This window comes from Tyto alba, unplaced genomic scaffold (assembly GCF_018691265.1).
Source record: "Tyto alba isolate M040663 unplaced genomic scaffold, T.alba_DEE_v4.0 Super-Scaffold_7, whole genome shotgun sequence".
NCBI lineage: Eukaryota > Metazoa > Chordata > Aves > Strigiformes > Tytonidae > Tyto > Tyto alba.
The window spans coordinates 43,040,200-43,181,032 of NW_024881328.1; the positions used below are offsets into that span (position 1 = coordinate 43,040,200).

Here is a 140,833-nt window from a genome sequence, read left to right on the forward strand (position 1 = left end):
CAAAAGGAAACACCAAGTGTGACCAAAAGCAGCTCCTTATGAGATGCAAGTAAAGCTTTAAAGAGAGTACACTGTTGAGAAAACAAAAAGAAACAGCTAGGTCAGCAGTAAATTGGGCATCCTTGGCGTGTGTCTCAAGCCACACACAGCTAGGACCATCTGGTGGCAGCAGGCAAGCTAATATGTCCCAAAGCAGCTTGCTCTGGCCAGCAGCATGTGGCAAAGGCTCTTTCGTCCCTCTAAGAAAGGGCCCCACAGGTGACACTGTTGAGGGTAAGCAGCGCTGAAGAGATCCTCCGCAAGCAGCCGTCATAACGCTCATTGCAAAAGCATCTCTCTCCCACCTTAACGTAACCAGGGACCTTGCCCTTTACTCAGCCAACTGCAAGACCCACCTCGTGTCTTCAGATTTGCTGCTGCCTTGTCCTTCCACGTCTCCTCACATCCCCTGGCCAGCCTAACACAGCCACTGCTCTGTGTGTCTGAGGCCAGCTATGGCCCCACGGCGGGTGACTGCAGGGGGCTAGCTACACCTTGACTGTACAGACCAGCACCAAGGTGGCTTTGGTGACACGTACCCCTTGGCATTTTAGCTTTAACATGGCCTTTTCAGCTCTGCAATTGCAAGGATCCCACCTATAGCAATTCTCACGAGGAGCTGCGGAGCAAGGATTCCCTTTGCTGCATTTTCAGCACGCACATCTTGGGCTTCAGCACACATCTTGGGCTTTCTTATTTCAGCCGTGGAAGCAGCAAAAGAGCTGAAATTGTACCCATCGTGTTGCTATTGGTTGCTCGATCTTCTCTTCCCCCACTCTTCCTCCTGTCGCCCCCACTTCATTCCACATTTTTCACATTTCTAGGGATTGTTTTTCACCTCCCAATGTTTTCTGGATCTTGCCCAATAGAAACAAATGCAGCCTGACCATCACTTCTGGGGCGAGGGGCGGGAGGTTACACTCTTGGTAAATTTAGCCTCTCACTGACAGATTTATCTTCCTTAATCAGAACCAAGTGTAGTTAGCGAGGTTTGTTTTTGTAGACTGAACTTCCCCAAAGTCAGTGCACACACACCTCCCCCTCCCTCCCCAATTACATAAATGCTTTTAGTTAAGAGCTAATTTCCTGGAGTGCGTGCCAGTGTTCTCTCCAAGCAAACAAAACAAAGACGACACGTAAAAAATTGTGTTTTGCATTGAGAAGGAAGGTTGTCCTAATAAAAGTTCAGGAATGACAAGGTGTCAAACGGTCTTTTCCCCATTTTTTCTCCTTCATTTGCACATGTAAGATAAAGCAGAGATGGGGAGCACCTTTCCAGCCTAAAAACACAGGCTGTCCTGGTAGACCTCGAAAAGCCTTTGTATAACAGCATGGAGGAGTCAGTGTGCTGAGGGATGTTGCATTAGGAGGCTCTAGATCAACTTGTCCGGGCTTCACCAGACCTCATCTCCATCCAGTGTGACCCAGGAAGTCGCTTTTAGCAAGGACAGCCTCTGGGTCTCACAACAGCTAGCCCTGTGTTGCCTAACGCAGGTACCAAGCCTTCTCAGAAGCTGTGATTTCTCTTTCCTCCTTTTGCAAAATTCCATTTCGCCCAGTCAAAGAGAACTAAAGTTCTAGTCAGAAACTAAAACACCCCCTTTATTAGGCAGGTGAGTCTGGCAGATTCACTGGAGAGCCACACAGCTTCTCCATTTAAATCAAGACTGTCTGCTCTTATCCTTTCCTACATGCACACGTTGGCACTACCAAATTATCCCGTCCTGCCACAGCTTGGATCATCGGGGGGGCTGATCTAGTCAGGCCTTGGCTTCACAGTAATCTCCTGGGAACAGTTTGGAGGCTGTGTGGTAGGAGACACTTTGTGGACATCTTCCTTCATGGGGCTCCTCCCCTACATCTGTCCACGGTCTTCTTTTAACATTTCCTTTTCTTCTTTCTTCCCACTGTGCTATTAATTAAAAACATTTCTAACATGTGCCAGCCTGGAAAGGAATGTGTTGTAATGACTATTTTTCTTCTGTTTCAGTTTAAATGATTGTTTTTATTGATCTCCTAAAATGCAACCAAGCCCGTAAAGAACAAATTTGAAGAGAAAATCTTGAATTCAGACTCTAGTAAGGTTCAATAAACTTCCACTAGGTCTCAGACAGGTGGGCCACAGGAAGGGTGACCATGACTTCAGCCTCTCTTCGTTTCTGTGTGTCATGCATGAAAATCCTGGCTACTCTAACTGAGTAATGTCTCTTTCCAGCTTTCTACCAGGCCGTGCTGGTTGGCAGTTAGAAGAAAAAGCAAGAAATGGGGAGGGAAGCCCAGGATATTTCTGGTCTCATTCTGATGCGATAGTCATCAAGCGTTCCCATCAGATGTGTCAGCACAAACCAGCTCAAGACAACCTGTAACAAGATGAGATACTGCAGGCTGTGGCACCCAAAAGGACCAGATCTAATCTTGGTCCCTTTTGGCTTTCACACTTAATAACTTGTCTGGGATCCATCCAGATGGAGGCCATAATTAGAAAAGTAGTTTGCTCAGCCCACGGAAGCCATCAGAAAGGGTTGCTTTGCCATTGTGCTCTGTTAACGTGTTCTCCTTGGTTTGCTTTCCTTTCTCTCTGGACACAGGAAATGAAGAGGATCTGAGAGAATAAGATAAGGCGTGTAATAAATTGACTACTTATAAATCAGCCCATCTCTTGGTCTTGCCCCTGCTGCCTCTGTTTCTGTTGTAACAGGGAACAGATGAGCTTCAATAGCTTGGTCACACATTTTCTGCTGTCTGTCAGCTCCAGCGTCTGTGGCAAAACCCAGGCAGGTTCCTTATTCCTTACAGCGTACCTGGGGAGACTTGCCTGTTGAATGGTGCCAGTGGTGGGTAACTGTGGACCCAGTTTGTCCCATCGGATTTCATCTGCCCGCTGCAATACAGCTTGACATGGCCAGCTGCACCACCGAGACACCGCCGTCAGCCTCCTGCTGTCACAGCACAGGCATTACTGCAGCAACAAGCCCAAATCTGCTTTTCCAGGACCAATATGATGTCTACAGCCATGACCCATGCCCGATCTTGCCCCACCAGACTGCAGAGTTAAATATGTACACAACTGGATGCTAAGTCGAAAGAGCGAGAGTCAGATGGACAGACGAGTCTCGGTCAATCTTTTAGCCCTGTTTTGTGTGACAGACTCTGGAGAATTTTCCAGGGAAGCTGCAAAGGTGCAGATTTAAGTCTTCAACCCCCGCCCTCCACGGAGCAAGGAGGTGGCAGAGAAAAGTCCATTTCGTTTGATACCCAGACAGCAAAAAGAGACTGTCGCCCTTCCCAGGAGTCGGCTTTACCCACGCACAAAGCCAGGAGGATGCTCTGCACTCCCTTGCTCTCAGCTACCCCTCCTTCCCACCTCTGGTTAACAGGAGCCCTGTCCTTGCACGCATTTGCCCTCGCAGGGCTCACCACGGGAGTTTGACACTCTCCATAGCTGGAATTGATTCCCTGAGCCCATGTAGCAGCACATGAAAACGCTGCCCAAGGGTGATTCTGCCCTAAAGGCAGCCGGCTGGCACCGTGGCATCTGGTCCTGTGGGAATCGGCGTTTCACAAAAGGGTCTTAAAGATCTCAGCTCACCCTAACACCTGGCCTTTGCTCTATACTCCAGTGTTTTGCAGGAAGGACGAGGGGGTTCATGGGCACTTGGGGGGATGAGGGGGAGAGCGTTGTCTTTTTTGCAGGGTCTCACTCATCTTTTCATGTTTTCTTTGGGGGCTGATGGCCCCAGGGGGCTGCTGATGTTTTCGGCACGTGGCAGTCTGCTCAAGAGCTACCGGGTGTAGTAGACAGAACAACTTTTCTCCAGAGTCAGCCAAAGTCAGTGCCATATGTGAGGCTCCTTCCACAGTCCCACAGTGTGGGACAAGGCACAGTTGCTACACTTCTAGTTTGGGGTCTGTTCTCACTGTGTTTAATCAGCCGTATCCACCCCTCTCCCAGCAAACCCCTTTTTTCCACGGCGTTTCTCCATCCCGGTGCCTGGGAGCCAGCCATACCTACCCACCTAAGGTTGCAGTCCCCAGGCTGAAGCGCTGCTTCCCCAGCGAGCCTTTGCTTTCTATACCTTTAATGCATCATTACCTTACACTGCGCAGCACGGTGAGGCTAATGCTGCTCCCCCAGCTCCTGTGCAATGGGTTAATTATCATGGAATGGGCTTGCAATGAGACCCGAGCACCTATGGAGAAGTCAGAGGCATCTGCATCCTACCCAGGGCAAGAGGCAGCCCTCCCCAGCTTGCTTTTGGAAAGAGCATGATTTAGGACCCTCAGGGTATCCCCACAAGTCACTGCCCAGCCCACCCGGCCCAAGGAGGTTTGCTGCGTAATAAAAATACCTACGAGATGACACGTGGAAAAGCAAAACGCAACCCAGCACAACTAGCCAGCGTGGCTCTCAGACGGGAACCCTGCCTGGAATTTTTTTAATGCCTTGCTGGTGTCAGTACGCAGAGATGAGCCTCGGGCAGTGCTCACAGCTCCTACAGCCCAGGCAAAGCCTCTGACACCCGGGCCTCCCACTGCACCGCGGCCGCATACAGATCTAGATGGGATTGTGTTGCCATTATACTACCATTAACGTTTTCTTTTCCCGTTGGTGCAATTAAGGATGAATCCTTATGTTTCCACTTGTGCACAGAAAAGTTAGGTCAGCCCAGAAGCACTGCTTAAGCGCAAGACAGCTGAGCGGGGCAGAAAGGAGGGTTAGAGCCGCTAAGAGAAATTGCAAAAGAGGGAAGAAGCAGCGCAGAAGGGAGAGGTGCATCCACATATTTTGGGAATTAGCGCACGCTGAGATGTGTCCCTACCCTGTGACCTCTTTAATCCAAACTAGGCATCTTCCTATGTGGAACTCCCAAGAAACCACCCCAGTTTTTTAGCTTAATAGCAGTTTTTTCCACCCTGCCCTATTTGGGCGAGCGATAACTATGTCTGTATTCAGGACAGAGCGGCATTTGCTGGATTTCAAAGCTCAGCCTGCAGCTGTCTGGAGCTGCAACAGGACTGGAGCAAACAGCACCCAAGGCTGGGCCCATGAGCCGCCTTTCATGGCACCGGGGACCAGGAGCAACACGGGGGGGGGGGGGTGCCCGACTCAGCTCTCGCTGGATTTTCTCTCTTTGCCCCTTAGAAGAGGTTACCTGGTGGTGCAGCCAATGCTGGGAGGGTGCCAGCCCCGGCTCCGGGGGTCGGACGGGCTCTCCGCAGCGGTGGAGCTGGCTGTGGCAGCTCTGTGCTGCGAACATCAGCCCAGATGTGCTGCCCAAAGCTCGTGGGGGCAGCTCCCCACGGGAGGCAACGATGGCTCGCTTCAGCTGACTTACCCACTTCTGCCCATCTTCCAGGGGCCGTACTGGACCAAACCGCTTCTCCCCCACCCAGAGACAGGCCCTGGTTTGCAGAGGGTGAGCTGGGAGGGTAAATTCCACTCTCATTTTTTGCTTAATATCAAAATTCCCCTCATTTCTCATAGAAAGCAAGCACACGTGGGACTATTTTTACCCTGGTTTATTTTTACTTAATCTTCCCTCCGTTGCCTCTCACATGGCTGTAAAGAGAGCACCCCCACCCCACAGGCATGCAAGAGACCAACGGCAGCGGCTGGAAGGGCGCTTTCTCCCTCTACAGCACGGCAGGGCCCGGGGCAAACAGGCTGCTGGTAATTACAGCGCAGCATCATTAAATCAATTGCTGCTTGCAGCCTTGCTCCCCGGCCCCCAGGCTGCAGCTCCGGGGCAGGGATGTTGTTCCTAACCTGCCCAGACCAGCCCCATTGCTAGAGGTACCTCCAGCCCGACACGCTCCCATCCCTCCGGCGCTGCCTCAAGGGACCTGATTCACTCTGTCCCTCTCTTACACAGATGTTGTGGGCCAGTGGATTTTGTTGGTTTGGATGAGCAACATGCGACAGTCTGGGTTTCACTCCTTAGGGGAATTAAAACATAGCCCAAGCCTCGGTGTTTTGTTTTGGTTTTTTTTTTTGGTTTCTTTTTTTTGTTGTTGTTGTTGGTTGTTGGGTTGTTTTGTTTTGGTTTTTTGGGGGTTTTTTTTTGGTTTTTTTTTTTTTTCACAAAGGGGAATCACCGCTTCCCACCAGCATGACTAACCTCGCTAATTGTGGCCTTTGCGGTGGAGCAGCAGCTGGGCAGGGAGGCGGCCGCGCTGCGAGGCCGCTCGGGAAGCGGCGCCGGGGCCGCGGCCGAGGCTTTGGCTCCTCGCGAGCACGGCGGCGGGGACGCGAGGCGAGGCAGGAGAGGGCAGGCAGAGGAGGCCAGGCTCTGCCCAAGGGGGTGTCATTGCCCAGAGCTGCCTCTCACCTCCCAGAGCATCTTCCCAAGGCTCCCGCCGCCTCCCCCCACGGGAAATCGCAGCCTCTCCAGCCCACCAGCCCTCCGAAGCCCAGATAACAGCGTGCCACGCTGCCCGCGGTGCCAGCCCGCAGCGTTTGCTGGCAGGTCCCCTGTTACCATGGCAATGCTGCCAAGGTTCAGATAACGTTCTCCTCCATCCCTGTTTCTCTCGCCGCTTTATTTTATCCCCCCCCACACTCAGTACTTCGCCGGCCACGCCGGCACAGCCTGCCTCACCAGGCAGCCGGGAAAGGGTTAGGACTCTGCTCTGCTGTCAGGGCCGTGGTCACACGGCGTGAAGTCCTTGCTCAGGAGTGACAGAAGACCTAATGCTGTTATAAGAGAGGTAAAGCTGAAATCAGCGAGCAGATACTAATAAATCCTCTGCTGTCTCTTCTCATTAGACTTAATCACAGGGGAAAACCCCAAAAGCCTGAAACGTTTTTATTAAGTGTCAGAGACTTATTATTATTTTTTGTATTATTTCTTTTTGGTTTGGTTTTTTTTTTTTTTTTTTTTTAAGAAAAGCTCACCTTGCAGAGGGGACGGCCATGGGTGCAGCTCCTCGCCAGTGCTGGTCTCGCTATGGGCGCTGCAGGAGGGCTGGTGACACCCGTCTGTGCCCTACCTGCGTGGACAGCCCTGTCCTGGGGCTCCAGCCCACCCCAGTGTCCAGCACGAGCCCCCCGGGCGAGCGGGAAGCCCCACAGGAACATCTCTCTGGGGCCACGGTCCCTTCTCCAGGTGCCATTTCCTGGTGGCCTCCATCCAGCTTCTCCATAGCAACATCTAGACATTAAATATAGATGCATCCCCAAACCGCCTTTGCAAAAATGCCTCCTCTCCCTACCACAGACAGGCATTTTCAGGGAATAGCACATTTTTCCCTCTTACCCATCTCGAAATGAAGAAGCTGGGAAAGCAGCTAATTAGGAATGGTCTCACATCATCTGCATCCCAAGCTGTTAGCTAACTGATGAGCTGCTAAATTCTTTTTTTTTTTCCCTGAAAGAGATTAACCTATGGCTTCGGATGCAGAGGGACAACGCCTGCTCCTCAGGACAGCCGGGCAGTGCGAGAGACTCCACTAGACCCTTGCCTGGGGAGGGGGCAGCTGGGCCCCCCAGAAATGAGGGTCTGTGGGTGCTGGGTGCAGGCGGGCAGCGGTACCCGCCTCACCGCCCTCAGAGGATGGACAAGGCGGCTTCTTCAGCAACGGCCACCACAACCTGAACGCACGCTGGGCCACAGTAAACCTCAGCACGGAGGATTGCTGCTCGGATACCTTCCTGGGGATCGTTAATCAGTTAATGCTTGTAGAGGGGGGGAGAAGAAGAACGCCCTGCAAAGGGAGAGGGACAGCTGGGACTGCTGAGGATGGCCAAGGAGAGCCCAGCAGCCGGCTCTCATTGCTAGGCAGCAGAGAAAATATGAGGTCAGAAAATTAAGAGCTGTAGAGGCAGGTTGCAGCCGCTGCACTGGGCGGGATGTTAACAGATCGTGGCTTGGCACCGTGCTGAAGAGAAGGGACCATGCCTCCCAGAGCCCCCACCGTGTCCTGGGGCTTTGGCAGAAAAATTCCGGGGCTCTTGACTCACCTTTGCTCCGGTCTGAGCATTTCTGCTCGCCGGCTTTGCGACTCCCCACGATACCCCCAGCGCCGCGTCTCCGGCAAGTTGAGCAGCAGGGTAGAGCTCCTGGTTCCTGCCAGTCCTGGGACAAGCACGCAGTGGGGGGGGGGGGGGGGGGGAGGAGACATGGTTGACTCCCCAGCTGGGGAAAGAGCCAAACCTTTACTGGACACCCTGGGCAGAGGCGAGGCGTTGCGGGAAGAGCTGCCATCGCACCCGTGAGGCAGCTGGTGAAACGCCCCAAGCCTCCTTGGCTCCAGCCTGGAGAGGTTGCTCATGCAGGTCACCCTCAGCCGGGGTTTCTGGGCTCCTTCCTACAAAGACATTGCCACCTGATCCTTGTGCACCTCGGCCCTTTAAGCCCAGGGTGTGATAGCACAGGGCTGAGGGATGCTTCTGCTGCGAGCGTGGGCAGGAGCTGGTGCAGGAAGGGCACTGGAGGTGGTGGTTGCCCTCACTGCACGCCGTGTGCGAGCGTGGGCCTGGGCTGCAGAGTCCTGTACGGGGCGGCTGACGGCGCCGCACACGCAGGCAGCCTCGGTGGGCGCGGCGGCCAACGGCTGCAAACCCTCTTTCGGAAAGCCCAAACCTCCTCCCGGGCAGCACGAGGTGGAAAACCTCCGGAACGACACCGCGTTCCTCATGCGAGCCTGCGCTCCCAGCCCCGGGGACGACAGGAGCCCAGGGACTTCCCAAACCAGAGCCCGCACTTCGGGTTTCTCACAGCCCCCGCGCGATTTTCCCACCGCAAATCCGCCAAAGTCACTTCCCGAAGCCATTTATAGCCCTTTGGCAGCCACGACCTCCTACGGCAAGTGGGTCTGCTGCTTGACAGCACTTTTTCTGTTACCAAGGACCTTTCCTGCCTGCGGTGGCCAGCTGCAACCAGGTGTTGGTATTCGGTTGTGCGGAACGTGGCCTGACCCCTCCCGGGGGTTTCTAAGCCAGGCCACGGGGCGATGCTACCGCTCAGTAGGGATGAAATAAGGGAGGTAGAGCAGCGCTGTGTGCAATTACCACCGAGGGGGCCCTGAATTAAACAAAGAGATCAGACAACTGGAGCGATCCCTTATCCAAACACTGAACCCCCATGGAGATGAGGAGATCGGCGCTTGGGTTACCATCCTGCCTCCGAGCAAGCCCTGTGCTGCTGGCGCTCGGGGTCTTCCCCCTTGCCATCCTTGATTTACAAGAGTGGTACCTTGGCAATCACGCCGAGGGTACTGATTAGCTGATGTTGGGACGTTGTTCCAGGAAAGGCAATCCATTTATCAAAGTGCTTGCAGCTCCCAGTTCAAGGCAGGTGAAGCACTAATAAATATCGAGCAAAGCAAGTGAATCAGATTCCAAAGTAGCTTAATAAATAAAAGGCTATTAAAAAAAAAAAATAAAAAAATCTGCAGATGCTTGTGCCAACATTTCTTCTCCAGCAGCAGCTCTGGGTGCTGGTACTTTGCATTCCCATTTCACAGGGGCAATTCGCTGGAAGGAACTCCTTGCCTTCACATTGCGAAACCCAAACTGCGGAAATCTCCAGCTGAGTTGAAATTGCAGATTGTTGTTGTACTGTGCAAAAACCTGCACAGAGTCACATCTAGGTCTGAATCACAGCTAAGCGTGCCCAGCTCTGTCCTCCTGAGCTGACATCCCAGAGGCTAAAGGTCCAAGCATACTGCAGGCTGCACAGACATGGGCCAATTGAAAAGTAAGTGCCGTCTGGCAAAGAAATGAGCTGCTAATTTATTGAAACGCTCTGCAAAATAATTGCATTTGGAACCGCTCAGCTGTTCTGGGTTTGTGCCTTCACGCAGGAGTGTGACTTCAAGAAATGGGACATAAAAGGGTGTGGAAAGCGAAAGAGATCTTTGAAGCTGGGGCAAAAGAGCAGGCGATCAATCGGAGCAAAACACCCAGCCCCCACCCCACTCAGAGGAAGCCTTGCAGCTCCCGTGGACAAGCAATTAAGAAACAAATCAGCCCTGTTTGTTTTCACGGAGGTGAGAAACACCTCCAAACGCCGGCGGCAATTTCTGTTCCTTCAGAACTCACAGCAAGAAGTGTGCGGGGATGGGACGCGGAGGGGGAAGAGCGGCCACTCCACCCGCTCCCCTCCTGGGCCGTGGGGCGGATGGTGCACCACCACGAGGTCCTGCCCCACGCACTTCTTTTGCTTCAAGGCTGACCAGTTCTCACCCAGATACTCCCAGGTGCATGCTTGCCCTCCTCCATCCAGCGTGGGGATAGGGGGCTGGTTTGGGGACGGTCGTAGGAGGTGCTGGAGTCAACTCCGACTGAGATCTGGTCTCTGGAGTACCTTGGTCAGACCTATTTTGGCGGGGTCCTTGTGGCACAAACTGTGGAGGAACGGGTTGCTTTCAGCTTTCCTCTACGGCTGTCACAGGGAAGATGTGATTCCCACTGTGGTGACAAAAGCGTGAGGGAGATGCAAGACGAAAAAGAAGAATCGAGCAAACAAGACAAATCTGCAAAGATCAAAAGGATTGAAGAGTTTTACCTGGATGCTTCTACAGGAAAAAAAAAAAAAAAAAAAAAAACAAAAAAAAACCTACATAAGCACAAACTCCACTTTTCTGAGCAAACTGAGAACCACACGGACTCCCAACACTTGGAGCACACCACTCTTTGCCAGGGTTTACCCAGAAAGATGAACTAGAGCCTACCTTCTTCCCAGCCTTTGCTTTTAGGAGGACACTTGGCTGTTTTTTTGCCCCAGCTCCTTCAGTAAGAAGGGGGAAACGGGCCGTCTGACAGCCACCAAGTCATTTGCTTCTGCTGCTGACAGAGGAGCAGTGTGTTGCCTGCTCCCTGCCCTCCCTGCTCTTCCCCTCCCGAGCCGTGAGTTTCGATGGGTTTGGCTCCTGGAGCTCCAGCGAGAGGAGAGCGGGGCTGGGACACAGCCCAAAGGCATCAGAAGGGTCCAGCAGCATCGCCTCCCCGCTCAGCATCTCCAGAGCACGAATCATTTCTCGAGCTAAGTCTCTCTGCCAGCACATGGTGCTGCAAAAGCTGCAGCCAGGCTGTGCAGCAAGGCCCCAGCTCCTTGAGGCTCTCTGCCTTCCCTCCTCCTCGGCTTGGCTGGGTCTCCAGGTGAGGAGCCGGCTCCAGAGCCCAGCCAGTGCGGCAGTGACCTCTAGTGACATTCAGGGGACACTTTTCAGTCCCCACACCTTGCGGGGGATGCACACAGACGTGGCCCCAGACTACCGCGAAGGATGCTGTCCTTGCGAGTCCTGGCTGAGTTGGCAGGGGCATTGCTGCTGCCGGGGGGCACTGTCAGGCCCTGGGTGCGGGAAGGTAGGGGGGGGGTCCCCATCACGGTGCCCTGGTTTATCCCCCCAGCCTCCCTGCCACTGGCCCATCCCTCGCAACTGCGCTGGAGCGTTTTTCCTCCTGAGGAGCAGGTGCCTGTTAAAGTCCATGGGATGGAAAACTCATCAGCCATATGTTCCTCCAATTAATCGCCTTTTGCTCTTTTTTTACTGGAAGGCAGGTTTCCCTTTCTGCTCAGGTGAGTCAGCAACAGCTCTGGAAGGGATTTCCTCCTGGAAACCCTCTCCTGAGCAACCGTTGCCTCCCCAGCGCATCCCGACCCGGGCAGGCATCCTCCAGAGAGGAGCCCAGGGGGGTGCGGAGCCCAGGGACGCTCAACCTCTGGGGTAATTGCCACACGCAGGGAGGGTGTCAGGGGACACGGCGCGCTTTAAGCCACAGAAAGGGAGCACACGCAAGAGCTTCTTGCACTTGAGCAAGATGGTGCATCCCAGCCTCCGCAGCAGGGAGCGGTTCGGGGGACGCTGGGGTCCCCGGGGATGTACCAAAGCATGAGCTGGTGGAATAACGGGGCCAGGACACGAGTGGAACGGGCTGCGTGCCCCGGGGGGGGATCTGCTGGGAGGGGTGGGTGCTCAGAGGCTGGTGTGCCCAGCAAGCACGGCCGGACCTTGGGGTTGGGAGTGTAAGCACAGATGCAGCGCGATGAAAAGCAAAGGGAAGAGGGCAGCCTGGGCAGAGGAGGAGGGGGAGGAAAGGGCTGAGGAGGGAATGAGCACAGTACCAGCCCCGTCACCCCCAGCCCCTGCTCTGCCTCTGGTGCTCTCGCAGGACTTGCACTCACACAAGGGCAGAGGAAGGACGGGGTCACTGCTACGTGAGTCCAGCAACACAAAGAAGGGTTCAGAGCTCTTCCCCCTGGAGCTGGCCGGCTTCCTGCCCCTCTCCAAGCGGGTCTTCTCTGTGCCTCTGCCTCCATCTTCCTCTTGGGCCATCTCCTGGACCAAGGTTGTTGCACAAAGCCAGGGCAATTGCCCTGCCTTGGAGGGCTCTTCTGAAAATCAGCGTATTCAAGAAAAATGCGTCTTTGAGGTCCTCTGGTGCTCAGCGGTTGAGGCCATCCCGGTCCCAGGGACAGAGCTTGTATTCACGCTCCGCGAACAACAGGGCATTCAGCAGAAATGAAGAGACAGTAAATTCACAAGTGATGAAAAAAAGCATCTTTTCACACAATTCGCCTTGGGGAACTCAGTGTCATATGATGCGGCCAAGGGCAGGGACTTGTGGGATCAAACAACTGCTGAGCTGACCCTGGGTATTGCTATTATTCATACCAAAAATTAAACTACAGACAAATGGGGAAAGCCTGCCGAGGAAACCACACGCAAGCCCCAAAACCGCTTCATGTTTTGCCCGTGAAGCACCATGCTGGAGAAGACTTCCCAAGTAGAGACCACCTTTTCTGGGAAGAGGTTTTAGGAACAGCCTGGATATGAGCTGTGGGACTTCTTGGAGCTTTCCCTGAGGTTCCTGGTACAGCTGATGCCACCCTGGCTGAGTCAGATGAATCCTTTGCTAGTGACAGTGGCAACTGGTGCTCCCACCACAACGATGGGTATCAGGACTTGCTCCTTCCAGCCACTCCTGGAAGGTTTTTCTTGTACCCAGCTTGATCCCCCCAAATCCCCATAACCACTGCTGGGAAGATCTTGGCTCCTCATCTCTGCGCCTGCCCTGCAAGGAGCTGCAACCAGCGTTAAAACCATGTGCTGGGCTCGGGTGTAAGGGCACCCGCAGCTCCAGCATCACGTCCCAGCCTCTCTGGATGGCACCAGCCGGTGTGGCTCGAGACGATGCTCTGGTTGGGTTCTTCCCTTTGCTGCAGCTGATGCAATAAACGGGTCGACACCAGTAGCACGGTTGATTATCAAAAGCAGCACCGGCGAAGGTTTGAAAACACGTGAAGATGTGAATACACAGAGTCAGCCAGGAAAAAACTTGGGCTTGGAAAGACCAACCCTTCTGCCCTGTCCCATTTATATCAAAGGTTTGATCTTTTGCTTGAGGTGCAATGATTACTAAGATCCTAAGACATGCCCAGATTTTTTAGTAAAAGCACAGCTGGCAGAAGGGACAGAGACTTGCACTGGGAACTTGTAACAAAACACATGTTGTTTCCCCTTTAGACTGCAGAGAGAGAACACGGGGAGAGGTTTTGAGCAGAGGCTTGGCCCTGGAAGAGCTGGTGCAGTAAAATATTACCTGCAAAGAAATAACATGCTAATAAAAGCCCCTAAATACCTTCAACTATTGAAGCTTCCCTATTAGTACTCGCAGCGTGTTAACACATTCCTGGGGCGGCAGTGCCACGGGCTCTGGGTGCTGGAGAGCACGGCCTGGGGAGGATTTGGGATGCTGCTGGAGCGTTCCTCGCTGGGCTGAGGGGCTGGCAGAGGCTTTTTGAGTGGTGCTGCCTTGGCTCCCCTGCCCCGAGGAGCTGGAGAAGCAAGCGCGAGGGAAGGTCATGTAAACCAGCTCTGAATCACCGCACAGGTTTTTTTTGTGTTTTATTTTTTTTTTTTTTTAAAAAAAAGCTGGTCAGATAAATGTTTTGAGAAGACATATTAAAGCCGTGGCTGCTTTCTCCAGGGAACTATCAGGATGATTTTATTTGGCCAGAGCACAGTAACAGGGTCAGGCTGTCAGCTTCTATTAAGACTTGGATGTGCGTCACCGAATGGAAAGTGCTTGGCTATATTGCTTCTCATTAGATTGCTTTATGATAAATCTAATCATTAACTTACTACACTTGGCCTACCCGAAGGTTACAAGGCTGGCTCCGCAGCCGCCCCAGCGGGCTGCAAACCAAAAAACCTTCCCCAGGGAAGGGCAGCTTCACCACGGCGCTGCCCGGTGCGCAGCAGTGCACGGCTCGGCGAGGCACTGCCCTCCCTGCTGCCTCGTCCCAAGGGGAGGCACTCGCCCCACGCGTTCAACCCAGGCGGGTGTTTTTGCGTTGGGGAAAAACTCACGTGCTTGACAGCTTGGCCGCCTGTCGCACCTCCTTCTGCAGCCCCTCGTGCACAGGGCCTTGGCTCCCACACCGCTCCAAGGGCGTCGCCAAAACCAGAGGTGAAATCTTCCCCCTTTTTTTTTTTTTTTAAGTCAGGCTGAGCAGGCTTAAAACCAAGAGCTGGTTTTTAGGGAAGCACAAGGCATCAGGCCAGTGCCATCGGACAGCTATTCAGCGCTTCCAAGCACGGCCGGGTTTATCTCCTGTCTCCAGCAGCACGGAGGCCGCGGTGCACCCCAAGCTCCCCCCGTGCCTGGAGATGCAGCCCTGGCAGAGCCGCTGACCCGAATTCCACCAGCTTGTGGATTTGACTTCTCCCCTCTGGTTCCACAGATCAAGCTCCTTGTGACCCCTCCTGCACTGCAACCAGGCGTTGAAACCCCGGTACCCACGGGTGGAAATGGGGGTTGCTGGGGACCCGCACTGGGACTGACCCATCCCAGCACCCCAGGCACAGCGAGCACTTGCTGCCGCCTGAGAAAAAAGGGGGCAAGACCAGGGTGCCACAATCAGATGAGGGCTGGTGCCTTTCTCGCTGGGAGCTTGGGCAGAAGGCCTGCCTCTCCTGCTTTAACACACCCAGATCAGGGGACTCGCATCCCCCCACCTTCATCAGAGCAGCTCTCAAAACTCCTCCGACCACCTCCGTGATGGCCATGTGGATGGGCGGAGAGGTCCAGACCAGCCACCGTTCTTCCCTCCTCCTCTCACCTGAGGGCAGCCAAGAGGACCGCCAGCCTTTCCCCGAGGACACAGGAGCACGCTACAAACCTCTGATCAGAGAGGGGGGGGACTCAGCTCCCCCAAGGACAGCCGAGGCTCCAAGCCTCGAGGCTGCCAGCGGGACTGCGCCCCAGCCCTCACGGGTACATCACCTCCCCAACCTAAATAAAGCTGCAGGGCTGGGGGGCTTGCTCTCCACATCTTTTGAGTGCACGTTTTTTTTTTTTGGCCAAAGCGGGGGCCCTCCTCACCTCCACAGGATGCTGAGCTTAATCCGCTCAGGCCAGTTCCAAGCATGTCTGCCTTGCATCCCATCGGCAACGAGGGATTAGCATGAGCGCTTCCCATCTTCATTTGGTTTTATGATCTCACGAATTTATCAAAGACAATTAAGCCACCCCTGCTTGAGGCATCCCAGACGAGCTGCTGGAGGCCTCCTGCTCCTCCAGAGCAGCTTCTCCAAGACGGGGAGGGCTCCTCCACCCAGGGCTCGGCCCCAGGGCAGACCCTCCACCTGGAAACCCCTCTGCGAGCCATCGGATGCGTCGCAGGAGCCTGTGACACAATCCCCCGGCCTGGGCTGCGGAGGATGCCAAGCTGCACCATCACCCTGCTCGTGCGAGCGAAAAGATGCAAGCGCAAAGTCAACGCCAACAAGCGCTAAGGGTATTCTGCAAGGCGTTTAGGGAGCTGCAGTGGGAGGGGTCCTGCTGGGGGGTGCAGAGCTGTGGTTTGAGGCATTCGTTATCCCTGTCTCAGAAGGGCAGCAGTGGCTCCGGCACACAGTCGGATCCTCGGGTCCCCGCCGAACCAGCCGGCCACCTTCTAACGTGCGTGAGTGCGAGATAAGGCAGCTTAGCTGAATTTTCCCTCCCCACAAACCGGGCCAAGTTGCACGGCCCCGGATTAACTTGCGCCCAGCACTTTGGGAAGACCTGGGATGGGCAGCACGCACCCGAAGCCCGCGTCGCAGGGGCCCGGAGGCGACACGCGGCGTGGGGCACGCACGCCTCGGAGCCAGTCCTTCCCACCTCCAAACCCCACATCTCCGGGGCACGTCAGGATATATCTGAGCAGAGAAGACACCCAGGGTGGAGCTGAAGGCTCTCCTGGGATGCTGCGGTAGTTTCCCATGCCTCGGGCTCTCCCTTTTAGGGGTTAATTACAGTCACAGCTAACAACCTCTTTTACAGTTTACACTGGAGGCTGGCACACCCTCCGTCATTGGGAATGGGGTTGGTTTGGGCCACACTATCGAATCTAAAACCACACACAGAGCTGCAGCCACAGACAGAAGGAGCAGCCTCCCTGCCCCAGCTGGGCTGCTCCCCTCCCAGACAACAAAAGGGCTGGTAACGCAGTTCAAAGTTCTCCCCGGTACAAAAACGGTCTTTGAGGGTAATTTGTTGCAGCCCGAAAGCAGCCGAAGTTAATTGCACAGCAATGAAATACCACGCTTTAATATTACTTAACTCCCCTCAGCCCGGCTGCCACGACACGCTGCTGGGTTTGAAATCCGGACGCAAGTGCTTTCTGATCTCCAGATAACATCCCAGCTGAACAAGGGAGAGGCAGGTGATGGGATGCACGACCCACCAAGAGCCCCGGGGGGGGGGGGGGGGGAAGGGGGGACGGAGCGTGGGGCTGCGTGTGGGAGCACCCATCACGCACAGCCGTGGAGGTGGGTGGCGGCGGGGTATTCACGGCGTCCCCAACCCAGGTCGGGTCTTCCAGTCCCTCCAGCTTTCCCCAGGGGAAAACCCACGCTTTGATCTCAGCTGCTCGTGGAAATTCAGGCATCTCCATGCCACCACTGCAGGGGCGCTTGCCATGCGATGCCACCAAGGAAGGGCCCTGGCCGCAGCCCCGTCGCCACTTGGCCAGGTGAGCTCTTTGCTCGCCAGATTCTTGAGCAAGAGTTTAAGCGCCCTGGCCAAGGGCATGGCACGTGTCTCCCTCCATCCTTCGCAGGCCTGGGAAAGTCTGCTGAGGAGGATGGAGAGCAGAGGCCTGGACCTGGCTGAAGGTCAAGCCGGGGCAGGGCAAGGCAAGCGAGTGCTTGCAGGCTGCTGGCTGGATGCACGAGAGGTGCCCTGCTCACAGAAAAGATGCTCCGTGCCCCTTGATGCCACTTGGGCACCTTCTCCTGGCGCCCTGCTTAGAGGTGACATGGAATAAGGCAACAGGGAACACCAGGCTTGTGGATTCAGAGGCCAAAGCAGTTGCAGAGAGAACCTGTGTAGCCCACGCCAGGGCCAGAGCGGGCCCGAGGGTCACCACAGCCACCACCAAGCCAGGAGGGTGGAAATCCCAGGGCTGGTGTTAGCGTTGGCAGCCGAAGCCGAGTGAAAAGCAAAGCGCCCTCCCGACGTGCTCAGAGCCTTGGCTGCCCCAGCCTACCCCACAGCCGTCTGCAAGCCCCCAGTGAAACTCAACCCCCCCCCCACCAAGCAGGCTGAAGCCCCACGCTCGCTGCCACCAGCCTCTGGAGCTGCACAGAGGAAGAGGCTGCATTGCCACCTAATGGGATGTGCTGGGAAAGCCCCGTGCATCCTACTGGAAACCAGCAAGACCAGTATACTGGAGGCTCTGCTTACCCAGCTCCCCCCACAGAGGTAGACAGCTGGTTGGGACGTCCCCAGGGCTGGAGTATAAAACAGTGCAAGGGATGCAAATCAAAGAGCTGGGGGGAGGACGGGCGGGGGTTTGTGTACTCAGAGCTGTGCCAGGAAACACCGGCGTGAGCCAACTGCTTGTGACCCAGCGGTATCACAACCCCGATCTGAGCGCACAGGCAGAAAGTTTATTGGGTATCAAAGTCATTTTCCCTTCACTGCCTCCGCGGCTCGTAAAAGCTCCTGCCAGCAGAGCGTGTTTAATATTAAGCCCTGCGAGGAAGCGGATACGTTGTCCAGTTAAACGTGCCTCCTTGCCAAAATGCTGCATGCGGACAGACACCAAGGGGAAAACCAGGCGCGCAGGGACGCCGGCACCAGATGCTGAGGCCACAGGGTGGCAATCAGCACGGCTAGGAGAAACGGGGGGCGGCTGTGCCACCAAAGCACGCGACCAGTTAGGCAGGGATTGATGCACTGTGACTGCTGCAATCCCCGATTTACGTGCCTGTGCCCAAGAAAACCAGTCCTGCAGGAGACTGGGAACCGCAGCAAGCCAGCCCTGGCTTACAGCAAAGAGCCACCAAAACGTTCCCGTGGAAGAGCCCACACAACTCGCCTTCAACAGCCTTGCTGTACAAACGCCTTGTGAGGGGGAGCCTGGGGGTGCAGAGCCTGCCCTCCCTTCCTGCAAACCACTTTGCCTGCCACTAGACTTGCCTTGGAAAGAAAGGGCAGGGCTGTGCTTCATCCAACCTCACCGGCCCGAGGGGAACCAGGTTACGTGGGAGCAGCCCCAGGACTTGCCAACCTGACCTTGCTTTGCCCAGGGAAAACTTGGGGCTAGCCACGGGAGTGGCGGCAGGGTCTGAAGCCACCCACAGGATTTGGGAGCTGCTCTTCTCAGGGATGCATGGTGGTACGGGGTGGTCGTCAGAGAGCTGCCAGCACGGGTAAGGAAGCCATACCCACAAACCTGAACCCGCAGACTTCCACCCCGCTGCTCTCCATCACCACCTGGAGAGGACAATGGCATCGATCTGTCCCAACACAGCAATGACCTTCCACGGGGGGACTGCTGCAAGCAGCAAGGCCCCCGGTCTCTTGAATTAATATACCGGACAAAGTCACCTGAAAGCGATGCTTGAGGCCAACGCCCTGCCAGGAGGGTCTGCTCATCTCCCTAGTCCTGTTCGGTACCTCCAACTGACAGCCTCGCCCAGCCCAGACTGAGCAGCGGTTAGAGCACCAGCTTTGGTCCCTCCTCACCTCCCTTCTGCCCCGTGGAGCTGCAGTACATCCCTTTCTGACTCGTGCTCAGAGCAGGCACCCTAAGGGAAGGCAGCAGGGATCTGAGAGACCTCTCAGACTGTGGGGTCTTTGCTTTCCCATTCTCACTGACTGCCCACACCCAGCCCGGCTCACCCACCTCACCTCCCAGAGAGAGCACCGCACAACAGAGGGAGGAGGCAGAGTGAATCAGGGCTGGAGCAAAGATTAAACCTGTGCCAGTTTTGGCCGTGGTCCTACCACACACGACGCGGGCCAGAAGTCCATAACCCTGCTAACACTGCACTAACCCCGCACCTCGCCTCCACCCTGTCCTGTCGTGGGTGAGTCAGGCCACCCCAGCGAGCCCCCCAAAAGATGCCATCACCACTGACAACCTGTCGAAATCTCTCTCCGTCCCCCAGTTCCCAGCAGCGAGCCCAGCAGCAGGCAGCTTTTTCAGAGCAGAAGATCAAACCTACGTCTAGGTATCAACATTAATCCTCAAAGGAAAACAGAGCAGCTGAATAGCTGTGGCTTTAAGTGTTGCAACCGGGACTTTATATTCTGGGAGTAGGAAACTGCTTCTGCAGCAGCCAGGGCTTTTAGGAAGGCAAAGCCAGGACAGACAGACTCCACACTCGTGTCTCGGCCACTGAGAAGAACAGCAGCCTGAGTTTTACCCACATCCAAAAATAAAAGCTGCAAAGGAATTTGTCAAGTTCCTCCCTTCTTCCTCCTTCAGACACTTGGGTCTCCCCTGGAAGCAGAAACCAGAATCAGAAAGCAGAAAATGGCCCAATGGCAAATCCCACCCTGCTCAGTGGTGGGAACCCACCAGTTTCTGAACATTCCCGCCTCTTACAGGATGGTAAAAATCAACCTTGTCTCCCCAAAACACTCCGAGACGATGGCAGGCACCAGCAAATGGGGACAGCCTGGGGGCCAGGCTGGATGGGTGATGCCTATTTTACCTTCGCACAGTTTTGTGGAATATTTTGCACGAACCAACTCCCTTTTACACACCAGAAACTCTACTGTGAACTTTACATGTAAGAATTTGCTTCCCAAAAAAGCAATAAGCTTCCACACAATCTGTCTGGACCAGCCTTCCTGTAAGCAAGAAGTGGAACCGGAAAGGAGCAAACCTGTATATCAGTGGCTCAATAAACCACGCTTACATCCCATTTCTTGAAATGCCGAGTGGCACTGTGTGCTGGGATGGCGCCGTAATGCAGCACCACCCCCACCACCCCACGAGCTGGTTCCCCGCTCTCTGCCAGAGCCCCACGAGCACCGCAAGGACGCCTGCGGCAGCGAGGTAAGGAGCCCGGAGAAACCAAACCCCTCGCTCTGCCACAACTTTTAGCCCACAGCTGGGAGAAGCACGCTCCCCTTTGGCATTGCTGGCGACCCCGCAGCCAGCCGGATCCCCCAGCAATCCTGCCTTGGCTGCACACTCACACCTCTCCGCCTTACGCCCCTGTGCAGAGACGCAGCCGAGGCCTGGGAACGCTCTCCTTGGAGGTGCAGCACGGCAACCAGCAGTTGCAGCCTTTCTCCCCCCTGTCTGGGATTGTGTCTCCAGGCCACGCTCCCCGAGCTGCTGATCCACGAGCAGGTGGAGGAATGAGGTGTGGTGTCTGCCTGCCCCGGAGGGAACTGCAGCGCCCGCCACGGATTTCAACGCCCCGCTAACTTTGAAGGTGCTCGGTACCCACTAAGCTAATTGAGATGAAGCCTGGGTATCATTTGTACCTGTGCTTTTTGTTTGGGAGGGTGGAGAACACCGGCAGGAGTCAAATAGTCAGCAGTGGTCCCATCAGATAGAAGCAGCTAGGCTGGGCTCCAGCACCTGCAGAGGAATTACACAGCACCAGCAGGCAACATGCTTGTTTTGATCTTGCTGTGAATATGTATTTGGCAAATAAAGACCTAAAGCTGGGAACCGGAGCAGAACCTGCGAGTTTCATGCCATCCTGCCGCCCAGGCTGCTCATGTGATGACGCTATCTGAGCAGTGGCTATGTAAAGAATATTGCCCTCTTACCAGGGTTAAGAGGGTCAGAGCAAATTAAGTGCGTCTTACTGAGTGACTGCAAGGGGGGAAGTAAGTTCCCTTTCTTAGGAAAGCTCTCTAGCACGAGCTCCTTTCTCCCCAGCATGCTAGATTATCTCCAACCCACACCGCCAAAACTGGAGGAAAGCAAGTCTCCAGGGTGGCCAAGGCTTTGCTCATCGCTGCAGCAAGACTGAGACACGGCGCCTTCTCACCGGCGCAGCAGAACGACAAGCTGGGCCCCCAGAGCTGCACCTTCCTGCCAGGGAAACCTAGATCCTGCCTCCCTCCAGCCCCGAGGAAAGCATCAGAGAACACACTTTTGAATGCCTATCCTATCTTTCAGCCGGTGTTTTATCAAACACTCATTTCGCCCATGAGCCGAGGGGGGGGGTGACGGGAAGCAACGCTGTCAGGTGGGCTCAGTTTTGACCAACCTGGATGGGAGCTCCCGGGGCCACGCACCTCCGAGAGGCGTGCCCGCGCTCACGAGCAAGTCAGCTGCAGGGCATGAACGGATGGAGAAGAGCCAGTCCTCTTCATCGGCCTTCGGACTTCCTTTTCCTCCAAGACCTCCTTTGCAGGCAGATGGCTTCTGAGGTTCTCCATAAACGCTCAGCTTACACTAAACCCGAGCAGGCACATTTCTGGAGAGCAGCCTGGCAGGTTACGCTGTGCCATCCCACCTCCGCTCCGCTTGCTTCCATTAACTTTTGCACAAATGATTCATTTTGCCCAGTCTTTTGTAAACAGCATTCGAAGCCAGCTGGAATTTGTTGTGCACCTAAATTACACTTGCTCAGCAGGCTCTTCCACAGAAGGGATTCATTTCAATCTTTTGCCTGTGGTGGGGGCACAGCAACGTGCATCCTCTCTTTCACTGCAGGAGCAGAGGCTCTCTTCACAGAAGTGGAGCAGCACGGTTAAGACTCAAACCTCCCTGCTACTCAAACATGAAAGTTACACCTTGAAGGAAGGAGGGAAGAAGAAACTCACTGGATCTCTCAATTGTAGCCCTGGGGCAAATGTCACTGCTGAAGAGCACGAGGTGGGTAGGGGCGGGTGAGCAGTCAATACCTGAAGCTGAAGTGCAAAGCACGAGGAGGCTCGGACACAGGCAGGTATCTTCAGCAGAGAGGCTGACCTTGTCACACCCCAGACGGTTTCAGCTGTCCCCCAGCTGACGAGGAAGCTATTAATGGACATAATGGGAAAGCACAAACATGCACCAGTCAACCACAGCAAAGGTCAGAGGGGGATGGTTAAGAGACCAAATCTGAAATGAGGTAAGCCAACTTTTTAGAGCAGGACAAGCGTCGGCATGAAACCACGGGTTCCTGAGGCTGAGAGGCAATCTTCACAACCTCATCTGAGGCTGCAGCATGTCAAGCCTTCGTTTTGGTGCCAGGACCCACTCCCACCCACCTCCTCCTTCCTTTCACTCCTCCTGTGCAACCAAGAAGTGAACCCAAGGGGGAATTAGCTGCTGGACTACTGGACTGACCAACTGCAGCCATCGGGAAAGTCGGTAGTTCTGCCCATAAAATGTGGGCGATGACTAGAAATGAAATGTCACCATTCTCAGGGAATCTGCCTTTGTAAAGCAGGCCGAATCAAGCACGGGACATGACAGGCAAGAGGCAACCTTCCCCTTGCATTAACACAGGCAACAGAATAAGAGGACAGACCGCAGATGATATCACATGCGCACCTACAGAGAGGCGTGGAGAGGACTTCAGCCATTTTATCTTTTCCAATCTAACACAGAACTGGAGATAAATTCATCCAACTGGCACAGCGTAGTCTTCAAAAGCCAAAAACTTTACAGCTGGTTTGCTAAGAGATTTTTTTTTGAGGTGTCGGGAGTGGGAAGAGAAAAACACAGCTAACGCTCCTTCCTACAGCGAGGGGAGAGAATGTTATTTCCTTCACAGATTTAGTTTATAAACAGTTTTACTTTTAAAGCAGAGTTAAAACCGGGATAAGAAAGTATGCTCAACACGCATTTTGTCATACCACACTGCTTGCCATACAAGCCAACACTGCTTTTCCTGACTGGAATTAAAAAATCCTTTACATGCAGAGCTCAGCTCAGCTCTCGGTGTGCTGCTGGAGCAGGCAGGGAAGGCTCTTTGAGATGCTCTGCACCCCACTGTGCCCCACTATGGCAGAGCTGAATACGACAGCTTCACCGGCACCACACACCGCAGCAAACGCCTTTCTAGGAGACCCAACACCAGGCTGCATGCACATCGCCACGTGAATTACAGCACCTGGAGAACAGAGCAATACTGAGATGGAGGACACCCGTAGAAACAGATCTGGACTACTCCAAGGGGAACCTGAAGCCACAGCGGCCGTTCTTTTCATCTCCACACTCATTACCAACCACTATGAGATGGCACTCTGGACAGGTAAAGAAAAGCTAAACACTACTTGCTCAGGATCTCGTGGCATAGGAGAAAACAGCGGCTCGGGCTGGCAGGTCCTCAGGCACGAGAGCACTAAGATACACCTTCCAGGGGGAGACCCGGGATAAGTAAGCATGCTGCTGAGCTGCAGCACACAAGGGCCCAGTGCTCTGATAAGCGGCCTCTGGAAGGTGAAAACACACAAAGATCTTGAAACAGTTAGAAAATAAATAAATAAATAAATAATTAAAAAAAAAAAATGCACAGCCTCGCAGGACTGACTACACCGGTTCTGCTGCATTTCCACACAAGCCCAAGGCACAGTGCTGGCCCTGCACCTCCAACACTTGCAAATCACAGGCTGCCTTAGAGTAGGGTGGCACAGTGGCACCAAAGCAGAGTCAGTCCTTTTGCAACCAGAGGTGAAACTATAAAGCCGTAAAACATGGGAAGAAGGAGCTAACAGATCAGTGAGCAGTATCCCACTGCTCATTTATTTCCATATCTAACCAGGCCCCCCCCAAAGCTCTCGTTAAAGGAGCCTCCTTCATACCAGTTTTGATACAGGAAGGGGCACGAGCAAGACCTGGCTGCTTAAATCAAAGTCATTGCCCTGAATACTGGAATGCCTGGCAGCACTTTTACTCGGTGATTGAAGTCGTTAGTCCCTTGCTGCAAATGCAGAATTACTGCAGACTAAATCTGGACAGCATTGCTTGAACCAAGGCCAAGGTGCCTCATTTCTGTGACTAACTAATACCAAATGAATCATCTCTTTAAACAGAACTCCAGCTTGGACTTTCAGGGACTTGCAAAAATAATTGCATTTGTGTCTTATACCCAGCAATTTTCATCTGTAGTGCCCATTCAAAGGAAGAACCTATGAGTACAACTGCTGGCAATTATTTTGAATGGGTTTTTTATACTTTTAAGCACAGATATTTTCTTGTTTAAATTGAGATCAACACTTATTTCCTTCTCTCAATGAACTTTATGCTTGCCTCCTTTGATGCTGATGTCCAGTAAGAGGCATTCAGAACATGATGCAAGTGCTTTTTTTTTTTTTTTTTTTGTATGTGCACTCTTCTAATGAAACTAATAAAACACCATGCATGACAGAGCAAGAAATTAACTTCGTGAGAGCCAGGAGGATATGGGTTTAATTTCTCTTGATTTAGCAAAACAACAATAACCCTGTATAATAATATGCCACAGTCTTGATGAAGAGAAAGTTCAGCATTGATCTTAAGTCTGCCTCTGTAATACCAGATCACTTTGCTACCACACATTGACTATCTGACATCCAAAGACAAAGCAGCCTGAATTCATCGGTGAAGAACAAATCAGAATAAAGTGATTTCCCTTCTAGGACTCTATTCTCTTATGCTGTAGCTGGAAGATGATTTAACCAGCATTTTCTTCACACTACACAATTGATGCAGAGCAGGCACGTTGAACTCAACTGCTTCTTCACTCAAGTTCCGTGGTCCATCGCAGTTAGGGCTCCCCGGAGCAGATTTCATTTCAGCCAGATCCACTTGTCACCAATATCAGCATTGTAGCCTTGCTTAAAATTGCGCCCAGGAAGCTAGAGAAAGCAGAAAGTTCAGTCAGACACATTTCTCTTCACTCTTTATGGAAATTTTTAGATTTTTTTTATCAAGTGCCTCATGGTATCTGCAGAAGTGCAACATGAAATCTCTTTTTACAGCATAATGATTAAAACTTAGAGTAAAATTAGTCCTTTTGAAAAAATTGAGCTGTGCAGATGAAGGGGGGACCCACAAAAACCACTATGCCATAATATGTATGTATAAACTAGATCAATAATCCCAACAGCACAATAGCATATTCCACCTGGATGCATCCAACTCTTCTCCCCTACACACCCTTGCTCCCAGCTTTAGCGAGAGATGACCCCTCTAACTTTAGTATATGTAGTAGAGGAATTGAATCATTCCGTAGAGTCTCATGACAAAATAAGTACATGTTATTAAATACATGAAATATTTCACGCATGAAACACTGAGCTAATTATTGTATTAAATCCCTCAAATGAAATTACGTATTTAGCCTCCAAGAGCTGAACTCAACTTCATTAAAGCAAAAGCAATAGCTGCCTGTCTTCATAAGCAAAGCCGGAAACCACTACTCCCTGGAAAAAAAACAAAGTTTCTTGAACCCCCCTACCCAAATTTCACCAGTACCCTGGGACCTGAGCAGCAGCCTTCACTTGGTGCTCCTGAACCTCACTGATCTTTCAGTCTGGAACTCTTCCACAGGGACCCAGCAGCCCCTGCCTAGGTGGCTCGGACACACAGGTTAGCCTCACCAACCTTTCTGTACCCGCGGAGCCACGAGGAGCCACGGTGCTGCCGCACCAAGTCACCCTCCGTGCGGTTCACTGCACCTCGTTGTAGGCGAGATGGCAGAGGGCTGGGGACTGCAGCAGGGAGCCTTTCCTTCTGGCAGCATCTCAAGAGCTTGGGCTGGTTGTACAGGTCACAAGGGGGATCACGCGTGGAGCGGTTTGAGCACAGCAAACCAAGACACGTGGTGCAGAGGGAGAGGCTGGATGAGCTGGAGCACAGGGAGGGGGACATCTGATGTATCAGGAAAGCTGCACCCTCACCAGGTAGGGAAAGCAAATTATCTTTGAGATGAGAGCAAATGGAGAACAGCAGTAGCCTAAACAGAGTCTTGGCATTTGGGAGTTTGAGGAGTTCTGTCTACACCTAGAGAAGGGGATCTGTTACCTCCAAGCCTGTGAAAGGACATGAGACACCGAAGCACACACCTCCCTTGCTGGTAGTCCGCCTAGCCAGCCCAACAGCGGTCCCACGACCCCACAGCTTCCCCAAAGGGACCCCACAGCTTCCCCAAAGGGCTCCCGAGGAAGAGGGCACGCACAGCTGTGGGATCGTGCACCGGGAGGGAAAGCCCAGCCCGACCCTCTCTGCCCGCTGCTGCTGGCAGCCACCTTGCAAAAGCACTCAGGCGGCGTTACAGACCCAAAAATTCCACGGCCAAGCCGCTCGACCTTCAGTTTTAAAGATTTAGGAAAAGAGGCTGCTTAAGTAGCAGCCATTTTAAGGGATTACAGGCGCAGCACACAGGACTACAAGAGAAAGCTTGCCAGTATGGTTAAAATCGCAAACTCCACTTACACAGCGTACGTGCTCTCTCTGCAGGCGAGGGAAGCGCTCCTCCAGGCCAAGCAGGCTGCACCAGGTCAGCAAAAGCACACTGACGTGACAGAAGACTCACCACAAGCGTGCCAACAATGCTGTCATCAGAATCATCTCCTAACAACTCGCTTTGCAAAAAGCGGCACAAATTTTTAGCGCAGTTTCAGCCTGAATAAACGGAACGCAGGCTCAGTACCCGCTAGTTAATTAAGCCACAGGAACAAAACCTGCCAGCGACAGGATCAATGCATAAAGTAGCTGCTCTGGCAATTACTCTGAACTGAGTGATCTGATGGAGGAAATGGATGTAGATACATTTCGACCTCCGAGTCTCAGGTGTTAAAGCAGTCTCCTTCGGAAAGTACTGACCATGACCTGAAGTGCCAGAGATGGTTAGCTCCTAGTTCCAAAAGCAGAATCTATCTCTAGAACCTCTCTCCCTATCCCCAGGAATGAAAACAAGAGAACACAGTGTTCACCCTTGAGATACACTGCTGGAAGCAAGAAGCAAACCACCATGAAAAAGCAAATGAGTTTTGTGAGAAAGTCTGAAGCAAGCAAAGATGCTATAACAAAATTCTTCCTTTAAAAATAAGCTATCTGCTGGCAGCCTTTACAAATAATTAAGCACAGATCATCTGCTCATCTCCACACAAACACTGGTTTCACACAGGCCCCCTGACTTGTCCTGATGATTTTTCCTATCAAACAATTGTAATAGTATCCTGTTTGAGAGAGCTGCCCCTGCAGAGAGAAGCAAGACCCAGTCTTGATTAAATCTATGCTTGGACCACAGAAACAGCTATTTAACCCAGGATGAAGCCTGTTGTTTTAAGGAAGGGGAAGAGTGTTCTTTTTCGTTTTATTTGAAGGTCAGAAAATAAGACACTTTTTTCCTCCTAAAACATCAAGCTAACAGAAGACTTCTACCTCCTTCATGTGACATTCCCCATCCTGCCTTGTCACAAGCCACCACAAGCCATTTGTGATTAGTTTTTCTAAGGTTTTTCATTTAAAGTCATCTTTCATGTTTTGTCTAAATATCAGAAGAAACCATGCAGTCCTGTTAAAAAGTTCCTCCTGCTGAGCAAAGAGGAGATGTGAGATGAAAATAAATTATTACTATCTCTGTCCCGCAAATTTGCAGTGGTAAGCTAGGAAGGACATCAGACCTGCTGTGACCAGCCTGTATCTATTAATTCTAGCATAAAAACAGCTCTCCCTAGCCCTCTCCAGGCAGCACATAATTGGCCCTTTGATACTTCAAGAGGTTCCCAGATAACTAGATTATTAAAGCAACAGGAGCTCTCTGGGAAAATACAGGAGTTTACAATTTCATTTCTGGGGAAATCTGCCCTCTTTAAAAGATACAATATCAATCCCAACAGAATTCAAATTCATTGTCCAAAACAAATTCCCCATGTGTCTTTGGTTAAAAACATGCAATACATGAAAGCAAATTTTATAATAAGTATTCATCCATACTCCATCGTTCACAGTGGGCCTTGGCAAAAGCAGTCGAGTTTGGGAATATGTTACAGCCAAGCTTTCAAAACAGCCAAAAAAAAAAAAAATGTGAAGAGGAAGGCACAGTAAACAAATCCTGTATTACCTAGCAAGCAGAATGATGTGAATTTATGTTCTGCGTACTACCTGCACCAGGTACAAGTAACACAGATGACTTCCCAAGAACGGGCTCTTCAAAGCTCACATTTTACAGTTGTGACCATAGTAAAAGCTGCACAACTAGGAACGAGATAGGTCTATCCCAGAGGGGAGGAAGCTGGTGATCTTTTAGCACTTATTGAAAAATTACTGGAACAGCAATCAGTCCTGTGCTTGTGGTCTTCTGCCTTCCCTCCAGCTCCTCGCATGTCCACCTCCTGCCATCACAAGCATTTGCTCAATACCACGAGCAGCCTGGATTAAAACGGCCGGATAAAAAGTGTTGCAGCCACGTTGCACAGCGTGGCTGAACGGACCAAATAACACGATGCCAATAAGAAGAGGCCCTACAGCACCCATCCTCTAATCTCTCTGCTGCACAGTCCAAGCCAGCTCTGCAGCTTTGGTGGATCATTCCCTAAGCTCAGTCAACCCCCTCGCCCAGCAAGAGGCTATTCACTCCTGGCTGGGATCATTTTCGGTGACTCAGCAAGCTCAGTCAGCCAAATACATACCAGACCACTGCAAAGAAGAGTGGTGGGAGCACCAGGGAAGATCTGGGGATGCAGGCCAAGAGGTAGGATGTGTTTCTTTGGGTGACCACAAACGGTTAAACTGGTGCTGCAAACTGCACCCAGCTGAAGTTCCCAGCCTGTTTTGCCCAGGGCTGCTCAGCCGGCACAAGGGTAGGGATGGGAACAAGAGGGCAGCCCCAAGGCTGCTGGTATTGCAGCCAGAAGTAAACTTAGAAAGAAAGAAAGCCTCGAAAAAGAGATGATGGGAGATAGGACAGAGCTCTGCATAACTTGCCAGTAGCTGAGAAAACACAGAGAGTGACTGAATAGTCACTGTCTCTTCCAGTATCAGATGCAGGTGTCATTAAACACAGCCAATGCCTTGTGAGACTCCTTGCTGAAGGATACTGCCGATACAAAATTTAGCAGGTCTCGATGGGAAACCAGGCAAGTACTTGGAATTTTCCACAAGACTTGTGCATCGTGACTACGTTTCCCAGTCAGAACTATAATGCAAATCAGCAAGGCCACATCACTTTCAAGTGGCTGGCACAGTCACAGGAACGCTCCACGCTCCAGGTGTGTTACCTTCAAATCACACTTGAGGAAAAGCTGTAACTTAATGGCCATGTTCAAAATAATAGTAGCACATCCTATTACGCATGGTTAATTAGTAACAACACATTTCCACAGGCAAGTAAAAGTAGCATACAGGGTCAAATAAATTCCTTCAAACCCTCTTAGGTCCTTCATTGACATCAGCCCAAAGAGACCTACAGAGTCACCAAGAGGCTTGTCCAGCACCAAGTGTTAGAGAAAGCAGCTGACTACCACACCAAAGTTGACCCATCTTTCCCAGGAAAAGAAAGAAAAGCCGCGTCATTATCTCAGCAGCCTTCTAGATACATACTTCGCAACACAAGAATTAGGTCTCTGCCCTCACCAGCTTACAAGTGAAGGAGCACTGAACAAGCAAGCGGGAACGAAGATCCCACTAGAGGAGCCCAACAGCTCGCACGCACCCCTGCAGCAGGAGGTAAGCGTGAGCTCCTGCAAGGTCACTGCCAAGTAACAGATTTTTCCACTCCGTGGAAATGGATGAAACCGAGAAACAAGTTTCGGTCTGCTGCATTACACTGTGCAGAGCTTAAAGTTGGCAGCAAGGATTATCTCAAGAAGCATGCGATAAAATCCACCACACAGAACATGAAACTAATGAAGTGAACTGTACCCAAAGGTAGAGCCAGCTCAAAGGAATGAAACTGCTCAACTTTAGAAGAGCAACAGTAAAAAGATGAAAACAAGATCATCTCATCAGTTAAATTAAGAACTCTGCCACAGAAGTGTCTGTCAAAACTATAAACATGATGAAAAGCCCTATAAAGCAGTATAGGCTGCAGAGTAGCAACAAACAGCTTCAGCCAGCTGTTTGCTATATGCTGCGGCTCCATTTCATAGCTCCTCAAAATGATTTCAAACCAGACATGTACAGGTAGAGCTCTGGAGAGTTTTAACAATCTGAAAAGGTCTACATCCATCAGCTTAGAGCCTGTCTTGTTTTCCAACATTTCAAGAGGAAAAAGAATTACTGTTTTGTTTTTTTTTTTTTTCTTCTATTCCTGTGCTGCTTTCTACTAATGGCTGGGCTTCACAGCTAAAATAGATCTATAAATAGCATGTTTTGAGCAGCGCTGATCAAAAAGCACTTAAAACCAGAGTCATTACTCTGCAAGCTTGGGCTCATTCATCAATATCCAAACCTTGTCATTTCGTGGCTGTTTATAACAAGCATAATAATAGCACCTTCCATCACTGCTGTTAGCAAAGACTGCTGCTTTTTTCCAGTAGAAATCCTGACTTCCAGAAGTTTATTGTCAGTGTTTGTTGTTGGCACAACAGCTAAAATCGGAGAGAATCTAGGAACATGTAGCTTCATATTTTGGCTGCATTCTGGAAGGGTTTGATTCCTACGTTCCACAGCAAAAAGGGAAATGGGATGTAATACCCCCCAGACATTCAAGGTGTATATAGTTTGGTTTCCAAAGAATTTGCATAGATAGACGTTCGTTTGCAGCTTCACTCCTGCCATTCTTTACTCAAACAAAAATCTTAATGCTGTTAACATTCATTATAGCCCAAGAAGATCACTCAAAAGCTTTACTGAATTGAGGTTAAAGCAATTCCAATTTGCTGAAATTGTTCAATGAATGTTGTCCTACCCTTCCTTCATTCGTTAAAAAGACAAGGCAGTAGAAGTCTTTTGGAAAGAGAAATGTTCATAAGAAGGACACAGGATATTTCTTTAAAGCTTAAGTATTTATTATTTCAAACAACATAAGTGAGTTTAAGCAGGAATCTGATTTGTAGAAACGAATTTGTGACTTACAGTTGAACAACTACAAACACCATAAACAATCTAACGTATATCTCCAGCCTTGCTTTTGCAGGACAGCCAAGAATAAGCAAGCAACAGGGTATGGCTAAATATTTTGTTGCAGCTTTTTTCCACAGTGCCTACTTGCCCTAGTGACTATTGTCCATAGCGGCAGAATAATACCTACTTTGGTCTTCCTCAGCAAACATGTTAGAAATGCCAGTTATCCACTACACAGTGTAAACCTACCGCAGGAAAAAGCCAAGTAACTATATCCAAGCCAGATAAAGTGTTACAGTAGCTGTAGGCTTGCTTTTCTAACTGGACAGGTAAAATGCAAAAACCTTCTTACAATAGCTTTCCTTGTTACAGTACTCAAGGTGGCAGCAGGTCTCATCAATGCCAGTTCTACATTAAAAGGCCCAAAAGCACCTCTCAGCATAAAAATGCTATCAGGAAGCAAGACCATACCCTAATGCCTTCCCAAACAAAACTGTACCACCACACCAGCACAGTTAAACACCTCAAACTGACACTGCTTCACAGTTTAATGGAGATGCTACCCTTCAGAAGCTGGAACAAAACAGGGAGAGCAAGAAATAAATCCAGGTATCCTTCTCACAGATTTGCCAAGATCTTTTCCTGATCTAGAGCATGATTTTCGATACCAGATACCATGGTGAAACTGTCCTTTGAGACTTAGTTTGTTTTCCTTAAAGTTTCCTAGGAGATACAGAAGAGTGGAATGGGAGCAGTTCACCTGCAACTTTTCTCCACTTTGCTCGATTGCCAACAAAAGATCTTTTTTCTAAGCTGTTTTCCTTGGGTTGTGTTTTTGTTGTTGTTTGTTGTTTTATTTTATTTAATAGATGTCTACCCTGAAGATCACATTCCTACATGGGTATAGGATTGAGAGGATGTGCTCCCACAAAAAAAAAAAGAAAGTGTCTTCTTTCATAGGGATCAGTGGCAGACTATCAAGTTTGAAATGGATTATTTTAATGCCAGTGGGATTTTACTGTCTTTTTGATTTACATAGGCACCCAGTGCCTGGGACAGCACGATCTGTCATCTAAAACAAACCAGACACAACTACCAAGACCAAGATTTGAGATAGTCCCAAGGTCTCTCAGGTTCCTTTTCCCCCTGTATCTGGGATAGATATCCCAGCCAACCGCCCATGACATTTTTCAAGGGAAGGAGGGAAGAGAAGCTACATGTTTCTAAAGCAGAAGAGGGGCAGTTCCCATGCTCTCTCCATACATACAAGATTGGTGAGAGTGGAGGAGGAGTGGGAAGGTGGGAAGAGAAGGAGATCACATGCCTATGCCCACCCCTTTCCAGGTACCCTTCAGGAACAACTCCGTTATTCCTGTGTTTTAATTATTCTTCAAGTTCTCCTGATCTTACCAATATTTAAGCCAGGCAACGTCTTGTTACTTTAGAAAGGGCTAAAAATATTATTGCAGAGATAAAACAGAAAAAAACCTTAAATTAAGCCTTTCCTAATTTATTGTGTGTCTGTTTTCATTCCTTCACAGATTCAAGAGCTGACAGGGCTGAGCATTACTACTGTCAAACACCTCCATTAAAATAAGAATTAGGAGGGGAGACCTTGATCCTAAAAAAATGAAAACTTCATCAAGCCAAGAAAAAATGGTAGGAGAGAGAAAACAGAAGATTGTATCAAAGACAGCCGCTATGGTAACAATCACAAGCATGGAGACCAAAGATATCCGAACCTCCCTACTTCTGCAAAGGCCACGGAGGACAGTTCATGGCTTAGATAAGGCTTATTGCTACAGTTTTATTTTGTATGTATGCATGGGTAATGTCCTCTGTGCATAAAAGTAGAACTGGTTAAACAGTGTTTCTGTTTGGTTTGGGGTTTTGGTTGGTTGGTTTTTGTTTGTTTTTTTGTTTTGGTTTGGGTTTTTTTGTTGTTTTTGTTGTTGGGGGTTTTTTTGAAACCTCTAGCTTTTCTTGTGACACAAAATCTGCATCCAAGGGCCAAGATGTTGAGGAACCCCCTCCCCACCACAGTATCACCACATTAAACCTCAGTGCCTCATTTTGGTGCAAACACTCTCCATTGTTGATCCAGACTCTGGCTTCCTGAAAGCTGAAGTATTTATTTCATAGTTCAGGGTATTTTAAATGGGAGATCTGTGTGTAAGCCAGGAGTGCTCTGTACTCTCAGAGGAGGTGGAAAAGCTAAAGGACTTCCTAACCCCCCCGCCATTTGCCAGCATCTATCTCCAGCCCCTCACAACCACAGCTGCCAAGACGTGCCAGGGCTGCCCTTCTCATGCAACTTGGGCCATGTCAAACCCAGAGAAACTCTTCCCTTAATGTTCTCCATTTTGGGCTAGTGATAACCTTCATATTACAAACATATGCTCTTACAATACTCTTATGTTTGAGTTGTGAGCCTGAGTTGACTAAAGTTCACCCTCCCACCACTCAAAATCTCACTGTTACAGCTATTTCCCTGCAACCATCTAAATAACCGGAGGCATGGCAGACATTGCACACTTGAGGATTTCCTCTCCTAAGGTTGCTTCCTTGTGAAAAAGAGGGTAATAAAATGCCTCGGGGAAAAGCATGGGACTCTCCTCCCCTCCAACCTGCTGCCTCTTCTCCGCTTGCTGCTTCACAAGGCTGCAGGGGTCTGCCAGCCACCCACTCCCAGGTCCTGGGGCAGAAGAGAGGAGGAGGATGAGGAGCAGGATACAAAGCTGCAGCTTGACAAGGCAGCGGAGCCATGCTGATGCTGTGGAAAAGCAGCCATCCCACCCCAGCCACACGCTACTGCTACTTCCCTTCCACAGCAACCCGTTCAGTTTGGCAACCTAGCATAAAGCTAACAAATAAATCCCTGCTAGGCTAGCAAGCTGGAAGGACTTGCCAGAGCCACAGTGACAGGAGCCAGACTGCACCTCGCAGCAGTAGCGAGGTCTTTGACTAGCTCAAGCTTTCCTCACCTCATGGTCAGCATCCCTGTATTCCAAAAGTAGTCTTCCACCACGGGAAAAGGGTGGGGAAAATAACAAGAGAGCCTTCTCTTACCTTTCAGTGGCATATTTATTTGATTTCTTGAGGAGTTAAATGTTAGGCAGAAAAAAATCTGAGCCACTCGTTTTGCCTGTTTAATACGGAGCTGCACTGACAAGGATGGACCCAGCAGGATCATTACTAGTCCAGATAAGCCTCTGCTTTCCTCACGTGGTGAATACGGCACACGTGCAAGGTTTATCGCACCGCAGAAAGTGGCACTGCACAGTTAGATAGGTCGAAGAAGGAGAACGAGAATCATCAAGTCGATGGATGGAAGCTGAAGTGTGCCAGGATCAGCAAATAGCCAGTGCATGGCAGGGAAAAGCAGTCAGAAGGTAAAGAAAGGAAGGGAAGCATGTGGCTTACCATCTCAATGCAAGAGCAAAAGGAGACTTCAGATTGAAAGACGACAACTAAAGCCTTGATAATTGAGTTTAGACAACTAAAATTGATCTAAGAAAACCCTACACACAGGCACATGCACTCACTGGAGCTGGGAGTCATACTGGGATAGGAAGTATCTTTGAAGGTAGTTCAAGAGTGTGGAATAAATTCTTCAAAGAGTTCGTCACAACTGTCTGCTTCAAGGGTAAGGTACGCATCCCTGACTTACTTTTTTCTAATTGTGTAAGTTAGACTAACAAAAGATACATTTTGATATGGAATTTGTCTTAATACAAAAGGAACTTCTAGGTGCCTAGGCCTGTCTTGTCTGAAGAGTCTGCGTGCCCAAGCATTTGGTCATTTTCCTTAATACACACACCAGCATATATACTTAAAGAATTTCAGCAAACCATAAAGAGGCTAGGATATTCTTCCCACTGTGCAATCTCACACCTCTGGAAAAAGGATGGGAAAAAAACACCCCAAAAAAATCCAAGAGCATGAGATGCAAGCCAGAGTTTCTAAGCATACTACTGAAAATAGCCTTTTTACCCTTTAGGATTTCTTAGACTTGTGTTTAAAGAAGGTGGAAGAAGCCACTGAACAGGGGAGCTGGGTTACATGAACCAGGGTCAGGGTGAGTGGGCTAGCACAAATGCTTTCTGCTAAGGCTGATGAAATGAGAAAGGAGACTAGGTTTTAACTTTTTCTTCCATCTGTTCTAGTGCAGGAATTCTTCAGTCCAGCGCTTGAGTACACACCAGCAAGCACCGGACTCTAGGCTCTGGTACACTTTGTGATGAGCAAGCCCACTGATTTTTTTGTAATTTTAAGCACACAGTTTGTATAAATCAAATGCTGATCATTTCCTTATGATCTACAGTGGAGGGAGAGGTGGCAAAGACTATTTTAAAGCTCACTGGCTTTGTCTTCAGAGGTGAAGACGTAGGTGATGGCTTGAACATGAACCTTAGACAGCTGCACTTTTATGTATACAGAAGAGAGCATGCACGTAAAAGAAGCCTTTTTTCACCACCCCAGGAGATTCAGGAGGACTTGCCAACAGCGTTCGGGAGTGTGAAGTACATAAGTACATTGTAAGTACACTGATACCATTAAACAGAACCATTTGTTTTCGTCTTCTCTGCAAACACATCTGCCTAAGTGCTCCAGCTTCGCAGGGTGCACATGGAGTTTGGAGCATTATCCGTGGGGATTGTGCGCAGTTGGAAGAAAGCAGAGAGATACAGCAGTTGTTACGAAAAAAAAAAAAAAAAAAGAAAAAAAAAAAAAAAAGAGTAGTCAAGTCTTTACTAGTCTGACAGTTCCTAAAATAATGTTGCTTCACTTAAGAATGAACATGCTTATCTCTGATCTACAGAACCAGACTAAAAGGTTACTTTTCCCTTGCCAGAAAAGCATCTTTAGAAGTTTATGAATGCCTGAACAGAATGGCTGAAGCCTGCCAGATGACTTCATGGTAAGAGAAGGAGGCAGAAAGCCACCTCCTCACATGTGAAAAGAACGCTTACAGAAGAAATTTAGAGGATATACTTTAAAAAAGCGAGTTTCTAGTATTCAGAGCTGTATGTGGCTACCTCATTATTTTACGGAAAGGCATACTTACTAACATCTTGGACCCTGGAGAGTGTTTCCTCCTTCTCAGTTGCTTCTGACTAATGAATATTTTGAACAAAACCCAGCTTCTGCCTGGAATTCACGAATCCCCGAAAACCACCATTATTAGGCAGCATGCAACTCTGAAAAGCACAGCAGTTAACTGCCTATTGGTATGATCAAGGATTTATGACTAGTTATAGGACTGCCGAGGAAAAAAATCCCCTACGCAAATCATTGTATTTATGTGGTAAACATCATTACACTAACTTTAAAAGCACGTATTTCCCACAAGGAAAAGTTAAAGTTCTGTAATTATACCATAATTAAGTCTTTACTTACAAGTCATGTGAGCCTAAAATCTTCATCTGTCTTCAAATGCAAAAGTGGTAGCACAGCTGTAACCACCCCTGCATAGACATGGGCAAGGCAAGGGCTTACGATTCCCTCTCTGGACCCAGCAACCTCACAGCCAAGATTAGCATGCGTAGAAGTTCATCTGCTTTTCCTGCCTGCAGTGGCTGGTCTCATGCTGTACCACCTCTGAATATAAGCCTTGTGGTACAAAGAGATTCACACCTTCATTTGCTAAACAAAGTTGGAGGGAAAAACACAGATCTTCAAAGTTTCAACACAAAGAATTTAACTATTAGAACATGAAACAGTGGGTGGGGCTGGCTTTGTGCTTCCCCTTCCCGTAGCTTATGAGAAGTAGGAAAACTCAGCATCTTTTGCATTGTGCACCTTCCCTATAGACCACCCCCCTCCTCCCATCCCTGAAGGATTACAAGTGTCTAAGCGTTTGGAAAAGAGAAAGAGCGTAGCTAGTATTGCCTGGATTTAACAGAATGCTTCATGAAATGTACAACTCCTCCTTATTCCAAAGGACATTATCACTTTCCACAGTACTTTCCTGAATCAGGGCCTGAAAGCATGCCCGCAGAAGGGAGATTATATTTTGGCAATGTTTTTTTGCACTGACAGTGCTCAGCTTCTGCTGCCAACTAACTGGCATCGAGCAGACCAATCCAAGAGCCCAGCTTTTCTTCCCAGGTATTCATATTCCTACTCCTAAGCATCCCTTTGCTACATCTGCAAGGCAAGTCACAATTTTCCCTGGAAGCCAGCTATTTGATGAGCCAGGGCATTCTCAGTTTCTTGCCAGCAGAGAGGAATGTGCTGTTGTACAGTTAGAGAAAAAAAGGCTTTCAGAAGTATTACCCCTGGTTCTCAGCACACAGCACCGAGGTCACGTCTAGCTGTGTGTCAGGCAGCCTCAATAATTCCCAGCTCCACTGCAAAGTGACATTTCAGCCAAAAAACCCTATCATCTTCGGGAAGAAAGGCACTGTCAGTACAGATGGATGTTGCATGCTGGCGACAAGTCATGCAGCAGATCCTTCTGAAATATGTGCTGCACATGCACAGACGTCTCTTGGAGTGAAGGACTCCAAAAAATCCTAAGTCTGAGCTCTAAGTTTTGGACTTAAAAATGTGATACCAAGAAGCACAGAATTCTGATAGGAATTTCTCAGAGGGCCCAGGGAGTTTTCAAGCCTATTAGACAGCCCCAAGGAGTACTGAGATACTTTCTGCTGTTTTAACCCTTAGCTTTAGCCCCTTTCACGAGCTGGAAGACTACATCTCAAATGAGGCAGAACAGAATGAACCCAGAAGCCTCTCCACTACCTAGCTAGCTGAGGAGAACAAACTATGTTGCATATTCACAGGGACTTGCAAACTGACTATTTCAGAAGAAAACACTGGTAGTTCAGAGTCCCCAAACAAGTCCACAAACCTGCATCTTACATTTTAATTTCAGTAAGAGACGGCATACTAACAGGACCAGGAAAATGATAGTGTTTTGACTACGAAAATCTTGGTTTACAAAAATTTATATAGACCTTCCCTCCTTTGTCTTCAGTGATTGCTTGAAAGCAACAGCAGTGAAGATTTCAACCCAACTTGAAAATATACCATCACCTGTAACTTCAGTTTGTCTAATCAGTATTAATTGTCAATCAGTTCCACAATTTCTCTAATGAGAATTTATAATACCTGGGCCTCAGGAAAACACCACATGGTGCAAGAAGACCCCATGCCAGCTAAATAACAATAAGCGATAGGGCAAAGTGTTAAGTCAATTGGAAGCCGTTGTCTCCAGAACCAGAAAGGCAAGCAGCTAATTAAAACATTGTGTGGGAGCCTGCATGAGGTGTAAGAGAGCGCTGGGCCACAACAGGCTTTGGATGTGTGCCCACGTACAGAAACACACTATTTAAAGCAACAACAGTTTTGAGAAGCAATGTAACATTCGTACCTCCCCAGCCTACTCCAGAAAAAACACCCCCTCCCCTCTGCGTTTTATAAGCGGTCTTCTTTATAGAAGTCGCCATGGGTTTCCAATTTTCTTCTTTGACTTAAAGGATTATTTTAGATTTCAGAGGTCAGAGACTAATCGGGGCAGGAGAAACAAAAACAAATGAAAACCACTTATCCTTTAGTCCACATCTAAAGATCAAAAAAGAAAATCAGCTTACGAAACAAACCCTCTGCTTCATTATTCCTCTTGTGGGGAAGCTAGACTTCAAAAAAGGTGGGGAACTGGGAAAAATCCAGAACTCACTCTCAGCAACATGTATCCCTGTGCATGAGATCAGCACCCAGGCTGTGCACAGCACAGCTATGAACGTGCTTACACCATGGCAGACACAGCTGCCTGGCTATCATGCAACTGCTCCCCTTTCAGTATTACTTACCGATCGATACTCATAATAGACTTTATCGTACTCATGGCCTCCAATTGTGATTTCTGGGATGAAGCGAGGGATGGTTACAGGATTCAGCACTCCACTTTTGTCCTGAACGCTGAGCGGAAAGAAAGAAGGAAAAGAAAAAGAAGCAGTTAGCCCACATCCTGCCCCAAAGACAGCAACATCAATTCTGAGTTTGACCAAATACTAAAGAACTTCTTTCCTGTTACATAAAACTTACATAGGTTTTGGCTATTTTCTGGTTATGATGAATACATAGTCCTTGTCTTCACACAGCTATTTTATTTTTTTGCCCCTTGCCTCCATTTTGCTCCTGTTCCAACTTTTTCCTGCTCCTCCATTCCCTCTCCCAGGTTTTTCCTCCCCGGAGGTGCTCTGACATTCTCAGAAGCCTTCTCCATAAGGTACCTCTAGTTTATTGCTTTCCTATATAAGCAAGGTAAAACCAGTGGTTTTACTGAGTCCCACACACTATCTTGCGATATCAACTTCATTAAATTGTCTCTTGTTCCATTAGTTTTCACAAATGAACCCTGGCAAGGACTAAAGCAAGTAACTAAAACAAGGACTAAATTCCCATCGTAAATGGACTGACACCGAGGCACTTTTTCAAATACCTCAGATTTAAAATGTCTGAGAAACTGCTAGAAAGCTACCTTCTGCATACAGGTATTCTACATAGACCAACAGTGCCACCTACACGTAACTGGGGAAAAATACATCCACTTACAGTCAACAGTGACCAAATTCTAAATTGACACTAGAAACTCCGCAAATTGTGTTCTTTTCAGTGAATTGCACTTCTTTTCAAATACTTACATACATGTAAAGCATATGCCCTGCTCAAAGCAAAGTAAATAATTTGTAGACAATTATTTTTTTTCCCCAAATCGCAAATTTTGGGACCTTACCTCACAGCACTGAACAGTTTCAACAAGTAAACTAGTCTGCTAGCGTATCCTGTCATGCATGCTGTAAATTATCCTACTACATACAAATTAGTACGGAAATACAATAACCTAGTAAAAGTTGAGATGGGAGAAGGTAAGGATAAACACCCTTTTAGAAGACCAGGATGAATACCGATGATGCTTACTATAAACTACTACATTATCTGTCTTCACATACATTAAATGCATGGAAGCCAGGAAAGCGAGCCCTCCTTTGCCTCCTAACCAACACAGCAAGAGCTCTTTTCATGACAGGCTAGCACTGGCCCTCCCGTGGGCCACTCCCAGCCTTCCCACTCCAGGACAGCTTGGAGTAACCGAGCTGGGACAGAAGACCTTGCCCAAAAATGGTGATTTGATGATGCAACCGGTTTTATTTCTGAATCCCAGCATACTTCTGGAAGAGCACCTCGGCACCTCTTAAGTCTCTTCTCTTGGGTTTGTGCCGAGAAGGAACCGACTCTAATACCCACTGCTAATTAACCTGAAACTAAAATAAACAGACCCCAGCAGAAAGCAGCCCTTCAGGTACCAGCTCTTCATGACTTAAGTGCAGTCCATCCTGCAGCCACACTTGTAATCAGTACTGACACTGAGCTTTAAGCTGCATTTCCACTGTGCAGAGAGCAGAGATGAGCAGTGGTCAAGACAGCAAGCGAAGAGTTTTGATCTGAGCAGGCTCACGTGCATGCAATGTTTAAAGACCTTGCTGAGCTCAGACCTAACAGCACAGGCTGTGGAAGATCCACTCATCTATCAGTGAATAAACATCTCCGTCCCTTCATCCCACAGGAATGGGAGAGTCTGCTCTCTGCCAAGTAGCAACACATGTTCTGGACCTTACAAGTCTGTAGGAGAAAGAAGATGAAATTTGTCCAGGCATAATATAAAGTATAACTTGACTTACACAAACTGAGTCTAGTAGTCAACCAGTCTACAGCTAATCCATCCCTTCATGCATCTCAGCCAAATGGCAACTGTAGAGGACAATTCCCAGGCACGGTTTATTTTAGTTAATGGCCAAGATGGAAAACCTGCTGCTCTTAAAACCTCTTTGCTCTCATAACCTCTTTGCTCTCATAACCAGTGCCTCCGAAGAAATCACTGCACAACCAAAAAATGCAAACCTAATGCTACCAAAGATGGCTTCTCCAGGTTCAGCTCTGCTCTGTACCTTAAGAAATAATTCCGAATGCTAGCTAAAAGCACCACCCAAAGACACCTGCCACAACAATGTCTTTAACCACAAAACCACATTCGCTTGCCAGAACTAATTCACTGCTCAGCAGGAAGCATTTAAAGGTGCCTTTTAAGTTTCCTTAGTTTTCTCCCTCTACCCCTGCACAACATTATCACTATTTATTAATTTTCTGGCACTTAACCATATTTTGTTGAAGTAGGTCTCATCATGCAGTAGCATAGCTTCCCAGAGAGTGCTTCATCCTGGAAGATTATGTGACATTTCAAACTTAACTTAGAGCATGTAAGTGACTGCATGGTCCTAATACTGTAGGAACGTTAGAATTTAGCTCACCCATCATTGCAACTGTCCACAATCCTGTCAGCCAGGGTTCCTCCCACTGCTACACAGGAATCACGCTTGTAAGTATACTACAGCAGCAGGTAGCTCATCTCTCCTCCCAAAGCACCTATTATGTACCTATTTCTCACACAATGTCCAGCACAACATGCACGAGCAGGTAGTGAGGAATTAGGACTGACACATTCCTACCTCTTTTCAGAGGAGGAAATCTTGTTGTTCTTGCAGGCAGCTCGCAACAAGAATACACAAATTTTTCAGGGAACCTGCGTAAACCTGATGACACACATGTAACTGCTTTTTTTCCACCTACGTATAAAACAAAGTCCCAAGATTGCCTACCCCAATGAACATTAGAAAGTCTTATAAACATATTTGCTAAAGGTGCAAGGCAGGGAAAAGGAAGTAGACTGGAACAAAAAAACAACCAAAACCAACAAACAAAACCAGTCAACCAAACAAAACCCCAGATTGCATAGCCTGAGACGTGATTTCTCAACAACTGATGTTGGCGTAGTCACAAAAACCTGAAGTGACAATACACAGTATTAGAAAACAACACTTCCTACCTAAAAGCATTCACTGGTCTAAGAGGCTTAGAGCTAGAAACACAAAAGCGTATCAAGTTAAATTCTGTGCTTATACATGAAAGTAACTTGAGAAATAGCAGGTGGATCCCACTGGAAAACATAAGATTTTCTTGCACACCTTGAAACCAGCTTCTCACCGACTGGTTATTGTGTCTCGGGTTTGAATCTGAGCGAGTGGGTGGCATTCATTCCTCTGCTATTCACACCCTTATTACCTTGGCCAGGGCTCTTCCAGCCCTGCTGCGGTCGGCTTCCCTGCCTCCCGTGGGTAGGGTACAACACGTGCGAGTGAGCCAGCGAGCGTGTGATACGCTCATGATTTTGCCCATGCTTGTGAGAGCAGGGGAAAGGAGAAATGCTCCTGACTCACGCCACAAGCACATAGAGCTGGGTAGGAGAGATGGTTCCTGCCTCCGACTCTTACCATACCGACCGCCCCTGCTCCTGCGCTCTTCCAGCAGACACACACGACAGCCACGGGCTGTGTGTCCCCACCATGTGTCTTTCCTTGCCTGTCATTTCTTCCTTGACCATTTTCTCCAGAACTCGGTAAAGGCAGGGCAATGACAGAGAGACCTCCTTCTGCCAAAGGGACTCAGACTCCATTGTTTGGTTAGGCAAAAGAAGTATGCCATGGGCAAGGTAAACCACTCCCTTAGTGAACAGCAGAAGCACTAACCATGAACACCAAGAAAGAAAACAGAGCTTTCCAAGAAAAGCAGGTCTGCAAGAGAAGGTGAGAAGGTGCAACAACAGCTCTTCAAATCTATAAAAAGCCACTGCAAAGAGGACATTACAAAGAAGTGTTTCAATTGAAGCAAGAGAGAACTAAGGTGCTAAAGGAAGCAGTTTTTAATAGTACCAAAGTTTTACAATGAACAGTTTATGCGATTTTGGAGTCTCCATGACAAAGTTTCAAAAACATGTCTAATACATCTCTTACAAGCACTTCTAGTCCTGCTATTTGAAATCAGACACGACGGACATTCAAACATGGACACTTCTTCCCTTTGCTAAGCATGTTGGATTACACTGTGAAACAGAGTTGAAGGGTCCTTCTCCCTCATTCACTCCCACGCTTCCTTGTTCCAACATTTCATTTAACCAGGGCAAAATGTACAGAAAGGAAATAGGAGCCAAGCTCTGGGGTTAGCAATAGCTCCAAGAAGCTAAACAAATATTAAGAGAACTGAGAAATTACTAGTTACTGCACATACAAAGTCCTTCAGTAACAACCTCAAAATGTGTGTCTGATGTCCCGCCAAATATAATACTGGAGGATTTACTACACAGTTTGAGGCGCACTAATAGTTATTAATGAACAAAATTGCACAGATGAGAGTGGCAAACTATTTCATGGCTAGATTGTTTCCAATTGGAAACAGACGGCCTTTTCATCAAGGTAAAACAAATGCCAATACCTATCTTTTTGTAACGAAACCAGTGGTGGCTTAAAAAAGCCAAAAATTTGCCCATACAAAATATGTTCTGCTATAGCAAATTCTGAAGGAGCTGCAGAGATGTAACAGATTTAACCATGGACTTGTCTGCTGAAACAAGTCAAATGCAGTAAGCTCCCTTCCCCTCACCAGCTGGTAAAGTAACACTGGCAACATTACATAAACTACAGCTCTTCATTCCAAAACATGATTTATTTTGCAACGCGTGTAGACAGACACACGATTTCACTAGGAAGGGCACAAATAAAAACATGCTTGAGACAGCACAGTGGCAACAGAGAAACTCCTCGAGACAGTTCAAAAGCCTGCAGAATGGTTGCTGTCAGACTCAGCACTTGGAGAGGAAGGAAAGATGTGAAGAGTATCCCCTGGGAGATCCCTCCAGCTTACATACACAAATATATACATTTTTAACCTTTCACCCAGAGGTGCTGCAGTCCCACAACCACACTACTCTATTAAGGCAAGGGAGAGAGCACTCAAGGGCAACGCAGAGAGATAAAAGGTATCATTATGCAACTGATCTTATATGGGTGTGGCTCACTGGTTTGATTAGCTTAATTGCATTACCAAAGTAGCCAGAGGCCCTGCTGGGGTTTCCATGCATTAGACCCTATATACATGGAATGGAAAAAGTTATCCTGACCCCCTTCCCCAGACATGCTAGTACAAGCTGAAGGTAGAAGAGGTGAAACTGCCAAGAGCCAAGCCAGCACCACTGCAGGATTACGACCGCAACACCCGCCGCCGTGCCCTCCGACAGCAACAGATCTGAAATAGCCCAAATCAGGAGTGGGCTGTGCAAAGTGCTGGGAGGTCAGCAAAGGGAGCAGTTGCAGATGGAAAAACATGCAAATACCTGCTGCAGCCTTCCAGAAGCACCCACGAGAGGGCAGCATGTGCCAGCATATGGAACAGGCAGCCCACCAGGAACGTGCTAAAAAACTCTTTCCAAAAGGAAAAATTAATGTAGGCATGGGACACCTGCAAATCAGCAGAAGGCTGGGTACCATAAGCTCTTTTTTACTTGGGCACTGGAAAAACTGAGGAGAGCATCAGCTTTAATGTTCATGACTTAGCACCCAAGTTTGGCATTTGATGCTCCAGGATGCAATTCTAACACCGAAGACATGCAGCAGACTCCCTGCCTGGTTGTTCAGCCCTTGCACATTCAGCCTCTGTCTGGCACTGGGCCCGACACGTTTTCATGAGCGACATTCGTGCAAGCTGTGACGGGAGACTCACGTCTGTCCTGCACTTCTGGAGTTCACATGAAAAAAGATTATGTCCAAACCTACTCATTTTTATAAAAGTTAAAGATGCTCTTCCCAGGCTGCCCAGCATATTGCCCACGATTTCCTCATTCAGTTGCACAAGGCATGAGCACAAAATTGGCACAGGATCTGTTGCTATACATTTGATCAATGCCCTAATACCCAGCACCAAACGAAAACTCAAAACCAGCAGCGAGGATGTTCGTCAGACGGCCAAATACAAACGCCATCTTGACAATGCCATTCTGAAGGCAAGGGGAAACAGCAAAACTCAAACCAGAAACATTTACATTAGCAGTTTGTTGCACTGTAAGATCTTAAAACAGCCACACGCTGCCAACAGAAGAAAAAATTTTGTATTATATGCAATGAGAAGAGCCTTGTACAGGAGACTCTCTCACCCCCCTGCAAGGTTCAGTGAAAAATTGAGTCCTTAATGCAATTTACTTCCTTCCACAGATGCAAAGTAGAATTTTCATACAGTACCTTAATACACTGCTCTAATTATATGCTTTAACTCCCTCCTACACTCTACAATTAATAATCTTTTCTTAATACCTGTATTTGTGTGAAGCTATAGGAAAACAAGCAACTTAACTGGTTTTTTTCTCTTTCAAAGTAAATCTGATTTTGATAGTTTTGCAGGGTCTAAGTCACCAGTTGCTATCCTTTAATTACTACACAAAGAAGGCTCTTTGATATTTAAAAGGCACCCAAATCATGACTTGTTTCTCTTAGATGCCACACAACACTGCTCTTCTGCCATCTATCTTCACCCGTTGATAGAAGTGCCATAGAAAAGGAAAATTATCTCTAATTTTAGGAACCACTTGAAGTAATAGCACAGTAAAGTAAAAAGCAAAGAATATCAGAAGCTGTAAAAAAGTTTAACTTGATACTCCAGTCCCTGTCACAACAAAAATAGAAATTCAGAGGCAGATACTCAAACTAAAAAAATCCCTGTGTTTCTATTAACTGTAAGATCATGAGAAATTAATATGAAAATATGATTCTTAAATTTTGTTTTTAAAATGTAGTAACTGTACTGCACTTGCTACCTGCACATTCAGTCTAAAGATGAAGTTCTAGGAAAACGGGAAGCCTGTCCCTTCAGTACAAGGTTATCACTATTAATGGTCTTACAAGTGTAGCTATACCCTTTATACAGGGTCACCCAGAGAACATTTTGTTCATCGGCATGACTTCTCAGTGGCACTTGTGATGCTTCATCTGTAACACATGGATCAAAGCGTAGGTCTGATCTCACTTCACATACACATCAGTGGTTTAGTTCAACCTAGTTTGGAGGGCTACCTCTTTTCAGCATTGCTCTGGAGATGTATGCAGCCCCATCAGTAGCACTCCACAGCTGAACTGGAGGACAGATGGAGTACTTGCAAACAACTATAATCATAAAATTTAATTCTATTCCAACAAGGCACTTTCCACTATCTGAGTTTTATCTCTTCACATCCAACTAGACAGACAAGGATCTTTAACAAAAGAAAAAAATTGCCAACAAAAAAACGACCCCTAAACTGCTGTACTTTATAATCCCCCTTATCACAGAGAATGAACAACAGAACTGCAGAAGTTCATTCCATGAATTAGGATTAAAGTTTCTATTTAGGATTAATTAACGGGAGTCAGGGGAAAGGAGGAAAAATGGCCTTATTGAGCAGTCACCCAAACTTGCTTGATTCCTTTTTAGCCCCCATACCTTGTTCTGCCAGCTTCTTGGCTGCTGGAAAGATACTTCAAAGCAGACAGTGTAAGAAATCAGTCTAGTTTTAGAAAAAACACTCTAAACACAGCCAATCTAAACAGCGCCACATATAAAACTTGCTACAAGGTTGCTCTGTCAACAAGCTTTGTTGAAGGATGTCATGCTGCCAGGGCATTAGAGAAACCACCGTGTCAACTGCATAAATGCTGTTTTAAAATGAAATGCTTTCCTGTGATCACCCAGGAACAGAAGTGCTTGCAAAAATACCTTCCTAAGGGCCACAGGTCACAGCACTTAGGAAATGCCTGGAGAGTTATTGTGCTTCATTAATGGAACAGGCTCTATTTGTCTGGAGTCCCTCGTCTAATCAATTAGAAGCAGCAGCAAAATGCCACACCATATTACAGTGCCAAGAACGAATATTACAAAAGCCTGCTATCACGGCTGACTTCTGACCAAAAAAAACAAGTTAGAGTACAAATATAAACATAACTTTAAAAGCTCAAAGCTTTAAACATTTTCCCTGAGATCTGATGCTAAGTAACTTTCAGTTACTGGGAGACATCGTACTTACTAAAGTCTCAAATGATGATAAGAAACATCGTCCTGCTCCAGCCATGGTCCCTTGTCAAATTTCAGGTACTCAATGTCTTCAATTACCTGGAATCAGAAGATAAAAATCCCACTAAGAAGTGGTCTGATCAGGACACCCAAAAAATCAATGAACACGCCCCCCACATAATGAAATAACCAAAATATATTATTAAACAAGTCACCCCGCAAAAAGATTGTGCTGCTAAAGCCGTATTAACAATGCAAATGTTTACAGCCAACATATCATCTCCCAGCCATATTTCTGGAGACTGTGGCCCCACCATAAGCGCTGGGCAGACACATGGAAAAACAGGAAGCTCGAGTTCCTGGCGCTTTCAGCCTTGGTGAGCCAAGGATGGCAGGGAATAAATCAGCTGAGGGGTGCCTTGTCTCTGAATTCTTACCTGATCCAAGACACTCTTCCTCAGCCTGCCATTGGGGCTGAAAGGAAGCAAAAGAAGGCACAACCCCACTCAAAGGTAAAATGAGAAGGAAAGGGAAATAAGTCTAAATTTAACTCCCTTTTGTTGCAAACAAAAATCATCATGCTACATAGGAAGCCTGGCTTGGTCTGTTTTGTTTTGGTTTTTTTCAGAAAGACTCAGTGGCATACTAAATGAGATAGGCTGAGGAGCAATTGTGGCAACTGCCTCTCGGTGCTGCTGTGTGTGGTTCACATCACAGAAACAGAGGCATGTTTCAGGATGGAACTCAAACACACTTGAAGTAGCCATACTGACAGAAATCCAGAGGCTGAGGATTTCATCGGTCATCGGGACCTACCCATGCATGCACCCTGAGCTGAAAGGAAAGGTGTAGAACACACAGCTCAGCACCCAGGAACCATTCAGACAAGTAACTCCAGCTCAGCGAATCATCCCCAAACTTATCAATCCCGTATTTGAGCTTCATTTACAACCTGGTTCCACCAGAAAACAAATCTTTGCTGGTCCACTGGGTAATTGCTTAACACAAGCCTGAGGTCATCATCACACACAACTGACTAGATCTGAAGGAAACCCGAACTAGTGTCAGGAGGAGGCATTTAAGGTGCATGATGAGGTGGAGATAGTACCTTGAAGCATCTTGGGAAAGAGTGGATTGTTACAGTGCCAAACATCACTTTTCAGAGGCCTTTTCCAGAAGGAAAGGATAAATCTATGAGGTCAGGACTGAAATCCTGATGACACACTGACAATCTATTGGTAATAGGCAGAGGCCAGCAATAAAGTGAGTGGTAGAATAATAAATGAAAAATGCTTCTCTTCTTTACTGTACATTAAATCTACTACAATCATTCCCTGCAGTCACAGCAAACACTAAATCCCATCTATTACCACTTAAAAGGCAACAACAAAGTGCTATTACAAAGTAGCTTCGACTATAAAGGCCCATGCTATTACCATTATTATGTTTTTATGGTAAGAAATAATGGCTTAGAGGTACAACTGCATGATCACTTTCCTTGAGGCATTTATATTTCTTAAAGACTAATTTCGCTGATAAACACTTTAAAATGGTTGACATGACATCACCAAAGCATATTTAAAACTTCAAGCAAGTTTCACTGCTCTTTAACCATTCTTGACCTCGTAGAGAGAGGCATAGCTGGCAAGCCAGATACTGTAACTGAGAGCATAGAGAACCTACTTTTCACATAAAGAAAAAAGCCAACAGCTAATCAACCTGTTGATGGAAAAACATTTCAGACCTCAAAGAACACTACAGAAGACTGCACCACATATATTTAGAAGAGTTTGCAAAATTGTATTTAGAAACAGCTTCTTCCTACTAGACTGTGGTAACATAACTCCCCAAGATAAGCATTCAAAGATGTGAAGAGAAAGGAAGGTGTGTGGTAAGTTAATTCAAATATCCACTATTTATTTTAATTATTTGATTTAAAAGCTGAACCTCTACTGTACTTTCCATTAGCTATGCAAAAGCAATTACTTCTCTACTCCACGGCAAAGCCTTGGAAACCCCCCGCTATGGCTGACAACAGGACTAATAATAGAGTTGCTAACAACAGGACTCGGAATATGTTGCAGGGAAAAAGAAATCTCTATCCAAATTAGTTTTGCACACTCTTATTATCATATCAGAAGACATGTCTCCTAGCAGCTCGTTAACAACAGTATCAGCCTCCCAACCAGGGTAGAACAGCAGCGTCTTAATTTACAAGGAATGCCCTGGGTCCCCTTGGGAATTAGCAGCAAATGAATGATTTAGACCTGATTGCAGCACAACTTGTAATAATTTCCAGGAGAGATCAGGTCTTAATATACTGCAGAGCATGGCAGGATTTAGAAAAAAACGGTTTCAATAATGAAACCCTTTTCTGTAATCTTTGCAACTAAGCCAATAGCTTACAATTTCTAAGCTTGTTTCACAGTGACCTGGTGAGTGCTGGGCGTGGAAGAGCTGGGGGGGTGGCAGGCAGCAGAAGGTGACACTGTTTTTATTCATGTCATTTATGAGGACAAAACCACCAAACCCCGCCAGGCTGCTCTGTCAGCTGACTTCTGCCCAAACTCCTACCTCGCAGGTCATTTCTTTAAGTGACAGACACACACATGGAGCGATGCAGGCTACAACCCTACAGAGCTCAGACCACAGCTTGCAGGAAAGAGCTCAGCCCACATACAGCACCTACAGCTGAAAAATTCGTGCAGGCTAGCTCTGGAGCATTCCACTTCTGCACTGGCAAAGGACACGGCACAAAGTTGGTCTGTCAGCAGCCTCCCAGCTTCAGCATCTTCTCCAGTTTGGGTAAGCTGGTGACACTGAGTAAAACTGACACATAAATACAAAACACTACTCACCAGCACAGACAAATTGAAACAGTTTTGGTTAAGTTTTAAAGTTACTTCCTTTCTACTCCCACCTCTTTTTTAATATCCAGGGCTTAAAAAAAAAACAAAACAAAAACACACCAAAATTTAAACAAGCACAGCTAACTTTTTATTCCCGGTTTTATCCTCATGTAAAAGCAGTCTGAAACACCCTAACAAAGCTCATTTCAGCACTTACCACTCCTTTAGCTGCTACAACCAATGTTAATTACAATGTGAAACCCAGACTGGTTTTTAAAAAACTCTTCAGAAACAAAAGTCATTTCTAGGTTGTGTATGTCTGCTGTGAGCAAATCAAAAGCCATTGAACTATAAGGTCATAAAAAAATTGAGCTCCCAAATCACATAGCAAATCATCTGTAGATTGAAGCTAGCTAATAGTTAAACATTGCTATCTATCAGCAGGATACACCTGTGTAAACAAACACCCTACAAGTCAAAACCAAATCCCTCCTGCCAACCCTTCTTTCCAAATTTCATCTATTTCATTCCAAAGGTAAACTGAATCTGGACAGAAGGGGAAAAAAAAAACTTTGTTTTTTGAAGTATAAAGAGTACCAGTGTCTATAGCTAACATCTAACAATGAAAATGATACCATCTTGTACTTGACTTCAAAACAGTAATCCTTCCTCTAGTCCAGATTTTTCCAACCAAATTAAGAACTAGATCAGTGCATACTGATGACCCTACGTACACTGATGACACGAGATTACTGAGCTTGGTAGACTCTCCACTTGAGCAATAAGAGCTTCAGACTGACTTTAAACCCTGACTTAAAGGATTAAAATAAAATTTCTAGCAATGGGGTTTATTACCAAAAAAAAAAAAATATAGGGAGGAAACAAACTGCTTTATTCTGACTACTTCAAGATGTGCTCAGAGAGAAGGAAGGGGAGAAAACAAGCAATAACCTCCCATCCCAACTTTCTCTTATTTCTTCTACCAAACATCCACGGTTACCTTCTTGAAACACCACAGTTCCCAAATCTTATCTTTTATGTTATCTGGAAAAAACTAACTATAATTGCTGACCTCAGTTTTTTGTTCCTTTCAGCTTCTTCCCATTTCATTATTTCTGTCTCAAAAAAAAAAAAAAAAAAATCTAAAAATATGACAGAAAACATATTATTCTTGGGATGCTGATCCTTCTTGTCACCGAGGATGCTTCTCACTGCAAAGCCAAATCTTCACTGTGGCTTCAAGTGTGTGAACTTTGACAAGGACTGCCTTCTAGCTGCTATATGCCTTTATCTACCACAGAAGCAAGGGCACCCCTACCCTGCTAGCACTAAAGAAATATTTCCATTTTTATGCACGTGAAAACAATGAGGCTGAGCTCTCGATTTTTCACAGGGGTACTCACAAGACTGAAACCTCAGAGATTCAAGAGCTCTTTGAAAACAGTAATTTCAGGACTAAGATAAAATGTGAAGGTTTACTCTCTTCAGTCATTTTTTCCCTTCCTGAAAATGACACAAAAGGATTCATGTCAGAATTGTCAGCTGGTAAAGGTTGCAGGTAGCTATCTGCATAAATACAGTTGATCTCAGAACAAAGGGAAAGGTCTTTAGTGTTTTTTGAAGCTTCCAGAAACACCTCATTTTCAGAGATTTTAGAAATACTGCAGTATTCCAAATGCAACCAGTAGCCTCCTTGAAGTGTGATTTCGCAGTGAACTCCTATTTAGCTGCTGTCACACTGAGGCCACCAGCCCTTTTTTGTGGGTATAAACTCAAACTGCCTCAAAAGTCTAGTGGTTAATAATGGTAACCTCTAATTTCAAGCACATGAGTGTCCAGAGATCCAGCCATGACAGGGCAGGACCCAAAATGTGGCACACAGCCATATTCTCGTAAGGGGAACTAAAAGGCCTAGAAACCTACAGCAATGCAGCTAACTGGGCTTACATGTTTAGGACCAGAAAAGTCCTTATTAGTATCTTCTGCTTCTTTTTGCATGGAAACATGAGGATATTAGGTGCAAGTTGCTGTAATGTACAAGGCCAACTAAAACCCACACTTTGTTCTTCCAAAGTCAGGCTTGAGAGCAGAGAGTTTACTGCAGACGGCTTCAACTGAAACAGATTCATCACCAACTCCAACAGCAGGAACCAAGCTCAAAGACAGACCCAGGAGATTTTTCCAGGCCCTTGCTCCCAGGATTGCTCTCAGCAACTGCTAGTCTGGAAAAACCTTCCCCCCAGTTTTATTGCTAAGCATGACAAGACATGGTGTGGAATATCCCTTTGGTCAGTCCGGCTCAGGGGTCCCAGCTGTGTCTCCTCCCAAAGCTCTGCACACTCAGCTTTACGTCAGGGGGCACAGTGAGAAACAGAGACAGCCTTGATACTGTGCAAGCACGGCTCAGCAATAGCTAAAATCCTGGTGCATTATCAATACTGGTGCATTATCAACACTGTTTGGGTCAGATCTAAAGCACAGCATCATATGGGCTCTTGTAAAGAAAATTAACTCGATCCCAGTCAAACCCAGTCCATCAGCAAGTGAGCACAGCAGTAATAAGCTGCCTCCTGCAACACTGAGAAATGTTCAAATATGCTTTTTTCTTTTTTTGAAGAATTCCACATAGGCAATAAGCAGGTGGAAACCTCCCTTGCTATAAATGCCAAGGCTGGGCTTAAGGATCTTTAGTTAAGCACTGACTTGGAGGCTTAGCTAGGAAAGGCTCTAAGCCATGTCCCATGGCAAGATGGAAGTGCCCCCACAAAACTACATGCAAACCTCTGCAGTAAGATGGCCTGATACCTGCTGAATGTCATACATAGTGCAGGTGGAAGGACAGGTGCTGGTATACTGAGATGAACGTTTTCCCTTTGCATCTGATTTCGGAAAGCCGAAAAAAAAGTAAGCTTTCCATCTCAAAGTAATCACCCTGCCACTTCTCTCTCCCCAGCTGATTTAGGAATTAATCACATACTGCTGTGTAAAGGCCTGGACCTATTTCCTAAAGCAAAAAGCAATATAACCAGCCTCATATTTCTTTTCCCCCCTAACAGAGGAAAGGAGAACATTAAGTGGACTCTAGAAGTTAGAGTTTTCAAACAAGAAACACAGAGAATGAAAATATTAAAGTCAGCAAGACACATCTGAAAAGATACTTTTAGTGCAGCTGGGATCCTTATTGCTACTACAGAATTCAAATGAGCTTTGAGGGATTCACCGTGTAACTGCCAGCATTAGAACTGGAATGGGCCTGCATCAAACTTGTCCAAAATTACAGAAAGCTTGTTGCTCTTTCTGGCAGGAGACAGCAGCTACAGAGAAAAGTTAACAGTGGGGAAGAAAAAGGCTCCTATTATCCCATTAACAAACCTCCATGACCAAGAATGTTTGCTGAAAAAAGGCAAATATATTACACCTAGTCCAAAAAATAACGCGGTTGAGTAGAAGGAAGCAGAGGTCTCATGTTAATCCTGTCACATAAGAGTTGGCTTATTTCTAGCAATGAGAAGGCAATTTATCTGGTTTGGTCCAGGCCTATTATGTCTGGCAAAACCATTTGGATTAAAAAAAAAAAAAAAAAAATGCGGTTTAGATTCCACATGCTAGCTCATACAAATTAATAACATGGGGTTACAATACTTATAACAGCCCTGGTTATCCAGCTGTTTGCTATAACCAAATAAAGACTAGCTTTTAGAAAACAACCGCTGTTTTATCACACAGGAACCTATGCACCCACCTGGACCACAGGAGGCTGCACAATGGCAAAAGCCAAGAGACAGACATTATACTGGTAGACAAAGTCTCAGCTGAATGTTGGGGGTGACTTACCTCTTGCTTAATGTCATTAGTTCCCAAATTGAGCTATGCAGAGCCTTGCTCATCCCACCAGCCACTTCAAACAGGGATGCTGACTGAACAACCAAACACTCACTGCACAGCTCAGGAGGGATTCAGGAAATGCTGTTTCCACTTCCCTCACAGAATTTACTTGGAAAAATAAACCCGATTTGGAAACACTCAGCATATGTTACATCAGACAAAAGACACTAAAAAGAGTATTAGTCATAATCATGTGGCCTATCGGGGGCTTTGCTTGCTCAGACAGTCAGGTATCTCAGCAAAAGGGTGAAGGGCAGGTGAGATTTCCACAGTCCTGACAAAATGACACACACTCATCAAAATGTTCTAATACAGACCCAGCCCAGATCTTTGTCATAGCAACAAACACTAAATGCATTAAGTGGTTAACTAAGTTTGCTATCTAGGACAATATATTTCCATTTCAGTCTTGGAAGATTAAAGAGGAGAAGAAAAAAAAAAAAAACAAAAAAACAAAAACCAGCATATGCAGCAAACTCTCACCTTCTCCACATCCTCTGTGTCAGCTGCTGTGTACTGCAGAACTTCACTGGTCTTGCTGCAAAAAGGAAAAAAATTAGTTCCTGTGATACAACTGCTCTACCCATCTTCTCTCTCCTGCTCCAAAAATGAAGCAGAAATTAATTTAAAAGGCATGAACACAGGACCAGAATCATTACAGTTTTTTATAATGCTTACAAAGCTCTCACAATAGAATTCCTATTAGAACTGTAAGTTGCTTCTTTCTGGGTGGAAAATTGTTTTTAAAGGGTAAATGGCCCGTGGTACTTACATAGTTTCAGTTAAAAATAATTTAAATCCCACCTATGAATTTGTTTCCATTTCACTAATGTGGATACTTGCCCTAATCACAATTGCCCAATTTATTTGAATCCAAGTGAAATTTTCCAACAGTCTAACCCCAAAGTTCAGTAGACCTTCCTTTTTACAAGTACATTAAAACCTGTGGGTAATTATTAAGAGAATACACTCATTCATCATTATTTACTAAGACTGAGCTAACCAAACCAATACAACGCAGGCAGCAAGGTCTGTAAGATTGAAAACATTTAAAACAGGTAATAGCTTCCTGGTTACAAGATTGTTTTCTTATCCATACAGCAGCTTTCATAGAAAAGTCACTTGCAGAGCATTTCCACAACAGGAGTTCCTATATGAACATGTTTCACTACTATATACACACAGCCACCCTCAGTAACAGTTGTTCCCAAACCTGCTTCAGCTGCCCTGAAAGACTTTTCCTTTAGCTGACAAAAACTTGAGAGAATAAAATGGATGCCCAGTGTACACGGTGTATCAAACAACACACAACAAAGCTGAAGAGCACAGAAAAGAATTTGCAGACTTTTTGCTTAGCACAATCACTTTCAAGTTTAATCAGGATTAAGGCTGGCAATCTAAATTGCTCTAAGTAGACACATCACCAAAATTATTTATAACTGCGGCAGTCCAAACTAGTTCCTGGTGTGCATTAACACTAGTCAGTCAAAACAGCTCTGATAAAAAAGTTCATTTAGAAAATGCCTTTTATTCCTACGAACCCCCAAGCTCTTACAGTCAGTCATTCAACTGGTGCTCCTAGTAGGGGAATTACTTAAAGAGTTTGTTCTCAACTTGAGAACAAAGCAGGAAGTCTCACATAACTCTCCAGTCACAGAAAGAAAATAAATGGCCTCCTTTCAAAGGGAGCTGCTGTGACAGGGTAGCACGCATACTCACATCCTTCAATATCAACTGCCAGTAATCAAAGGGAGAGGTCAGACTTGACCAGAGTCTTATACTGGCAATTGCATTAACAATGCAGATCAAATCACTTGATACTCTGCCGATTATTAGGGCTTTCATTAAGAGAAAACAGCTGCTCAGTGGAAGCAGTATTGGATATGAAGGAGAACATTAGCCATCTTAGGGCTTTGGTCCAAGAAAAGAAAAATCAAATGAGAAGCAAATTGTCTGTTCAAAATCACGAGGTAGTACCTGCCACAGCACCAGGCACTATCAAAAGAAACATTAAAAGACATTCCTAAATACATCAGACTAGAACGAAAGCACCAATTTTAAGACAGCCACATATCCACTATGAAACACACCCCTTCAAACAGTATTAAGTTATTCCAATTAAATGGAACTAGGTAACAGGAATTTTGCTAAACAATAAATTAAACTATTTTCCTGCTACATTTCAAGAAAAACAAGAGAGCAAACCAACATAAATTTGAACATGGAAAGCATGCAGGAGTTTGTTCAGTCTAGAACAACTTTTTAGCCTGTTTGAACCAGATTTTGGTCATCCTCAAGCGTTAGGGAATCAAGTGCTTAGTCTGCCTAGATACTAACAGCCAGGCATGAATATAGTTCACTATACAGTTCACTGAAAGCCAGCAAACAAACAGTTAAAGACAGTTGAAGCTTCTGCATATTTATCCAATATACAAGCCATCAGTGAGGTCCAGAGATGCACAGAGCTGAAGTTTCACACGTCCACAACTCCCCCGCACCAAGGGGACCGAGATGTCCTCCTTCAGACCCGAGCACAAAGATTGATCTGACAAGCTCTCGTAAGCCCATCCGCCGAGGAGGATGCCAAGCAGAGGGCGTTTGCTTAACAAGTGTACTGACCACGCACCGGCAGAGGGGAAGGAGTTGAAATCACAGCAGGACCGGGTCAAGGATTTAGCCTCACTAAACACGACGCTGTATTTCTGGGGCTCGATTTGATCCAAAGAACCAGCAGCGTTTTTCTCCTCGCCGGTAAATTCAAAGCAGTTCTGCCCTCTGGGGGATGGAAGTCCCAAGGCTTCCCACCCTCCCTCTCCCTTCCTTAGCCCCGGCCTCCCGCCGAGAGCTGTGGGGGGGCCGCTGACCTCTGGGGGATGCACTGGGAGGCAGCTGACCATGCATCACACCAACAGCTTCTGCCCTGTATGAATGACAAGCTCAGTATGAAGTTATTCAGTTCAATTGCTGACAGCGCAATTAGACTGATTTAACCCTGGGAGATGGAGCAAGAAAGCAAGGGGAAACAAGCAGGCTGCAATATACCTGAAGCTCTACTTTGACTTCAAGAGCTTCATGCACACACCAAACCTTGCACAATTAGAGATTGTTTTGATGTAAAGTAGGCCTGGCTCTGTGACCTTTAAGAGCTTCCCTTCCAGAAAGCTATTTATTTATGAGGGATTTACATGCTTTTAGATTTTTGATCCAAACAGTTTGATTTTTGATAGACCTCTTCTATAGGAACTGGGACAGCTGGCAAACTGTAACAGTCTACTCATCTCAAGTTTACAGAGCACACATGCTTGCTTTCCAGCTAGAGAAACCCAGGGGAGCCCAGAGGAGAGCACCTTTAGTCTCTCAGAGCAGACAGCAGTGCAGTCTTTATTTAACAGCACCAGCAAGTCCGTCAAATCCTTTTCAAATGTGGAAGACTGTCAGGTGTATGCCTCATGAGGTGGAGAAACAGAAGCAGAAGAGGGAACAAGCCCTTACCTGCAAACCTTTTTCTCCTCTCACTCTGTATCACTATCAAGAAACTAGCCAAAGCTGTGACAACCGAGAGGTGGTTTTAGGAGAATAAAATCCCAAACTTTCCCAAAAGGCCTAAGAAAAACTTACATTGTATCAGACACTCCTCAAATCACGCAAACACAAACACTGCTATAGCTGTAGCATTCTGGACATCACTCCAAGAAAGCACTCCAACCACTGCTGCAAGCTAAGAGAAAGAGAAACAAGGGTGCCAACGCCAACCACACACAGCACTGTCAGAAAAGGGAGACAGAACTTGTTTTGCAGAGCAAATAGACCCAATACCTGGCTTTGCTGCTGAAGTGCTCTTAACTATGAACAAGTTTATGCTTCCCTGTATCTAACTTGATGACATCAAAGTTGCAATGACCCAAGACAGCCGGATCAAAACAACATACTGCAGACTGGGGCTCATTAGCTCTGAAATATATTTGCAATGTATTGCAGTTGGACTCAATGATCTTAGAGGTCTTTTCCAACCTAAATGATTCTATGATATTAAATAGGTCATTTAATGAAATCCCATGAATTTACCAGTGTACAACATTTCACACTCTCTGAATCTGTTGAGTCAAAAAAACATTGCTTTATAAAGCTCACACCTAAAAAACTTCATTTGTAAGCTTCCAACATTGTAACACTGGCACCAGGCTTCTCAGATGCCAGAGCTAACTACACACAAGTATACAGTTCTTATGCCATGGAAGCAATACCCCATCATTAGGGCATAATATCATACCACATAGCACAGAGGATTTCTCACATGACGTGGTTTTATTTGCTTATATTGGCAGAGATTTTAGGATTTGCACACATTTTTACTCAAAGACTCAGAGAAAAGCATCTGGTTTGCTAACCTGATCTCCGGTAAGAAGGTTTGCTTGTAAGCATCCTCAATATTCTGCAGATACAAAGGAGACACCTTTTTCTCATATGGCTAAAAATAAACAGAAAACAGTGTTATGAAATTACTTTTCTTTTTCCCACTGGTGCAGATTCCAGTCTAGGCAGAAAGCAATGTTACACCATCTGTCAAAAGCTCACTCTTGTATTAGCAGCCAAATGTCCAGTGAACCACACACACATTAATGAAAATTTTCACAATTAAGACATCTGGAATATTTAGAATTTCTTATGTATCACTAAAAATCTAGAGTACTCCAAGGAACAAGTCAGTCTGCACTAATTGCTGCTTTACCATGTACTATTATGTCCACTGTTTTAATAATTAGCTGTATGAGTAAGATTCTTCAGATACGTTAGTGAATCTAGAAAGGAAAAGCAGGTTCAATGAAAGAATGTAAAAGCAAAATAAACTTTCTTGCAATTTATTTCACTTGGTTACAGTAATCACTTCATTTTCATGAGCTCACATAAACCAAGAGTCAGTCTCAAAAAGTTTAACTTTCCAAGGACTGATTAATCCTAGCTGCCTGCATATTCAAGCAATATAGAAACATCCAGAAAAAAGGAGAATCATAGAACAGAAGACTGTCTAAGTCTTCCTTTTCAATGACAGGGCCAACGTGCATCCACTTCTCCAGTTTCAGAGAAATGCACGGGCAACCACCTACTCCAAAAACCTTTCACTGAGATTTCATGGCTATTATATCTGTTGTTAAACACCTCACCCCAGCTATATCTGCCACACGGTATACTTTAATGCCACATTTGCAAAATGCCATGAATTTGTCTAATCTACCACGTGTTCCTTCAGTTCAATTCTAAAATTAAATTACATTTCCTGCTTGAAATGTTCATCCAAGATGCCCATTATGCTGGAAGGATCTATATCTCTGCTAGCTGAGCCCACTGAAGGGCTTTTCTTGTTCCAGTGCCCTGCAACAACAGTCCACTGAATACCAATCAAAACATTCCATCCACCAAGAAGGCAGAATTCCCCAAAATACCATCACCAAACAAGCACTAGTGTCCAGCAGTGCCACTGCCCCAAGGAAGTTACAAGTTGCAGCAGCAATTTCTGCTAGAAGGTCTCGAAAATGCCACTGAACTTTAATGCTCATAAGGGCAAAGGACTCACAGGTTCCCATGGTAAAATTAAGAAGCTTCTAATTCTGTCACTGAAGTCACTAAAACAAAAAAGCTATGGTTTTCCTATACAAAAGTATCTTGTTCGTTAAAGCGCAGAGGCACGTTCAGTCACAGCCTGAACTGCTGGAGGGCAGAAGGGGAGAGTCACTCCATCAGTAGGCTAAGCAATTCAAGCCACACAGATCACGAAGCAGCAAGGGCAGCCTTCCATTTACGGCTCTGAAGCCACTTCCCTTCAGCAATCATCAGTCTCCCTCTTAAATGAGCAGGAGACTGCACAACAAAACGCTGCTAGCTCACCCTAGCACACTAACATACACATACATGCTCCAAGAAGCAGGCAGCGCCAAGCATTTAAGAATTTTTTACTCATAACTCAAAGTTTTCTTTGAATCTATCAGGCTTTCCACAGTTAAATACCTCACTTGACTACAATTTCCCTCAGCCTTTGAGCAAGGTACAAGGTAAATATCATTTAATCCTCATAACACATCGGAGAACAATTAGAAGCACATGTCCAAATATCGCAGGAGGGGGAGGAAAAAACCCCAACCAAAAACCTTACTTAGATTAGTCATTATACAAAAACACTCCACAGCCTTTCTGATCCAAGACTGTATCAATAATCCAGTAATCCAATATGCTTATACAATGAGAGAGATCTGAAGACAATGCTACAGAAATTCATTTTCTTTTAACAGTAGTCTCCATCCAATGCCATGAATTCAAGAGACATCCTGAAGAGGGAAACTATACCACCCTCAGAGAAAGCGTTTTGAAATGAAAAGTGACAATGTCCCACAACTGTCGAAGATCAACAATGGCTAAGAGTCACAAAGCATGACCTCAGACTAGACTGAAGTTGCGCTAGTAACAAGAAGCCAACTGTATTTCTCATCAACTTTATGTGAGATGACTCCTGAAACTGCTCTTTTTCAAGAGCAGGTGAATTTCATAGAACTTCTCATTACAGAAATTACAGCATGCTGATGCAATGAAAAAAAGTTTTTGGTTTTTTGGGGGTTTGTTTTTTTGGTTGGTTGGGGTTTTTTTTTGTTTTGGGTTGGGGTTTTTTTTGTGTGTGTGGGGCGGGGGGGAGTGTTTTTTGGTTTTCTGGAGGTTTTTTTGTCTGTCTGTTTAAAGAGCAAGCATACCAGAATACCCAGTCATCACCAACACAGTTCTTATACCTAAGAGGACAAGAAGCTTTTCCAAAGCAGAATTTTGCATCAGACCTCAATGAATCTCACAAAAAGGCATAATTACAACAGATATTAATGGGCAGTATCACTAGCAAGAGAGCAAGGTACCTCTCCTTTCTCCTGGATCCTCTTCTGCACCTCCGGGACAGGCACATCTAGATAAATGACCAAGTGAGGTGGCAGGAATTCACAAATACTGATATCTTTGACCTCGTTATAGTGATCAAGACCTGTATAAAGACAGAACCAAGCACACTGGAGCTTTAAAGGCAGCCCAGCTGAACACATACACATGTTCCAAATGAGGACAAGTGCAATAGGAACAGCATTAAATTTATAACCTATCAGGTAATGAACCTGCAATCATTTCTTGAATGTTTTTTCCTGCATTTCCTAAACACATTCTATTTGCAAATAAGTCACATCCCACATCTTTGTATTTGCAGCCTGCCCTTCTTGACTGGTATAGCAAGTTTAGGGTAGGCTTTTCCTCAAATAGGATTCAGAAGTTTTTAGAATGAACAATCTCCCAGAAAGTAAAACACCATGAAATTAAGAAGCTACAAACACTGAGATATGAGAATCTAACATCAGTTTTATCAACGTGGATATTTACTTCTAACTTAAGTTTAGAGAAACCTATTTTTTTCCATGGAGAGACTGTGGCACCCAGGTCAACTGAGGTGATCCCTGGCCAGGGCTGCCTTTTGCCACAGCTTCATAAATAAATGGCCCCATCCTACCACAAAAATGACAGTGTGGCAAAGGTGGCAATGGAAAAAAAGCCACATACTTCAAGATGACTGTGCAAAATAAACTCTATTTCCCACCACGGGAGAAAACGCAAGGATCAGACAGGCATTTACCATGCCCTCTGGTGCATACAGAAAATCATGCTGGGGTGAAGCAGCCAACCCAGCAGCATCCCTCCCTCACCTGTATTGAAGGAATACTCTGTACTACTGTTAGTCAAGAGCTCTGGGCTCTACACGAGCAACAGCAGACCTCTCCAAAATCACAACCACTAGACTCCATTATGGAGGACAGGACTAGAGGACCTCACCTTCCCATACAGAAAAATCTATCTGAGAGCAGTTGGTCTGTTCTGTGCAACTGGGTGGTTCTACTACGTCAATCAATAACCTGAAGCATTTTTGGGGTAATAGTTGGCGATGATGAAGCCACACAAGTTCAGGGGAAACATCTATTCCACATTTAAGTAGCACGAACAGCACAGGCTCCATTTAACCGAGCTCAAGTGCAGGCTTTCCTCAGTAAGACTCACCAGCTTAGCCAGAAATGCAGTGCCAGGCTTTCAAATTCAAATGGATTGTAAAAGAATCGAAAGCCTACTGTGCTTGGCAGCACAGTAAGCAGCAGTCAGCAGTACTTCTAATCACGATGTTTGCTGTTGAAGGATTCAAGTATAATCCATTACCTGTTGTCAGAATTTGGTATTAACTATAAATTGTGGGTTGCTGGGCTTCGCTTGCCTCTCCAATGCAAAGCAGTAAAACACAATTCATTACAACCAGCTCTCAAACTCATTCAGCAAGAAGTTGCAGTTTTCAGCTGGTGTTATAAAAAATACACCCCTCCTAAATCTAAGCCAAATCAAACAAGACAGCAGAAACACAAGGCAGTCAGGGAAACAATTACCTTCACCCCAGGGGCAGCCAAAATGCCAGATTTGCTAAGAACTGGCAGAAACAACAATTTCAATAGCAATTTATTTAGGGGTCTGTTGATGACTGGGATTTACAGCTATTTTCTCCAGACTTTCAAGCTTTTGTGCAGCTATAAGTTTACATGTTTTGGCTGTGGCTGGTGTCCTACGTGTGCCATGTATCCGCTCTATTCCTAGTCAAGGGATGGAGACTGAAGGAGCCTGCCCACAAGGCTCCAGCACAGTAACACTGTGCTGCTCAGGAGCTCAGTGCCCATAACCCTGAAGCAACACATCCCTGAGGTTAGATGGAACATCTACAGATCAGCTGGTTCAACCACTCTGCTCAGAGCCAGGTCAACTAGAGCAGGAGGTTCAGCACTGTGTCCCACAGGGTTCTGAGTATCTCCAGGATAAAGATCCTACAGCCTCCCCAGGCAATCTGCTCCAGGGTTTGAATACCTTCACAGTAGAAAATGTTTTGGGTTTTTTTAATAAATGGAACCTCTTGTATTTCAATTTGTGCCCTTTGCCTTTTGTCCTTTAAGTGTCACTGAGAAAAGGCTGGCTTCACCCCATACTCCTCCCCATCAAGTATATATACACATAAGCACTATCAGGTACTTATACACATCCCCCCGAGCCTTCTCCTCTCCAGGCCAAAAAAAAAATCCCAGCTCTCTCAGCCTCTCCTCATACACTGGATGGTCTAGTTTCTTAGTGACCTTCATGTCCCTTTGCTAGACTTGCTCCAGTAAGTTCACATTGTTTTTTTAACTGGTAACCCAGAACTGGGCACAACACTCTGGATTTGGTGACCACCTCCCCTGACCTGCTGACAAAACCCCTCTTCTTCATGCGACATCCCAGTGGCATCCTTTGCTGGCTCACATTCAACTCTGTGTCCCTCAGGAGACCCAGGTCCTCCTCTGCATAACTTTCTAGACAGTTAGCTCCCAGTGTAGATGAGTGCCTGCAGTTATTCCTTCCCAGCTGCAGGACTCCGCATTCCCTTTTGTAGAACTTGATGAGGTTACCATTTCTCACCATTTCTCCAGCCTGCCCAGGTTCCTCTGAATACCACCAAAAACATATGGTGTGTCAGCCACTCCTCTCCCAGTTTCTGCATCACCTGCAAATCTGGTGAGGCTGCAATCCGTCCTGTTATCCATGTTTTAAACCCAGTCCCAGTTTCCTCCTCTGGTACACGCTATTAGTTACTGGCCTCCAGCTGGACTTTGCATTGCTGATCACAACCCTCTGAGCCCAGTTCAGCCACTTTCCGATCCATTGCCCACATATCTAATCTATACTTCACCAGTCTGTCAATGAGGAGGTTGAGAGACAGCACTGAAAGCCTTGCTGATGATAAACAATAGTCATTGCTCTCTGCTCATCCACAGAGCTAGCCTTCTATGAGGAGCTGGCTATCAGGTGTTTAAGTGTGATTTCCTTTTCATAAAACTATGACGACTGTTATCCATCACCTTCACATCTTCAGACATGGCTTCCAGGAGGATTTGCTCCACCACGCTCCTGCAGATCAAGCTGAGGCTGACTGGCCTATAGCCTCCTCCTTGCCCTTCTTGAAGACAAGAGCAACATTTGCATTCTTTGAGATTCAAAAGGGAGCGGGTCATTTAAGGCAAGTAGGACAAGCCCTGCTGACCCATTATTTACCTCACACCTCATGCTGCAAGATCACAGTCTGCCTGAAAGACCTCCACTCTTCATCAGAATGCTCACCCACATTTCCAGGGAACTACAGGAGCTGCTGACTGACAGGACACAAACAATACACAGAATACATGTTCTTTAACATATAAGCAGAACCAAAGCCTTGAAGAAAAACTGGAAGTCTCACAGCTTGGGGTTGGTCCTTGATGCATGGAACAGCAAGGTGCTAAGCACCTTATGAACAACTCTGAATATTTAAAGGAGTCCATCTTCCAAGCAGGCATTTTTGTTTCTTTCTTAAAAAAAACAAGCTACCACACTTCAAATGGATTACAACAAAATAACTTCCTTTTGCATGCAAGTCACTTACATCGCTTGTGGATATAGCCTTGCTTAAACATTGCATCCAGAAACACAAAGTCACTGTAGGGAGAGCGCTCCATCACCACACCTTGGCCTGCAATTGAAAGCAAGTTCCAGTCAGCAAGGCTCAAAGAGACTGTTGGCAACAAAATTTAAAGAAAACACTACTCTTATGGTCAATTTCCTGAATGCTTTTCTAAGAAATTTTAAATAAAAGAGCAAGGTTTTGGCTCACACAATGTACAGGACATATATGCTGAACATGCCTGTCTCACCCATATATTCTCCTACTGTGCCTGTCACTACAGTAGCTAAGTACTATTATATTTAAGGAGTACATTTATATATGTCTCTGAAACTTTCTGGCACCCACATCTTTTCATCTTTTTTGGAAAACACTTACTAAAGCACAAGCAACAGGTAAATCAGTGCTGGTATAGGAAATCTCTTCTCACCAGAAGACACTAAAATTATAACAATACCACCACAAAACAGTATTTAATGAAATCAGAAAGACTGAACAATAGACACCACCAGGAACTAAGCCTAGGGAGAGTTTTAATAAGGCTGTACTACTCACAGCTATCTAGGAAGGTTTAAAATGTCCTCTTGAAAACAGGATGATCTTATTTTCAAACCAGCCTCACCAGGGATTGCCAAATTAAAACTAATGAAATTGGTAACTGGTACATACTTCCTTTGTTAGAAATTATATAAGATACTGTTCTAACAGAAAATGTGGAAGGTAGTTTTCTAAATGGGCTGTTAACCTGTACTCACTAAGGGGGAAAAAAAAGATATAAAATGCTTAACAATGTAAAAGCTTTTCATTTTAAAATGCAGATACTAGCAGAGGACTTCAAGCCAGCTTACTCACAACTTATATCCAGAATTTCATTTAGAAATTAAATTCATTTACTGTGAAAGCTAACCTGTGGTCAGCAGATGCTCCAACGCATCAGCATACTGTAAAACACGATTACCAAACAGCCAAGCTTGCAGTCGATACGAGTGTCCATCAGGGCATTTCGGATCATTGTAAAACCTCTCTAGGTTACAGAAACCATTAAATTTCTCAGGCAGCAGCGTTCCATCTCCTGAGATCCTGTCTATGTAATGGATGTCTGCTTCTGGGAAATATTTCATTCCTGACAAAAAAGAAACCCACAACAGAGCACGAATCAAAAGAATGTTTTGTTCATTTACTGTAAGCAACTATTCAGTTCCTTTAAATATACAGCTGTACTTTAAACAGCTCTTGAAAACATCACAAAATCCTTTGGTCAATCACATCACAGAGGGCAGAAGAACCCTACTCTGAACTACTGCCACCTTTCACTCCCTCAGTGAGGGCCGAGCTACAGTTCTAAGCAGAATCTTTTTGCCACCAATCCCCACAGTGACCTTGATGCTCTGCGTACACCCATGCAGAAAATCCTAACTCTCAGGCTGCTCAGTGACTCTGCCAGAGCTAGAAGCTCAGTGAGCAAATCGACTTCATTAGAATTGAAATTTCATTCACAAAAAAAACATACCTACATCAGTATCCCATAGATCTGACAAACGGCCCATTTTCATCTCAAGCTTCACCAACATTTTATTCTCCCGTTATCTATAAGCCCTCTGCATTAACTGTAACATTGCCTAACTAACAATTTCCTAGTGAAGAACTGCTGGTTTGGTGAACTAACTTTTTTTACACAAGAATCACAATTACACTGCTAAATTCTATTATCTATTGGATAAATAGGTAAAATAAGAGGTACCTAGTTTTTCTGCTATCTGTTGTGCAAGCTTGCCCTTCCCAGAAGACAAGTTGCCCTCCACTGTAAAGATTTTGCTGTATTCATTGAGTTTTTTTGTAGTTCTCTCTCCCAACATATAAGCCAGCCAACCATACTGCAAATTCTGCTCAGGGCTGACATGAATTCTTGCCTGAAAGAAAGCACAACAAAATTAGCATATTTCAGTTGTCTTAGCTGAACTAGGCACGCTCAAAGCGCAGCTTTTTCACACCATCTGCACATGCATTAAGGTACACACTTGCCCATCTAATACAAAGAATTTTCACCCAGTAAAGTTAGCACTGCTATTTCAGCTCAGCAGCTGAAGCGGTATTTAGGCTGAGTACCTGTTTATGAAATGCAAGGCTTGGGCAGACAGAAACCATGAAACAGTTTTCAGTGCCTTTAAAGCTTGAAGCAGAACTGCTCCAAGTCTACACAATGACTGAAACCTCCCAGACTTCCTGAAGGCCGCAGACACACGATGTGCCCTGCACTCCCAAGGGAGACCCCAGAGTAGGCTTTTCCTCGCATTTTTCTCCGTTTGCTGTTGGGTGGATACTAACGTTAAACGCTCTCCCAGCCTCTCAGGAGAGTTAGTTTCATTTCTGCGCAGAACAGCTCCTGGACAGCGGTGAAAAGAAACACCCGCCTGGCCTGTGAACCTGAAGGCTCCACCTTACTGAGCCCCGCCCAGCAAAGACACCCTGGTAAAAACCGAATCAGCTTATTTTGAGCAATGCGGTGACCTCGCTTACACACACGAGATTTTATTCTTTAAGATTCTCCTGCTTGCACAGCCAAAGATCCCGCTCACAAGCTGAAGGTCGTCACCCCCCCGCTCTGGCCTCCGGAATTTATCTGTGCGTCTACCGTCAATCCCCACTTCCCTCACAAGCGTCCCGGCCGCCCCCCCCGCTCCCAACCCTCACCCTGCCCCGCCGGGCACCCCAAGGTGAGCCCACCCAGTCGCGCTGAGGGGCGGCCGCCGCAGAGCGGGGGCAGCGCGGCCGGGCGCAGGGACCGACCGACCGACCGACCGACCGACCGACCGACCTCCCCCCGGCCCCGGCCCCGGCCCCGGCCCCGGCCCCGCTCACCGCCGGCGGGACGGCGCTCCCCAGGCGGCCCCGGGCGGTGGCGGCCGCGGCCCGGCCCAGCTTGCCCAGGCGCAAGGACATGGCGGCGGCGAGGAGACAGGGCGGGCGCGGGGAGATGACGTCACGGTAGAGGCGGAACGAGCCCGCGACGGGTAGCGGGGGGGCGGGTCGTTCAGCCCTCGGACACGCCCCCTAGTCAGCGGCCACGCCCCCGGGTCGCCCATGGGGTTCGGCAGGCAGAAGGCCGGCAGGCAGGCAGACGGACAGACGGACGGGCGGGCGGGCGGGCAGGCAGGCAGGCAGGCAGGCAGGCAGGCAGGCAGGCAGGCAGGCAGGCAGGCAAGCAAGCAAGCAAGCAAGCAAGCAAGCAGCACGCAGGCAGGCAGGCAGGCAGGCAGGCGGACGGACGGACAGGCAGGCAGGCAGGCAGGCGGATGGATGGACGGACGGACGGACAGGCAGGCAGGCAGGCAGGTGGACGGACAGGCAGGCAGGCAGACGGACAGGCAGGCAGGCAGGCAAGCAAGCAAGCAGCACGCAGGTAGGCAGGCGGACGGACGGACGGACAGACGGACAGACAGGCAGGCAGGCAGACGGACAGGCAGGCAGGCAAGCAAGCAGCACGCAGGCAGGTAGGCAGGCAGACGGATGGACGGACAGGCAGGCAGGCAGACGGACAGGCAGGCAGGCAAGCAAGCAGCACGCAGGCAGGTAGGCAGGCAGACGGACGGACGGACGGACAGGCAGGCAGGCAGACGGACAGGCAGGCAGGCAAGCAAGCAAGCAAGCAGCACGCAGGCAGGCAGGTAGGTAAGCAAGCAAGCAGGCAGGCAAGCAAGCAAGCAAGCATCAGGTAGGTAGGCAGGCAAGCAAGCAGCAGGCAGGTAGGTAGGCAAGGAAGCAAGCAAGCAAGCAGCAGGCAGGTAGGTAGGCAGGCAAACAAGCAGCAGGCAGGCAGGCAGCAGACAAGCAGGCGAATGTGCAGGCAGGAGGTCAGTGGGCAAGCGGAGAAGTGGGCAGGCAGCAGGCAGGCAGGAGGACAGGCAGCAGGCAGGAGAGTGAGCAGGTAGGCAGGCAGGCAGCAGGCGGGCAGGAGCGCCTTGCCACACAGACAAGCATGCCGTTGGGTGGAAGCTCCAGGGGCAGGAGGGAGCCTTGCTCTTTCTCCATGCCAAGTTTGCCCTGGGGAAGTCCTGGTATGGGCAGAGCTGGCAGGGGGCAGGCAGCACCAGGAGCAAGGAGACACCAGCCTCTCCCAGGCGCTGTGCCCAGCAAACCATGGCTTCCTCGCACGCAGAAAGTCACTTCCCTGGCAAATGTTGTTCCCTCAGCAAGTCCCAAGGTGCTGGGAGGAGAGCTGGTGGTGGGACAGTGACACCAGTGCCACTGGTGGTGGCTCCTTGGGTGTTGATCCCTCAGCCAAAACGGTCAAGAGGTCTCATGCCAAAGCCCCTCACGCTCCCCCTGCCCACTGGGTCTGTGAGTCAGGAGGAGTGGGATGTCCAGGGCTTGAGCTTTGGGGCAGCAAGCCACGTCCCACTGCAGATTAACTGCTTATCCCTGGTTCTGCTGCTGCGATAGGATGTGACCCGGCACCAGCCATGTTGTGTCCGTCATGTCACCCTCCGCCAGCCACCATGCAACCAGATGTGAAGGGCACAACCCGTGTGCTCCCCGCTCCCCCCTCTTCCAGACTGGTGGGTACTGGGCATGGCAGGCTCTTGCAATGAAAGGCGCCTGTGTCTGTCTATCCACACCATTCACGACTGGCAAAGGCCAAGAGGTGGAAATCAAAATCTACCACCTCTTTAAGCTGTATGGGAGCCTGTGATCTGGGCCAGCTTCCAGTTCCGCATCTAAAACACTTCCTGCCATATGCTTTGGGCCTTTGATCTGGGTTCTTTGCTAGCTGGGGACAGCGTGACACCTTCCTTTACTGCCACCCCTGAGTGATGCCATCCTTATCTGCACCCTTCCATGTCTCGCCGTTCTCCTGGGAGAAGAGGACAGTGAAGATTCACCGAGCCCCCCATATGCATTTGTTAGTCTTCGTGGTGCCACCAGCTGTTCCCAGCCTGGGCTTGCTTTGCCACCATGGAGAGAAGATCCCTGTTGCTCTCTGCAGAGAAAAGGGCATCTGCCTGGTGTTTCTCACCGATGCCCTCTGCCTGCAGCTGGGACTGGGGGTGCTGGAGGTGAGGGGATGCTTTAACCACAGGGCAGGAGAAGACACATCCTGGAAAGCACAGTGATGCCCTTACATCAGGCAGAGGCAGCAGTGGTGAACCTGGCTGCTGCTCTTGGAGGTTTTGCTGATCTTTGCCACAAGATGGGGCTGGGTAATGCTGAAGGAAAGCTGCTTTCTCCCTGCTCACTACCGTGGCTTGTCCCATGGAACTGTGTTATGAGTACCAACAAGTCCCCATCTCACCCAGGGCTCGCTGGAGACTCTGAGAAAGGCTGACAGCGTTGCTGACATCTGGGGATATCACATTCAGAGCATCTTCTCTGTAGAAGCTGCTTCTGTCTCCGTACCGCTGCAATGCACAGCTGCTGGAAACCATGTGTGCAGTTTTACTTCCCCTTCTTTTTCGGTTTTGTGTTCCATGTTTGCCAACAGGAACACTGCAGAAACCACTCTGCTTCAGGAAGCTTTTGGAGCAAATTTGCTTTGCATCTGAAAAGATCCATCTGCTTGGCCAGTCTGACCTCCCATGTTGGTCAAGGAGCAGAAAACTGCAGAGAAACCTCTGAATGAACCAGAGACTCTGGCTTTCTAATGCTCAGCTCTTGACCGAGCTTTGAGGTCTTGGAAATGCCTTGTTGAAACAAATGAGGGGAAGACGAAGCATCAAAGAGATGTTAGAGTGGGAAGGGAAGGCTGTACCCCATACCAAGTGTCTCCCTTGTACCTAAGACCCTGATCCGTGGGCTGGGTTTTCTTTCACTTGCTGGAAAAGAAACTCCTCTAGAAAAGGGAGTAAGTGGAGTCTTAGTGCTGCCTCGTGCTGGCTTGCAAAGCACGTCCACTGCCACTCCAGACCAGCTTGGAGAGCTGAGTGGGCAGAAAACTATTGCTGTCACCTGCAGGGTTAGTCTCTGCAATGCTCTGCTGATGTGGCAGGGCTCGATGCTGCTCCTAACCTGTGACCGGTCTCTGCCCAACCTATTCCCCCATAATCAGATTTCTTTGTCTATTTTTCTCCTGCTTTCAACCGCCACATAATTCCCAGCCTGCTGTCTCCTCAGGGACTGACATCACTTGTGGGTGAGCAGGACAGCTCCTCTGGATCTTGCACCCCTTTGCTCCCCAAAACTCTGCCTGCCTGTGACCCCGGGCTCCATAACTACCCTCCAGCCCTGGGGATTCTGAGTGTTGACTCCCACCCGCCTCCTCCCCAAGCAGCCTCAGGGACATCTTAGTGACTTCCCCATGCCGTGTCCCTGCCCCGGCTCGGTGTCACCCTGAGGTAGCTCCGTGGTGACGTGTGGCACCCACAGCACTTCATAAGGGACACCTTCCTGCGTGAGGGCTGGTGGTGGACCATCTGCCAGGGCTCTGCGGGCACCAGCGGGTCTTAGTAGCCTGGGCCAACCTCATGCTCTGCTCACGGCTCTGTGGGCTCCATTTCATGTCAGCCTCAAGCACATAGGCTTGGGCTTAGGCTGTATCCTTACTTGTGTCTATCTCTGCCCTTCTCTAACCTCCCTGCACATAGGTGGACCTTGGACCTGCACTGCAGGAAGCCTTGTCCCCAGTCCTGTCTCCCAGATGGACCTTGGACCTATGCTGCAGCCTCACTTCTTGATCAGCCTCCATTTCCCGCTGCTTCTGGGCTCCCCCACGTTCTCCTTAGCTTACCTTGCCTGGGGCTGTCACCAGAGGCTGCCCATGCTGCCACCAGTTCACTTGGGTGTTTCATCAGGGAGGGCACCCGTGGCCCCCCAGGGCAGCCCCACTCTCCTTGCTCCTTGGCAGGGAGTTGGGATGGAAGGGACTGTTGTCACTCTGCTGAGCGACGGGTCCTCAATTACACACTGGACCTATTTCAATACTAGAGATGAGGTATTTTTTTCTTTTTCAGCTCAGGCACCTCCTTGGCTTCTGAACTGGACAAGAGCCTTTCCTTTCTGTCATCTCTTGCTGTCCTTGAACTCAGGCAATCACAGTCAGACTTACCTCTAAGGATACTCTGGCACTGGATGGCCAAAAGTCAGTGCCCTGCTGAAAGCCAGTAACAGATTTTTGACCCTCCTAGCTATCATACAAGGGGCTGTGAGAAGTCCTCATGCTGGAGTTCATGAATATCATCAAAGACAAAGCCGCTCTACCAGTTTTTGCTGGGTGAAGGTTTGCCCCTACGTTGCCCTGACTGGGTTTAGGCACTTTTCTCACAGGAGAGGCAGATGCAGGCAAACTGGTATAAACCCACAGACTCTCATTTCTGCCTTTTGCTTTGATAGAGCTGCCCAGCCAAGTTCCACAGTTGGTGAAATCTGGATCCAGGGATGTCCACAGCAAGCTTCCCCACGGCTGCAGAGCAGGCAGCTGGTCTCCAGAACTGCCCTGTCCAAGTGGGCCAGTTTTGCAGCATGGAGATTGTTTTATTCTGCCTGGGCTGATGTCTCTCTCAGTATCTGTACTCTCATTTGTCCAAGTTCCCTCTCCACCATGCTTTGAGCACTTGCCCAACATCTCAAAGCTTCCCTGCCTGCAGGTGAGCCCACATGAACAGCAGGGACAGCCCCAGCGACATCCTGAGTTGTTCACCCACAGGATCGTGTGCTTCAGATAACCTCCCTGCTGACCCACTTTGATGCCTCGTGCCTTTCCTGCTGCAGCTGGGAGGTTGGACTGGAGACCCACGAAAGTCCCTTCCCACCAAGACCCCCTGAGCCTGTGTACAGAGGGTGATGAGCAATCCGAGGGAGAAAACAGGTATAGCTGTATGGGTTGCCTCTTGTTCAGTACAGGTCCAGGCACCTAATTTTGGGGCTCTAGGTCTTGCTCCATCTCTGACAAAAGATGGCCAAAAGAGGTAAATATGGTGTTTTTTTTCCCATAGGAAACCTGGCTGTAGATGTAGGAAAGCAATGTAGAGCTGCTTTGGAAAGGTACCAGGGTTTATAGGAGCTGGGTACGAGAAGTCCAGGGGGGCGAAAAGGGGCTGGAGGGCTTTGGCTGAGCAAGAAACCATGTATGCGCTTCCCAAACCTGGGGGTGTCCCACGGGGTCTGGAAACTGCCCTCCCCCAGCCACTGAGACACCTGGGAGCTGGGAACCTTCCTCTCACAGCTCCCCTCCTCCGCTTGATGGAGACACTGGAGTGCAATTTCCAGGGCTGAGCTGGATCTTTGCCTGCCTTATTAAAAAGCATGGCTAAATTACTGGTTCTCTATGTATGGTCTAGGAAGGTCATAAACAAATGTATTAACACACTTCCCATCAAACTGACATCAGCTCTGCTGACATGGGACATTTTTGATACCATTAGCTGCTTCTGCTTTGCCCCTTGGCAAGAAGTGATCAAGTTTCATTTCAAGAATTTATCCCTGGAATTTGCAAACAGCTTAAAAAAAAACAACCAACCAACCAACCAACCAACCAACCAAAAAAAAAAAAAAAAAAAAACCACAACTCACATACAATGTGTCTGGGTCTAGCTTTCTATCCTTAACAGCTGTGTCTTCAAGATGCTGACACATCAGGTAAATCTTCCCAGTGAGAGAGCAGGAAAAACTCAGCAGTGGAGGCTGTGGGGCTGGCAGGATGCTGAAGGGGTGACCAGAGCAGGGGACAGGCTGACTCTTGAGGACCATTGCTTGGTGCTCCTCTGCACCCACGTGGGAATAAAAGACCTGTTCCTTCAGCACGCAGAGGTGTTTGACACTGACATCCTCAATAGGGTGTGAATAGTGAGGAGGCTGTGTTTGGTGAGGGTTACTCATCCTAGGGAGAATGCCAAAGGGGTCTTCCAGAATGGATCAATAAAATAGCAGGTCCTGTTCAGTGTAGGTAACTGTAAAAGTGATGCAGGTGGGAATATTCTCTCCCACCCAGGCACATAACACATGGGGCTCTGAGCCGAGCTTTTACTGCTCAGGAACGGTGTCTTGTCTCTGAAAAATGTCTGCCCAGCAAGGATCAAAAAAGGAAAGCAGTGAGGAAAGGTGGAGAGAAGAAAGTAAAGGACATCATCTCGCACTGGTCCAAACCCACAGTTTTCTCATCATCCTTCTCATCTCAGAAAGGACGTGGTGGAAGAGAAAGGCAAACAAGGACAAAGATCCTAATGACCACTTGAGTGGTGGAAGCCAGGTTATGAAACCAGATCAGTGAAGGTGGGGTTTTGTGCAGTGATGGTTGGGCTATGCAACTAGTTACCAAGCCCTGCTAAATGTTCACTCAGATTCCAGGGGAGCCTGGAAGAGCATTACTAGGTAGAAGCCATGTCTGGCTGAGGAAACCCCCTGGGCTGAAAACAGTTGGAGGCCAGGAAAGTCCTCAGGGGAAATATCACATTTGCTTGTCCCGTTCTTAGTCTTCCTGTGGCCACTGCTGAATACAGGACAGACTCTGCTCCCACCACACCTCTGCTCTGCCATGGCACAGAGCTACCTATCCTGCCAAAGCAGCCATGAAAGCACGTGGTGGTCCACCATGCTTTCCTCCCACTGGGATGTGAACAGGCTTGATTTTTAAAGCAGACAGTTTGTGGCAAAACCAAAACCATGGCTAGATGTGATGCCTCTGTGGCTTTTTTAACATGGTTGCCTGCCTCTGTCACCCCTCTTTTCACAACAGCAACTGAAGGTGGCTCTTGGGTGGAAGAGCAAAATCTTTGGGCAACATTAGCTGAAGGGAATGCAAAATGAGGGGCAACAGGCTGGCTGTTCCTAAAGGGTCATCAGCGAGGAGATCCAGCTCTGGGAGGTGGGGAGGCTTATCTTGCAAAGCCCTGGCATGCAAGGGTACCTGCAGGATGAGGAAAAAGGGAATGTTTATTCCATGGCACGGGACAATTAATGATTTCATTGCTTCTTTCTGCTCAGTTTTTTATTTTTCACTGGTGACTGCGTGACAGAATATCTTGATGTTGAAGCAGAGCAGTAATTCAGGTGCCTCCAGTTCTGCATTGTCTCTCTGGCTGTGGCTGTCTGGCAGGACCGCATCTCCTGGGCTACACAGGAGGGACAACACAGCCACCAAGCGTGATGCATGGAGACTCGTGATACAAGCCTGCAGGTGAACGTGGTCCTGCAGGCATTGCAGCAGGAGAGAAGCACGGGAACTGCTCTGAAATGGTCACCTTCTGCAGAAAAAGGAGGTGGCCCGTAGGCATGGTGGCTCTCAGGATTTGGTGGCCCCATGGGCATGGTGGCTAACAGTCAGAGTGGCCCATAGGCACAGTGAGCTGTCAGCGTGGCGACTTTTGGGGCACGGTGACACCCCAGAGACGGTGACCCTCTGGACACAGAGACTTCGGGGCTGTATTGGGATTGCGTGGCCAGGTTTTGGTAGCGGGGGGGGGGGGGAAGGGCTACAGGGGTGGCTTCTGTGAGAAGGTGCTGGAAGCTTCCCCCATATCCAACAGAGCCAATATCAGCTGGCTCCAAGATGTACCCACCGCTGGCCAAGGCTGAGCCCATCGGTGACAGTGGAAGCGCCTCTGGGATAACGAATTTAAGAAGGAGGAAAAAAAAACCTGCGGTGAAAGAAAGGAGTGAGAATATGTAAAACAACTCTGCAGATGCCACGGTTGGTGTTCCAGGTGCTGGAGCAGAGATGCCCCCACAGCCCGTGGTGAGAGGACAGGCAACCTGTGGAACTCCACGGTGGAGCAGATGCCCTCCTGCAGCCCGGGGAGGACCCCACGCCGGAGCAGGGGGATGCCCAAAGGAGGCTGTGACCCCGTGAGAAGCCCACGCTGGAGCAGGCTCCCGGCAGGACCTGCGGCTCCGTGGAGAGAGGAGCCCACGCCGGAGCCGGTTTGCTGGCAGGACTGGTGACCCCGTGGGACGGACCCACGCTGGAGCCGCTCCGAGGTCCTCGGTGGTGGGGGCGGTGCGGGGGGCCGGGGCGGGGAAGGGGCCGGGGCCTCCCCCCCCCCCCCCCCGGCCATCGTCCTTAAATCCCGCCTCCAGGCACGGTCCCACGGTCCCCCCACGCCCCCCCCGTCGGTGCTCGGCGCTGCAGGCGGGATGTACGCCGGGAGGAAGAGGAAGAAGCCGGTGCCGAAGAGGTGGGTGCGGGTGCTCCGAGAAGGGTGTTTCCACCAGAACCCCCCGGGGGAAGCAGGTTGGCAGCGGCTGGGCGAGGAGGGGGAGCCGGGGCAGGTGTGTGGGGCTGGGCAGGGTGTCAGGAAACCAGTCTGCGAGAGCTAAAGGGGTTCGGGGGGGGTTGCGTTAAACTGCTCTGATGTGAGCATTGGAGCAGCGAAAGAGACAGGGAGACAGCGTGCTTGGGCTTCTCTGTTTTAATTAGGGTTAATTGGAACTAATGCTTTGTAGGCTCTGGCGTGCTGGAGGAAAATAGAAATCCCGGGGATGACTGCCCTGTATCCCCAGGGCTCCTGTGAGGAGGCTCGTTGGAGGGTTTGGGATGCTCAGCTGTCCTCCGAGTTGCAAGCTGGCTTATGTTTCAGTGTCTGCATCAATCAAGTGTACAGCAATTACTATTTACCTAAAAGATCCCTATTTCTTAATAATTATTTAGCATGCTGCTCGATAGCTGTTGCATGATGCCCCCCTGATGTGTTGCTGGAGTTTCTGGCTCTGGGACCCCCATGCCTCCCCCCATACCAGCTCTGAAGTCATATCAGCCTATTTACCTCAGGTTACTGGGTGTGTAGGAAATAAAAGCATGTATGTATTTCCAGAAGGCAGTGGGGGGAATCAGATGAGCTGAACCCAAGTCTGAGATGAATGAAGGAGCACCAATGTCATAACTCTAGGGTGAGAAGGAGAGCCAGGAGCCTCTCATGGGTGTTCATGAGAGAGCCTTAAAGAAGTGTGAAAATGTGAAGGGTAGTTGCTCTGCCTCAAACCTTTCTCCTGCTCACCTCAGAGTGGTGAATCCAGCCCCGTGGTGGGGCTGATGTGACCAGACTGAGAATTTGGGCTGGATTTGTGTGGCTCGGGGTGCGGGAGAAGGTGTCCCTTCGAAGCAGAAAGGACCTCAGTTCCTGGTGCTGCCAGGCCAACCTTGGGAATCGGAAGAGATTATTTTCCTCTGTGACTGGGCAAGATCTCGCAGCAGGATCCTGCTGGGAGAGGTCAGGCAGAGCAGGGCCGGGGGCAGCGGGATGTGCAGCCAGCCGGAGGGGAGGGAAGGTTGGGGTTAGGGAGTTCTCTGGTCCCTTTGCAGTTTGCTCAGGGCTTTTTACTTATTAAAAAAATTAGTAAAAATTAGGAGACAATAGATCAGCTCAGGCAACCTCAGCTGTTGTTAGCAGTTAGTATCACTTGGTACTTGCCAGCTTGCAAAAGTGATAAACTTCCTGCTGGGTTCCCTGTTCAAAGGGCAGCTGGGGAAAAACAACACTGCAGCGGCAGCACAGCCTTTGCCCCGCTGGGAGCAAAGCTTTCCCTGCAGCTCTGCTCCAGCCCATCTACACAGGGGTTAGCAGCTTTTCTCAGCAACTTCATCGTGAACTTTGTGGCACGACCACGCTGAGCTTTGCACCGTATCCATTTCATAAGACTGTGCCGCGTTAGGGGTCCTGCAAACAGAATGGGGGCTCAGACCTCTTTAAAAATGCCTTTTTCCTTGCTTGTTGAGTGGATGTCGAGCTGCTTTGTTGAACCCAGGGGTTGTGCTTGGGTAGCAGCGCTCCCTGGGACAGCCTTGCGCAGTGAGAAATGTCATACCCTGCAGTGTTCAGCTGTGCAGATTCTGTGGTGGCTAATAAGGTGGCTGTGCTCAAGCCAATGCCTTCCCCTTGGTTAAGCACGTGTGTTGGGGGCTGGCGGTTTTCCTGGCCCTGCCTGCCAGCTTGCATGGAGCTCCTGGGAATTTCATAGCTGCCTGGCAGAGGGCGAACAAATTTGTCAGCAGTGAGCACCTGGAAGCTGTTTCCCTGTGGCATCCTCAAGGACGGGGAAGTGTGAAGCCTCTGGCCCTGGGAGTTCCTGGGTGCAGCGTTTTCCCACGGAAACGGGCTGCCAAAAGAGCTGCCAGGCATCACCAGAGCCGCCTTCCTCTTCGTCACCCTTCCTCTCAAGAGCGGCCATGAAGCACCCTGCCTGCCTCAGATGGGGACATGCAGGAACAGAGATGTTGGGGTGTCCTCCTTTAGCCTTCTGGTGCTTCGCTGCTGGCTGTGGCACCCCATGTGTCCCAGCCAGTGCTTGGCCAAACGATCCAAGAGACCCTGTTACATGTCTGCATTTTGCCCCCTCCCATAGAGAGCAGCATTCCTTGCTCATCTCCAGGCTCATTTTCTCTTCATTATATCTGTTTGTGGCCTGTATTGGGACAGTGAGCAGGCAGAGGACTTCTCTTTAAAGGATATCTGAGGAAATTCAGGATAATTTTCTTTACCTCTCTCTTACTTTTTTTTTTTTCTTTTAAAATCAGAGTCAAAGGAGAACTATTTCATTTTTTCCTTCCTGAGGAGTGACTGTGATTTCAAAAGTGTTTAAGCCGCTGGCTAATGGGGTACATAAAAGCACTGGTGCCAGTGTGTTTTGCTCAGCTTGTAAGAATGAGTTTGGTGATGAGTTGTACCCACTCTCTGAGAAACAGGGTATATCCCTCCTGATGTTTGTTACAAAACAGCATGATTGAGCTTTTCTGGAAAAATGCTACAATTTTCCATTCATGCTTAGAAGACCCCTTAATAGCTCTCTGAAATGAAAATTCAAGAGACACCTCACTGCATTTCATTTAATGCTTATTTCCTCTCTTGTCACACATGCAGGCAGCCCTGCCAGACAAGATTTGAGAGTGGTGGTAGAGGGGAGAGCTTAAATTGCTGCTAAATACTGGCAGATCCTGTTATCTGAAGCTACTTTATGAAGCAAGGATTCCTGCAGAGAGGGAGTTTGTGGTTAGACGAATTAAATCAAAATGATGAGTTGCATGTTAGGGGATGCAGTTGAACCAAATACAGAGGGAGGGGTCTGAAGGGTTTTTCTTTGAGCTAGAAAACTCAAATCAGCATTAAAAAACCAAAAGAGACAAGGTGACATCCGAGACTCATTAAAGTTATTAACTAACCTCTTATTGCTGTAGCTGGGACTTCACTTGTAGTGTGTGAAATAACTGCAGCTGATAGAGTTGGGTTCCCATGTCAGCCTAAGGCAGGTAAGAGCTGCTCTTGTGGACCCTCCTCCTTGGTCCCAGAGCCTAAGTTTTCCATCAGATGTTGGTTTTGGTTGGAAATGCTCACCTGGAAGGATCAGAAATCAGAATATTGGAAGGGATTTTTTTTTTTTTTTAATCTACATTTTTTTTTTTCTTTTAAAAAAGAGGCTGCTTTATGAGGGCTGTGCCCTAGACCACCCTGTGTAGTATCTCTTTGTCCAAATCCTGTTGTTAACTTTCACATGTGCTCCTCTTTGTAATAATCATCATTAAAGCAATTGGTTCAGGCTGTGAGCAGTCAGAAGAAACTTAAAAGAAGCTAATTGAAATAAATTCAAATAAAAAAAATATTTCTGGACCTTCCTGCTTTCCATCCTTGCTATTTGTTAGCATGCTCATTGCCAAGGCCTGGCCGAGAGCTGCTCAGTCCTGGGCAGGCAGAAAAGCCAATATGAACCTTCTGAGCAGCTCAAGGTAGTTCTTTTTGTAGTGAGAACCTCGTGTGAGCATGTGGAGCGTGGGAAGGGTATGGGATGAGGAAGAAGAGGAGAAAGGGCAGACAGAGCAGAGTGGGGGTGGAAAAGTCTAACCAGACCTCCAAGAGATGCTCTGATGGCTTGTAGGTCTCTGCCCTCAGTATCCTTTTCCCTGCCAGGTCTCAGTGGTGGGAGCAAGGCTTGTAGTATTCAGCTGGGCTGCACGTTAAGGTGCCCATCTGAGGATCACCCCGCACTCCAGCTGGAGAACATCATGCCTGGAGCTGCACAAGGTGGCCAGTGGGAATGGCCGTGTCTCCTTCAGCCTCGTGGGCTTGCTGGAGCTTCTCTTGCTGCTGCATGGCCTTACCTTGGCCACCTGATGTTTTAATGTTGTTGTGGCTGCGCTAAAGTCACCACTGGCTTTGGAAAGAGCCTGTTGGACAGGTCCAGTCTGGTTAAACTCTTTTGCCTCTCCAGCCCTAAACCACCACCCCCTGAGGGCGTGAAGTCCAACCCCTCCAAGCGGCATCGAGACCGGCTCAACCAGGAGCTGAACAAGCTGACTGGCTTGCTGCCCTTCCCTGAAGATGTGCGTAGCAGGCTTGATAAACTCTCCATCCTACGACTGGCTGTCGGATACTTGAAGGTGAAGAGCTACTTGACTGGTGAGTGCCCATGTTGTGAGGGGTGAAAAAGCCCCTGGGGTCAATCCCTGCTGCCCAGTTCACGTTCCACCCCAAGCCGTGTTTGCTTTGGGATGGAAAGTTGTGTCCTCTGGAAGCAGGATGATGAGCTGTGGTATCAGACCCCTTGTATGTTAATGCATCAGTGTTGTACCTTTAGCTGAGGTACTGATCTGAAAGTGCCCTGGAAAACTGGGGAGGAAAGTGCCACATCTCCAGAAATGTGGAGGAGTTGACAATGGTTGCTCAGAGGTGCTAAGCTCATGGGACATCTACCCCGCAGGCCTTCTCTTGCTGCCATGGCACAGATTTTATCCACATCCCCTCTGTAAGGAATCACCTTCATTTTTGGATGCCACACACCCAAATCTATGCCTCTTCAGTCAGTTATGGGTGCTTGGTGTCTCAAAAAAGCAATGTTCTTGGAAAAGTGAGACCACCTAGTTTGGTCTTGGAAACTGAGTCAGAGGGGTGGAAAGCAGGCAGGCAAGCGATTCAGTTATTGGGGGTATTGGGAGCTCTGACCTCATCACTTTTGGAGTGGGTGTCTGGCAGAGAAATGGCATCGTGGGTGGAAGGGAGCAGCTTGGGTGCTTGCCCTGCAGCTGAGATCTCCTGCAAAGTTTCTCCATCTACTTCTCATTAGCAGACATACAACCCCTCCTTTATGTCCAAAACCCCTCCTGTGTCCTACTCCCACCAGGCTGTAGAGAAGGGGGCAACAGGTAAAACAATGTGTCTTGCTGAACAGCAACATTTCCCTCCTCTAACTGGAACTACCCTTTATAAAAAAATTAAGTGGAAAATCCCTAGGGCTGCTGTCTCTGCTGGGCAGGTGGGGGTAGGAGGTGTTGCACAGGGATGCTCTGCTCCTTGAGGTTGGCAGGTTAAACAAGTCTACTCCTAAGGACCTTGTTTGGTTTGGCACCTTGTTGGCTCATTTGTCTCCCCTTTCTTCCTTTGATGGAGGAGTCTCATATGATGGTGCTTGCCACCTTCTCCCTGCCAGGCTCAGCTGTGGTGGGTCTATTCTACTCCTCTGATGAGCATTTCTATGAGATCGAGGGTGATGCCTCATACCCAGAGACCCCAGTTCATTTTTGTGGGATGGAGGGTTGAGTTGATATGCCTGGAAAACCAATCTCCTTGTGCTTGCCTCTCTGCCTTACTCCTGAAGCTGTAGCTCACACGTGGGGCTGCAGTGGGGAGATCTCTCCAGCAGAGCTAGTTTCTCAGGTGGGAACCAGAGCAGCTCCTCCCTGCTCCTCTAGCTCCCATCCCTGGGGCGGTGTTGGAGCATCACAACAATGTGTTGCCTCAGCAAAGGACTGGAGGGTGGCTGGCAGACTACCCGGTGTGGCTCTGAGTGTGGTGGACCTTCATTCTTGCCCTGGAGATGCTGAGTGTTTGGCCCCAGGTGAGGGCCTGACCTCTCTTGAGGTGTTAGCTGTTCCCTGAGCACCTCCGGCACGTCTTCAGAGCCGTCGGCTGCTGAAGGCTGGGCTGGGCTGGTGCTGACTGAGTCAGAAAGGCTGTGACCCAGCAGGACCCCAAAAGTCACGATGGAGACGTGAAGAGGCACCTTGTTGCGGAGGGAAGAATGTCTTGTGCTGGCTGCCTTTGCACAAGAGGGGTGATTGCTGCACGCACAGCTTTGGATGCGCTTTGGGTGGTGTGGGGCTCCTCAAAGGCAAGGTTGGGCTGAGAGCAAGCCTCGCTGAGCATCTCTTCCTCCATTGTCGCTTTTGGGGGAAATAGGATTCTCTCCCTGCCCATCTGAGATGCAGGGTGGGTAGTTGGAAAGGAAGGCAGCCTAGTGCAGTGAGGGAAAGATGTGATATTTTGGGGATGCAACAGGTCTTTCTGTCCAAGGCGGTGCTGGCATAGCATTAACCTACATTGCTTTCTCTACTGATGTTCCAGAATAGGCGGGGACCAGCCCTCCTTACTGATACAGCTGGACTCTGTGGCACATGTCTGGGCTAAGAGGGAAAATGGGGGTGCAGAGCCTGGCTGGGGGGGTTAGTCACTGCACTCCCATGAGTCACCACCCTCCCCTGCCTGCAAGCAGGACACAAACTGCAGGCTGCAGTGCAAAGAAAGCTTGAAAGGCTGCCAGGGATTGCTTTCATAACCTGCTTACAAAAGCAGTTGCTTAAACACCGTGGAGCAGTGGTCGGGGGCTGGGGTGACTCCTGCAGCTGCGGGAGGCATGGACTGGTGTGTGTGCATGGCGTGGCATGAAGGGGGGTCAGGACATACGGACAGAGATGTGTTTCATCTCCAGTGGCTCAGGCTCAAAGGGACAGGTGATGGACCCCGATGAAGGCAGAGCACATGGAGGGCAGGAAGCCATCAACATCTTTCTATACTTAATGGTTCCTTATCACATCTTCTCCCTTCCAGACTGAATAAACTTGGCTCCCTTAGCTTTTGCCCCATGCCAGGTTTGTAACCTGTCCCTCGGGGGCTCTCCCAGGGCCCTCTCCAGCTGGGGATGCTGGTCCCCAGGAGGAGACTCCTGTGCCAAGCTCTCCAGCTGGGACGCCTGCCTCTGAGCAGGAGCGGTTCCCACTGGATGCGCTCACCATGTGCTTCCCAGCGTGAGAGCTGCTTCAGAAAAGCAATCACCATTGCAATGGACTCACATTTGGTGGCAGCCTCGTCCCCTCCTTGGAGATCCGTTCTGCCAGGCCAATCACTCCCATTTGGCCGCTGTGCCTTTGATTTACACGCCCCGCTCCTCGCATTGCCAGTGTCTGCCCTGAAGTTCATCTTGTTTGACTTCAGATCATCCCACCGATTCATCGTGGTCGACCTCAGCCTGAGCCCTGCCTGATGAAGTCCCATGTCATCTGCAAGTCACGGCAGCCTGCTCGTGGTGAATCACATCAGGTGTTTCAGGGCGGAGATGGTGAAAGCCCTTGTGCCCTGCTTTCTGGTTCGGTTTTGCTGTCGTCTGCTTTCTGCTACGTGCAGGCTCCTCTCCTGCAGCAGGAGAGCATGGCATCACCCCCTGAGCATCCCTGTCCTCTGCTGCATCGACCTCTCTCCATCAGCAGCCCAAGCTCATTGCCTTGTCTCCAGGCAGCTTTAATTGGTGCCGTATTGATAAAGAATTCCTCTTTTTAAGCGTTTCTATCGAGTCTGGATGCTTGCCCTTTCTCCTAGGCAAAAGGTTAATAGAGTCTATGTGGAGCCAAAGTATGTGGTTATAACCAGTCTGGCAGGGAGGCGGATGCTGGCAGGTGACCCTGGATGTGTGCCTGCCTGGGCTGTGTCACAAGTTAAAAGTAAAAATCCCATGTACTGCTAGAGGTGGTTTATGCAAGAAACGCAGCGTGTGCCAAGGAGCCTGTCTGAGGCTCTGCCTCCTCTTGGCTTCATGTCTTTGGAGCAGATATTCAGGTCTTCAGGGCAGGAGACAGACTGTTGTGAAAGGCAGGAGGAATTAGCTGCTGCCAACCATTTGGTGGCTTTTTGTTAGCTCTCCCTCACCACTTTAAGTCTCTGGTACAGCCTGATGCATGGTTGTGCTTCTGGGAGTAGAGGTGAACCAAACTGGGTTTGGCCTTTTGTTGCTGGTGGTGGGTTTCTTGGATTATTTTTTTTTTTATTTTAATTTCAGATGTTGGGGGTAAGACTGGTAATACACGAGATGGACAATGCTTCTTCTGAACAATCCTCTGGTCCTCCCTGGCCTGTCTGCATTAGCTGGTATTTTCTCCTGCTGCCCCTGATACAGCTTTTTCTGGTTTGGAGATTATCCCAGGAAGACCCTGTAGAGGTGACAGGTCTTCAGCTGGTTTTTCTTGGGGGTGGTGAAAGGATTCACCCACCTTCCTCTCCAGATGGAGAGGACTACACTGTCTTGAAGAGCTTGCAACATCTGCTTGAGGTATCAGGGAAACTTCACTGGCATTTGAGCTGGCCAGGATTTGTGCTCGTGTCAAGAAGCTTGTTTGGACTGTGCCAGGTTTGCACGCAGGCTGAGCTTGTCCAACTGCAGCCCTTGGTTGGAGCTGCTGCGTTAACCCCTTTTGGTCTCTTAAGCCAGTCAGACCTGCTGCCTGGCCACCTGAGGTAGGAGAACCAGCACACAGCCTTCCCTGGATAGCTTCAGAGACCTGTGTAGGTCCCGCATGGAGGTTTTGCTGATAATTTCCTGAGAGCTTCGGGTTTTCCTGGAGCCCTCCCCTCTGACACCAGCAGACAGGGCTGTAGTAACTGGCAGGCTCACAAAAATGCATGTGGCACCTGTGGTGCTGGCCCAGGTCAAGGTAAATCATCCACCACGCAGATGCCATGAACAAGCAGCAACTGGTGGAGAAGGATCTATTTTAGAAATGTTTTATAAGACCTCCTCAAAGCAGGGCAGAAATGGTATCAACATCTGTGGATGGGCTGAAAGCTCAGGATGTATGGTTGGTGTCTTCTGACACTCGCGCTACAGCCTTCCTGATCTTGTGCTATTTTGGGAGGTGACTACTCTCCGTGGAAAAAATGACCAATTCTTGGTGTTTCCACCATTTTGCATCTCAGAGCGAGCATGGCTCTCACTTTGAGGGAGCAAGCCCAGCTCTTATTTTGGATATTAGATTTAGAGCTGGGTTTGCACAGATTTTTGTAAGGCTGCTTTACCTGAAGGACACAGCAAACAGGATTCATGGTGGGTTTGTGTTAAAATCTCTGTGACCTAGAGGCAAGTTTTGAAACACCGTGTAACTGAATCTGTTGTCCTTCAGGAAACTATACTCTGGCCTGGCTGTGTTGTGGCCTTTAAATCTGTCCTTCTGCAAGCCTGGATTTATATCCAGTGTCCAAATTCTCCTTTCAGGAGGAAAAATGCAGAAAACTGGGAGAAAAGGAAATTGCAAGTGGGCTCAGACTGATGTTCTGAGGGTCCTAATTTTTTTGTGCTCCCTCCAGCCACAGGACTGAGCTTCCCTGTGTTGTCTGAAAATTGTCTGGCTTCTTACATGAGGAGAAATGTGAGGAATGGGTTTCCAATGTTCTCCATCTTTGATATTTCTGATATATGGGTACAATGTGCCTCTGGCTTGGGAACAGACCTATTTAATGGGGTTTAGGAAGTCAGGCACCAGGGTCTGGGGCAGTGCCCTTGGTGGGACAGAGTGGAAGGCAACCCACAGTGGGTTTGGACGCTGGTGTCGCTGCCTGCTTATATGGTGGATGCTAGGGAAAGGGACGTGTCTCGTGTCATCTGGGTGGGTTCAGACCCAGGTCATCTGGGGCCCGTGCTGGAGGTCTGGCTGCCCTGCTCAGCCAGCTGGTGCTGAGCAGGGTGCGCACTGGCCGGGCTACCCTTCCTGCTGGTGTTTGCTCAGCCCCATCAACAAACTCAAAGCAGAAAAGGAGTTAATGGCCAAACTCTTCGGGGAATTGGCTCCCAAAGCTCAGGCTTTCTTGTGCTTGCCTGATGTGAAACTCGGATGTCCCCTCCCAGATATCCCTGTGTTACTCCTCCATAATGCTGCTCTTCACCTTCCTCGGGGTGTGAGGAAGAGCTGGTTGGTGGGCACAGCAAGGCGGATGGCTAAAGTGAGGGCTGGCCATGAGAGCCATGGCTCAGCAGCAGGTACACAGGATCTTCTGCATCTTCTCCTCTCCCACCCGGGGAGGATCGTGGTTATCGTGATTTATGCTCGGGGTCTGCAGTTGGGTAAGCAGACAGCAGGATTACAGCTGGAATTAATTTTTGAAAGTTGAAAGAAAGTGCTTTTGGGATTTGAACGTGGTTTTGGAGCATGGGGCTGTTTGGAAACCAGTAGATGCTATTGCAGGGTGATGACTCACTGGGTCATCTTTTAAATCTGCTTTGTTTTTAAATGGTTTCTCTCTTCTGTGTGTGCTTTAATGAGAAACCAGAAAAACTTGTAGTTTGCTGGAAATTACAAGCTTCAGGCATGGAGAGGAAAGCTCTTGAAGCTCCATGCCTCCATTTGGGGCATACACACATCTGCTGTAACTTGCCTGTCCCCCGGTGCAAGTGCTGCAGATGTTGCACAGCTTTCTTCTGCCTGGTGTCAGAGTCTTCCCTATGCAAATTAAACAAACAAATGGAAAATTGGCATGCGAGTTCAGAGCTGGGTGTTCAGGGAAATCATCTGGATTGGCCGTGATTATCAGGTCCTGAACCACTCCTTCCCTGGGGTTGAGTGGGACTGGACTTTGAGATTGGCTGCTAAAATCTCAGTATATTTTAGCCCAGCTCTTCTGCAGGATGGAAGTCATCAGGATTGGTCTCCCTGCTCTCCTAGGAGCAGTGTGGTGGTTGTACAAGCTGGTGAGGCTGAAGGCAGTGCTGTCTCAGGCTTGGTGTATGGCAGATGTGTGTCTCAAGCCACAGTGGCCCTTGGGTGATGTGTGCCAATGCCAGCAGGATGGTGGTGGCTATGTCCCCTGGGTCTGACTCTTCCTCATAGTCAGGAGAAGGAATAGACCCAGAAGTCCCAATTTCCCTCTTCCTTTGGTTTGCAGCATGCACTTGTTACCAGCTTGTGGCTGATGCACACCTTGGGGGAACAGCTTGCCCTATACCTCAGATGGGGACCTGCAGTAGTTGAGCAGTCCCATGTTGACTCTTCTCCCAAACTAGATGAAGCACCTCCGTGCTGCCAGGGTCAGAGCCTGCTTTGAGCATCGGGAAAGTTTCAGTCTTGCCCAAGGTTACATGGGTAAAACGTGGCAAGGTGGAGGTTCAGGGCTTGGTCTCTTCCAAGCTTTGCTCATCAGATCCAGCCTTTGAGCGCTGGTAGATAACTGGTAGACAACTCTGGTGCTATCAAAACCTGCCTTAAAGGCACTTAAAGGTTTTGTCACTTGTATAAAAATGGCTGAACCTCACTGCCAGGCCTGTGCTGAGCTTCTGTCTGCAAACCAATTTGCAGTGGTTACTACTTGGACCTGTGTCTGATGGTCTCCCAGATAAATATAGAGTGACTTTGCTGATCCCTGTCTCTTTGAGAGCAAGTACCCAAGGAAAAAAGCTTGTCTCTACATTTGCAGTGCTGCTGGCTGTTGTGATGCTCTGGGCTCTGTATGGTGTGACGGGAGCTTTACTTGCTGCAAACAGTGAGAGCTCATGAAAACTTGGATGGATTTGTTTAGCCCTGAGTGACTTGGAAAAACTCCAGCTAGCTGGAGATCTCTGCTGGAGTTAAATTCCTAGGGTTTGCATAGCAAAAGAAGCAGATGCTGGAGGTTACAGATGTGACTCTGCCAAGGGTGAGAGCAGCAAGAAAATGGGGCTTAAAATGCTCTGTGAGGTGGAGAGGATGTGCTTAGGGTATGTGCTGCCATGCCCTCTTCCTAGATTAAGGTCACCCAGGTGGTGAGGTCTGCAATAGAGAGAACCAGTGGAGGATCCTGTCCTGGTATGAGACCACGCTCTGGAGGCTGGCAAATCTTGAGATGGCTAACAACTCATAACAGGCTTTACTCTGCACCTTGCAAGCATTGCTGGAGACACAGAGGTATGTATGAAGCTGAAGGAGCTTCTACAGGGTTATTGGGCAGTTTGGCTTGGTGGAGAGCTGCGGGTAGGAGCCACCCAGGTGGTACCAGCTTCAGGAGCTGTTCTTCATGCCGGTGTACCAGAGGTGGCAGGTCACAGATTGTGAAGAGTAGTCAGTGCTGCAGCTGCCACTGACATGTGTGGATGGATTTTTAGGCTGCTCCTGTTTCAGGGTTGCAAAATACTTAGGGTGAACATGGGGAAGGTCTTGCATGATGCAGCCTTTCCCCCGGGCTCTCCAGACAGCCACGATGAGAACTTCTGCTTGGTCTGTGCTAAGCAAGAGTTCATCTTAGTGCCAGGTCGACGTGATCCTGGCTGCTGCCTTTCAGCTGCGATGACAGCCAGCCTCTTCGCTCCACACCAAGGCCTAGGCCTGCTGTTTGCCAGCAAGCATTTGAGCACCAGCAGGTACCAGTGCAGAGATGGATCCCACAAAAACGTGCTGGGTAGCATGGTCCTGCCACCACAGGAGCTGGAGTCCTGATGTGTCTCCATCCTCCTGCCAGTGGAGGAAGGCAGGATGAGTCCTCCAAGGTCCAATGCTTCCCATCAGCAGTGTCAGATATTCCCTGTCCCTGCACTGGTGCAGTTATGAAGCTTAGATCCAAGATCCCCATCTGTGCTGGGGACTGCTCGTGGTCCTGGAAAACTCATTCTGGGCGACCCTGCTTGAGCAGGGGGTTGGCCGAGGAGATCTCACCAGGGCCATTCCCACCTCTGCCATTCTCCGTGCAACTCTGCAGTGCTCTGCTGCGGCGCAGCTCGCCGCAGGTTTTACCAGCTAATCTCACTGCAGTCAGCAATAAGTTAGATTTTATTTTTTTTTTTTTCTTCATCTCCTTGTTTGCTGTTACAGTGGCCAGGTGTCTGGACCTGAAGTTAACCGATGAGGTGAAAAGAGTCAAGCTTAAATCCCTCCTTGGGCAAGATCCTGCAGGACTGTTCAGGCACGTTTGCAGCAGCAGGCTGGAGAGGTTGGCGTGGGCTTCGGGGCTGCCAGCACTCCCCTGGGCATTTCTGTGCTCCTTGGAAAAACGCTGTGTGACTTTTTCTAATAGGTTTATAATCTGTGGTTTTGGCATTTGCCTGTTTTACTTGGATGGCATGAGCACAATGCTTGGCACGATGCCTTTGTTAAACAGCTGAGGCAAAAGTTGGTGCTGATTTGATGGGGTTTGGGGTCGGGTCCAAGAGGAAAATGGTTGCTCGTGGCTTGGTGTTGCTGTAAGAGCTGGGAGCTCTTGGTTTCTTGATGCCAGGCATCTTTGGAGTCTGTTCAAAGAGAAATGCTTGCCATGGGTGAAGTCTGTCATCTCCCTCCGGTGTGATTCAGTCCATGAGAGCAGAATTGATTCCAGGATTTTTTACCGATACCTTTTTTCAGTGATGAGACTATGCCAGAGGCAAGGGATGTGTTAGCCTTTGTGACTGCACTGCTGTGTTTTCCCTTTGTGAATGTGATGAGCAAAAAGTGAAGAGATCAGATTGCTTTCTCACACTTGAGGCCTTTCCTCCACATTATGGGGCTTAAACCTCCTTGCAGTGGCAAGAAAGCCAACGCAAAGGGATGCTCTTGAGGATGTAGAGGACACATCCCAATTCATCAATGCTGAAAAATGCTACTGATCCTGGCTGACATCTCCTGTGGCTTCATTTTGAATGAAAGCCTTTCAGTCTTTGGGGATCACACCAGCAGCTGGAAGCCTCCTCCAGTGCTGTGACTGGTGTGGGGGGCTTCAGGACAGAGCTGGATTGCCCCTCCTGTCTTAAACATTACACACCGATAACCTCTATCCCAGCACTTCAAAAATGATCACCGAATTGCTTCAGCAAACGCCTAGAATTTCTGTAGTAACTGTAGGTCACCTTTGTTGTGGTCTTTTTTAACCTTGCACTAATTCCCATTAAGTCTCAAAGAGGCAGAGCAGGAGACTGAAAAAGCTGGGCACAAACACCGAATGTGCATGGTCCTTGTTTCTATCATTATTTCTTTTACTGTGAGTATATCGTATACTGTATATGTGTTGGACTTGTTTCTTTCAAATTCATTAAGTTTGTGGTTTCAGCTGTTTTGTGTGGAAGTGAACCTGAACTTGTAGTGGGCCATTACAACAAGTATCTTTAAACAGGGAGTAAATCAGCCAGCTTTCAACGTGGCTTAGCAGCTGCTTTATCCTGCCTTGCAGCAGACAGGGCCCTCCTCTTCTTGCCATCAATTGTTTTCAGGGCATCTTAGCCAGCATCCCCTTGGAGGCATGCCTTCGGCAGGCAGAGGGACCTGGGGCTCTTGGTGGGATGCTGAGGGGTGGCATCTTCCCATCACATAGCCTGCTCTGCTGAGGTGAAGAACCCTGGCTGTCAGTCCTCCCTGCTCCCAGCAGTTCAGGCTCCAGCTTGACCCTGCCACAAGCTCCTCTCCAGAGTCACAGCATGTCCTGGAGATGCCCTCTGCATCACCTAAGCCCAGCTGCTTCGGGGAACTAGCAGGAGGGGAAGGAGGCTTCAAGCCACCACCCCATGTCATCAGGAGATGGAGCCAGCGTTGCCTGTCATGGGGTGATCATCCTGCCAGTTGTTTCTGGTGAGAATGGATTTATGGGCTGATGAAATCCCCCAGAGACTAATAACTTGTCTCAGGCAAATGGGGGTTGTTTCAAGAGCGATCTCTCCCTCCCATGAGGTTACCCATGTTGCATATGGCATGGGGTTTTTTTCTGCACTTTGATTAAAAGGATTTTTTTGTTTTTTCCTTTTTGAGTCAAAAAATAACTGGGAACAGCCCCTGTACCCCTGGAGGTTACATGGGCCTGGAGTCCCCAGTCTGGATGTGCTCAGGCATCTCATTGGGATTGCTCCCAATCCCTGTGGCTCTTGACAGTTTACGCGAGGATGGGTTCAGAGACCTGTTTGGAGAGGGAAAACCACAGGGATGCTTTGCTCCCAGCTTATTGGAGGACACCTAGTCACGACATGTTTGAACATGAAGAGAGTCACCACCTGAAAAGGGGTGCAAGAGGTCTCCAGATCATCTAGGCTGCTGAGGAATGGCTGTGGCTTCTGAGAGCAGCCTCCAGCCCTGCCCGTCTGCTGGATGCTCACTCCACCACTGGCAAAGCCACCCAGCAGGATGGCTGTCTCTTGAAGCAGAGAAGCCATCTGCAAGAACAAGACTGGGCCAGAGGTCTTGAAGTGATGATGAAAGTAAGGGGAGCCCGTGTCACACATTCCTGGGTTATTTTGGTAGGAGAGCACCGTGTGTTTTCCCTCATCCACTGACCTCAGCATCTCCTTGGCCTCTGGCCTTGGATGGTGAGGACTGGGCAGGACGTGAACACCAGCTGCTCTACACCACCGGTACCTAGAAGCACCAGTTACAATCCACGCCCTGCAGTTAAACCTTACAACCCCAGTGCAGTGATGCTTACTGGCAAAGCAGTTGTCAGACACCATCTCTTTGGGTTTTCTACCCTCTCTCTGTGCTCCAGGCCTTCTCCCCAAGCCAGGTCATCATATAGTGTCTCCCATGGGAGATAGATTCTGCAGGATTTTCTAGCTCAGCTGTGTAGAAATGGACCACTCTGTGTTTGAGAGTAGGGGAAGTAAGCGTGTCTGATGGGAGATTAAAAGCCGCTTGCTAAGAGTGATAGGAGAGTTGGAAGAAACAATTTTGCTGGAAACACAAAATGAGCGAATAAGTGTTCCGTGTTGGATTCTGTAAGCCCACAGCAGCTCTCCCCAGCTCATTGCAGCTCTCCCTGCAGATGTTGCTGGTGGACACTGGGAGAGAGCTGGAGGGGAGACCATGTGCCCTCGGGACATGCATCCTCTCAAAACGCTCTCTGCCCTTTTGGAGCTTTGTTTTGGAAGAACTTGGTTTATTTTTTAATTTCCCTGCCAGCTTGCCTCATTTCAATGCTTTAGAGGGGACTCAGCATTCAAAAGACTTCAAATTTTAAAAAAGAATCAATGCTTCATTTTGAAACTATTCCACTCCATCATGTGCAAATTGAAGCCATGCCCGTGGTCCACATGGGCTTTGGATGTTTTTCCCTTGGGATCGCTTGGCAATTGTGCGAGGAAACTTTTTGCTTGGTGACTGCCTCAAACCTGTCTTTTGAAACCCCTGGGGACGTGCCTTTCCTTGAGCAAACTGAACACAGTGACTGCTTTCCTGGTGCTGAACGTCATCTTCCCCAACCTTTCCCAGAGGTCTCGTGTCCCCTGGCCTGGCCGATCTACCTCTTGCTGATTTGGGAAGGGTCTATGCAGAGGGTTGTCCCCTGCAGAAATGGGAATGTGAGCTTACGTGGGGGTCAATGCAGGTTTGTGGCATGGGCTAAACCTGCGACCCACGGATGAGCTGTCGGGGAGGGGAAGGCATGTCCCGTGGGAGTTCCCCGCAAGCTTGGACTTTCCTCCAGCGAGTGATGGTGCGGGATGGAAAGAGCAGAAGATGCAGCTGCTGCCTGAGCATCTCCAAGGAGCACTCAAGGTCTGGGGGAGGCTGAAGTAGCCCAGCTCTATCAGCGATAGAGATCGAGGCTAATTCTGCTTAATGGGCTCAGAGCACCCTCTCCACTTTTATTTAAACCTGTGTGACTGAAACAGCGTGGCTCTTCTGTGTCACTTTATGCAAGACCTTCAGCTAATCAGGGAAAGATTGCAAGACCTTCCTTGCAATCAGGGAAAATGCTTTTGCATGTTGATGGTTTGATGAAAAGCAAAATGTCTTGTATCGGCAGTTTCAGATGAAACTTTTTTTAGGTTTGGAATTATTTTGGCTTTGAACTTGGGGCTACTGGGGGAGAAGAAAACCCAAACCTTTCAGTGGTGAGGTGAGAACTTCTACTGTGGAGAAAATTAAATGTGTGATCAGACTTGGAATGGTTTGAGGTTTTTCCTCATTTCCTACCACTCCTTCAAATTCAGAAGACCATTTGGATCCAGCCAAGGTCATGCAAAACCATCACAAACCCAGGGCTCAGACAGGGCAGGCAGTGATGTGGCTGGGCACAGGGTGTGTGATTTTTGTTTGACCTCAGGGTGCTGCAGGAGCTCACAGGGGTGGGGTAGTTCCTATACAGGGGCTGCTTTGAGGTTTTCCTGCATGTTTTTGGTTAAGTTGGTGCAAAATCATGTCTTGAAAATGGTCCTTTTGTTGGAAGCTGAGTTTGGACTGATGTTTTTCGAGGATAATTCCCCAGCAGATGAAATACCACACTGGGGATGTCCCCATGAGCTGCCATCCTTGTTCACGTGAATGGGGAGGTCATGGCAGTGAGTCCTGGGAGCAGAGAGCTGCTTATGTGTCTTACTGGGAATGCTGTGGCCACCAACCCTCTGATCTACATCCAAGAAGCCAAAGGCAGAAAAAATGGGTGCTTTGATGGCATCATCTCAGATGGTTTGGGAAGGTTTGCCGCTGTCCTTCATCAGCCCTGAAGGGCAGGAAAGCAGATATTGTGGCACAGGGGTGGCTTGAGGCCAACACCAGCTCTACCTGGCTCTAACCTGAAGACTTCTTGCTGCGTTGAGTGGTTTTTCCTAGCCTGGGCAGCCCAAAAATGCTCACCTCCCCTCTGTCCTTTGCATCTCTGCCTCAGACCTCAGCAGAAGCAAGGTTTGTCAGAAACAGGACCAAGCAGGGGAAATAATCTCTTGGAGGAAGCATTGGGCAAGTCGGGGATGGCTCTGTAAAGGTCTCTGCTCCAGCTACCATTGGTCTCATCTTGCTCTGGGATGGGTCCCTGGGCACTGGGTAGCATGGTGCAGCCGTGCACAAGCAGCACTGGGGTGGGGAGGAGGACAAAAATGTCCATGGTTTGCCCCTTCTGTGCTGATTTCTTGCCCTCTTGTTTGCAGCCACAGCTACGGACACTGGTGAGTGCGTGCTGGATCAGCCCAGAGCTCCAGGAGGGAACAGGCGAATGGACCTGCAGGTCAACAGAGAGCTGTTTCCTGAGGGGGAGCTGCTGCTCCAGGTATCCTGCCGCAGCCCCGTCATTTGGGGTCTTCTCTTGGCTTCTGTGATCCGCCGGGCATGACAACTGGTCTGTGTCTGCTCAGCTGTACAGCAGCTATGGAGCGTGCAGTCCCACCTGTGAAGGAAGAGGAGACCCTTCCTCGCCAGGAGCTGGTTGTCTGTGATTTTGGCTGAGCCCAAAGCTGGTGTTTTGCCTTGGGACCCACTACAGCTCATGGACCCAACGTGTACAAGTTTGTAAATCCTGACTGGGAAGGTGCAGGGGTATCATACCACGGTGCAGGGACTGATCTGTGTTAGTTCTGTGTTAGATCAGATTAGTCTCTGAGGTGGTGGGTTCCTTTTGCTCTAGTAAATGCCGAGAGGAGAATGGTGATAGCTGCAGGAGAAAGCATCTGCTAGGAGCTGCGTGCCCTAGCCGGGGCATTGCACGAGGTCCCTAGCATGAGTTCACAGCTGAAAAAAAAAACAGGTTTGGTTTGAAGGTTGAGGGGGAAAAAAGAAGGGAAAGTGGGTCTGGGAGACAGTGGTGGACAAATTCAATGTGCGGTGAGAGCTTTGCGTTGTAGAAAGGCCAGTGTGTGTCTAGTGAAATAGCTCTCACGGAATTTCAGAGAACAAGGAGCTAGTGAATCAGCTGGCCGGGATGCTCTTTGCTTGGGCTGCAGTTTATAAATGTAAGCTGGAAGGAAATGGGAGAGAAAGGGCCCATGGAAAGGCTGGTTGCTGAATAAACATCTAGGCATCTCAGCTTAAAACGTGCTGCTCCTTGGGGCTGCAGGGCAGGTCTGTGCAAGACCTTTAATCACTCCATGGTGGTGTTCCTGATATCACATGTGTCTCTGCTTTCTGGGCCTTGAGTTCTCTTCTCCCTTCTTCCTCCTCTCCAAAAAAAAAAAAAAAAAAGCAGATGGGTACTTGGCTCTCCTTAAAGTCTGACTCTGGTGCCTTCAACCCTGTTCCTGCATGGCTTTGCATGAATGCCCACTGTTAGGGACAGGCAGGCAGGTGTGAGCACCCCAGCAGAGTCCCCACAGGGGATTTTGCTGAGGCAGTGGCTCCTGGGAGGCTCTTGTGACATTTTTTTGTGACTTTTCACAACAAAGCTTGGGCCACCCAGGCTCCCGTGTGAGCTTTGTTCCCAGGAGCACTCTCAAATGTCTGCAAGTGTGATTGTCACAGAGGAACAGCTGGAATAACGTGCTAGCCAGGAGGGAGCCTGTGGTTGCCCCAGTCCCAGGATGGAGCTGCTCCAGAATGCTCTTGGGGGGTTTGAGCTGGACCATTATGATGGCAACTTGTTGAGCCCCCAGATCACTGGCAGCCTTGGGTGATTGAAGGCATCTGGAGAGCTTATGAGGTGTTAATGTGACAGAAATCTCCCAGCTGAGCTCCCTGATATTTTTTTTTTTTTTTCCCCCCTCCAAAGAGCATTTTAATCAGATACTGTAATTGCAGAAGACTCTGACTCAGGGCCCCCTGGGGGAGGGGGGGTGTTGCAGCACACAAAGGAAAGGGACAGGTCCCACTGCAAGCTGGATCTGTACAATATCTGGCAACGTGCTCAAGCCAGCAGCCTTTCAAATAATCCAAGATACTAAAAAAAGCCAGCCCACGTGAGCCTTAGTGCGTCGCTGTAAATGGGCAAATGCATGAGCTGTATCAGCCGACTGCTCCTGCCCCCTCTTTGCATGGGGGCAGAGGATTAGCAGAGCCAAAGGAGCAGCGTGGATGACTGGACCCTTCTCCCCAGGCTGTTCTCAAGCAAACAGCATGTCCCCACGTTCCCCCCCCAGCACAGCTCAGCATGACCAAGAGTCCATATTTGTGGCAGGTCCTGGCCTGATGCTTATGAGATCTGCTGAGATTTCTGCCCACATCCTCATTAAACACAGACCTCCACTTAGTGTTTTCTTTTCTTAATTTCTCTCCTCCTATTCACTAATAAATTAAATGCATTACAGACAAGAGCAGAGGGTAAGAGTTACTATTGAGTGCAGTACTTTCAGAGGAAACCAGACTGAAATGGTCACCAGATATCTCTGGATCTTCATCTTGCCTCTTTTCCTGGGTATTCACCAGGTGTGTGCTCTTCCCTCCTTCCACCCCAGCCATCATCTCCACGGTTTTGGCATAGGTTCTCTAATTTGGTGTGGGTTTAGTGTTTTTCAAGCAAGGAACTACCAGTTGGGTATGGATTTAGCTGCAGGCCGTACGTATGTAGTTGCAGGGTGCAAGGCAAGAAGTGAAGTTGGCAGATGGTATGAGCACAAAGATTTTTTTTTTTTTTAGAGAGATTTGGGGGAGTTGTGTTTTAAAGCCTTATCTTCTGTCATCTAGGACATCAACAAGAAGAGAGAATAACATTCCCAGTATGGTGTCTCACAGCGGCAGTTTAATGCCAGGCCATATTTAAGGAGCAATGGGGTTTGTTCCTGACAAACATCTCAAGAGAGCCCATTGCTCTTTGTATGTTTGTCAGAAAGAAGAACAAACTCATATGGGAAGAGGTTGTGGTCCTGTGAAATGAGAGACAAATGAGAACACGAGGCTGTTGCCTCCTAAGAGATGTGTCAAACGGTTTGCATGCTTATAAGGACCAGGGGGTGCCACATCAGACATCACAGATGAGAAGTCAGGGCCTTCACAAACCTAAGATCTGAGTTTCCAGGGTTTTCCACCTCTTTTGCTTTCAAGGTGGGTGTTGTTTTTAGCTGCATTATCATCTTTGAATCATTGCAGTGACTGGGTTTGGTCTTACTTCATGTACTTTGTGATGAGTTGTTCAGGTACCCTTGGAGCTAAGAGCAGGAGCCTGGGGGACATCAGTGTCCTCAGGTGCTAAGGATTAAAAGACAGGTTTTGGGGATTGGAGAAAGTGTGGGGAGAAGACATACAGAAATGCAGAAATAAGCTGGTATTACCTCCTAACTGTAAAATTCAGGGTGAGGAGCAAGGTCTAAAGTGTCTTTGGAGGCCATCCTTAAAATGAACAAGTGGATAAATAGGTCAGGTCAGTGACTGCAGTTTGGTTACTATCTCTGAAAGCTTCATTAAGCTTGAACTGATGCTAGGCTCCTCCTGAAGTCACCAGGCTCCTGCACGGCTCAGGGTAGTCCTCCTTCCCTCTACACTGCTTGTTATTGAAGCTCTAGGCAGGTTTGTTAGAGAAAATCAGAGCCCTAGAAGAGTATAGCTATACTGAGCTGGTACGGCTGGAGGGGAGGTAACTAACTCTAGGTCGTCCATGAAACCTCTCCTTAGCTGGTCCCTCCTGATGCAGGAGCTGCCCTGTGGTGAGTGGGCTTCAGTGACGGGTCTAGAAAAAGTGGTCAGTCCGTCTTGGCTCAATGCTTATGCTAACACTGGGAAAAAAATAAAAAATAAAATTAAAAAAAAAAAAAACAACCAAACAAACAAAAACAAACAAACAAAAAACAAACAAAAAAAAAACACAAACAAACAAAAAAAACACCAACAAAACAAAAAAAACACCAAAACAAAAAAACAAACAAACAACCAGGATTAAACCATTGCATGGTCACAAGGGCTTTCCTTTTTTTGTGGGGTTCGGTGTTGGTGAAGGTCCCTTCCTGTCCCTGAATGCTGAAGAAACACCTGCTGGAGAAGTTCTTTCAGCAGCTGGACTGAAGCTATGGAGAGTAACTCTGGGTTCAACTTCTGCTTTCAGGCACTCAATGGATTTGTCATCGCAGTGACTGGAGATGGCTACATCTTCTACATCTCCCCTACTGTGCAGGACTACCTGGGCTTTCATCAGGTGGGTACGATTTTTTCCTGGCTATAAACAGCCAGATGCAGACAGGGTCTAGGAAGGAGATGCTGGTAACCATGCTAGGGCTTTCTTCTCCCTTCCCAGTTCCCTTGGGTCATTTTTGATGTACATTTTTCAAATGAGTCATGTTCTTTGTGGGTTGTGAAAGCCACCGAGCAGGCTTGTGACACTAGTAGGAACAAATGCAAGCTGAGCAATGTCAGGCTCTCTATCCTCTTGTCTTTGTGTGTTAGAGAGGTGTGAGATTTTTCTTGTATCATACTGCAGGACACACATGCTCTCACTTACACAAGGCTGAAGGCATCTCGCTGGTGAGAGTGTCAGTGCCCTGAAGTACTGTGGGTTACATGAGATGCCAAGGAAAAGGGGGTCTCTCCCCACATCCACCCTGTCACCTCCAATTCTCCTGATGTCCAGCCCCTTTGGCCAAAGGACTGAGACAACAGGAGGGCTGTGAAGCTGCCAAACCCATTTCATTGCATGGGTTCCTGGTGTACCTGCAGAGACTGGTGTGTTTTCTTCTTTGTCTTCTCTTTGCCCCCTTTCCCAGCTCACTGGGTTCCTCGTGGGCTGATGCCCGAAGTCAAAGCAGCTGTCAGGCAGTGAGTGGTCTTCTCAAGGTACCTCTATGTCTGCTTAAGCAAGAGCCTCTGCTCTGGCACGTTTCTGAGGGCAGGGACGTGGCAGTCGGTAGCCTGAGCTGCCCATGGGCTTGGCAGGACCATGCTGACCACCACAGCATGCAGGACCGCAATGGGAAAGGCCCTAGAAGAAAGGGGGCTGTGTTGGGAGGCAGGAGGTGTGAGGACGTGCTGGTTTTTCTGCTGTGTGGCTAACCTTGTAGCCCAGCATTAGCCTGGTTGTCTTTCCTGGTGGCCCACTGAAGGAAGATGGTTTGTGCTGGGATATAGACTCCCACAGGTTTGGAGTGGGATTAAAACAAACAAACAAACAAACACCAAAAAAAAAAATCAACAACAGGGAAAAAAACAAACAAACAAACAAACAAACAAACAAAAAAAAAAAACCAAAAAAAAAAACAAAACAAAAAAAAAAAAACAAAAACAAACCCAACCAAAACCAGCAGTTTGTACAATTTCCCTGCTGACAGCCCACAGCCTTTCTGGCGCTGTCTGAATTTGGTCCTGAGAGGATATTAGAAGTTAAGACCTGTCTGAATTTGGTCCTGAGAAGATATTAGAAGTTAAGACCTGTCTGAATTTGGTCCTGAGAAGATATTAGAAGTTAAGACCTGCCAGGCAAGTGCCACTGCTGCAGCGTTCACCTCGCAGACGGGGAGCAGAGCTTCCCAAAGCGCAGGGGCTCCCGTGACACAGAGGGAGCTTGAGTTTCAACATTTCCCATGGATCGGTGGTTAAAGATCAGGAGTCAGAGCCAGTGTGAAACATCCCGGGAAGGGCTGGGTGCCACCAGGACCTCAGCCTTGCTGGTGTGTAGAACAAGCTGGAACGCTCTGCTTAGCTGTGGCCGGAGGACACTGAGGAAACGGGCGGTGTGATAGCCCTGAGCAGCCAGGGTTACACAGACATCGCCATTTCTATTGCTTCTATTAACTTCTGAGCTGTTCCCATGATTTCCCCAGGCAGACCCTCCTCTCTGCTCCCCTTTCCTCTTTCCTGAGCCACCCTCCCTAAAAAAAGCAGCCAATTCCTGGTCCCCACTCTCCACGCGGCACATGCAGCTGGCTACACTCGCCCATTTCTTCGCACTCGATCGCCGCAATGTTAGTACCCACGGAGGAAAGCCTCCTGCCGTGTTCTCCTCCGGAACCCCCCTGCCAGGCTGGGCAGGAGTCGACGCCCCTCTCCCCTCGTGTCATTCCAGTCGGATCTCATCTACCAGAGCGTGTACGAGCTGATCCATGCGGACGACAGAGCCGCCTTCCACCGCCAGCTGCACCGGGCCCCGGCGTCCGGCAGCGCCCGGCACGCTGCCGACGGTGAGTGCCGGGGTGATCCCTGGGGACCGGCCAGCCGCCTCTTCATGCCCCACCCCGTTCTGGAAAACCCTCCTGGGGGGAGAGTTTTATAGCTCCCAAGCACAGCCCTGTGCTGAGGAGCATCCCATAGCGTCCCTCCGGGCCTCGCAACCATCCCAGGGGTTGGCACGGCCACCCGTTGCCAAAAGCAGCCACCAGCAATGATGTGCTGCCTTTCGCTGTGCCGGAGGGACGGGGACACTTCCCCCCCAAACCTTTTTGCTTTTCAGTGTTAGAAGCCCTGCTTATTTCAGCGAGGGTGGGGCTGTTTGTCTTGCTCCTGTCTGAGAGGCCAGGGCACCAGAAATTCTCATGAACTGGTAATTTCTCATGGCAAGGTCTTGCCCATCTTGTGAGGCTCATGGGTTTGCTTCAGCAGCAAAGTCTCCACCAGGAACATGCCTGCAAGGCCATGAGCTTGAGGTGTGCAGCTTGGAAAGCTTATCTTTGACTCGCAGAATGGTTTGGTTTGGAAAGGACCTTAAAGACCATTTATTTCCAACCACATGGCCAAAGGCAGGGGCCCCTTCCCCCAGCCCAGGGGGCACCCAGCCCCATCCAACCTGGCCTTGAACCCTTCCAGGGAGGGGGCAGCCACAGCTTCTCTGGGCCAGTGTCTCACAGCTCTTTGGCTTCATTTTCCCTTTTTTTTTACCCTTTTCCCCAGCCTTTCCGACTGACCAGCCACTGCTGGCTGGAGGCAGCACCACATCCAGCCCAGAGCACCTCCACCCTGAGAAGCCCTCCTCTGTGGAGAGGAGCTTCACCTGCCGCTTCCGCTGCTTGTTGGATAACTCCTCGGGATTTCTGGTAACGCAGCCCCACACCAGGTCACCCCTCTGCCCCCAGCGTGTTCCCTAGGGTCCCCACTCGTGTCCCATAGGGGTGGGAGCACAGCCAGTTCCCATCACCCCGTTTTCTTCACACCCACTTCTGCTAATCCCCTCCAAGGCTTTGAACTTCCGCGGGCGCTTGAAGTTCCTTCTCGGGCAGCAGAAGAAGGCATCAGACAGGTCCCCGCTCGCTCTTTTTGCCATCGCAACTCTCCTCCAGCCTCACTCCGTCCTGGAGCTTCGGACCAAGACGCTCATCTTCCAGACGAAGCACAAGCTGGATTTCACTCCCATGGCCTGTGATTCCTGGTAGGGCACCTCTCACCTTCCCCGTGGCAAAACCCCTGGTGCTGGACAGAAAACCAGAGTCAGGGGAACACGGCGCTTCTGACGCAACTCCTGTGGCAAGGTGCTTTTGTCCATCTGCTGCAGCCCCCCAGTAACACGGGGAGCAGGTTAACTGGGCTCCCGACACTCCTTGGCTGCTGGGTTTCAGGCCAGTAAACCCAGCCTAGGGTGGTTTTGTGGAAGAGGGGATGCAGCTCAGGCCAGGATGGAAAGCTGCACCGCCCAAAGTGGGAGGCTTTGGTTAGCTGCCTGGGTGCTGGCCAGGGGATCACGTTTGGCCAGTGGGGTGCAAGGAGGGGGGGGAAATCCATCCCTGGTGTCACCTTGGGGTTTCTGCACTGTTCCCAGGGGGAAGGTTGTCCTGGGGTACACAGAAACGGAGCTGTGCGGGAGGGGATCCGGGTACCAGTTTGTGCACGCCGCCGACGTGATGCACTGCGCAGAGAACCACGTGAGAAGTGAGTGCTGGGGGGAAGAGGGGGGGGGCCCATGGGGGTGGGTGCATTTGGGGGGGACCCTCCTGGCTCCCCAGCACCGGTGCAGCTCCGGCTGTGCCTCCTTGGTGGGCCGTGTGCCCTGGGCCTGGAGCAGCCACGCTAAAGGCTCTCCCCTCCTGGGTGATACCTGCTTGGGGAGCCCGGGTGCGAGGTGACGCTCGGCCTCGTGGCGTCTCGCCACGTGCCGTTTGTCTGCCCCCTCCCACGGGGTCCCCACGTCCCCGCTGCCTTCTCTTCTCTCTCCCTGCCCCAGTGATGAAGACGGGGGAGAGCGGGCTGACGGTTTTCCGGCTGCTGACCAAGAAGGGCAGCTGGGTGTGGGTGCAGGCCAACGCCCGGCTGGTGTACAAAGAGGGCAAGCCCGACTGCATCATTGCCCGGCAGAGAGCCCTGTCGTGAGTATCGCCAGGTCTGCGCTGGCCTTCGCCCGCCCTCGGCGTGGGTGGCCGTGGGGCTGCCCGCCCGAGGCACACGGAGGTGATGGGGGTGGCTGGGTTGCACGATCGGCGCTTTGCAGCACGTGCCCTCCTGCAGCAGGGAGGCACGAGCGGAACGGCTCTGAGAAGGGGGTTGTGGACACGCTTGCTCCCGCCTGGGGTGAGCCCTGGATGCTCAGCCCTTCCCCGAGCCATGCAGATCTCCCTGGGGGCTTCCCAGCACTGTGGCATTGTGGCCAGCCCAGTCCAGCACCTTTTTCTTTAGCCAGGGGCAGGGCTATGACCTCCCGTCTTGCTGTTGGGAGGGTGGGTTTGCCTGGCCCAGAAGAGGTGCTCATGCTGTTTCCATCCTTTTTTTTTTTTTTTTTTTTTTACCCTTCGCCCCGAAGGAATGAAGAAGGGGAGGAACATCTGCGGAAGAGAAGCCTGCAGCTGCCTTTTAGCTTTGCCACAGGGGAAGCAGTCTTGTACGAGAATGACCTTCCTGGATTCCTGGACTCCTTCCAGGCTAAGGAGGAGTTGCAGGCACAAGCAAACTCCCATTCGAAGCAGCGCTCAGTAGACCCCAACTCTCTTCTTGGGGCAATGATGAAGCAGGATGCATCCCTATACATCTCCCACACTGATAACATGCCTCAGTTCCCTTTGCCAGATCTCATCGCTGAGCCTGATGGACTGAGCCAGAACGAGGAAGCCGGTGATGCCAAGGAGGACAGCGACTCCCTCCTGGTGGTTATCGAAACCCTCTTTGAGAAGAGCGAGGTGAAGGGAAACGTCTGCCAGAGCCTCAACGTGGACAACGCAGAGCTGCAGCGGTGGGAGGAGGCTCTGCTCAGCTTGGGTGCAGAGGAGGAGCTGCCAGCTCAGGAGGCTGGCGAGAGGCTAGGCGCCGAGGTGACATCCGATGGGGAGCAGATGCTCCTCGGGGAGGATGCTGAGAAGAGCGTGGACTTCCTGCACTGCAGCGCGTCACCCTGCGATGAGGAAAATAGCGCTGTGGCTCGTTTCCAGCACTGCTGGGCAACTGATTCAGTGTTCCAAGCCCCAGCACAGCCCCGGGCACCTGGTGCACGAGGCCAAGGTGCCGTGGTGTCTCTAGCCTCTGTTACCTCCAAGGTCAGCTCTGCTCAACTGGAACAGCAGGTCCCATTTAACTCTGCTGGGCTGGTGGAGGGGGCTGTTCTGGATGTCCTGGACTCCAGCAACAAGTCCCCTGTAGCACTTCAGCTGGCAAACCCGGGCCAAGTGTTTCAAGCAGAAGTTAGCACCTCTGCTCCCATAGATAACAGTATTCCTAATGATCGGATCCAGCCCGGGTGCGAGCTGGCGGGTTCAAGCCACTCGCCTCTGTTGCACTCAAACACACTAGTGGCTCGGTGGCACAATGTCCCCGTCCAGGCCAACCCAGCCGACGCTTTGGGTCCGAGCACTTCTTCTGGAGGTTGCTCATCGGAGGCTTGGACGGCCTTAGCTCCCAAACAGCTGGAAGCGGCAGGAAAGCACGTGGAGCCACAGACTCTGCTGGCTGGCAGCCCCGAGAGCCCCCCAGGAGCTGGGCTGTGGTTGCTGCCCCCCCAGCCCGCTCCTTGCCCTGCTCAGGGCTTGTGCGAGTCCTTGTTCTCTGGGGCTGGGGAGCTCCATCACGAGGAGGCTGCTCTCCCTGCGCGAGCAGCAGCAGCACCCTTAGGAGCCAGCCGGCTGCCAGGGGGTGGTGGCTTCCCCGAGCAGCCCCTGATCCCCCACCTAGAGCCCAGCTTTTCCTGGCAAGGGGAGCAGGCAGTGCTCCGGGGGGGCAAGTGGCTCCTGCAGGCTGGGGCAGCTCCTCGGAGGTGCAGTGGGGCAGGTCCGGTGCAACGCAGCAAACTCCTGCTGGGGTCCAGCACAACTCCCAGCACCCACGGGATGGACCACATCGTGCTGCCTGAATGCCAGTATGGAAATAGCCTTTATAGATATGAGAGCAACTTTCTTAGGGATGCCTCTAAAATATCCCTTCCCCAGCAGCTGGGACCTTTCCTTTCCCCCAGTGAGAGCCAGCCTGGAGCTCATTCCTCACCAGGTTCAGTTTTGAGGTGTTCAGCAGCTCTCCCTGCAAAGGTGGGTGCAGCAGCCCTGCCCTCCTCGGGGCAGGGCCCTGGTTTCTTCCCACCAGGCTCCGTGGTGGGTGGGCAGCCACCCTGTGCCTGCGGGGTCCAGCTCAAGGTGAGGTGTGAGGGCTGCAGGACTTGAGGGCTGCACCGGCTCGCACAGACGGAGCCGAGGGGTCGTGCCGGGGTGGGGGATGCAGGTGCAGCATCGCTTGTGGGCAGCCCGTTTTGGAGCCTCACTGCGAACCAGGAGCCGTGTTTTGAAAAGCCACCAGCGATGACGAGCTCTTCTGGCTGTGCACACCTACGAGCAGTGCCCCGAGGATTTTGTCTTCCAGTGCCTGAAACAAGATGCCCTAGCAGAGCTTTCAGGCGGTCTAGGGCGACACGTTTGTGTTTTGGTTTGTCTTGTTTTCCCAGGAGAAGTCTTTCAGGGAGGTGCAGCCATCCCAGGGGGGAGGTTTGTCAGACTCTTGGGGTCCAAGGAAGGACACCCTGCTTGCTGCTTGTGGCAGCCTCTTGCAGATGAACTTGCTACCTTACAGGCACGTAGCACTGAATTGCTGCTTCTGGGTGCAGCAGGGTCTCCTCATCACCCGTGTGCGTGGACCACCTTTGTCATGATGCTGATCAGTCCCCAGCCTCATCTCGGCCTGCCTGAGCCCCTCTGCTCCGTTCCTTGCTCCCTCCCTCCTGTGCTCTCCGTCTCCTCTCCTCCTCCTGAGCCCCTGGTGACCCAGTTCCTTTAGAAAAGGGGATGTTACCAAGCACTTTGAGAAGCTCAGCAGCATCTGAAGGGTCTCTGTGGGAGGTGGAGTTGGTGAGAGCAGAGGCAGCTCAGGGTTTTGTGGCACTTCAGCAGCCTTCCCAGGGAATCTGGGAGAAGTGGGTGCTAGGCTGTTGTGACCTTTCTGGGCAGAACTGTGTGGAAGGTCCAGCCAAGCTCCCCTTGTGTTCATCACTGGCTTGTCCTTGCCTTCCTCTCCTCTGCTCAGCTGTGCCCTCAGATGGAGGAACGATGGGGGTTTGCTCCTACAGTTGCTCGGTGTGGTGGAGTTTTGCCAAAGCAGTGAGAAGGAAAGGTAGGAAGGGATGCAGTGACTGCTGCCTGCCTCTCCACGTCAGACCAACTTTGTGCCCTTTGAAGTGTCATCCTGGAGACCAGCACAGCCCCTTTGCTGAATTCTCTGTATTTTTTAACCTAAGATGTGGATTTTTTTTTTTTTTTCCCCCCACCATTGGGCAAATTCTCCCAAATCCCAAGAAGAATCAATGATGGGGGACAAGGTTTGGTTCAAGACAAGACAGGATGGCAAAGCCAGGGTGGTCAGAGAGGACAGAGGGGTTGGGGATCTACTCACCTTCTCCCCCCTTGCATCCCTCACCCTGAGCATCACATCTGCTTCTCGCACCGGTATGAAGCCTGTACTGTTTGCCGAGTGAGTAAAATCAGGTAATTAGTGCAGGGCTAGCCCAGCAGCAAGCCTGTGCGCGTCCTGGTGTGGGGTGGGCTCATCTCCCTGCTTCTCTTCCTTCGTGCCCTGCTTTGCCTTGCTGTGTCGGGGCTCCGGGGGCTGCTTGCAGGGCAGGATGGGCCTTGGGAAGGGTCAAGCTCCTGGCTGCAGCCTGGGAGCAGAGTGATGCTGGAAGTGGGCTGAAACCCCTCCGAAGTGGCCTGGAGGAGTGCCTAGGACAGGGTGAGGAGCTGACTGACTGTGATACGGAAACCTTACAAATCAACAGACCCCAAAAAGCAGCAGGATGGAATCTGCTCACCAGCCTTTGTTGTCCTGGAGCCTGCTAAGACTGTGAATCGAGGCACTGCCCCAGCCGGGGGGTTGCCAAGGGCCCCCCCCGTCCTGCAAGAAGTGCCCTTGGGGAGGGGACACCCCACCAGGCTCTACTGGTTGGAGCCAAGACAGACCCCTGGTGTTCTGGTACTTGTGTCTTATCTCTTTATACATTGCATATGTGCATATAACATCTATTTTTGTGGCAGTGTCTCATTTTACGCCTTGTGATTTCTTTGTATCGCTGTTGGCAGACAGACGATGCTGAGGAGAAAAAGATGTCCTGAAACTCACCCCCTGCATGTGGTTACGTATTAAAAAGCGATTTGCTTTGTATAGGGGTGATGGTTTGTTTTGACCTGAAATAGTGTCTCTCCATTTCCCTCTTGACTGCGCAAGTATTTGAAAAAGCTTCCTTTTGGCTTAGCCCTGAATTTGATTTCTCTGGGCTTTGGCTGAAAGAGGAGGACAGTCTGGGTTCACCCCCTCTTCCTGCCCCAGAGGAGGCACGGGACAGGGATCCCAGATGGAGAAGGGCTGTGCTTTGCCTTAGACAGGGTAATTTTGGGGAGGAATGTTGTTCCAGGTAATGGAAACACACGTTGCTGCCCTGTGTGTTTGTGCTCTGACCTTGCTTGGTTCCTGGCCCTGTTGCTGCAGGTGAAGGCTGGGGGTGTGACGCTTGTTCTCGCTGTCCCCAGCCACTCTGGGCATACACAGCAGCAGCGGGGGGGGGGGGGGGGGGGGGGGGGGGTGACGGTGTCCCCCGCTTGCACCCCCTGACCACCCCGTGCAGGGCTGGGGCTCACGGTTGCACTTGAGGCTGACCTGCAGGCACAGCTCGCTGGGTGTCCCTGCCGCTGCACGCTTGTGCACAGGCACACACCCTGACACAGGCGTGTGCCCTCGCAGTGGCACGGACGTGCAGACTGTCCGTCCATCCCCCCTACCTCTCCCATTCAGCCCTCAATCCCCCTTCAGCCTCCCTTAACTCCTTCATCCATCCCCTCCACGTCCTCCCCTCACCTCCCACTCCCCCTTCAGCCCCCTTTATCCCCCTCATCCATCCCCCCCACATCCCCCTTCAGGCCCCCTTACCCCTAACTTCCCCTTCAACCCCTCCTCATCCATCCCCCTTCACCTCCCACTCCCCCTTCAGCCACCCTTACCCTCCTCATCCATACCCCCCTTCAGCCCCCCCTTACCCCCTTCATCCATCCTCCCTCACCTCTAACTCCCCCTTCAACCCCCTTTACCCTCCTCATCCATCCTCCCCTCACCTCCCACTCCCCCTTCAGCCCCCCTTACCCCCTTCATCCATCCCCCCCACATCTCCCATTCAGCCCTCAATCCCCCTTCGGCCCCACATCCCCCCCATCCTTTGCCTCCCACTCTGCCTTTAGCACCCCCTTACCCCCCTCATCCATCTCCCCCACATCCCCTGTCACCTCCCACTGCCCCCTCAGCCCCCCCTACCCCCCTCATCCATCCCCCCTCATCCATCTCCCATTCAGCCCTCAATCCCCCTGCTGCCCCCCCCTTACCCCCTTCATCCATCCCCGCTCACCTCTAACTCCCCCTTACCCCCCTCATCCATCTCCCCCCCCATCCCCTGTCACCTCCCATTGCCCCCTCAGCCCCCCCTACCCCCCTCATCCATCCCCCCTACATCTCCCATTCAGCCCACAATCCCCCTGCAGCCCCCCCTTACCCCCTTCATCCATCCCCGCTCACCTCTAACTCCCCCTTACCCCCCTCATCCATCCCCCCTACATCTCCCAATCCCCCCTCACCCACCCCCCCAGCCCCTCCTCTCCCGGGGCGGGGGCAGAGGCGGTGCCGCTCCATCTCCCCCCCCCTTTCCACCCCCCCCCCGCCCCCCCGGGGGGAGGCTGCGGGCTGGGCGGCGGCGGCCGCTGCCCCGCGATGCGCTGCGCTCCCGGCCCGGCCATGTACGCGGGTCGCAAGCGGAGGAAGCCGGTGCCCCGGGCGTGAGTGAGGGGGCGAGGGGAAGGGTCCCGGGGAAGGAGGGAGGGAGGGATGGATGGACGGATGGTTGGATGGATGGAGGGATGGATGGAGGGATGGATGGAGGGATGGAGGGATGGAGGGATGGAGGGGGAGCACCCAGCCCGACGGGCGCCCGGTAAGGCGGCTCTGCCCGTGCAGGGTGCGGCCGGGGCCGGCCGAAAGCGGCACCTCCAACCCCTCCAAGCGGCACCGGGAGCGGCTGAACCGGGAGCTGGAGCGGCTGGCGGGGCTGCTGCCCTTCCCCCAGGACGTGGTGGCCAGCCTGGACAAGCTGTCGGTCCTGCGCCTCAGCGCCGGCTACCTCCGCGCCAAGAGCTTCTTCAGCGGTAAGGGGCACCACCGGCGGGAGCATCCCCCCCCCCCTTTTTTTTTTTTTATTTTTCCCTTAGAAGTACTTTTTTTTTTTTTTTTCATCTTCTTCCCCCCCTTTCTAACACCGGCTTTTCTCGCTTTGCAATCCCCAACTGCGAGGCTTCAGAATGCATCGCGCCCCGGGGCGAAAGCCGAGCTCAACACTTGTTCGGAATTAGAGGGATGCGGACAGATGAAGTCGGTTTTGTCCGTGGGTTCTGCTGAAGTAGAAAACCGAGGTTTAGGCTGGAGGGTTTCAGCGCGATCCCGGGCTGAGGCTTTGGCAGGCGGAGCTGCGGGAGTAGAGCTGGACTGTGCCCCGTCGCAAAGTTTCATCATTGCAAGTGACTTTTTTTTTTTTCCGCCCCCCCCCCCCCCCCCCGTTATAATAGACCGGTGAAATACTCAGTGTGCTGCTGATGAATAATAATTACCGGTAATGTGGTTACAGTTTATTTGAAACCTTTTAAAATAGACCGTGTTGAAGGCATATCTGCATTCCACTGGGCTGTAATGACTGTAATTAACAGGAGCTCACAGGAGGGTATTTAGGCAGCTCTGGATTTTCCTGACGAAACACCAGTGACTTGAGAATGCTGCACATGGACCTCAGAAACACCATAATTTCTCTTTTGAACTCCAAATTGAATGTATTGAATGCCTTTTTTTTTTTTTTTTTTTTTTTCCTCTTTCCTTTTCCGTTCTCTTTTAAATCCTTCTTCCAGGATTGGCAAACGGGTGGAATGTAAACAGAGAGGAGATGTTTGCCTTGCAGCGTCAGGTCAATTTGTTTGACTGTATCGGCTGTGTTTTCCTCTCTCTTTTTGCCCTGGAAAGGAGCTCTGCTGCATCAGCCTTTGCAGCGCTGACCGTGTTGCCCAAACCCCCTCGTCTCTGATGCTGCTCTGAAGCAGAGGAGGGAGGACCAGCGTGGTGCTGGTGTTTCTGAAATCTCCCACCCCGTGAGACCACGCTTGTTCTTGCGCAGGGTGGGAGCCCGTGGCGCGGTGCGAGCCTCACTCTTCCCCCAAAACATTAATAATTTAAAGTTCGCCGCTTAAAGGATTTCTAAAGCGGAGGGGTGGTAGCGATTCCTTAAAACGGCGGGTTTGAAATGCCGGCTCTGGTTGCAAAGCGTCCCACCAGAAATTGCTTCGGGGCTTGCTGTCCTTTCCAGGGTGATTGTGCTGGGATGCTGCGCCAGCTCGGCCAGGGGAGGGGGGGGCACGGGGTGACCCCAGGGGTCGCGGTCCCACTGCTCCGTGAGCATCCTGCTAGGGCTGTGCATCCCGGGGGTTGACATTCCCACATCCCCAGCACGGTGAGTTACTTTGGGTTTGCGTTGGGGGAAAATGGGTAATCCCGTTCTGAGAGTCTCTCTCCCTTTTTTTTTTTTTTTTTTTTTTTTTTTTTTTTTTTTCTTCCCTATCATTGCATCCCGTTTGATTTTGGTGGTGCCAGCTTCCCGACCACCGAGCACATCAGTGTGTCTGAAGCTATGGGGTAGTACCCGCCTCTGTCTGGTTTAAGGCAGGTCATAGTAATTCAGGTATGGGAGGGAAAAAAGAAAGCTTCGTCCTTTTAGATGCAAATAGTGATTTCAGACCTCCTTGTGTCTCTTCTGCAGCTTTAAAAAAAACAATAAAAACAAAAATATCTTTAAAAGGAGCTCTGGGCAAGCCCATCTAGAAAATCAAATTATTTTAAGTTATTTTAGTCCCTTTCAGTGTGAATGCCAGAGCGATGTTGCTCTCTGATAAACTGCTGAAGCTGAGATAAAGTTCAGCTTTGGAAGTCTGCTGTTCAAAATACTCTGCTTATTCCTTCCTTGCCTTTTTTTTTCTTTTTTTTTTTTTTTTCTTTTTCATCATCTGCATGTTTAGGGATTTTTTTTTTTTTTTTCCCTTGGTCTGACAGGGAGGGACAGCCGGGGTCTGCCCACTGCTGAGCCAGGTGAGCTCCCATGCTCTGACTCCTGCTCAGCAACCCTGGAAATGTGGAAAGGGATCCCGAGGAGGCTGCTTTAAATGCTGACAAGTCCCATGTGAGATCGGATCAGAAAACACAAGTTGTCTGGGGTCTTCTTGTGTCAGAAGGCAGCTCAGAAACAGGCAGTGAAAATCTCATTTTGAGCGGGGAGGAAGGAGGAGCTGGCGTCTCCCTCCCTCGAGTGTGTCCTTGCTTGAGCGCTCCCTGAAAAAAAAAAAACAAGGAAAAGCAAGGGAAGAAACTGGGGTGGGCTTCCATGCCTTGTGAGCAGAAACATCTTCGCAGCATGTCCTCCTGGAGCAGGTCTCGGGTGGTACCAATGGTCACTGACACCAATTCACCCAGCAGGTTTATGCCAGCTGCCGTTTCTCTAGCCCCTCCCCATCTTAAATAATTCATTGTATGTCTGCTTCTCCCGGCTATGTGAAAATTAATGATTTTTAAATTTTATTTCAGCATCTTGATTTATGTGTAGCTGGTGTAGGGAGAAATTCGTACGGGCTTAAGTGATTCAAAAGCAGGTGGGTTCTAGATCTTGATCACTGGTAAAATCTTTGGGAGCTTCTCTCATTTTCTTTCGGGCTCCCTATCACCTTCTGGCCATGTGATAAGTTCTTCAAAATACAGAGCAGGCTTTGCAGCTGTTGTTAAAGACGTATTTGTGTTTACATTTCAACGGCCAATCTGCACAGGTCGGGGTGCATGGACTGAGCTAAACTTGCTGTTTTGGCTGTCAGAGATGGCCAAGATACTACGTGCAAGAAGCTTCTGAACAGTGGAGTTTTGAACGACAGTTTGGGCACATATTGCCAGGAGGTCTTTGATTTTTAAAAAGACGTGGTTTTCCTTCATGCATGAGGATTTTTATATTTTATATGGCCTCAAATGAAACTGTCCCTGCTCCCTTTCTGCCTGTCTGGGGGCACGACTAAAGGTCCCTGATAGAAATCAGAGGATTAAAGACTGCTCAATGGTTTGTTGTTTAATCTCTGGAGCGCTTTAGAGCTCATCAAACATTGTCTTTGTTAAGCAGGGTTATTTATCTAAACAAACATTTCCTCAGGCTGATGTGCGGAGTACTGGGTTGGGTGTCTGTGCTGTGAACCCCCTGATGCCAGGTGATGGTCTTCTGCAGGTCTTTGGAAGTCCAAAGGACCAGAGCATCAGTGTGCGTGCATTGTCTATTAATTCTGTTCCTTTTTTGCCATCTGGCAAATCTTTCCAGTTTATCGAAGTGGGAAGAAGCTTAGTGCCAGGAGTTGGCCGCGTGCGTTCGGCATCTCTGGGGAAGGAGGGTTCTGGGCCATGACAGCTCTTGGCCATGGTCTCCCCCTGGAAGGAGCACTGCTTCTTGCCTTGTACAGCACTAAGGATTATGAGACTGCTTAGACAAGTGCTGGGCTGCAAGTCGTGCACACAGGCGTCCTGATGTCAGAGGTCCTCTCTGATTTTGGCCATCCAGAGGACCCTCTGGCCCCTAGGACATAAAGCAGCGAAATTCCTGGGGTTGCAGAGTGCCTGCCCCAGGACAGGGGATTTTCCTGCGGCGCGGCACAGGGCCGATGAGGACGGTGGGGAGCCAGCTGTGCCACCAGCAAGCACACCCCAGCATGCCAGGTTTGATCCGTGGTGGGGTGGAAGAGGTTTCTTTTGTGATGGAGCAGCACTGCTGTCCTCTGCAAGATGCCCAGGTGCCTTTCTTTGACCCCATTGCCTGGCTTTGCAGCTCAAAGCATATACAAGTGCTTTAAGTCCACGGGAACGCTGCTTAACATGACAGAGGGGAACTTAAGTGGGGGAGCAGGGCCATGGGAGGACTTGAGATGTTGGGAGAGATGTCCCACCAGGGAGGTGGACTCCAGTGAGAAGCCCAGCCCTGCCCAGCCCACATCCCATCCTGCTGGATAAAGTAGCACCAACCAGAACCCAGCACCGTTAGCCTGGGCCGGGAGGACCAGAAGGAGCTGAAGTTGGCTTCCAAACTGAGGGTCTTATCCAAACGTCGGTGGAAGTTGACTTAAGGGCTTCGACCTTCTCCTTTCCTATCCAGGTCTCTCTTCCTCTACAACAGTCCTCCCCAAATGTCTTTTTTCTTTATCCCCCCCCCTTGGTGAGACAAATATTTGGAATTCTCATCCACCAGCTTAACCTTCCTCCTCGCTCTGCAGGAGGCTCTTTCAGCGCGTGGGGCTCAGTAGAGGTGGGAGCGTGCTGCAGGGCTGCCGCTGCCCCGGGGAGCCCGGGCAGAATGCTCTGCACCTCCCCGGAGCCCCCTCCTCTCTCCTCGCCGATGCTCAGGGCCGACCTTGCAGCGAAGCCGAGCCCCCGAGCATCCTCACCCCTGCCATCCTCCCGTCCCTCTCCCCTACCCTGTGCCCTGCTGTTGGGGAGCCGGTGCCACCGTGCCAGGGGCTGCGTGGCACATCGTACCAGGCGCGCACCGGCAGCTTAGCCCGGCGGTGCCTGGCAGGCTGCTCCCCTCTTAATCCTTTCCCATTCCTCCCCTTGATGCTAGGGCCCGGCAAATGCCGCTGGCTTATAGGGGCAGGGAGTCCCCATTTCTTCTGCCTCTGGAAGGGGAGAGAGAAGGAGGGAAGGTGCTCCAGGGGAAGGTTTGTGGCTGGGTCTCGCCCCATGTGGTGATTTGTTAGGAAAAAGGAAGGTGCCTCGCAGGTGCCTTGGTGTGCGGCTGTCAGACAACATCTGCGTTGCTCGGCCCACCCAAAACACTTGGTGGGAAGTCAACTGGCAGACCCCAACACCGGCAAGAGTTCAGTTGGGAGAAGTATCTCTCACGGTTTGCTCCTGCAGCGTGTTAGGAAAGTGGTCCGAGCTGCGGTTCTCATCCTGCAGGGAGCCTGGCCCTTCTGGCACCGGCGCCCAGCAGCTGACCTGCAGCCTGCATTTCACCTGAGGCTCTGAATCGAGTCTGGGGTTTATAAACCATAGGAAGAGGGGTAAGAAAAGCTCAGCCCGTGGTGCCAAGTGGTGGGTGTTTGAACCCCGCTGCTGAGCCTTGCTGTAAGCCAGTAATGGGCTCGTTCTGCTTTGAAATTGGGGCTCCTCGGAGGCACAGATGCTCCTCTGCCTGGGCGCAGCATCCTACCTGGAGAGCTGGGCTTGCCAGCAGCCGAGGCACAACCTCTGGGCAGCTCGGATGCATCGCTGGCTGGGAGGAGAGGAGGAAAATATCCTGGCACGTATTGTGGCGTTAGAAATTTTTGACTCAGGACGGATTATCAGCCGCACTGTCTGCCGTCATGGATCAGAGGGTAGATGCAGCCTTCGTTTTGGACTGTATGTGGTTCTGAGCTGCGCGTGGTGTGTTTTATACGGAAGGTTAGTGTCCTGTATCCAAAGCTTAAGCAGCTCGCCTCTCCCACATGTTTTGAAAAAAAACGACACTCCTGCATGTGTTGAGGGTTTGGGGGTTTTCCTGGAGTCCCCTTAAAATCTCAGGTGGCGCCTGTAGGATTGATGTGCAGCCTCAGGCTGAGCCTAACCTTTCAAACTATGGTATGAATCCACAGTTATTGCTAGAGCTTTCATGGCCCAAAAAGTGCCTAAGCTGCTCCCTGGCAGTCGGGTCAGACTGGAGAAGTGCTTTAAATTATATGGTTATTATAGACCATATAACTGTGCCCCTGAAACATATGTTTGGGGGGGAGGGAGTGAGGCTGGGACGTGCATTTATTGGTGTGTGGTTGTTTAGAGATGACTAACGTTGCTCGTTTGTCCACTTTGTTGGATCTCCCACCCAATGAGCTGTTCAGCCATGTACTGCAGATAGCTCTAGCAATAAAGCCTAAGGGTAGGCTTGAAAAAATAAAGGTTAGTCCTGTGATCACCCTGCTCTCTTCATTGCCTAGGTAATGAGCTGGCCTTGAAGGAGCAACTTAAGCTGGGAATGCCTCGTGACTTCCTTTAGGTAGGCAATTTTCCTGCTCTTTGTGTTCCTTGCCGAATATTTCTCCATGGCTTTTATGAGAGTGGCTGGAAGGAACCTGTCGGAGGTCTCTGGGGCTTTCCCTGGGCTCTTGGTCTGCTGCCTACAAGCAACCAGGGTCTCTCAAGGCCCCTTCAAGCGCAAGTATGGGAGCAGAGCTGGCAAGAAACTCCAGGTTAAGGTTTCGGGCTGGGATAATGCACACCTAAAGCTCCTGGGGGAGGAGTGGTGGGAGAGTTCAAGCCACTGTTGATGCTGCGAGAAGGGGAAGTCTGGCAGGTCCTTGTCATCTTTGTCCTTGTTTAAACCTCTGCACGTGCTTCACCCTTTGAGACCCAAGTGCCTTCGGTGACACAACAGAAAGCAGCGCGTAGCCAAAGCCTCCTTGGTTTTAAAAGTGCAATTAGATCTTTCAACAGGACATTCATTATTCACCGCCCGCGTTCGCGGAAGGTGCTGTATCCACTCCGTTCAGGCAAGCGATAAATATTTCATCTATTTAATGAAATCTGTGTCAACGGGGAGCTGTGGCAGGTATTATGAAACAGTAAGTTAAATTGTAGTATTTATTATGAATAAGCAAAGGGAAACTCAAGAACTATTTTCCAGTTGCTAGAAAACGGGCTCTGCATAGCTCAGCAGTGAGAAACGAATTGGTGGTTCGGCAAGCTGGAGAGGAGACAGCTCTGCTGTCCGGTTTCAGCAAATCTCTGCCTGCTTCCCTCACTGTTTCTGTGATGCTCTTTCCTTCTCATGCATTTCAAACACTCTGTATCAGAGGAGCCTCTGGCTACATCCACTGAGTCTCCCTTGTATGTGGAAGGGGAATAATTTACCATTGGCTAGGAAGAGCTCAGTCCATGCTCAACACGACAAAAAAAAAACAAAACAAAACAAAACAAAACAAAACAAAACAAAACAGAATAGGATATACTTTACTAAGTGCATGTTCCTGTTCTTTGCTTCTCAAAATAGTTGGAGATGTGTAAGCTTGCTGTGAAACATGTGGATTAGATGACAGAGCAACGATCAGATTTGGCATGCTGACAGTGCAGATGCCGTCGGAGAAGCCAGAGAGGAGGTTGCAGTGCTTCGCCTGCCTTCCCAACAGCAGTTTAGCTTTCCCCCGGTTTGAGCGTGCCAGTGAAGAAGGCATTTGGGCCAAATTTTGCTCCCTTAGCATCATGCCGTTGTTCTCTGCATTGCATGCTCCCGCTGAGCCACGGCTGCGTCATCTGCTGGGTTCCCACCCGTGGAAATGAAAGGTATCGTGCTGGTTTCACGGGAGCGTTGCAGAATTCACGTGTCAGGGAGCTGGGCTCTCCCTTGGCTCTGTTACGTGGACGCACTTGCTCTTGTGGGTGGATGTGGCAGGTCTTGAAGGATCTCCCCAGCAGTGCCATCAGGCAGTGCAAGACCTCGTTAGCAGGGGGAGACCCCGCCAAGCCAAGGGAAAGAAGGAGGTGAGTGATGTCTGACATGGGCGACCCGAGGCTGCTGTGGCAGGGAAGGGAACTCGCCTGCTCCTTTGACCCGTGTGAGCTCATCAGCAAAACTTTTTAATTATGGGGGGGGAACCCCTTTATTTATTTATTTTAAATTGAAAATACCATTCTGACTTGGGAGGGGAAACCACTTTTCTGTTTAATCAACTCTTCTAGATTTAGAATGTACATTAAAGGTGAAACAAACCCAGTTTATTCAAAAGAAACACAAAGAGGTTTGTTTGTTTGTTTTTTTTTTTTCCAAGTTTCCAGTGTTTTGTTTCTTTTTTTGCAATAAAATGCAGGAAAACAATTTTGGAAGGTTATTTAATGTGAGAGCTTATGTACCGAGCAGCAGAGTTGCAGGACTCTGCCCATGAGCATCTCTGAGCCGGAGAGGTGGGTAGAAGACCTGGAGATACCTCACGGTAAAGTTTTCACTTCCATGTGAGTGGGAGACCTGCTTTTCAGGGAATTGGCTCAAATGCCAGAAAGAGACAGGTGGATAGAAAGCAATTTCATTGATAAATAAATCAACTAATTGCTCCTTCCCCCGGAGAGTGACTGATATGCACTGGGGCATTGAGCCCTGCATCAGAATGCTTGCAGGGAGCACCATTACCAAAACTCCTCTTCTCTCTCCCCACCCAAGACCTCCTCAGACTAATAATTGCCATGCAGATGTCCCTGCCATCACTTGCAGCTGGGTTCAGTGTTTTCTCGCCTCTAAATGATGACAGCAGCAGTGGGGGGGACACAACCCCTCGCTGCCCTTGAAGAGCCACGAAGCAGTTGGGTTTCCTTCTGCTGCTTCTCCTGCATCAACGTCTGGAGTGGGTTTGGGACCAAGTTGTCTCATTTTCCTCCTTCAGAGTCAGCGGCCGATGCAAATCTCTGCTCCCCCTTGGAGGTTTCGCCGTGTGGAGGAAAGGGGGCTGGGAGATATCCTCTCAAAAATGTTAATACCCGCTTGTTGGCGTAGAGATTTCTCAGGTCTGCAGAGCTCTGGCAGGTTCAGGAGTTCACCAGCAAACCTGGTGAGGTGTCCCTTCAGCATCATGTGAAACAGCTTCCCAGGCTGGGCACGGGGGGGAAGCGCTGTTCCGGGGGGTTGGAGGGGGGAAACCCACCCCCATTGGCCCCCTCAGCCCTCCTGGGACCCGGCCAGCGATGCGGGCACCTGTGCGTGAGGACCACCACAGTGCAGAAAGCAAGCTCGTTCCTCAGAGATGAGGCCAGGAGGAGGAGAGATTTTCTTTTTGCACAGTTAAAAGCCTTTTTGTGGCAAAATAGCCTCCAGGTCCTGGCAGAAGCTGCTTTTGTTTGTTCTTTTTTTTTTTTTTTTTTTTTTTTTTTCTTTGAAGAAATAGCAGGAATAACATGCTGCTTTCAGGTGACCAGCTTCTCCCTCCTCACCTTCCTTCTTCCACAACTGCCAGCAGCAAAGGTGATGCTGGTGACTGAAGGGAGCGTAGAAAAAGCCACTTTTTTTTTTTTTTTTTCTTTTCCTTTCCTGCGAATGCCTGCCCCCAGTTACACAACGAGGGTGAAGCCTGCACCTTGTCCCCCTTGCCCACCACGAAGGCGAGCGCTGTGTTGGGGAAGGCTGAGCTCGCCCCGTCCCTGCCCTGCCCGGGGTAGCCAGGCAGGAGGGGAAGATGCCGCCGCCGCTCTCCGGCTCCTCTCCGCTCCATCAGGCTGATGCGCTGTGACAGTTCTGCTGAATTGCTGACCCGAGGGGCTGCACGGGGCTATTTATGGAGAGACAAAGCCGAGGGACACCAGGCGGGAGGCCAGCCCGAGATGTCTGCAGCCAAGAGCGGGTCAGCTTTGGAGATCCTTGGGTGGCTTGGATGGAAAAACGCGCTGTTTGGTGAAGGTCACGGGAAATCCCCCCCGGGGCCATCCTCTGATTTTAACTTCTGTTTCCTCTGGCCCCACAGCTTAGGAGCAGCCCAGATGCTGATAGCAAAGTCTATTTTTAGGCAGTGGTTGTGATCAAGTTTTCCTTTTGCAGGGAAATAGCAAACCATTAAACCAGACCTTTGAGTAGAGGGCAGCACCCCTTAGCTGCTCTTCGATCATCCAGGTTTATTTTTATCTTGCACCTCAAGCGCAGCAGTCTGGAAGCCAGCAGAGGAGGACTGAAGACCTTTAATAATTCATAGCTCCTACATTTCGCTCCCAGGGATCAGAAAAGAAAGTTGCTGGAAGGGCTCTGCCAGAAACCTGCTCCCTCCACCCCGCAGGACCCTGCCCCTCGGCATTGTGGCCGCCGGGTTTGCGTGTTGCTCTGCCCGATGGCCTGCCCGTGCCCGGGACTTTCTGCAGGCTTCTCGGGCTCCGACCCAGGCTGGGGACCCCGGGTGGTCCCCGGGCAGCGGTGCTAGCAGCAGGATGGTGTTCAGGGTCGGGGAGCAGTCGGGACACAGCAGCATGTGCGTGTTCACCCACCCCAGTGTGCCCGGGACTGACCTGCTGTCGCACAAAGACATACTGTAACCTTGATCCTGGGCTGTCAGCCCCTGGGTGTTCAAATAGCTCCTGAAATAATCCGTGCAGGCTGAGCCTGAGGGGGAATTTCTTGGGCCTCCCAGAAGCTGGGGGTTTGCTGCCATATCAGGTTTTTTCTTTTTTTTTTTTTTTTTTTTTTTTTAATTAAAAGCAATATTAGAACTGGGATGCACTTTGCATTTGGTTATGCTCTTTGGGATGGTCTTGTGTCTGGTGGAAGAACATTTTGCCCCCAAAGCCTCGGGTCGTGTGCGTACCAGTGAGGCTCTGCAGACCACAGCATCCTTCCTTGTTCCCACCCACCTGTGAGACCCTGGCAAATGCCCGCTGAGGACGCAGAGGACTTTGGGGTGGAAGCAAGCAAAGCAAAACACAAGCCGAGTGTTACAGAAGACCAGTGCGTCGTGCCTTCTGCCTTGCTGCTCTGTCTCAGCTTGCGGCTTTGCTGCTGCTGACAGCTTTACGGGGTGTGAAATTACTTCCAGGGTCCACTCGATGCTCTTGTCACATCTGAGCGTGGCAGCTCCTTGGCACGTGTAGCACAGGAACTGGGAAAGGCAAATTCAAAAGAGCTTTTGCTCTCTCTGAGCAGGAGCAAGGGAGCACACCAGGCAGGCCGCAGTGGTAGCTGCTGCTGGTGCCTCAGACCTTTGCTCCCAGGTGCCGGTGGGACCTGCTGGTTTATCAGCAGCCAAATGCCATCCTCTGTCCTGCCATGCTTGCAAGAAGCTTCCCAGCTTTGCTGCAATCTCCACTGTCTCCTGGACAGGCCTGCCATGCACAGTCTGGCTGTTGTCTTACTCTTTAAATACTATCCACCCTAAAATATCCCCAGGATTTGTTCTCTTGGGGAATACAGTATAAAATTTGCAGATACATCTTTTAGTTAAACCAAGTGACAGATTTCCTCATCCATATTTATTGTGCATTAATCACTATTAGGTTGCCTGTGGTCTTGGATGTCTATGTATCCATGTGTGTACTTTCCCGTGTTGGTTTTTTCCCACTGTGAGCTGTGGCTTGCCTTAATTTGATTGAATAAACCCCCTGTGTTGCTGAACTGTGACGAGACTTCATTGACAGGGCTCTCTGGATTGTACCCTTCAAAACGGCACATCCCTTGTCCTGCAAGAGTGGGGTTTGCTGCGATGCCTTTTGTGTAGGGCAGACTTTTGCTGCTGTTGGTGCTCTGTCCTTTGCAGAGGGGGGAATTGCATGAGCTGATCTGTTCTAGTTCAGCGTCTCAAAGAAGTGCTGGGTGCTGTGACTACCCCCAGCAAGAGCAGAACTGCTGCCATGCCCCAAGAGTGTGCATGACGTAGCCCCAAGGGCTGGCTCTTGCTGTTTGCTAGGAGTGGTGTGAGGCCTTGACTATGTCCAGATGGGGACTGGGGACCTCCATGGTTGCTATTGCTAAGTGATAAGAGAGATTTCCAGCTGATGAGCTCACTGAACACGTCCTTTTTGTGCTACTGGTTGCAGGTAACTGCTGGTAAACACAAGATCTCATAGGCATCAGCAAAATGCCCGTCTGCTTTAACGATCCCTGGCTTTAACTGCTCTTTACTTGTAGGTTGTTAAAGGTCTAGGGAGGGGAAAAAAATAGGGGGGGTGAAAGCTGAGAGTATTGGAGTGTGGGGAAATGTCCTCAACTCTTCTGAGGGGTGAAGCAAAGGGCTGGCTAAAACACAGCTTCCCCTGGCACAGCATTGTCCAACTTTGCAGCCAGGCCCACGTTTCGGACGTTCGTGAGGTTGGCTTGCGTGTGTTACTGCAGCACTGAAGTCCCTTCCCTTTGCTTCATGCAGTTGCTCTAAAGAATCACGGTGCCAAAGAAGTGGAGAGGGATGGAGACTGTGGCAACGGACCAGCTCCAGGCTTGGCAGCGGTACCGGAGGGCGAGCTGCTCCTACAGGTTAGTGCTCCTCACTGGGCATCTCTCCCTGGCAGATGCCTTCAAGGGATTTTCCTCTTGTCCCTTTTCTAGCTTCTTTGAATTTTACCCAAGAGCGGGCTGTCCTGTTATTGGTTGCAGGATGTTTTGGTGAAGCAGTGATTTCATGCGGTGTAGCTCATAGTGCTTCTGACTGAATAGAGGTTTAAGAGCTCTTCGGGTCCCTGGGGCAGAAACGGGGTTGCTTCTCCCCTCCTTTTCCCACCCTTCCTGGAGAAAATTGCCATCTGTAAATTGTCCGTGTGTAAGAAACCCTCCAGCTTGGTGGAAGCAGCTCTGAATTTCTGAGCACAGAGGTTCAGCTCTTCTGCTTCTCTGCCCTTGTGTGTAAATGGGCTGTGGGTGTAACACAGAAGCCAAGGAGGGCAAAACGCTTCGAGAGTGGTTTTCAACATGGGCACGCTGGTCCCGACTGGGGCATGTTGTCCAAACACTGGTGAAAAGAGGGAAGAAAATGTCGTGGAAGTCTTCCCAGATTTTCAGGCAGTGATGCATGACACTGAATACATAGATAGGTGCTGATGGGCCATATGCTCAGCCCATGTACACGGGGTACGTGGATGTGTTCTGGGAGCTCTGCAAGAGGCATATAGTTGTCTCCTTTGGCGATGCTGGAGGCAACATTGCCGGTGCTGCAGCATGGTTGAGCTGAGCCTGCTGCTTCCCTGGTGTATTCAGAGACACCGGGAGACGACCTTCTGTCCGCAAGCTGTGCACAGTGAGTAGGAAGAGGTCGGGCACCAGCAGCGCGAGGTCCTGCGAGGACGTAGGTCTCCCCTTCCCTCCCCGCCTGGCACCCAGGCCCAGGCTGTGGCACTGTCCCCAGCCTGGCTGTCGTCCAGAGCAGGGCAAGCGTGCCGGCCAGCCCCCTCTCCTACCCAAAAGCTCGCTCAGCAGTAAGTGTAATTACTGTCCTGCTTGAGAGCTGAGGAGCCAGGATCTCAGTGTCTAGTGAGAGCAATGCTAAAGCCAGGTTGCTTAATAACCAAAAACCTGGAGGGGGGGGGGGGGGTGGTTCTGCTGTGGATGTAACAAAACCATGCTCAGCCGAGGGCGCTGGGGATTGATGTCCTGCTCATCAGCTGCTCCCATCCTTTTAGGGGTACCACGTTGGGTGTGAAAAGCTCTGGGCTTAGGTTTGGCTCTCCCCCGGGGTCCATCTGCATGATGCTGGACATGTCAGGGGCTCAGGAGCTGCCTCCTTGCCCCAAGGAAATGCTCCCACGTGTTTATAAAACTATTTCCACCCCGTCTGTCACCTTTGGCATCCAAAATTCCTTTGTCTCATCTCTTGGTCCACTCTGACTCTTCCCTTCCCCAGCCTTACTTTTCAGCCTTAATTTTCTGGTCTGTCCTTTCCTACCAAGGCTCTCTCCAGCAGCAATCTCAGCAGAGGAAGGTATCTTAAACTGAGGTTAAGCAGGAAAATACCTCTAAAGGCACCAAGGCCTTAGCAAGGCTGAGAACTGGGTGGACCACCTCTGCCCAGGTGCACGGCGATGCAGGTATGCATTGCTGGCTGCAGGGTATTAAATCTGCCTGCTGGTCAGTGCAGTTAGGGAAGGAGAGAGCGCCGCAAGATGTTGCTTGCTCCCGCCGTGGCAGAGCAATGCCTCTGAAGCTGCTCAAAGGGTTAAAGTACATTTGGCAGCACTAATTAACCTCTGCAGCAGATTCCCACACACTGAGATCAACCCCAGTAAATAGAGAGAGCGTTTGTGCCCAGAAGAAAGGGAAGGAAAGGGGGGAGAAACACCAACCTGGACAATGAAGCAGGAGTTGGCAGCAACAATAGCTGGACTTGGCTGAGACTACACGCCAGACCCTAATTAATCCTGATGTCTGTACATTACGAAGTGGGGGAAGCAGGCCAGGGCTGGCTACTGTGGCTTCTCTGCCTGCGGCCACGTTAGTGGCTTTGGACAGCCGTAAGGCTTCTGGGGTCCATGCTGCAGGAGGAGCCCAGTCTTCTAGAGAGCTTCTGCTTCGAGCTGGTCGGAGGGTGCCCACAGGGAGCTGTTGTCCTTAGAGAAGGGTGGCTGGGTGGTGCTGTCGTGGCAGTGAAAGCCCTTCAGCTTCTGGCGAGCTAAACTGGTGAGTTTCTTGGGTTTTCATGGCCTTTTCTCTTAGGCAGCACCGTGGGCTTGAAGGTATTTACTGGAAGTGTATCAGGATCATTTCAGAGCTGGGGAAACTGAGTCACAAGCTGATGCCTACCAGTCGGGGTCAGGGGGAGACTCCTGTGGGCCTCCTCCCAGCCCTGGCAAGGTGATGACAAGGTCTTCAAAGCACTGGGCTCTGTGTCACAGAGGTTTGCTCCCCATGGTTGGCCTGCAGCACTTAGGGCTGCTCCCCTGGATCCTGCCAGTGCCTGTGTTAGCAATGTTCCTCTGCTTATCAGCTCCTGCCTGGTGCCAGAGAGCAGGGGTGAAAAGCCAGGGCTCCTGGGACAGCAGCCACACTCCCAAACTGGTAGGGAAGCACCTCAGCACCTTCTAATCTTCACAGATCTCCAGGTGCAAAGCACACTGTCAGCCAGCACCCTGGTCCCTTCTCCTGTGTCCTGTCCTGCCAGCCCTGGGTCTGCCAGCTCAGAAAAAACACCCAAATTTGTTAAGCTGGTAGGAATGAACCCCTCTTGAGGCAGACGGAGGCTCTGAGCAGCTCAGCCCATTCCTGCTGGGAAATGCAAACCTTGGATGTTGACTTTGCAGCCCTGGAGCTCAAGGAGAGGCTGGGAGGACCAGTGAACTGTAAAATACAGAAGTTGTGTAACATTAAAAATGCATCGGAAACTTCAGATTGATGGCTGCGTTTTCTCTTTTCTGTGGGGAGGTCTTAGTGCTTCAAGCCTGCACGGGTGAAGCAGCTCGAGTGTGTTTTGTGGAAACAGAGCACAGCATTCAGCCTGTTTGGGTGGAAGGCATGCGCAAACGCACGCGTGCGCCAGGACGGGCCGTTAGCATCGTGTCAATCTGCACAGCACGCAGAGAGAGAGCTCCAGAGGAAGAGGAGCGTGGCTGGGAGTGGCTAACGTGTGCATCCCAGGCACGGGTGGCTGCAGACATCCCTTCCCAGCACGAACACCCGTGCTGGGGCCTTTCGCTGCCGTGTGGTGCTCTGGAAGGATGGTGCTGTGCAGGTTGGGTGAGAGCGGGTTGTTGCCAGCCGTGAGCTTGGGGTGAATCATTTATTTGCCAAAAGGAAAAGGTACTCTGAGCTCAACCAGTGATTCTGTGGCAGACTCAGCCTGCCCTCCCTCCTGCTTTGGAAAAAAAATGGCTTGTCAGAAATCGGATGGTTTTGGTATGGTTTCAAAAACCAAACTGTTATGCTCTAGCATTCACCTTTTCCACTTTCACTGGTTAAGGCTCTTCGCAGCGTTGGCTTGGCCACCTCAACCACAGGGCGAGCGATGCAGGAGGAAGGAGTGGGCAGTGGAGGCATCTCCTTTCTAGACCATGTTCCTTGCCCATGGGCAGCCCAGGCAGGCACACCAAAGTCCGTCTCCAAGCCTCTCCTCTGGCACCCAGCAGGACAAGAGGGATGCAAACAAGGCCAGGAGCTGGGCAGGTTTCTCCCGAAGCAGCAGGATCCCCATCCACACGGGCCAAGCAGCAGCAAGGAATGCCCAGCTGGCAGCACACAGTGATCTCCACGGTGGGTTTGCTCTCTGTTGAACATCCCCCAGCTTTTCCAGCCTCATGCTGTCCTAAGCCATGCATGGCTGCCCAGACGGTCCCGGGCTGTGACGAGGTTGGGAACTGCATGAGCCACCCAGGTAGATATGGGTCAACATTCAACACAGCCAACATGAAATGCTGTATTGATTCAAGGTTGTCAGAAAGGCTTCTTTCCACCAGAAGACCAGCACAGACCAGTTCCTGATGGTGTCCAGTGTCATTCTACTAGCAGTTCCGAGATTTTTATTTGCTCTTCACATAGGATAAGTATAAATGTCCAAATCTGAATCTGAGCAAATTCTCCTGGGATGAATGCAAAATTTTCCATCGGTTTGGATTAGGATATGCTCAAACAGCTGTACAGAAGACCTACATGGCCTCGGAGAAACCTAGCAGAAGGTACCATCTGTTTTCTTGGTGAGCACAGCTCTGTTCCTGCGTTGATCCTTGTTTGTCTTCAGCTAGCCTTCAGTTGATGGAGTTTATTCAAGTGGAGGAAAATCTGAGAATGAGCTGCAGGCCTTGACCTCTGCTAGGTAAAGCAGGCTCATCAGGTCTGCAAAAAACTGTGGTTTAGGTGCATATGCTCTGGCACCGCAGCAGGGTAGAGGCAGTTGCAAGGATGGAGGTCTCTAGTGCTGTCCTTCAGGAAGGGCGTGAATCCAAGAAGCTGTTTGCACAGTGCATCAGAGGATTTGGTGAGATTCAGGGCAGTACCCAGTGTTACAACAGCAAGATGCCGTTAGAAAGGACTTGCTTTCCTTCCAGGGCTTCCTGTGCTTCTTCTCCTGCCCTACACCTTTCTCTCGGTGGGGCAGCGGCTCAGCTGCCTGCTAGCTGGGACCACCCAGGACTTGGGTGACCAGTGTCCAAGCAGAATGGAAGTCACCGTCCTAAGAAAAGGGTGATGTGAGCATGATGTACCTCCTGGTCTTCTCTCTCCCCTAGGCACTCAACGGCTTCGTGCTGGTGGTGACGTCGGAAGGACTGATATTTTACTCCTCACATACGATTCAGGACTATCTGGGATTTCATCAGGTTGGTAAGACACCTCAGACTCACTGTGGTGGGTTTGCAGAGTGGGTTTTTTTTTCTGTGGTGATAGAGGAGAGCTCCAAGTTCCCTGCAGGGAGGAAGCTCTGCAGGGATCACAGGGTCTCGTTGGGGCTGCGTGGGGCTTTTCCTTGGTCTCGGTGAATTTGGACCCCATGTTGCCAGACACGGTCATTGGGAGGTGTCAAAACAACTTCACTAGCCCACAGATGCTCTCCACCAGCCACGCTGACAGGCTATGAAGTTCATGGCCCTGTTGTGCAATGCCATGATGAGGTGTCTGGGGTTCCCTGCGCGATTTCCTTTGGGTACCCACTCCTCTGGGTGACCCCTGGTAAATCCCCTAAGGCTCCAATACTTTGTGGTTATCTGGGCACCCAGGTAACCTGGAAGGCACTAGGTAGAAGTGGGACTTATCTACAGTCCTTTAGTTACTGTGGTTTGGTGTTACTCCCACACAGCTGGCTTTCCCCAACAACTGGGGTAGATGGAGTGTCTACCTAGGCAGCAGGAGCAGGTGCCTTGTTCTCTCAGGAACAGTGTAGGGATGGGGTGGTTTTGCTGCTCTTTTGTTCCCAAAGCCATGTTTTCATCTCACCCTTTAGGTCAGCACTAGGATTTTGAAGGACACCATGTTACAGGGATGAGCGTGTCAGAGAGGAGCTGTATTGCTAGTGCTTCTTTAGGATGGCCCAACGTGGGCAAGGGGCCCTTAGAGCCAGATGTGCTGTCTGTTCCCACCAGTACCAGCTGTGGTGGAAGGTGTCCAACCTCATTCAGCCAGGGACTCAGTTGAGCACCAGGGAAACTGGGTGAGATACGGCCAGTCGGGGCTGGGACAGGCGGTTTCCAGGCGGGATGTGACACCTGGCACCCGGGGACAGGCTGCAGAGATCATGAGTTGCTTTTTTTCCTCTAGACAGATGTCATGCACCAGAGCGTCTTCGAGCTGATCCACACTGAAGACCAGCAGGAATTCAGGCGCAACCTCCATTGGGCCCTCAACCCACCCCACGCTCCTGAGGGTGAGCCTTTTCTGGCAGGTAAACCCAGGCTGGGAGCCAGGCACCCTGGCTGGCACGAGATGTGTAGCTCCTCGTGGACGTCGGGGAGCCCAGCTCCCTGCCACCGCCCGCCAGGGGCTCGTGTCCTTGTTCAAACCATGCCTTCATCCAAGCATTGTGGCTTTCCTCGAGTTTCTGTCACTGTGCTCTGCAAACTACCGCAGTGCCCAGTGCTGGGGACCTCCAGTCCTTTCTAGGAACCTCCAACTCTTGCTGGGGGGGGGGGGGTCCTTGCTTGCTTCTCTCTCAGTCCCTCTCTCCCACAGCGGGGAAGAGTCTCGGCTCTTCTGCTGTTGCCTACAAGCCGGATCAGCTGCCTCCAGAAAACTCCTCCTTTCTGGAAAGGAGCTTTGTGTGCCGCTTTCGCTGCCTCCTGGATAATTCCTCCGGCTTCTTGGTGAGTACAGACCTGCACAGTGACCTCCACAGCAGGAGGGGTGCAGGCTCACCCCAAGGGGTTCGTGCCACTGCCGTAGCATAAAAGTTGGCCTTGAAAGACCCAGCGCTCCTTTCTGCAACGCGCAGCACCTGCCTGTCTCAACAAAGAGATTTTTCTGCCGTTTTTCATAGGTTTGGTCTGTACCTACAACCACTCCATGTGGGTTTTGTTCCTCTCCTCTCGTAGATGCTGAATCTTGAACAAAAGTGTTTTTTCTCCACACGTTTTGCTAGGTTTTTATGTTAAAGACATGCCTTAAGACCAAGTAGGTGGTGGTCATCCCTCTTGCTCTCTGCTGCAAGTTAATGGGGTTCTTACCTTCATAACCACAGGTGTAACGATCCTGTTTCTCCCTCTCATCCTACTTGAGTCTGGAAACTCGATACGAAGAGGCCTGATTGTGCCTTGTTTAGAAGCAATATTACAGCTCTGGATGGGGCTGTGATATAGCTCAGTTAAAATGCAAAGCAGCTCATGGGTTGCCTGATGCCCTGATGCAACTGCAGCGTGTGCTCGGCCCTGCAGCCGCTGTGTGTCCGAGCCCCGGGCCGGCAGCGAGCGGCTGTGGGGAGAGAAAGTGGTGGGCAGCTGCTGTGGGGAGCTCAGCGTAGCATCCCTTTGATCTTCTGTCTTATTTTAGTGGGGATTCGCAAGGGACAAGTCACAAGGGATTATTTGCATCAGCTCTGCAGCGAGATGGCTTGCTTTCCATGCAGCTCTTCTCCTTCTCCTCTCGCTCCATCCAGTCTTCTGTGTGACGCTGAACTTTTCTTCTCTTCCCAGGCTTTAAACCTTCAAGGCAGGCTGAAATTCCTGCATGGGCAGAACAAAAGGTCTGAAGACGGGTCTGCGCTGCCACCCCAGCTCGCTCTCTTCGCTATCTCCACCCCTTTGCAGCCACCGTCCATCCTGCAGATCCGAACCAAGAACATGATCTTCAGGACGAAGCACAAGCTGGACTTCACCCCCTTGGCATGCGATGCCAAGTAAGCAGCAGAGCTGATTTGAGGGGTGATGCTGCCGGCTGCCAGCGTGCCACGCCATACCGTGCCGGGGTGACGTCCCACCCCGGCTCTGCCTCTGAATGGGTTGCCTTCTCGGTCTTCTACAGGGGGAAGATCGTTTTGGGCTACACCGAGGCGGAGCTGCGGATGTGCGGCACTGGCTACCAGTTCATCCACGCTGCCGACATGCTGTACTGTGCCGAGAACCATGTCAGGAGTAAGAGTCCCTTTCCTGGTCGCTTGTGCCCACCTCTGAGGCTGCTGAGCGGGCTGGGGCTGACGAGCAGCAGCTCCGTTGGCCGCCGCGCCGAGCCCGTCAGCTCTTTCCCCGTAGGATGCTTTGCTTTATGCTTCGCTGTGGTGCTCTTGTCACTGCAGGGAGCTTGGGGTGGAGTGTAGCGAGGGGTGTTTAGCTGGGGTGGCATCCCCTGCGTGTGCCAGCCGTGCTACTGCTGTGACTCTACCTGCTCCTCCCGGCGGGGAACGGCAGCGTCGCCGGAGGCAGCCCTGCCTCTGGTGACACGCTGACAGCCCTCGGCACGCGTGCTTCCTCCCGGCAGTGATGAAGACGGGGGAGAGCGGCCTGACGGTCTTCCGCCTGCTGACAAAGGAGAATCGTTGGAAGTGGGTGCAGGCCAACGCGCGGCTCGTCTACAAGAACAGCAAGCCCGAGTACATCATTGTCACGCAGAGACCCCTCGTGTAAGTGCCGTCTGGGATGGGGACGGGCTGGCGTTTTCCATTGGTGTGGGCTCTGGGACTCCCCGAGCCGGGCAGGATGCTCGTTTCATCATCGTTTTTGGTGCCTTTTAAAGGAGCGGCCGTAGGATCCTGTGCTTTGATGCTGTTCAGCCACATCCCCCTCTGCAACGCCACGCGCGGGAGAGCGCTGGGCAGTGCCCTGCACCTCACATCCTTGCCCTGGTGTCCTGGGCACTCGTCCAGACTTATGCTGGGGAGACTGGTGGCTGCTCTGCAGCAGCTGTAGGGATACATGGGCTCTCTATTACCCTTTGCCTTTTAAATATCCTCTTGGTTAGGCTAAAGATGTGTGCTTTTATGTGTATCTATATATAAAAATACTTGTGTGTGTGTGTATTTGTATGTAAATGCACGTGTAAATGTACGTATGTGTGTGGTTCTGCTTGGTACACGTGTGCTGGTCGTCGCAAGGGGACTTTGGCTTGTAAGAATCACAATTACCCCTTGCAGAAGCACTTTGTGGGGTGTGTTTGTGCACATGCAAGCCGCAGTCTCCTCTTCCTGCCCTGCAGAGACGAAGAAGGAGGAGAGCACCTTCGGAAGCGGTCCATGCATCTTCCCTTTACCTTTGCTACAGGAGAGGCGCTCTTATATCAAAGCGCTTACCCTCTCCCGGGCTTCCCTGACCCTTCCCAGAGCAAAGGGAAAGCCAGCAAGCCCAAGAAGATCTCCCACAGCCACAGAGGGTGCTCCCAGAAGAACGGCGTTGACCCCAGTTCTCTGCTGGGCGCCGTGATGCGACAGGACAAGGCGGTGTACACCTCCTATCCAGCTCCCGTGCCTAACCACTCCTTCAGCAGCAGTTTTGTGGACCACCTCGAGGACGTGTCGTTGCTGGATGCAGGAAGAGGTGCCTGGAATACGAGTGCTGCTCCAGCTTCTTCAAGGGGGGACAGCCTCAAAGAGGAGCAGGTGGATTTGCAGCAGGAGGACCCTCTCTTGGCCACCCTGGACTCGCTCTCAATTAAGAGTGACGAGAGTTGTTCCAACAATGAGCTCTTCAGTGCGCTGGAGGGCCTGGGGTTGAACGCCGAGGACCTGGAGCTCCTGCTGCTGGATGAGAAAATGGTGATGGTCAATATGGACCCTGACTGCACGCCATCCCTGAACGACTGTCTCGCCAGCAATGAGATTCTCTCCTACATCCACACCACTCTGGTGAGCAAGCACGAGGGAGGACAACAGGTCTGTCCCCTGCCAGGTCCGTCCCCGAGCCCACGGGGAGGCACTGCTAGGTACCAGGCCCACGTGGAGAAGGAGGACTCGCAGTACCTGCCCCAGCAGCCCAGCGTTGCCCCAGGCCAGCCCCCTGCTCCGCTGTGGGAACAATCCCTCCACGCTGTGCCGGGGCAGTCACCCCCGCTGCTGCTGGAGCCGGCCGAGGAGGAAGAACCAGGAGGTGGGTCACAGTGGAGGCCAGCTGGGGAGGAAGGTCTGCTCCGCTTCCTCCAGCCACCACGAGAAACCCTGTGGGACAAGGCGCCCGGCTCACCCCCAGAAGACCCCTGCCCGCAGGAGCCACCCCGGGCTCGGCAGCTGGAGGGTGACTTCCCAGCCCTGCATCCCCCCCAGGAGGATGCTCACCGGTCCTTTTTCCTGCCCAGCCAGTGCCAGGGCCTCGCGGGACCACCCGGGCAGCCGAAACAACGTCACTTGCTGATGAATGGGTTGTGCCCCCACAGCCCTGACTCTGCTCCACACCTTCTCCCCAGCAGCAGCCCCAGCCCGTGGCAGGACTATGTTTCCCCACTCCTGGGGTCCCCAGCTCAGCCTGGTTTTTATGGCATCAGCCAAGACTGGGTCTCCCAGCACCAGGGCTGCTTGGGTCCAGGGCCCGGCGTGCCGACAGTACACTTTAACCTGAACGGATTATGCAGCATGGAAACTGCGAGCAGCATAGGGTCACAGGAAGAGATAGCTCCATGCTCCATTTTTTTCCCCTCCTCTTCATACCAGCTTATTCCCGAGAAGCAGCTGAGCCCCGTTCCCTCTGTGCCCCAGCACCCTTTCCCGAGCTCAGCTGCAGGGCACTTTGGGAGCATCAGCAGCCCACTGGAGACCCCCGTGAACTCCTACGGGACCTACACCTCCGTGCTGAGCCAGGAGAGCAGGCACAGGGTAAGGGCCTTTCTCCACTCTCGTGCTCAGTACCTTCTGTGCTGGTATTTCCTTGGGGTCTCAGCAGAGGGAGGCATGCACTGTCTTCTTGGTAGACAGGAATCACCTTGCTCTAGCCGGTGCGTGGCCAGAAAGGAAGACTTTAGGAGTTTTTATTTGCACCCAGAGTTGGAGAGCAAAAGACCAGAGCGTGGGTTCTTCCCTTTAGAGGGTGACTGTCTCTGCATCTGATTTCCATATGGTTTGTTTAATTGCCATTTCTGTACAGGATGTAATTCCAGCCATGCACTGATAAGCTTTGATGGGTGGTACAAAGCACGTGCGAGATGATGATCTGTACCATAAGGTCTTTCTTCTGTGGAAGTGTCCCCTTGTCCGTGCACAACCCCTACCAAGAGCCCACCTGGCTGCTGCTGACCCTCCGGCGTCACCAGCCGAGGCCTGTAGCATTGTACCTGAGCGTCAGGGTGCCCGTCAGCGATGTCCTTGCAAGTGATTCCCCTGGGATTGGGGCCAACAGCCCAAACCGGGGCTGCTTGAGGAGCAAACAGGGAGTGAAGGCTGCCTGGCCCTTTCCCCCCTCCCTGATGCAGATGCCATGCATGTCTGCGAGGACCATCAACTTTCTGGGCTGGGGCTGATAGCATGGAGAACTGGTCTAGGTCCTGGAGGAGCCCAATCTCTTCCGTGAGGCTCCCCTAGCCCATGGCACCACCAGGCAGGGTGAGATGTCTAGGGTGGGTCTGTCCTACCTCCCTGCTTATCCAGCCCTGCCCTGGTGATTCCTGTCCCCATGGCAGCTTGTTCCTTGGCACCACACATCTGCTACTGGAAGGGTGCCCTGCTGTCTCATGGGGATCTCTGTGTTAACCTCTGGGGCCATCAGATTCTGTCTAAGCATCTTCTGCTTCTTCCTGAAGGCCATACCCTCCACCTCATGTCCTCCCATTCTCCATCTCCTCCAACTGGATACACCAGGGACCTTCTAGCTCTGTTGAAGAACTTGACTCTGGTCCCGCTCAGGGGTTTGGGAGGTTGTGTTGGGGCTGTTCTTCACTGGTCCTACATTTCTAGAGCTTGGTGGACACCTGATGTGGCTAGCGTGTTTTTGGCTTGCCAGGAGGAGCACAACAAAGGTGCAAGACCCAGGTGCTTGCTTCACAATGCAGCCCGGGTGCCTGTGATTTACAGATAGGCTTTGTGATTGAGCTGCAGGGCTGTGATACCCGGTCAGGCTCTGAAAAGCTCCATTAGCAGATCAGTAGGTGAAAATCAGTGACAGCTGAGGAGGCTGGGGGCTCTGTGTGCTTTTAGCCTCTTGTCAATGAAGTGATGGGCTGGCATTTTCAAGAGAGGACCCACGGGGAGGTGTGGGGCCATGTGTGGCTAAGCCCATGTACCACCCGGGGCAGAGGCAGACCTGTTCCCCCTCCTGCCAGTCTCCTCTGGGCATCAGCCTGACCACGACTAGTAAAACACTGCAAAATGCCTCAACACTCTCTCTCTTCTCTCTCTTCTAGCCCGAAAGTGTCTGTATTTTGCCCATGGGACTCCCCAGAGACCGCCTGGTGCTGGGGGGGAGCCTGGCTCCCCCCCGCCAGCTGCACCCCAGGGCAGAACCGCTGCCAGATCACCCTCATGCCTCCAGCGGTGACTTCTGCCTCTAGGAGAGAAAAAGTGGAATGGACAAAGCAGGACTATTCCCTGGGGAAGGAGCTGCCTTCAAGTTGCAGATGACAAACCTTCCCCTTGCCGCACGTGTCCTGCCATTGCTCTTGAAGTTGGTTGATTCGGCTCAGCTGTTTTTTGTTTTGTTTTGTTTTATTTTAATTTTTTTTTTATTTACTTCCCACCATCCTGCCCCTGCTGAGGCTCCATGTGCTGGTCCCGTGGTGGTGTCCCTGGCCTGGAGAGGGCTGTAGCAGGCAGCAGAGCTGGACGGGGAAATTTCCCCAGGACATGGGAACAAGTTGGGCTGCAGTGTGGGTCAGCCAGCACATGCAGCCTCATTTTTATTTCATGGTGTTCATGAGTTGTGTGGCTCTTGGTCAGCTGGAGGATCTCTTGGTCAGTTGGAGGATGTGTCACTTGCCGTCTCATCCTGCCCACCCGACCTCTTTGCTCTTGTTTCCCTGGCGGGGTGAGGGTCTGCCCATCCTGCCTGCACATCGTACTGAGAGTCAACTTTGAGATGTTTGGGCCTTTTATGGTTGCTGCTGTCTTTCAAATGGCATTTGGAGAGTAACTGTTGCTCTGGAAGGAAAACAAGGATTGCTCTCTATCCCCATCCAGGCTGCTGTGTTGAAGGTATGATGTTCATGTGGCAAATCCCACACTTTGACATGAAGCCAGTGGAACAAGCTCTCCATCACACCACTCTTCACAATTCTACTGTTAACTGAGTGCGTTTTTGGGGGCATTTTGCCAGGCTTTTGGAAACCCAGGCTGCTTCCATGGCTGTCACTTGGCTCTCGTGGTTCAGCAGTCCCTGGCAGTGCCTGTGCAAGGCAGCCCTCGCCCCGAAGGACAGGCAGGTTTCTGATGGCTGATGTCCTCCAGCTCCACCAAAGCTTTGCAGTTACATGCATGATCCAACACAAATGCAAAACTCGTGTGCCCAAAAAAAAAAAAAAAAAAAAAAAGATAGGAAAGGTTTTCACCTCTGGTATTAAATTTCCCACCATCTCAGCAAGGCACCTGTGGCTATGGCCACATTGTACTGATGTTGCCTGTTTTATAAAAAAAAAGTGAATCCTGACTTGTGTTTTTGTGTTGTACTGGTCCTTCCCCACCCCAGGTTTCCCTGTGTCCCAAATGTTCCCATTTGACAGGATCCAGATTAGAGCTCCTGTAGCGAACACCCTGGGTTTTCCTGTGCTGGATGTGATGTGCCCAGGTTGGCTGGTAAGCAGTTTTTTCTCCCGGGTGATGAGGTCTGAAGTACCTGAATAGGAAGCGAGGGTCATTCTCAAACAGCAGGAACAGGCTGGCATATAAGCATCTGTGCCTGAAAAGACGGTAGAGAAGTAGTGGAGCTGTCTGACCTAAAGAGAAAATTTCAGATTTACTGTAAAAAAAAAAAAAGTTTTCAGTAAGATAAAGAAATAAGTATAATGATACTTAATTTTAAGTACTGATAGAGTCATATTTTCCCACAGAAAATAAATACAGCTCATGCTTATGTATATAATGTGAGTTGAAAGATTTATTTTTATGCCACTCCAGTGGAAGGGGAAAAAAACCCTCTTACCTTCCCAAAGTACCATCCTATGGAATGGGGCAAAGAGGCTGTTTAGAAGATCAGAAATACAACGACCCCTTAAGAAACCTGACAAAGCATCATCCCTCCTCCTGCGTGTCCAGCTTTGGCTTCATGTGAACTTCCTATTCTTTCCATTTCAATAAATGGTTTTGGACCTCAGCCCCTGACATCTCCCTTGCTGGTCGTGCGTCTCTTCCCCGGCTCAGGCCTGTCAGGGTTTGGCTGGGAGCCACATCCATCCTAGAGCGGCAGGCAGGGCTCACCCCTGCGGGACGGATGCAGTCGCAGGCTGTGCAGTCAAGGTGGTTAAAAGAATTTCTGCTGGGTGTTTCCCCCACCAGAGGAGGGAAGAGCCCCTCAGATGCTCCTACAAAGGGGCTTTTCTCAGCTTATACCTGCTTTTCCTTGTCCCTGGGAGCACGCCCAGGTCATGCAGTGGAGAGAGCCCAGCTTGGGGACCTCTGTCCACTGCTTTGGGTGGATAGCTGAGGTTTAGAGCGTTAAAAAAGGGGGCAGCTGAGCTTCCACGTGAGTTTGGTGTGCGGTCTGGCTGGGGCAGCGGGATCTGGTTCCTGCCAGCCCTGCCCGTAAGAAGCCTTCCGCTCGGGGAGATTCGAGCTGCTTCTGAGTGATGCTCAGTCCCCGGAGAAGAAATTTCCCTCTGTGTACGATCGCTCTGTGTTCAGCACTGTTGTCCCACCTGATCCTGAGGGCTGCCACGTGCAAGACATGTCTCCTGGAAGAGCTGAAGGTGAATGCGGAGCCGCGGACGAACGACACGCTGAGACGGGTTCAGTGTGGGTGATAGAGCATCAATCAACGTGTGTGTTTATTGGTCCAGGGTACATATATTTATACAGACAATGATAATTATTATGCCTACTAGTCACTAGCTGATTGGCTTAAGCTCTAAGGGTCGTATTCGCACGGTCCACCCACCTGCAGTTAGCTTACAGCACAAGCTTCTCATAACACTAAGTTTCTCATGCTACTATTTCTAATTCCTCTTGATTTGTTTTCGATACACGACAGTACCGTAACACAATGTTTCTCAGACCACCGTTACCATAACACTGGGTTTCTCAGACCACTATTCCTAATTCCCCTTAACCTGTTTTCGACACACCACGGTACACAGGGCTGAAGCGTCCTTGACATTCCTCCTGTATCAGCAGCTGCGAGCAGCTGCAGGCAAACCCTAGTGAGGCCCAGCATCAGCAGCTAGAGCAGGCTCTGATCATACAATTGCTCGGTGGGCTCAGGACCCTTGTCTCTGAGCCATTCTCCAACAGGTGAAGCCATCGTTGGGACGGTGGGCAGCCAGGAACGCAGCCCCCCCCCCCCCCCCCGACTCCAGCAGCACTCGCAGCCCTCGGGATGCCAGCTGCGCATCCACTCATCTTCCAGGTCCTGCCGAGGAGCTGCCCACAGCCCCACAAGTACCTGGAGGGCACTTTCCAAAGTTCTGCAGAAGTGGGTGGGCCGGGCAGGGCTGGGCCGTGCATCACCAGCATCAGCCCTGTATCGCAACTTTTGGCTGGCTCCAGAGGTTGACGCCACCTGGTCTTCGAGGTGGGTTTGTGGGTTTGTACACCCTGGGGATGTGGCATTTCAAAGGGCCCATGGGTCACTCTGTGGCTCCTCTCTAGAGAACGCAGACTTCATGTGCCCAGTCTGCCTTTTGGGAATGAACAGGCTATGCAGGGAGAGGTGATAGGGTGGGATGGTGAATCCCAGCCTCTAAAAAGAAGGCAGGGGGTTAAAAGCAGCTGATGTACTGAATATTTAAATCTCAGTAGGTTTGGAGGAGTATTAAAAGTATCCGCGGATCTGGTGATCTGAATATCTGATGATTTGAAAGGAATGGGGGAAAAGCAAATATTCTGACAATATTTAGAAAGAATCGGGTGGAATACCAGAAACCAGCACACCAGGTAGGTTTATCTGGACCAGGGAAAATTCTCCAGAAGGGTAGTTGGTTGTTCTAAAGCGAAAAGGTTGCTCTTATTATTCAGTGTAGTCTTTATGCAAAATAAAATTTGGGTCTTTTTTTTTTTTTTTTTTTTTTCTATTTAAAAAAACCCAAAACATCAGAAACAAGCTTGAAATGAAGTGAGAAATCTGATGGAGAAGGGTGATCATGTGATTATGACAGACTTCTGCGAGAGGTTTTTGCTCATTCAGCATGACCTTCTGATTTAAGAAGGTATCTGCAATATGCAGAACCAGAAGCTTCCTCTGGGCCAGGCTGAGAAAGCTCTGTCATACAGCAGTTTGAAATGTGAGCTTTGCTCAGGTTTGAGGGAAAAGTGCAAATTTTTCTATGAGATCAGTTGTGCAGCTTTGTATATATAAAAATACATAATTATATAGAGATATATTGAAATATAGAATGTATATATTTATTAAAATACCTATATAATAGAAAAAATCTTTTAAGACAAACTAGATGATACTGTTCTCCTGCATTCTTTTTTACAATCTGGAAATCAGAAAAAGCACAGGTGTGTTTTTCTGAATATTAAATTTCGGCGTATTCCCACCCCTTCCTGGCACCTGGTTTTCCATGACAAAGCAAGGCAGCATTGTAACATTTCTCAAGTTTGATGGAGACACTCTGGGAGATCTTCTACGGTTTCTGTGCCCTGCTCTGCTTTTTCTTCATTTTTCTTCCTAAGGATCATGGCCAGCACCACGCACACTGGTGGGGATGGAAGGACGGCCACTCAGCACTGTGGCACAGGCACCAGAGCATCCTTGCGGCTGCAGGTCACTGTCTTCCAGTGGTCCATTGAATCCCAGGTGCTGAGAGCAGCCTGACTGCTAACAAACTTTCTCCTTGAGCCAGGTCCTGGATATGTGGGCCATCCTGCCAAAAACCCTGACTGGTTTCTCCTCTTCCTCGCCACTTGTCTCCACAGCCCTGAGAGCTTCCCAGCAGCAAAAGTGACCTAGGGAGGACGCGCAGCCCTCCTGGCTTTGTCACCAGGGTGCCACGCTTTACTCGACTGTGGCGTCACTTTGTCCGGTGCTGTGTTTCTGTGAGGTCTGTGGAGCAAAAGCCATCATCTCTGCAGCGGGAGGTGCCCTGCAGCAGGTGCCCTCTGCTCCCCAGGGAGGCTGGCACATGCATAATTCATGCCCGTCCTCACACCAGCTGCTGTTTGTCCTCCCCTGGGCCTTATGGCGATGGTTTGCAACACAGCGGGCCAGCCCGGGGAGCCTGGCTGGAGTAAAACCTCCCACGTGAGCTGCGGCAAAGGAGAAACCAGTGTTTGGCATCCTGGCCTCCACAGCCTGCCCTGAGCCGTGGTGGCAGCAAAGCGGAGGGTCAAGCAGATGTGCTGTCGCACTCATGTTTACGTGCCTGGGGTGGGCGCTGTCTCATGGCATGCGTTCAGCCCTGAAGAGCTGGACGAGCCCGAGGAAGGTGTGAGAAAAGCGTATGGATCGATTTGGGGATGCTTGTGTAGCTCTGTCCACGAAGGGCAGGAAGAGCTGTGGTACCACCTGGCTTGAGCCTCCTCGCAGCAGGGTAAGACGTGTTTGGGTGACCTTGCTCCAGCTGTACTAGGGAGGTGAAAGTCCTACACCTGGCATTCTGCTCTAGAGCCTCCTAATCCCACACCCTCCGTGCACTCTGCCCTGGCTCCATGCCGTGGGCCTGCTGTTGACTCTGCCGTGTCCCCTCACTCACAGCAGGGGATGCGGCTGACCTGGGAGCAATGGTGACAGCGCCGGGTTACAGCTGTGCAGATTTAGCACTTTTAATGGCATGCAGGCAGGGGAGGAGGAGAGCATTTTTCCTCTGCATCTTGCCCCTTACCTTCACGCCCACCGTTTTCCCAAGCCGCAGCAAATGCCAGGCAGGGCAGGGGTCTGTGAGACACAGCCTGTAGCAAAAGGAGGCTCCTGGCTCAAGCGAGCTGGGAGAGGTAACATCTGATGCTGCCCGCATCCATGAGGCTGAAAGCACTGGTCTCCAGACAGCATCACGGAGGCTGGGAGCAGATGTCTCCCAGGGCCCCAAGGCAGCAGATAGCAAGGTAAATATTTCTATAAAAGCGCAGCCTGGTGTTTGCCCACACTGCCTATGTGCGCCATCCATAACCCATGGGGGCTGGAGCCATGGGCAGTAGAGCAGAGCTCTTTCTGATGGTTCAGGCATTAACTGGAGATGAAGGAGGACGTGGGGAGGTGGTGTTCGTTCACTCCTGGCCCGTGTCCTCTTCACTGGCTGCGGCTCCATGCCAGAGCTGCCCTGAGCTTCTGTGGTGGGCAAGAGGAGAGCTGCAGACTGGTGCTGCATCCTGACTTGGGACACAAGGGACACCGGGTGTAAAGTTAACTAGTGTGTTCCTGGGGAACAGGCAAGACACCTTTTGCTTTGGTTTAAATAATTAAACAATTTAGATGAAATATAAAGTCTCTTCTAATACACAGGTGCTTCAGAACAGCTGGAACATGCAATGCTTTGTACCTAATACTGAGTTGAGTGGCCAGCCATGTACACAAGCTTCTGTGCCCGTGGTTTTCACATATGATGGGCTTTAGATACCAGTCATCTACACAAAGAAATACATTTGTGTATCCTTTTGATAGGTCCAAAGACTTTCCAAGCCTGGCTGGTGATACAAAGAATGATGGAGTGCATCAGCCATCGTTCTAGAAGGAATGACCAGCTCATGGCTAGGAGGTACTTCTGAATAATGCAATTATCATTGTTGTTATTATTAATATTATTATTATTATCATCATTATTATTATTTCCTGGACATAAGAAATTAGGATTTGGATGGACTAAAGCTTTTCATGTTGTTTGACAAATGTGTGCCACAAAAAATAGTCTCAAATCTAATGTGAAATCTTTCTAAAGGAATTGTTTTCATCTCCCTCGTTTAATTCTTTCATACTGAAACTTACTTCAGTTTACTTGATGGGTTTTAGAAAGCTAGAGACAAAACTAGTCACTGAGTTTAACCCTCAGTGAAACATTTTTTTTCAACCCAGAGCATGCTAGCTTTCCTTTTATATTTCTTACCTTCTGCAAAGTTTGAGGAGACTTTAATTTTAGGTGGGCAGGAGGAACGCCTGCATGGGAGTGATCTAAATCACTGGAGGTGCCTGGGGACAGGCAACAGTGTGTCTGAGACGGTCAAGAACGTGAGCCACTGGCACAGCTGTAACCAAAGATGTCAAGAGGGTGAAGTCAGCCTCTCCTATGCCAGTCTTGTTGGACACCAGCACAGTGCTAGCAAACTGGGGAGGCCAAGAAGGAGCATCCATCCTTCTCTGGCATTGATTCATGGATGAACACTGTCAGTCGGTCTTGCTTGGCTAACGTGCAGGTCATGCTGGGGCAGTTCCTCGGGAATGCAAGCTTTGGCTTCTGCAGAGTCACCCCTCTTTCTTAGGAAGCTGAGGGAGGGCTGCATTACTTTGATTATTTGTACCCTCACAGCATCACTGAGGTTGTGTCTGTCGGATCCCTTCTCCCGAGACTTTGCTGTTTCAGGACAGAACAGAATTAGCTTCGTGCTAAACTCTAACTAGCATCTTCTGGTGTTGGAGCCACCCTAACGCTGCTTGTTGGCTGTAACCACATATTGCTGTCTTCGCCTCCTCCTGACATGTGGGCAGCCTGTTGTTCCACAATTGTGAAAACTCCTGCCTTTGCTAACAGTTGTTATGTTGCTGATGGCTCCCAGATGTCTTTCCGCTGAGCAGAGAGGTGTTCCAGGGCTGTTTGGTGTCATGGTGTCTCATGTCTGCTTTGAATTCTGCCCTCCTCACCTCCCCCCCTCCCCAAATCACTAATTCCCCTTTTCCTGGACAGCTGTCAGCAGTGGTTGCTAAACCCTCAAACACACCTGAGAGGATTTCCAAACGGAACAGGTAGACCATGTCACATCTACCTTGCATAGTCCTCTGCATTGGTGCTGGGCTCCAGTCCTGGACATCCCAGGCATCTCTAGTGGGTTTGGCTCTTCAGGGGAGGAAACAGCTCTTGTGAGCTTGCCCAAGAACAGTTTGCTTCTCTGTGCTTGCTGCCTCTTCACAGGATTGTTCATGCCAGAAAAAACCCTTGGCTTGAGTGTGAAATAGTATTAGTGTTAAAAATCCCAGCCCAAGCCAATGGTGGCTTGGTCACAGAAGGAAAGGAGAACACAAGCCACACAAGGCTCTTGAGGGAGAAGAAAATTAATTTGCACATTGGCCCTCTACAAAATTAATAGCTAGAATAATTTTGCAGAAAGAAGAGCCCAACAGTAAAGGATCTAGCAAACAAGCAACTTGATATCTGCACACAAAGTGGAAATGTGGAGAATCTCAGAGGTGGATTGAGCTCTACATCAACCCTAGGGACAGAATTGACATGGAACCTGTCATCCCTGTTGCTGGTGAGGCCCATGCAGTGCGTAGTGTCTTTGGAAGATCCTTGCTTTTGCTCAGATCTTGTTGCCTTCCTGTGGGGTCAGTGGGTAGAGTTATTTGAGCTAATTTATGGAGCACAACAGAGACACCGGGCTGGACTCTCCTGCAGTGCTCTCTGAGTTACAGTGATCCCATGTGGTTCAGTTCATCTCCAAAGGAAGATCAGTTGCATTTTTCCAGGTCAGCTTTACCTCTGAATAGGAGCCTTTGCAGAAAGAGGCTTCTCCTCTCCCTCCCCTGGAGAAGGAGGGGGGTTTATGGGTTTGGTCCTGGGGTTTACAGATTTGATCCTGCCCTCTAAGTATTTGCCTGCAGTTCATTTCAGAATTGTTTTCCCAGGGTGTCCATATGCCTGACAGCCGTTGACTCGGGGATCTATTTCCCAGTTCAGATAGGAAGAGAGCAACCCTGGGAGCATGGGGGAGTGCGGATGGTGCAGAGGGACCGGGCAGCCACTGGCAGTCAGACAGCCAGGAATGGAGAGGGCTCCTCTAGATGCTGCCTGTAAAGCACCCCCATGGGTCATGGCACCCGAGGGAGAACGGGAGGAGGGCAGAGGGGGGGGAAAAGCTCAGCCCTCTTTTCCCTCGGCAGAAATAAAGTTCCTGCAGTGAAGGAGGATTTGAAGAAAGCCAGGCAAGACTGTAGCAAGCTGGGAGAGGAACAGGCCAAGCATCAAACACAGAAAAGAAGCCTACAGAGGGTGGAAGCAAGGACAGGGAGCCTGGGAAGAACACAGACAAACTGTCCAAGCAGCCAGGGATCAGGTTAGGAAGGGCAAAGCCCTGATAGAATTAAATCTGGCCAGGGACATCAAGGGCAACAGGAAAAGCTTCTATAGGTATGTTGCTGATAAAAGAAAGACTAGGGAAACAGTTGGCCCTCTCCAGAAGGAAATGGGAGATCTGGTCACCCAGGATATGGAGAAGGCTGAGGTACTCAGCAACTCTTTTGCCTCAGTCGTCACCAGCAAATGCTCCAGCCACACTGCCCAAGTCATAGAAGGCAAAGGCAGGGACTGGGAGAATGAAGAACCGCCCACTGTAGGAGAAGATCAGGTTTGAGACCACCTAAGGAACCTGAAGGGTGCACAAATCCATGGGACCTGATGAAATGCATCCACAAGTCCTGAGGGAACTGGTGGATGAAGTGGCTAAACCACTATGCATCATATTTGAGAAGTCGTGGCATGCTGGTGAAGTTCCCGCTGACTGAAAAAGGGGAAGCATAACCCCCATTTTTTAAAAGGGAAATAAAGAAAACCTGGGGAACTACAGCCCAGTCAGTCTCACCTCTGAGCCTGGCAAGATCCAGGAGCAGATTCTCCTGGAAGCTATCCTGGGGCACATGGAAAATGAGGAGGTGATTGGTGATAGCCAGCATGGCTTCACTAAGGGCAGATTGTGCCTGATGAATGTGGGGGCCTTCTACGATGGGATTACAGCGTTGGTGGATAAGGGAAGAGCAAGTGACGTCATCTACCTGGACTTGTGCAAAGCTTTTGACACTGTCCCGTACAAGATCCTTGTCTCTAAATTGGAGAGATGTGGATTTGATGGATGGACCATTCAGTGGCTAAGGAATTGGCTGGATGGTCGCACTCAGAGAGCTGTGGTCAGAGGCTCGATGTCCAGGTGGAGATCAGTGAGGGGTGCCGTTCCTCAGGGGTGGGTGTTGGTGCTGTTTAACAGCTTTGTTGGTGACATGG

At 50.0% G+C, this 140,833-nt stretch overlaps 3 protein-coding genes across 6 annotated transcripts; 2 read left to right on the forward strand and 1 right to left on the reverse strand.

The window, feature by feature from the left end:
• Positions 1-24,614: 24,614 nt before the first annotated feature.
• Positions 24,615-67,376, reverse strand: NDUFA10 (NADH:ubiquinone oxidoreductase subunit A10). The gene is made up of 10 exons (XM_042784246.1): positions 67,257-67,376; positions 66,139-66,307; positions 65,305-65,520; positions 64,380-64,466; positions 60,775-60,896; positions 58,270-58,349; positions 54,365-54,419; positions 47,161-47,246; positions 39,032-39,140; positions 24,615-25,060 (listed from the first exon to the last, which is right to left on the reverse strand). The coding sequence occupies exons 1-10, from the start codon at positions 67,335-67,337 to the stop codon at positions 24,992-24,994; spliced, it is 1,074 nt and encodes a 357-aa protein (XP_042640180.1). The 5' UTR covers positions 67,338-67,376; the 3' UTR covers positions 24,615-24,991.
• An 8,049-nt stretch (positions 67,377-75,425) lies between these two features.
• Positions 75,426-105,372, forward strand: LOC104369337 (aryl hydrocarbon receptor-like). Of its 2 annotated transcripts, XM_042784342.1 has the most exons (10): positions 75,426-75,499; positions 79,521-79,708; positions 93,129-93,247; positions 96,941-97,030; positions 98,891-99,005; positions 99,712-99,854; positions 99,996-100,186; positions 100,574-100,683; positions 100,976-101,117; positions 101,549-105,372. In XM_042784342.1, exons 1-10 carry the CDS (start codon positions 75,459-75,461, stop codon positions 103,386-103,388), a joined length of 2,979 nt encoding a protein of 992 aa, XP_042640276.1. In that variant the 5' UTR covers positions 75,426-75,458; the 3' UTR covers positions 103,389-105,372. The 2 variants fall into 2 exon arrangements, with proteins under 2 accessions (XP_042640276.1, XP_042640277.1); XM_042784343.1 differs by lacking the exons at positions 75,426-75,499; positions 79,521-79,708; positions 93,129-93,247; positions 96,941-97,030 and adding an exon at positions 98,640-98,789.
• Positions 105,373-106,922: 1,550 nt separating this feature from the next.
• LOC104366283 (aryl hydrocarbon receptor-like) lies at positions 106,923-132,780 on the forward strand. Of its 3 annotated transcripts, none has more exons than XM_042784383.1 (11): positions 106,923-107,027; positions 107,206-107,393; positions 119,160-119,266; positions 123,937-124,026; positions 124,961-125,066; positions 125,372-125,502; positions 126,328-126,530; positions 126,656-126,765; positions 127,109-127,250; positions 127,823-129,428; positions 130,949-132,780. In XM_042784383.1, the coding sequence occupies exons 1-11, from the start codon at positions 106,963-106,965 to the stop codon at positions 131,093-131,095; spliced, it is 2,895 nt and encodes a 964-aa protein (XP_042640317.1). In that variant the 5' UTR covers positions 106,923-106,962; the 3' UTR covers positions 131,096-132,780. The 3 variants fall into 3 exon arrangements, with proteins under 3 accessions (XP_042640317.1, XP_042640318.1, XP_032863241.2); XM_042784384.1 differs by having other exon boundaries at positions 132,226-132,780; XM_033007350.2 differs by lacking the exons at positions 106,923-107,027; positions 107,206-107,393 and adding an exon at positions 114,599-114,618.
• The last annotated feature ends 8,053 nt before the right edge of the window (positions 132,781-140,833 follow it).

Bases quoted from the DNA above. Each gene is read 5' to 3' on its own strand.
- NDUFA10 (XM_042784246.1), bottom strand. From the start codon at position 67,337: ATGTCCTTGCGCCTGGGCAAGCTGGGCCGGGCCGCGGCCGCCACCGCC. The intron at 66,308-67,256 runs GTGAGCGGGGCC...GCTTTCTTTCAG, and splicing joins GGAGCGCCGTCCCGCCGGCG to GCAAGAATTCATGTCAGCCC. The intron at 25,061-39,031 runs GTAAGTAATACT...TGCTTTCTCTAG, and splicing joins TCTATTATGAGTATCGATCG to CTTCCTGGGCGCAATTTTAA.
- LOC104369337 (XM_042784342.1), top strand. From the start codon at position 75,459: ATGTACGCCGGGAGGAAGAGGAAGAAGCCGGTGCCGAAGAG. The intron at 75,500-79,520 runs GTGGGTGCGGGT...TTGCCTCTCCAG, and splicing joins AAGAAGCCGGTGCCGAAGAG to CCCTAAACCACCACCCCCTG. The intron at 97,031-98,890 runs GTGGGTACGATT...GTGTCATTCCAG, and splicing joins ACTACCTGGGCTTTCATCAG to TCGGATCTCATCTACCAGAG.
- LOC104366283 (XM_042784383.1), top strand. From the start codon at position 106,963: ATGCGCTGCGCTCCCGGCCCGGCCATGTACGCGGGTCGCAAGCGGAGG. The intron at 107,028-107,205 runs GTGAGTGAGGGG...CTGCCCGTGCAG, and splicing joins AGGAAGCCGGTGCCCCGGGC to GGTGCGGCCGGGGCCGGCCG. The intron at 129,429-130,948 runs GTAAGGGCCTTT...TCTCTCTTCTAG, and splicing joins GCCAGGAGAGCAGGCACAGG to CCCGAAAGTGTCTGTATTTT.